The sequence below is a fragment of the Bos mutus genome, chromosome 6 (genome assembly GCF_027580195.1).
Source record: "Bos mutus isolate GX-2022 chromosome 6, NWIPB_WYAK_1.1, whole genome shotgun sequence".
In the NCBI taxonomy this organism is placed as follows: Eukaryota; Metazoa; Chordata; class Mammalia; order Artiodactyla; family Bovidae; genus Bos; species Bos mutus.
Window position 1 is genome coordinate 70,109,149 of NC_091622.1, and position 144,179 is coordinate 70,253,327.

At 41.1% G+C, this 144,179-nt stretch overlaps 1 protein-coding gene across 2 annotated transcripts; it reads left to right on the plus strand.

Moving 5' to 3' along the window:
• The first annotated feature begins 21,223 nt into the window (after window positions 1–21,223).
• KIT (KIT proto-oncogene, receptor tyrosine kinase) lies at window positions 21,224–108,381 on the plus strand. Of its 2 annotated transcripts, none has more exons than XM_014481500.2 (21): window positions 21,224–21,371; window positions 59,539–59,808; window positions 62,905–63,186; window positions 64,259–64,395; window positions 68,578–68,749; window positions 73,300–73,489; window positions 75,627–75,742; window positions 92,031–92,145; window positions 93,830–94,023; window positions 95,224–95,330; window positions 95,421–95,547; window positions 95,821–95,925; window positions 96,010–96,120; window positions 97,460–97,610; window positions 99,546–99,637; window positions 100,096–100,223; window positions 101,240–101,362; window positions 104,266–104,377; window positions 104,491–104,590; window positions 104,937–105,042; window positions 106,135–108,381. In XM_014481500.2, exons 1-21 carry the CDS (start codon window positions 21,305–21,307, stop codon window positions 106,261–106,263), a joined length of 2,934 nt encoding a protein of 977 aa, XP_014336986.2. In that variant the 5' UTR covers window positions 21,224–21,304; the 3' UTR covers window positions 106,264–108,381. The 2 variants fall into 2 exon arrangements, with proteins under 2 accessions (XP_014336986.2, XP_014336987.2); XM_014481501.2 differs by having other exon boundaries at window positions 93,830–94,011.
• Window positions 108,382–144,179: the final 35,798 nt, after the last annotated feature.

Below are 144,179 nucleotides of genomic sequence, written 5' to 3' on the forward strand. Positions count from 1 at the left end.
ATACATTTTTATAAGTGCTACTAATTGTCCCCTAAAATAAACTAGAATGCTATGAAAATGGATGTCACAGTCTAAAATTACTCATCTATTTCAAAATCTAATTCATAGCTTCTACTTAAATGTTTACAGATTATAGTTAAAAAAATAAGAACTATTAAAATTATAAAATGTGTAAGTATAATTTATGAGGAATGTATCATTCATGATTTAATTAAGTAGCTCATTGCAGCTGTTCAGGTTCATTTCTGAACAAAAATATCCTGCATCCAGCAGTACTATTAAAGACCAAAAGTTTTACCATGACAGGGTTTGCTTTTCCTTCACCTTTTTTTTTCTGAAAGTGTGAAGAAAATAAAAAACACAAGAATCTAGAAAGCTGGAAGACAACACTTTTTAAAATGTGGAAAAAATTAATAGAAGCATAGCAGTGCTCCATGTTCAAGCCCGGAGCCTTGGAATGGAATTAATGTGGAGTTCCTGGTATGGCCCACATTGGCTCCCCAGCCTAGAGCAGCCAAACTTAAGAATCATTGAGAATAGTTGACGGGGCTTACTGAAAATATACATATGTCCAGAGCCTCAGACTGCTTAGTTCTAGGTTCAAACCTGGAAATCTGTAATTGGTAAGGTTCTCAGGTGTATCTGTGGCTTCCCTGGTGGCTCAGAGGTTAAAGCGTATGCCTGCAATGTAGGAGACCTGGGTTCAATCCCTGGGTCGGGAAGATCCCCTAGAGAAGGAAAAGGCAACCCACTCCAGTATTCTTGGCTGGAGAATCCCATGGACAGAGGAGCCTGGGGGGCTACAGTCCACGGGGTCACAAAGAGTCGGACACGACTGTGCAACTTCACTTTCTTTCAGGTGTATCTGATGATCCATATAAGGGAAGTGCTAGTCTAGTTCCAGGGGCTTTGAGAGATAGTAGAGGGACCTGAAATGTATCCATCATCCTGTTACCCAGTAACTTCAAGTGAGCCTGGAATCTATGTTCTGAACCAGGTAAGAGACCTCTAGGCTAATTCAGTCCTTATATTCCAGAGTCTCAGATTCCAATGCCGAATCCAAGGTGAATGATGATAAGGGGACTGGAGATCAGAGGGCTTGGAATCTAGTCTTATTTTTGCCTCCAACCAATTGTGTAAAATCAATCTCACCTGCTTTATAACCATCTATAAAATAAAGGAGGTGGACTAAGTGGTCCCTAAGACCAGGATTGCAAATTGGTAGCCTCAGGCCACATCCAGCCTGCAGATTGATTTCTCTACATGATGTTTGAAAATAAAAGTTGGTTAGTTTCCCAATAGGGAGATCCCTTGGCCCCAAATCTAGATTTTCAGCTTCTCTTAGAAAATTGGAAATTCTGAGCAAAAATGGGCCCCTGATTCCTACCCAGGAACTGTTGCCTGGTAGGGTAGGGTTTGTTCCTTTTAAAAGAGCTACAACCTCTTATATCCCAAAGGTAACCACACTTCCTACCCACCAGTCTGCTCTTACATTGTTTCTGCTGGGCGCCTGGAGGTTATGGAGCTGTTGACTCTTGCCTCTAGGTCATTCTCAAGACTAACAACCTTTGTCGGTAGATTGCATCCTAGGAGCGGGTCCTTTAACCAGGCTTAAGTCTAACTGGTACCTCAGTAGCTACTTGGTCCTCCTTAAATTTTGAGTCAGGAAAGCAATCTCTGCTGTTCCATTTTTAGGGCCTAGGGAGTTTTTAAGAGAGAAACAAGAGAGTAGGAGCCTGAAGGAATGTGGCGGCTGCTTCTTCTTAAAGGATTTGAAAAGCTGAAATTTCTCTGTTTACAAATTCCTAAGTACAATACACCCAAGTGGGCCTTATTTAGGCCAAATGTTTGTATCATGGGTTATGTGCTGTTCCACCAAGAGTAAAGACATTGCTAAATTGCCAGGTTTTTGCAAATTATAATGAAAATTGTATGGCACTGAGTCCAAAATCCTTGTACCAATATAATAATTACTGTATGACTGGAGTTACTGAAAGGAAGTGGCTTTCCTGGGAAAACAAAAGTGGGAAAAGTTCTGTTTTGCTTTTTAAGCATCTTTAGCCTACAGGTGGGATAGTTGGGGGTGAGGGACTTGGGGAAATGCTGTTGAACTGATATAAACTTGATGGTAAAGGAATCAGATCTCACAGTTATTGGCAGAATTGACCTATTCAAGACATGTGTTTTTCATACCACTTACTCCTAAACACCTTCAAAATACACAAAATGCCAAGAGTGGCCAGTGTAGACAATAATCTCAGCTTCCTCAGGCAAATTAGTGCCCAAAACACACCCTCTATGATCAATTCATTCAAGTCAAACATTTCTTGGTTCCCAATTATGGGCATAAGTCTATGTTATAAAAATTGGATAAAATTTGAGCCCAGAAACTAGTATATACTACAAATATCTATGTAAGTGACCAAAAATACCTACTGGATGTTTTAAAGGATTCTATTGTTGAGAAAAGAATGGGAGAAGGGTGTTATTTAGGTTGGGCCTAGAAGGATGGGTTGAATTGGACGGTAAAATGACAATGATCATTTAGGTAATGGACCTAACAATAGCACACATGTTTGAGGAGCCTTGAATGGTCTGCTATGACTGGAATGAAAGCTTCTTGGGTGATGAGGGAAATAAAAAGAAGTGAGAATTGGCAAGAAATAAGGCTAGAAAGCTAAATTACAGCCAAATCTAGAAGGGTTTGAATGCCATGTTAAGGCATTGGAGCATTATTTTTAGGGAAGAGTGATATTCATCGCAGGTTTTGAGACAGGCCTTGAAAGTAACATACTTTTATTTTAAAAAGATAACTCCCCTTGCAGAGTGCAGCATGGATTAGAGAGGTGGGGGAGGGGTAGCGGCAAGAGACAAAGTTGTTTTGAGGTTGAAGGCAATGGCACCCCACTCCAGTACTCTTGCCTGGAAAATCCCATGGATGGAGGAGTCTGGTAGGCTGCAGTCCATGGGGTCGCTAAGAGTCGGACATGATTGAGCGACTTCCCTTTCACTTTTCACTTTCATGCATTGGAAAAGGAAATGGCAACCCACTCCAGTGTTCTTGCCTGGAGAATCCCAGGGACGGGGGAGCCTGGTGGGCTGCCGTCTATGGGGTCACACAGATTCGGGCACGACTGAAGTGACTTAGCAGCAGCAACTTAAATATTTGTTATTATTTTCTTCCTGAAACTAAAAGATAAAATATGTATTAATTTAGGTTTTGTCCAATGATGTGGTTTAATGTTAACTTAATATTAGATTTGAGTAAGAGATCACCCAGGAAATTGAATTATTTTGTTAAAATAAAGGATGTATGCATGCTAAGTCACTTCAGCCGTGTGCTACTCTTTGATACTCTATGAACTGTAGCCCACCACTCTCCTTGTCCATGGGATTCTCCAGGCAAGAATACTGGAGTGGGTTGCTATGCCCTTCTCCAAAATAAAGGATATATGTTATTTTATCCTAATACTCCTTTTTATTAAAGTATAGTTGATTTACAATATTATGTTAGTTTCAGGTATACAGCATATTCAGTATTTTCACAGATTATATCCTATTAAAGTTATTACAAGATAATGGTTATAATTCCCTGTGCTATATAATATATCCTTGTTGCTTATCTATTTTATACATAGTAATTTGTATCCCTTAATCCCACACCTCTAATTTGGCCTTAACCCCTTCTCTCTCCTCTTTGGTAACCACTAGTTTGGTCTCTATGTCTGTGAGTCTGTTTCTGTTTTTTGTATATACTCACTTGTATTATTTCTTGAATTCCACATATAAGTGACATCATACAATATTTGTTTTTCTCTAACTTGCTTCACTATACATAATATTCTCTAGGCCCATCTACACAGCTGCAAATGGCAGAATATTATTTTTTATGGCTAATTTCCATGATATATATATAGAACACATCTTTAGCCATTCATCTGTTGATGGACTTAGGTTGCTTCCATGTCTTGGCTACTATAAATAGTGCTGTTATGAACATTTCGATGCATATATCTTTTGAAATTAGTGTTCTTATTTTTTCTAGATATATACCCAGGAGTGGGATAGCTGGATAAAACAGTAGTTTTAATTTTAGTCTTTTGAGGAATCCCCATACAGTTTTTCATAGTGGCTACATCAATTTATATATCCTAATATAAAGATCCCTTGGACTTCAAGGAGATCCAACCAGTCCATTCTAAAGGAGATCACCCCTGGGTGTTCTTTGGAAGGAATGATGCTAAAGCTGAAACTCCAATACTTTGGCCACCTCATGCGAAGAGTTGACTCATTGGAAAAGACTCTAATGCTGGGAGGGATTGGGGGCAGGAGGAGAAGTGGATGACAGAGGATGAGATGGCTGGATGGCATCACCGACTTGATGGACATGAGTTTGGGTGAACTCCGGGAGTTGGTGATGGACAGGGAGGCCTGGCATGCTGCAATTCATGGGGTCGCAAAGAGTCGGACATGACTGAGTGACTGAACTGAATATAAAGATCCAACCAGTCCATCCTAGAGGAAATCAGTCCTGAATATTCACTGGAAAGACTGATACTGAAGCTGAAACTACAATACCTTGGCCACCTGATGAGAAGAACTGACTTATTAGAAAAGACCCTGATGCTGGGAAAGATTGAAGGCAGGAGGAGAAAGGGACAACAGAGGATGAGATGGTTGGATGGCATCACCGACTCAACGGACATGAGTTTGAGTAAACTCCGAGAGTTGACAATGGACAGGGAGGCCTGGCGTGCTGCAGTACATGGGATTGCAAAGAGTTGGACACGACTGAGTGACTGAACTGAACTGAACTGAACTGAATACAAAGAAAGCTGAGCACTAAAGAATTGATGCTTTTAAACTGTGGTATTGGAAAAGACTCTTGAGAGTCCCTTGGACTGCAAGGAGATCCAACCAGTCCATCCTAAAAGAAATCACTCCTGAATATTCATTGGAAGGACTGATGTTGAAAAGCTGAAACTCCAATACTTTGGCCACCTGATGTGAAGAACTGACTCATTAGAAAAGACCCTGATGCTGGGAAAGATTGAAGGCAGGAGGAGAAGGGGATGACAGAGGATGAGATGGTTGGATGGCATCACCAACTCAACGGACATGAGTTTGAGTAAACTGCAGGAGTTGGTGACGGAGTCCTGGCATGCTGTAGTCCTGGCATGCTGTAGTCCACGGGGTTGCAAAGAGACTGACGTGACTGAGCGACTGAACTGAACTGAATATACTCTCTCATTAAAAACTAGTATAATTAAAAAAACAACAATGGTTCAGTTATTTAAAAACTTCCCCCTCCTCCTTATGAATTTCCTAGGGTCTTTTCCTCTTCCTCTTTTTCACCAATTCTAACTAAGCCCTATTGCAGTACATTGGAGCAGTATTACAAAGTCTGGGCATTATTATGGAGATAGTAATATTTCAGATATATTTTGGGGGCCTGGGTGATCCTAGAGATACCTGTTCTGTCCTGCTATCAATAGCTGAGAATGTCATTAGACATATGGGATGAAAACTATCAAGTCAAATGTGGTAATAAGTCAATAAACAAAAAATCTGATCATGACAAGAGGTAGGAATGTAAAAGAAACATTACCCACTGAGAGGAAGGAAAAACATAACATACACACTAATATTTCTAGTATGTTTTACGTTGGTCCATTAAATATGGAACCTGTTTTGGCCTCATGGAAGGATGGATGATTTTCAGTAGATTCCGCCAATGATAGGCCTTTGAGGATTTTGAAGGGGAAAGGTAGCCCTTATGTATAAAATACAATTACAACCATGTGAAATATCTTCTTGCTGGGTCTGGTACTACGGCACTGCACTGAGATACTTAAAATTTCAATTCTTGTAAAATATGGAAAATGACAGCTGATAAGGACTATAAAGCTGCTTCATGAATTTCACATAACTTAGAATACAGTCTGCCCATTGAGATGCAAGGCTGAAGAAAAATTCCATAGAATGAGGAAAGGCTGCACTTACTATTTCCTTCTTTGGCCAGTACTTTTTATTATTTCTGGAGAACTATACACAAACTGCTTTATAAGTTATTTTCATTCAATATAACTACTGTTAATTACAAATCAGTATTATCTTCATAAAAATAATACAGTCTTGGACTGTTTTAATTGGAAATAGAACAAAGAGCACTAAGTACACTTACAGAGTTCACATTTTTGAGCAAGGAGATGTCACTTGCCTCCAAGTTCCTAGGGGATGCCAGTGAGGGACCCTAGGGCCCTATGGCAGCAGTCCTCTGCCATGCAATCATAAAATACACAGCAAACTTAAGAGGATCTGCTCCCTTTCCACCCATACTCCATGGCCAAGTTTAGGGCCTCCAGAGCCAGACAGGCTTGGGTTGCTTACTAGCTGTGTGATCTAGAGCAAGCTACCTAACCATCCCATGCCTCAGTTACCAAATCTGTAAAATAGAGACAATAATCTCCTAGTGGGGGTTTGAGTGTTAAATGAGACAATTCATCCAAAGCAAAGTTTATGTCCCCTAGTGGGCAAAAGCATCCTTTCCCCTTGACCAGTGATTTTAATAGGGTACTCAGCACACAATGAGTGCTCAAAATCCATTAGTTATTATCATTTTGTATGGTCATTGTATTGTCATTAAGTGCTTCCTTGGTGGCTCAGATGGTAAAGAATCTGCCTACAACATGGGATACACAGGTTCGATCCCTGGGTCGGGAAGATCCCCCGGAGAAGGGAATGGCAACCCACTCCAGTATTCTTGCCTGGTGAATCCCATGGACAGAGGAGCCTGGTGGGGCTACATCCATAGGGTTTCAAAGACTCAGATGTAACCGAAGTGATTTAGCACACACATGTTGTCATTAAGGAGCAGTAACTTAAAAAACCTCTTTGTTTCTTTGCTCGGCCTTGATGAGAACATGCAGACAAAGGGTCAAATGTGTGGAGAGGGGAAGGATGAGCCACAAACTCACCAGCTCCTGGAACTTTTGTTAAATGTAGTGATATTTTTTTTCTGCCACTAAGGAGAAGAAGGTGACCCACCCCTTGGCTTCTTCTTGATATTTTCAGATTTTATCAGGCTCAGCAGATGCCCAAGTAAAGAGAATGTTGTCACATTACCAAGCCTGCTGTACAGGAGAAGGGAAAACTATAACACGATTAAATCATTTGCATGTTATTCTACAAGTTGCGCTCTGGTGAACCACGTCATCCGTGAATGTAATTTTCATGTATTTCTTCACCTCTCACCTTCTACCATCGCTATTACTTAACCCACTGACCCAGATAGCTGCTTATTAACATTTAATACATGTCGAAATGTTAGTGGGCTTTGAACACAACGTGAACAAGTTTCTGACTTGCTTTTAGCTCTTCGCCCTTGAACCATTACATGAGTAATTCTTTACAGCTCTGCTCTGCCATTGCTATAAACATGGCACAGATATTTTTTTTAAAAGATAAAAATGAACAATTTATGAAAAGAGTTGTCACCCCCAAGACATGTAAGCTTTCATTCATTTACTGAATGTTGATGAGCCCCTATTATGGTGGATATTCTGTGCTAAGGGCTCAATGAGTGAATGTGGTGGTGGTTTTCCAGTCGCTGTTCTGGTGGAAGCAGGGGATGGGGGAGCTTGGGAGACACAGACAGGTAAATGGGTGATTATAATACAGAGTGAGAAGTCCTAAGACCCAAAAGGTGTGTCAGCAGTCACACCAATTTAAACACATGGTGGGGCCCCTAACTTAGCCTTCAGGGGTTAGAAATGTTCATTGCCTCCATTCAAAAACAAATATAAAGAAAATTATCCCCATTATCCTCATAAATAAAGAAATCAGTAAAGTAAGTAAGTGGATAGGTCAAATGGATGATAAAAATACAAAACTCTAAGGATTTCCTTGATGGTCCAGTGGTTAGGATTTTGCGACTCCATGCTTTCACTGCCAGCCAAGGGTTCAAATCCCTAATTGGGGAACTAAGATTCCACAAGCCATGTGGTGCAGCCAAAAAAATAACTACAAATCTCTGTCTGACTGATTTCACTTAGTATGATAATCTCTAGGTCCATCCAGAAACTAACACAACGTTGTAAATCAACTATACTTCAATTAGAAAAAAAATTCAGTCGAGGGGGAAACTGAAAGTTAGTGACATCTGAAGTGTGTATGCTGGGATATGCAAAATGCAAAGTATTTGAGGATAGGAATGTTTAATTTGACATAAGTATTTATTAATTCCTAAGTTTCTTTCAGAAAATACTTGACACAGCTAAATTTGGCAAATAGCAACTTTTAAAAAATTTTTTAAATGATGCATGAACCGACTTGAATAAATGTTCAATGAGTACAAAAAGAAAAAGGGGAAGAAAGTGAACCTGCCTACTTCGTTCCCCCTTCCCCAAATCTACCCTCCTTGCCTGAGATGAACAGTTAACAGTTTGATGTGTATCCTTTTAGAAAAGTAGTTCTATATTAGGTGGAGCCATCTAAAACTGCTCTTTTAGTTGATCAAAATGGTCAAATGATCAATACCTTTGCAGGGCGCCACCTAATATTTAGTCATCTGACACGTCCTACTCTGTGACTTGCGTTTTTCTTTAGCAGCATATCTTTAAACGCTATGTGAACAAACAGAGATCAACTGTATTTCTTTGTCATCTAACATCTCTACAAGGATCATTACAAAAATAATCTTGACATGACAGATTAAGGCCGATGATGGTGGAGCTGCTGGGAAAATTACTCATAATTTGCTACCGTTTGAAAAATAAACGGCTCGCCTGAGTTCAGCCTGACCAGAAGACCGGTTCTTTCTAAGGGGCCCAGTGTTCCTGGGTAAGAAGCTTTTCAGTTTGCAAACAAAAGAATGGCCCATCCCCTCCCCTGTGTTAGGCTGGCTCTTGTTGCTTCTTGTAATTTACCTTTCAGCCACCCAGCGTTCTCCCTCTGCACTGCCCGGGCTCCAGGCTGTCTGGGAGAGAGGCTGGCTGGCTCCAAGACCCAGAGCCCATAGTCTGCAACTCAGACTAAGTTTTTGTGTTAACAACAAATGTTAACTTGGTTTCTGATGATTGCCGGAGTCTTAGGCTAGTACCCTATCCTCCTAGATTGTCGTCTAGTATAATTTTTCATAATTGCTATCTTTCATAATAATGCCCTCAGAAGGCAATTTGAGTGGAAGTAGCCTTGGATTTATGATCAGAAAACTTGCCTTTAAGTGTCTGCTCCATTGTTTATTAAAATGGATAGACTTCGGCCAAATCGCTTCTCCTCATTGAACCACAATTCGTTTTAATAGCTATAGAATTAAGATAGTTAAAAAAAAAAAAAAAAGATCTCTCATTTATTGGGTGTTTACTGTATACCAGGTACTGCTTTCAGCACTTTGCATATATTAACTCACAGCCCTATCAGGTGGTTGGGGTGATATTTTAACCCTATTTTACAGATGAGAAAACTGAGGTGCAGAGGTTAAATATCAATAACTTGCCAAGAATCACATAGCCAGGGAGCAAAAGGAATGAAAGCCAGAGACACAGTACTTAAAGAAGTTTAAAGAGTATGAGAGGCTTTAGCATCTCTTCTTAGGGCTTTCCAGGTGGCTCAGTGCTAAAGAATTCGCCTGCCAATGCAAGAGGGTCATGTTCAATCCCTGGTTTGAGAAGATCCCCTGGAGAAGGAAATGGCAATCTACTCTAGTATTCTTGCCTGGGAAATCCCATGGACAGAGGAGCCTGGCGGGCTACAACTCTTGGGGTTACAAAGAGGTAGAAATAACTGAGGGGCTGAGCACACACACACACGCTCACACACATAGCATCTCCTCTTGGCCACAAGGGCAAAGAGTTGGTGTTTGTTTGTTTTTTTCTTTTAACTACTGTCCCCATATCAGAGTCATCAACATTTTGGAGCTGGACATATTTCTGGAGAATCTCAGAAGTATGTCAAGGGCAAACCTCTCATGTTGAGCGAGAAAGATGCTGGGCCCACAGCATTTAGGGTAGCTGAGTCAAGTTTAAGCTTGCTGATGAGCTTGTCGGGGCATAGATCTTGGTGCTCACTATTCTCAGTCATTCCCATGGTTTTTCCCACTTGCTTTAATACCACAAACAACTTAAAAAACCAAACACTGTTTATTGTGGAGAAAGTTAAATATCTACAATAGTATAATGGGCCCCAGGGGTCCCACTACCGAGTTTCAACAATCATTAGCTGCTTGGCCAATCTGGCTTCCTCCGTATTCCCACTCACTCTCCACCTACCAGCCCTCATTGGATAATTTTGAAGGGAATCTCAGGCATTATGCTAAGTCACTTCAGTTGTGTCCAACTCCCTGTGACCCCACAGACTGCAGCCTGTCAGGCTCCTCTGTCCAAGGGATTCTCCAGGCAAGAACACAGGAGTGGGTTGCTATTTCCTCCTCCATCAGGCATCACACATTTCATCATAAAAAGTTCAGTATGTATCTAAACTATAAGGACTCATTTAAAAAAATATTTATTGAAGTATAGGTGATTTACAATATTGTGTTAGTTTCAGATGTGTGGCATAGTGGTTTGGGTGCGTTTTTTTCAGCAGATTATATTCCACTAGGGGTTATTATAAGTTGTTGGGTATAATTCCCTGTGCTATACAGTAAATATTTTTTGGTTATCTATTTTATGTAGTAGTTTGTATCTGTTAATCCTATATCCCTAATTTATCCCTCCTTCCACCTCCTTTTCCCCTTTGGTAACCATAAGTTTGTTTTCTGTGAGTCCTCTTCCATTTTGTATATAGATTCATTTTTTTTTTTAATTTCACATATAAGTGATATCATATAGGGCTTCCTTGATAGCTCAGTTGGTAAAGAATCCACCTGCAATTCAGGAGACCCCTGTTCAACTCCTGGGTTGGGAAGATCACTGGAGAAAGGATAGGCTACCCACTCCAGTATTCTTGGATTTCCCTTGTGGCTCAGCTGGTAAAGAATCCACAGTGCAGAGACCTGGGTTTGATCCCTGGGTTGAGAAGATCCCCTGGAGAACGGAACAGCTACCCACTGCATGGACTGTATGGTCCATGGGGTCACAAAGAGTCGGACAACACTGAGCGACTTTCATTTTTACTTTATAGTATTTGTCTTTCTCTGAGTTATTTCACCAAGCATAATATTCTCTAGATCCATCCATGTTGCTGCAATATTTCTTTTTTTTTTTTAAAGGCTAAGGACTCTTTAATATTAGCACAATGCTATTATCTTAAAAATAACAATAATCTCATCAAACAGCCTATCAGGGTTCCAATTGCCCTCCCCATTTACTACTCACTTAGGCCCCTGGTGGCTCAGATGGTAAAGAATCTGCCTGCAGCGTGGGAGACCCAGGTTCAATCCCTGGGTCGGGAAGATCCCCTGGAGGAGGAAATGGCAACCCACTCCAGTGTTTTCTCCTGGGAAATTCCATGGACAGAGGAACCTGGCAGGCTACAGTCCATGGGGTCGCAAAGAGTCGGTCATGACTGAGCAGCTAACACTTTCAACTTCTTTTAAAATAGTTAATTTGCAGCAAGCAAATTTTGAACTTTCAACAAGTACAAAAGACTGTGGAGGATACAGAGATGGTAGGGAAAAAAAATCCTTACCGTTTGGTTCTGAGCAGTTGAGTATGAAGTTGAAAACCCACTATCTAAGTGAAATAAACCATATGCAGAGGGAAGCAGCACAGATAGATGTTTGCTCATTGGTTCCCTGGGTTCAAGTCCATCTCCACCACTTACTAACAAGGTGGCCATAACTAAGTCACCTGATCTATCAGTGCCTTCCTCTCCTTATCTGTAAAATGGGGCTAAAGATAGATTGACCTCTAAGGGTTGCTTGGAAAAGCAATGGGTTAATACAGGCAAACAGATCAGCACATAAGCATCATAATTACTCAACAAACATTATCTATTATTATTAAATCTGGAAGTAGTTATGACCCATTAATAAGTCTTAAAGGCATTCTATAGTAGAAAGGTAGGGAGTTCTGGTTATTATGCCAGGAATAATTATAATACACAATAATAATTACTATGGATGATGAGGATGAGGATGAGGATGAGGATTTTGGCCAGGATTTATTTTTTTTAATGTGCAAGTCAATTAAAGTTAATTGTCAACCACAATTTGCTAGTGAGTTTGCACTTGCATCCTCTCTCTCTCTCATTCTCTCTCTGGGTTCACACCCTCCTCCAAGCTGAGGACAGAAGGACTCAATCCCTGCAGACACATCTCCAAGACGTTTCTGTCTTAAAGGGCCCAAGGGATAGAAGAGATCTGATTCCGAATTGAAATGAGGTAGCCATGGCGGAGAGGTTGCTGTAATCTTTATGCTTAGAGTAACCATTCCTCCTGGATTGTTTGGTTTATGCCTGTTGTCCCTTTTCATTCTTCAAAGTGTCTCAGGCCCCTTCCTCATGCTCACCCCTACCCTTGCCTGCTCTGTATATACCCCATCTCCACAGTCACTTTAATCACTGGGGGCCAGCAGACAAGCCACAACCAGAGCCACTTCTGTCACTGGGAACGGTTTCTGCTACAGCACTGGAGTAACAAGGACCATGTTAGTATTGCTATCCCTTCAATCATGGAAGTAGTTTTTATCAATCAAGAATGAAGGGAGTTTGAGAGTAACATATACACAAGACTATATATAAAATAGGTAAACAACAGGACCTTCTGTATAGTGCAGGGAGCTATACTCAATATCTTATATAACCTACAATGGAAAAGAATCCTAAAAAGAATATATACATATATAATATATATGTGTAACTGAATCATTTTGCTGTACACTTTATAACACAACATTTTAAATTAACTATCCTTCAATTAAAGAAAAAGCAAAGAATGAGGGAAAGGTCCCTAATCTGAGATCATTTAGTTGCAAATTTCAAGACTGCTAAAAAGATTAAATAATTCTATTCTTTCCCTCCCTCATCAATCAGGATACCTGATTTATATGTATTCTTTTTTTGTGTGTTTTAAATACTTTTTTCCTCCTGGTATTTACTTGATCATTTAATACTTTCTATCTTAAAGCAAGTTTTTCTTCCTCCCTTTCTCCTGCAACGTGACTTCTTTATCAGAGCCTAAGAAAAATGTCAAAGGTGAAAAGGTCATGGCATTTAGTGCGTGATTAAGACAAACTTGGATTACACAAATTTATGACAACAATAATAATTTCAGAAAAAGAAGCTAGATTTCTTGGAGCCCAAATAAAATTTGGTAAAATAAAAATTAAAGAAAAAGGCACCCTGCTAGACGCACATTTATTAGTAACTCCATCTTGATGACATTCAGTCCCTACTGTGTGTATCACGGCTGTGTCTTGTGCAAGGCCTTCACTGAGACCCACAGTTGAATTACAGCACAGTTTCCTCAAAGAATGTATTATTTAGTGGAAAGGCTATGACAAGGTTACAAATAATTCTAATAAAAGGCAAGGAAAGATATATGACTTCAGAGATGCCTGAGCCATGTGCTGTGGAGATTTATGGAACACAAATGTGACTCTTAAGTTTAGAAATACTTCTGATTCTGGGAAGTAGCAAGGATTTAGATAAGAGGCCCTATCGAGTTGATTTTAATTAATTTATTTTTTTTACAGAGACCCAGGAAGAGTACTTGCTGTTAAGTATAATAATCTTTTAGTTTCATCTTTTAAGTATAAAAGTATATATATATATATATATATATGTGTGTGTGTGTGTGTGTGTGTTCATTTCCAAAATATATAAGTACTAAGTACTAAAATACATGAATATGTATATATGTATATATACATATAAATGACTTCAGGATTTAAAAATTGACCCCCAATCCCCTAGAGGAAGAAATGGCAGCCCACTCCAGCATTCTTGCTTGGGAAATCCCACAGACAGAGGAGACTGGCGGGCTATACTCCATGGGCCCACGAAGAGCGGGACTTGATTGAGTGACTGAACACAGAGAGGCTCTCTCTACCTACTCTGCCTGCCTGGCTTGTGGGATTTCAGTTCCAGCCCAGGGATCGAACCAACTGGCAGTGAAAGCACTGAGTCCTAATCAACTGGACCACTAGGGAATTCCCTAGATTCTATTTTCATCTCCCCTTTCCCACCAGCTGGATCTTTCAAATCTCCCTCTTCTGGTGTTCTCACCTCACCCTACAAACTGCTCAAGGCTTCCCAATCTCCCTGTGGTCCTTTGCCTCATCCCTTCCTTTTTTTATACCACTCAATTTCTTGAAAATATATCTAGCAATAAATCCTTGGCTCCATCTCTTCACCCCTAATGTACCATTCAACCCACTGCAGCCTAAATTCTGGTGTCATAAACTCTGTGTGTGTGTGAGTGTGTGTGTCTAGGTGTGTGTCTGAGTGAGAGAGTATGGATTTAGTCACCAATAACCTTGAGGTTGAGTAGGGAGGTGACTTATCATAGGAATTATGTACCAGGGTATGGAATCAGCCTGCCAAGGGTTTGAATCCTGGTGTAAATTTAGTGTAAGTTACTTAACTTTCTTGAGCCTCAGTTTCCTCATCTATAAACTGAGGGTACCAAGAGTACCTACCTGGTAGAGGTACTGTGAGGTTGAAATGAGTTAGTTTCTATCAACATAAAGAATTTGGAACTTGCTAGGTGTTGCCTGGAATGTGAATTCAAGTGGGCCTTAGGAAGCATCACTACAAACAAAGCTAGTGAAGGTGATGGAATTCCAGTGGAGCTCTTTCAAATCCTGAAAGATGATGCTGTGAAAGTGCTGCACTCAATATGTCAGCAAATTTGGAAAACTCAGCAGTGGCCACAGGACTGGAAAAGGTCAGTCTTCATTTCAATCCCAAAGAAAGGCAATGCCAAAGAGTGCTCAAACTACTACACAATTGCACTCATCTCACATGCTAGTAAAGTAATGCTCAAAATTCTCCAAGCCAGGCTTTAGCAATACGTGAACCGTGAACTTCCAGGTGTTCAAGCTGGTTTTAGAAAAGTCAGAGGAACCAGAGATCAAATTGCCAACATCTGCTGGATCATGGAAAAAGCAAGAGTTCCAGAAAAACATCTATTTCTGCTTTATTGACTATGCCAAAGCCTTTGACTGTGGGGATCACAATAAACTGTGGCAAATTCTTCAAGAGATGGGAATACCAGACCACCTGACCTGCCTCTTGAGAAACCTATATGCAGGCAGGAAGCACCAGTTAGAACTGGACATGGAACAACAGACTGGTTCCAAATAGGAAAAGGAGTACGTCAAGGCTGTATATTGTCACCCTGCTTATTTAACTTTATATGCAGAGTACATCATGAGAAACTGGGCTGGAAGAAGCACAAGCTGGAATCAAGATTGCCGGGAGAATTATCAATAACTTCAGATATGCAGATGATACCACCCTTATGGCAGAAAGTGAAGAGGAACTAAAAAGCCTCTTGATGAAAGTGAAAGAGGAGCGTGAAAAAGTTGGCTTAAAGCTCAACATTCAGAAAACGAAGATCATGGCATCTGGTCCCATCACTTTATGGGAAATAGATGGGGAAACAGTGGAAACAGTGTCAGACTTTATTTTTTTTGGGGGGGGGGCTCCAAAATCACTGCAGATGGTGACTGCAGCCATGAAATTGAAAGAAACTTACTCCTTGGAAGGAAAGTCATGACCAACCTAGATAGCATATTGAAAAGCAGAGACATTACTTTGCCAACAAAGGTCTGTCTAGTCAAGGCTATGGTTTTTCCAGTGGTCATGTATGGCTGTGAGAATTGGACTGTGAAGAAAGCTGAGTGCCGAAGAATTGATGCTTTTGAACTGTGGTGTTGGAGAAGACTCTTGAGAGTCCCTTGGACTGCAAGGAGATCCAACCAGTCCATTCTGAAGGAGATCAGCCCTGGGTGTTCTTTGGAAGGAATGATGCTAAAGCTGAAACTCCAGTACTTTGGCCACCTCATGTGAAGAGTTGACTCATTGGAAAAGACTCTGATGCTGGGAGGGATTGGGGGCAGGAGGAGAAGGGGACGACAGAGATGAGATGGCTGGATGGCATCACTGACTCGATGGACGTGAGTCTGAGTGAACTCCGGGAGTTGGTGATGGACAGGGAGGCCTGGCGTGCTGCGATTCATGGGGTCGCAAAGAGTCAGACACGACTGAGTGACTGAACTGAACTGAATTGAGGTGTCACGATTTCCTATTATGATTACAAGGCAACTGCTGCATTTCTATCTTATTTGACCTTCTTAAGAGATAGGCAACACCTGAACACACCCATGCCCCTGAAATCTTCTTGAGCCATAGCTCTCTCTCTTTGCCTTTCTGACCCTTGCTTATCAGGATCCTTTGTCAGAACTTTTTCTGCTTATCCCTTAAATGTGAGCGTTTCCCTAGGTATGACATCAGCCCCCTGTTTTCTTCCCGAGGGACACTCCATCGGGGTGATCTACTCCATCGGGGTGATCTTATCCAAACCCTCGGCCTCCACCACTTCGCTATGGCCAGGACCCGTGCTGAGCTCCAGGACTGCACGTCTAGCTTACACAGTATCCATGGGCACCTCACACCCACCAGGCCCGACTCCACATCCTTCACGTTCCATTATAAGCCTGCTTCTGTGTCTTGCTGAAGGGAAGCACATTGGAACTGACATCAGAAATCCGTCCCTCTTTCCACTCCCCTTTCACAGCACAGTTGGGGATCAAGGTCTAAGGTCTGCTCGGTATTTCTTTTTCACCCTTTCTCACCATTCTCACCTCCATTAACTTAACCCAGTTCACCACTCTTCTTGTGGATCACCACATTAGGCTCCTGACTATTTTCTCAAGTTTTGGCTCCTTTTCATTTACCCTTCACTGAGTCTTCCCACTATCTTTCTAAAATGTAAATCTTAATCACATCTGGCCCCAGAGTAGTCCTGTAGTGACTCTTCTTAGCTTCATTCTTCATCAGAGGATGAAGTTCATGGTTCTTGGCAGGAATGATTCTTGTTTATCTCTGTGGTCTCCCATTCCTGTAAGGCCCTGATTCCCTAGCTGTGCTGCACTACACACCCTTCCCTAGCTGTGCTGTGATGAACTACAGCGTGGTTCATCTGCCTCATGCTGGTTCCAGCCTCTAGCCCTTTGCACGCCTGCTTTCTCCCTCTCCCTCTTGGCCCTCCTCTCTTCTGCATGCCTCAGAATCTGCCAACTCTTTGCGGGAGCTTCATGAGGCCACTGTACAATATGATCAAGGATCTCCTCTGCATTCAAAATCACCCTGGGCAGACTTCTTTTAGAGCACGTATAATAATTTCATCTTTGACCCCCTGATGTGTCCCTCTTCTTTCTCTGCAAATCCCATGAGGACAGCATCTGTGTCTTGTCCAACTCCACATTCCTAGCACCAAATAGAGCACACTTGGCACATAGTAGGTGTTCAACAAATACTGCATGAAAGCTTGTACTAAGAGCACACATCATCTTCTTTTGTCCTCACTAACTCTGAGTATTGTCATGAAAACAGAATCTACCAATAAAGATCATATACTCATTTCTCCCACTTGATCGACTTTCAAATCATTCCTGGAAAAATAGGGACTATCAGGGAGCAAATTTGAAAATGATTGTCCCCTCAATGTAGTAATTCCATCTTTAGGAATCTATCCTAAATAAGTGATTAGAGGCAGGGACGTTTTATTCACCAAGATCATCACCAAGTAATTTATGATAGGAAAAAAACTGGAAAAAATAAAGGAATGATGAAACATCCAGAATTATGGTACATATATAGGGTTGACTGAACATTATATTACTATTATATGGTATGTTTCCAAAGAGTTGATAATGATTTGGGACAATGCTTGTGTTATGATTAGTGAAAAAGCTAGATAGAAACCTACCAAATATTGTAAAATCTTAAATCATACAATGAAAAAAAGAAGTTAGAATAAACAGAGAAGATTCAAAAGAAACATAACAAAATGAACTCTTCGGTAATTATACCTTGGGTGATTGTTGTTTTGTTTCATTCATTATCATTTTTTGGTATTTTCTAAATTTTCTACAGTAAGCATCTTTACTTCTACAATCAGAAATATAAAAAATTTCAAATTACAGATTTGGGCTGTGTGAGGCTATAGTGAACCTTTCTGGTTCTCTTTGTGCAGCAACATTCCTCCTCAGTTTTCCTTTGAGAACACAGCCCTCCACATTCTGAAGCCTTGTGATGTGGATGAAGTGGGCCCCCAGCCCTGGCTCCAGGGATAGGCATGTGACACAGGCCGGGGCATGTGACCCAGGCCTGGCTGATCCTTATGTTCCATCTGTCTGGTTTCAGTGACTGGTTCTAGATGAGCATGTGACTTAAGCCAAGTCAGCACTTTTGTAGGAGATGTTCCTGAGGGCAGAAAAACTCTGCTTGCATCTGCAATGAGCTGTAAGTCTAGAGCTGCATATGAAGTCAGGAAAGCAATACAGGGAAGCATTGCTAAAGGATGGAGATGAAAAAGAATACATGTGTGTATGCACATGCGTGTACACACAGACATACACATCTTCAAGTCCTGATGACTGAGCTCTTAGACCTAGGAAAGTCTGGAACATCATCATCCCTGGACTTTCCAGTTATCTGAGCTAATAGGTTTTATGTTTTTGTTTGCATAAGTCAGTTTGAGTTGAGTTTCTACAACTTGCAATCAAGAGCCCTCACTAATACAATCATGAAAACAATAAAAATATATAAAGTATAACTCATGAAAGGGTGCAAGGGCTATCACAAAATAGTGCAGAACTGGTCTCACACATGAGATGTAAACTATTTCCATTATTGTAAATGTTTCTACTGGACATGATCTAAAACCTAGTGCATTCCATGGCATTTCACTCATAGCACCTTCTACATGCCTCCTTTAGGACAGAGCTAGCAGAGGATATTTTGAAAAATAGCTAATAACCTTAAAGGCACTAGGACTGATGGTTCTCTGCCATGCCTGGCCTTAAACCTTTAATTGCTATATCTGAGGAGATTTGGGGTGTTCTTAAGGGGAGTTGGGATGAGAAGGTGTTTAGGGAAGTAGTGTTTTGTTTTTCTCAGGAGTACAGAAAGATTTCAATATTCTCCCAACCAATATGGCCACCCTGGGTATATACAGGCTGAACATGGACCCTGTTAACAGATATTTTAGTTTCTTATTGGGGTATCTATTTTCCCTCCTGGAATGAGAATCCTCTAGGCAGAGACGCCATCTTATTGGTTTTGTAGCATATGCTTACCTAGATGCTCATAGGTGTTTTTGAAGAGAGAACATGAATGATAGTCCAGCATTGTATAATTCTCTATTTTTTTTTTTCTGGATAGAAGTTTCCTGCCTAGAATTAAATTGCAATATGGTCTCTTTTCTCTTCAATCTTCTGAAGACTTGTTATCCTCTCCAATATCAGTTGATTGAAGAAGAAAATTGTAAATTTTCTCTCTTAGGCATAATGTTGATATTTTAACACATAGTGATTTTTCTCCCCACTATGAAATGATTTTAGAAATAAATCAAGATCCCAGAAACTTATCATTGCTCTGAGTGGTACCTTATATCTCTGTCATTTTCAGAAAAAGATGTGGTCTGGTGGTCCTGAGTACAGTACCCTTTGAATTTCAGTCATCCCATAGCTGTGTGACTTGAACCTTTTGCTAGGACATTGGACTGTGGGTTCCCACACTTGACTCTAAGGATTGTGGCGGGGTGCCCACACCTGTCTAAGAACAATAGTCCTCCCAGTGCCTAGTTCCTCCTTGCTCTCCATAGACACTTAAGTGCTTACTGAATAAATAAATATATTTAAAGAGAGGTGATCATATATCATATTGATTGAGTAGTGATAATTTTTAAGTGATTAGCTAACTTTGAAAGTTACATTTCTTAAACCAGTTTAGGCCCTACCAACATGGAACAAGGGAGCTTTCAGTATGAAATAAGGGGAGGAGAAGAACTGGTTAATGATAAATTTTGGCTGCTACTTTAGAGAAGAGTCTAAATGCATCTAAATTATTCCACAGCTCTTTCTTATGGGCACTTTCCATTTATTTTCCATTCTGAAGAGAATGGAGAGGTGTCTTACTGATTTATTAGAATGCAGAGGGAAGACTCATCATACCTGGAGTCAATCTTATAATGGCTGGGTCTCCCCTCTTTTAACTGTGTGATTTTGGGCCACTTTTAGAACTGAAATAATAAATCTACCTACCTCACAAAGCTGTTATTGTGAGCATGAAATAACATTCAGCATAAGGAGGAACTATAAAACCCTACACAGATACTGTTGTTTCCTTGGGTAAAGCACTTCCTAGGCCGTGAAAAACTTGGCTTAAGAGGATCATTTTACTATTGTTCTGCTCTTGGTACAGGCTAGGGCAGCTAAGAGGAACACAAGAATCCCCACCCTTGTAACTACCTTCTGATAGAGAGGCACAGAAAGAGTACAAGGGGAAAAAAAAATAGACGCTCAGAGGGCTTAAAAGTACAAGAACTTTGGCGCAAAAGGGTTTGAAAACTCGAGCTCGCAGAGTAAACTTCACAAGGCCCCTCCCTACCCCCAAAGCCCCAGTCTCCAGAAGGGTCTCGGCAGAGGCCAAGCCGACCAATAGAAACCAACTGTGCCCTTACAGATTGAGGAGCAGGTGCAGAAACTGAGCATTAAAAATTACCTACGCCTGGGCTCAGCCTTCTACCGCAGCTCCTGGAGCCACGTTTGGTCCTCCTAGAACAACAGGAATACAGAAGAATGTCGGGGCCCAATTCCGCTCCCCCCAAATTCCTGTTCCCCGCACCCCTCCACCACCAGCGGCGTCCAGCCTCTTCCCTCGGGAGCTTGCTTGAGGGGCGGTGGCGGACCTTTATTGTCTGGGGAGCATCTGCCAGGTGGCGGGCCGATCCCCTGATGTGCGCGTGGTGCCCAGCTTCACAAAGCGCGCGGCGGGCAACACCACTCTCGTCCGGGAACATCACCGGGGAGGAGAGGTGGAGAGATGTATGGGCTCTGGGGTCGTGAGCGCGGGGCGAGGGCCGACGTGCCCAACCACTCCCCGCGGGCTCAGTCCCCCGGGATCAGCACCTCGAAAGAACAGGGGTCAGACACCGCCGCCAGGGAGCTAGACCCAGACCAAGGCGAGGAGGGGCGCGCAGAAGGGGCGTGGCCGCCGCGCAGGGGGAGGGCGCTGGGAGGAGCGGCCGCGGCTTGGCGCTCGCGGCTCTGGGGGCTCGGCTTTGCCGCGCTCCCGGCACTCGGGCGAGAGCCGGAACGTGGAACAGAGCTCCGGTCCCAGCGCAGCCACCGCGATGAGAGGCGCTCGCGGCGCCTGGGATTTCCTCTTCGTTCTGCTGCTCCTGCTCCTCGTCCAGACAGGTGGGAGGACGCTGCGGGTACTCGGACCGCGCCTCCCCCCTCCCCCCCCGGCGCAGCCTGTGCCCGTTAGGGTCCGAATACGTTGGGGTGGCTGGGGAGAGCCGGCTGCCGGTGCGTTTCAGCCTCGGGAAGATTCGGGGCGGCCCCGGGACTCTACTGCGCCCTGCCCTGCTCACCTGCGCCGGGAGCCCTCCTCAGCCGGTGGTGGGGGCGCTGAGCTGCGAGTCTTTCAGGAAGGCGGGCGGCGAGGGGCTTAGGCTGAGGGCAGCGGGTTGTGTGTGAGTTTAGGGCTGCGTTTGTGAGGAGGGCGAGCTGAGCGGGGTCAGAGGCGGGCGACGAGGGAGTTCTCACGCAGCGCGTTATCTCCGCCGGCTGAGGCGCGGCGGTTGCATCCTTTTGTTAAAAGTTGTGCGTGAGAACCGGCCCGCAGGTTCTCAGCCGCGTCGAGGGCGAAGTTGTAGGAGAGCCTTTTCTTTGCTCTGCAGCGGCTGCTTTCCAAACCGCGGCGCTCTTTGTGCCCCAGAGCTGGGGACGCACCCGCTGCCTCCTCTGCTCCAGGCGCCACTCTGGACCGGAGTCGAAGGCTGCGGCGTCCTCGGGTTCCCCAGTTATGCTTTTAGCAGGGGGGAGCGTGCGGCTCTGTGCCCGCGAACCTGGAGGTGCGGCTCCGGAGACAACTTGGGCAGGGGTGTGGAAAGCAGCCGCTAGGTTGCAGACTTTGCTTTTGTACATCCCGTGCCCGAGGCTCGCCCCTTTCTGCCGCGTGCCGTTTCTTTCCTGCAACGCGCCTCGGAGCGGCTGGTGGCTGCGTTTGCTGCCTGCTCCCGCGGGAGACAGGGATGGCGCGCATAGACATTGCGGTCCCCGACCCCAGCCGCCGCCCACGCCCGGCCAGAGTGCCCGGCCAGGTTGACTGGGCTCTTCCAGCACCTTCGTTGTGTGCGACCTCTAATCGCAGGTCCCTGTTTTCTTTGGGAATATTGAGAATCGCAACACAGCCTCTCGCGTGATTTACTTAACGGCTGCCCGAGGTGGGGGTGGGAGATGGAGTGGAACTTTCAGCAAATCTTACTTAAATCTTAAAGCTGTTGTGAAAATCGGTTATATCTGCGCGGGAACTTGGGTCTTCAGGTGGAGTAGGAGGATTTGTAGACTCCTGGAAACCCTCAATCACATTCCTGCCCCCTCTCTCTTTTTCTGGGTGTCTCTGGTGCGCAAGCGAGTGCAAGTCGCCCAGCTAACCCCCTGAAGCTCTGCTATTTCCCACGTCGTTTTTTTTTTTTTTTTTTTTTCTAAACCCTTAAGGCTAACTTGATGATGTTAGGATAGAAAGTGAGTCTGAACTGGAATTCAAGGGCTCCAGAGGAAGCATCGCTATGAACTATTGTGGAACTGCCTCGTCAGTTTTCTGACTGCTGGTCAGTTTTCCCATAAAATCTTAAGGCATTGTGAGGGCTTTCCTGTGGGGGAAGAGAGGTAGGAAGGATCATGACGAGTGGCCGGGTTCCGGTGGCTGATTTGACCGCCTAAGCTTCAAATGAGATGTTTGGTCCCTTACATCTTGGTGCCTTGACATTTTAATTAATTTCATTTAAGACATGTGCACTGGACCTGATGGGGGCACGAGAACCACCACACAGACTGTTTTCCATTTTTTGGAAAATTAAATGAATAGCTTCCTTCTTCCTCAGAATTCGCCTGCTCCATCCTAGAGAATTTTTTTGGCAGAGGGGATTTTAAGGTCTGGCTCGCGGGGGGCAGTGTGGGATAGTGACAAAGGCTCGTGCTGCCTTTCTGGTTCTTTTCTCAGCTTTTATTGGCTGCGTGCCATTGTGCCAGTCCCTTAAATTCAGGGGAGCACAGCGTCCTCCACGGGGTAGTGAGGGGTCTGCACCATGAAGGATCCTTTGGGTCCCAAAGTCTCCTCTTTCAGTGTCCTGAGCATAGACTGTCTACTTCTGAACTCTTACCCTGAATCCTTCCTGCCTTCTTGAAATTCCACTGCCTCTTCTGGTCACAGAGACTCCTTGGTAGTACCCCACTCGTCTGCCTCTGGTTAAAGCAGCAAGGTGTGTGTTCTCTCACATGCTTGCCTGTAGTTTCTCTTTGAGGGCTAGGAGATGCCCACTCTGCAGGATCCTCCATTCCCCCCCCCTCCCCCGCCACTGCAGTGTTTACAACTCCTGTACCCAGCAGGATGAACCTGCAAGGAATAGTGAATCATACCCTGCCCTCGTTCCTGCAGGTGTGAGGCTAGAGTCATCCTCAGCAGCTGGACACAGAACATTCTGGATTATTATCCTGCTGGAAATAACATGACGCTTTTATACAGGAAACCCAGATACTTCATTTATGCCCTTTCTGGTCTCTCCCACCCATCCACACATTTTTTTTCCTCAAGACTTTATAAATCACTCATGCTGTGTTATTGCAACATGTTTTTCTAGTGTGCCTTAAATTTCGCCATTAGTGCCAGATCCTGTGTTGGGTTCCATTGCCTGAAATTTCCAGTCCTCTCGATAAGTCTTGGAGGTAGTCCTGTTACCATCCCTACCAAATCTGGAGAAACTGGCTGAGAATAAGCCAGTTCCCACAATAATCAGTGGTGAAGCCTGAGATTGGCCCCATCTGCCCAGGTGTATATCCATTCACATGATTTCTCAGTCAGTTATAAAGTGAGATTTATTTGAAACTATTATATATCATATGCTAGGCATTGTTGGAGGTTCTGGGAATATAGGCTCGTCAAGATTATTACCTTCCCAATGTTGGTGAAAAAAGACCTTGAATTGCCTGTCACAGGGTGTCTGAATTAGAGTTCTTAATTTGAGGGAAGTTTCATCGAAGAGGGAGTCACTCAGTGATAGCTCCCCAGGGCTATGTATGATACCTGTGTACGATAGCTCCCCTTTTGACGCTGGGTATGAGGGCACCCACTCCAGTATTCTTGCCTGGAGAGTCTCATGAACAGAGTAGCCTGGTGGGCTACAGTCCATGGGGTCGAGAAGAGTTGGACATGGCTGAAGGGACTTAGCACAGCATGAGGGCTTTAGGTGTGAACTGTCCTGTTCCAGTTAGAATCCCTCCAAAATGAAGATGCGCTGTCTCTAAAATGATGATGCAAGTTAGTTGAAGTTTTTTTCCATCCCCACTATAAAAAAAATAAAAAGTGGTCTTTGCATTGTATACTTGTGGTGAACTTGTGAGAGAAATCCCCCAGTGATGGATAACACCATTGGCCGTTTACCCTAGATGAGCACCATGAGCTATAATGCAGTTCACCACTCAGAACCTTTCTCTCCCCCGAACAAATGGTGTGCCAAGTTATTCTGTGGGCTTCCCTTGGAGCACGTTTAGGTACAGATGTTGTTGTGGTGATGGATTTTGCTGCTGTTGTTGACGGCTGCTAAAAGTTGCCCTTAGGATTTTGACTCATTTCCTCAAGTCTCCCCAGCTGATTAAAGGATACCAGGAAATGAGCCGTAGTGTCCTGAGCGTAATTCTTGAAGCTGGACTGCAGTGCGGGAACCCCTCAAGGCAGTGGTCAAGGCTGCAGCGGTGTTTTCCAGAATGAATTTAGTTTAACAGCCGATAGGCTGGGGAAGTGCTAAATGTTGCTGTGTTTGTGTTCGGTGTCTTTTTAAAAGCAGGCACTGAAAGACATTTGAAGAAACCTTAGGCATGCAAAATTTCACACATGGTCTCTGTAACTTGAATAGATATTTTCATGGCTGCAAATCCAGAGTGAAGAGGTAAAAGTTTGAATAATAGAGGGAATTCAGTGTAAATCATTGTTGAAAGTAGAGAGGACTTGTGAATAAGCCTGGCTTAGCAACTCTGGTTTCTGACATTTTGGACCTGAGACAGCCCATCTTTTGACTTCAGACACTTAATTGTAAACTGATAGCCCTTACTTGGATGTGTTTTATTTGGCTCACATAATGCTTTTTTTAGAAAACACTGGGGAAGTATTTAAAATATGGAGAATTTGTATCAAAATCTAGATTTCTCAATTCTCTTGAAGAATTGAAAATTGCTTTTTACATGGGACCTCAGCTCTTCCTGTTGCTCTAGACAGTCCCTCTCTACTGCCAGTCAGGCTTTTGGGTATTTAGCGTTGGGCTCTGGTGAGCACAGGTGGGATATTGCAGGTACCTGGTGGAAGGAGCACAGGCCTAAGGAATGAAGACAGCCTTGTCTTAGTCTGCTGACTCCATGACTGACAGCTTTGTGACCTTTGAACGAATTGCTTCCTCTTGCTGAGTTTCCTTCTTTCATCCTAGTTTTAGCTGTGTGACGTTGGGAAAATTATTTAACCTCTCTGTGTCAGTACGAATGTGGCTACATATAAAGTTTATAGCATGGTGCTGCCTGGCACACTCATGGTACAAACTCAATACATATCAAGTTTAATACATAAGTATTATCCATAAATTAGAAATTATTGATATCCCTAAAATGGGATTAATGCCTTCTCTAATATGATTACTTTAAAGATTAGAAACAAATTCTTGTGAAAATACTTGGTGCAGGATCTGGGATTGGATAGCCACCTAACAAATGAAGAAACTTCATAAGTGTGTAGAATTTGACTATTTCTCTTTATAATCCTTGCATGTAGATACCAACAGATTTTGACAACTTTTAAAATGAAATGAACTTTAATTTTTGTCTTGAATTTTATATAGCTTTTGACATAACAGTTGGGAATCACTAGTCTTAGAGATTGAACAGATCTTGGACTATTTTTTCCTCAGGAGGAAAAAAAACCCAGATTTCTCCAGTGAAAATATTTATCCCTCCTAATTTTTTCCATTCATCTTATGCTTTAGCCTTAGTGCTTACCTTTTAGTTATGAAATGATTTTGCTAGGTATCTTTGGCTGCATACCTTTCTGACAGCTATGTTTTTAAGGCTTTTGCGAACTTTAAAGTTTATGTGAAATTGCTATTCGGCGTATGTGGAGTTAAGAGCTTGGGCTCTCAAATTGACAAGCTGGGTTTTTATTCAGTTCTACCTCTTGCCAGCTCTGTGGCCTGGGATGAGACCCTTCACCTCGCTCAAGCTTCATTTCCTCACCTGGAAAATGGGAATGATGGCATAGGGCTACTAAAAGGAGAAAATTAGATTATGCACAAAACACATTTGCATAGCGTCCCTTACAGGGAAAGTATGGGAACTCCACCATCAGGCTGATTTTAATGTTTCTTTTTCAGCTTTGTCTCTTAGCTTTCCTAAGAGCTAAGAAATGGTTTAAAACCAGGTTATATAGAGGGGTTTGTCTTAGTATTAATCAAGACAAGTTATTAATCAAGTCGGGTCCAACTCTTTGCGACCCCGTGGTCTGTAGCCCACCAGGCTCCTCTGTCCATGGAATTCTCCAGAAATACTGGAATGGGGCAGGAATACTGGAGTAGGTTGCCATTCCTTTCTCCAAGGAATCTTCCAGACGCAGGGATCGAACCCGAGTCTCCTGCATTGCAGGCAAATTCTTTACCATCTGAGCCACCAGGGAAGCCCAGATCAAGATGAAGTTTATCCATTTATTGTTATTTTTTTACTTTTATATATATTTTTTGACCTCATGGAGAGGTATGTGGGATCTTAGTTCCCTGACCATAGATGGAACCTGTACCCGCTGCAGTGAAAGCATGGAGTCTTCACCACTGGACCACCAGGGAAGTCCTGAAGCTTATCCATTTAATGTCTGTCTGTTTTTTTTTTTTTAAAGATTCAGTTAGCGTTGTGCATAGTTCTCTCCCTGGTTCTGTTTAACCTTATTCATAGCTGCTTTCTATAAAAGGGGGTTCAGCTTTCTGGATAAAAGTTTAGGGGGGGAAAGTTCTGTAGATGGCCATTTTCTCAATGTGAATAGGTAAATGTAGCTCACAGAGGGTCCCTGAACCCTATGCCTTGCAAAGTGGCATTGAAAGCCTTGAGAGGGAGAGGCTGCTCCGTGACTGTAAGAGGTTCTTCTCTAGCTGCTGAAGGACCAAGCTGGGCTTGTCCGTTGCCCCCACTACTGGACGCACAGCAGTGCTCAGTCAATACTAGTTTAAACTCTCGCCTGTTCTCCAGCACTTGTATAGAGCTTTGCTCAGTCAACGTTTCAGATTCAGTTTAGCAAAGGATGATCAATCCCTATGCTTTGGTCCTTGCAGGTACTGTACCTGTGGACTCCTGAGCTGTGGAGGAATAAAGTGAGAGCAGAACCATCAATTCAAAGTAGAATTCGGTGTCATAAGTGCAGAGTACCCAGGCAATATTTCAAAGGAGAGGAGTTTACATCTTGGTGGGCATGTGATAGAGATCAGGGATCAGTAAAAGTGTCCATATGGGAGATAATATTTGACATTAAGTTCTACACTTTAAAGGAGGGCAGAGTGTCTGTAGTTGAGGCTTGTATTGGGAAAAAAAACTCCTGAAAGAGGGAGCAAGAGATTAAGATTTTATTTGAAGATTTAATTCGTGTTAGGACTAGGAAGGAATTGGAGGGAAGAGGCTGGAAAGGTGGACTTTGGTTAGCCTCAAGGATCATTGGTGGGGGAGGGTCGTTTTAGTTTTGGGTTTGGTCCAGATTCTGCAAAATGCTTTTGTAGTCAAGGCTATGGTAGACTTGACCCAGTAGTGGCCCTCCAGCTTTGCTCACTAGTCCAGGGCTGTTTGCTCCACCATATTGTCCTGATGCACACTCCCCAGCCAGCTCCGAAAACTTGGGCACCCCCTTGCTGTGGGCAGCTGAAACTAAGGAGTGTGTGTGTGTGTGTGTGTAAGTTTTAGTAAAATACACGTAAAGTTTACCATCGTAAACATTTTTTGGTGTACAGCTCAGTGGTATTATCTTCACATTGTTATTTAAGATAGAACACTTCCATCTTACAAAAACCTAGCACTCTCAACCCATGAAACAGTCCGTCAGCCCCTGGCAACCATCATTCTACTTTCTGTCTGTATGATTGTGACGCTCTGTGGACCTCACATAAGAGAAATCATTCAGTACTTGTCTTTGTGACTGGCTTATTTCATTTAGCATACTGTCTTCAAGGTTCAGGGCTTCCCTCATAGCTCAGTCAGTAAAGAATTTGTCTAGTTCGATTCCTGGGTTGGGAAGATCCCCTGCAGAAGGAAATGGCAACCCACTCCAGTATTCTTGCCTGGAGAATTCCATGGACAGAGGGGCCTGGTGGGCTACAGTCCATGGGGTTGCAGAGTCAGACACGACTTGGTGACTGCACCACCATGTGGTATGCATGTCGGAATTTCCTTCCTTTTTAAGGAGGGCAGTGCATGTACATGGACGTGTCTACCACAGTTTGTTTATCTGTTCGTCCATCAATGAACACTTGGCTTCCCCCTTTTGGCTATTGTGAAGAATGCTGTTATGAACATGGGTGTACAAATATCTAAGGGAGAGTTTCGGAGCCTCTGTTAGAGTGGAGTCAAGCCTTTGACTGAGCAGTTATATGTTCGTGGGGAGCTGGGCAGGGGTCCATCAGTCACACTCGTTAGATGATTAGATGGTCTTTGGATGAAGAACTGAGCACTTGGGTTTTGGGGTGCATGCTCTGGAGAGAAAGAGAAACACTTTAGAAATAAGAGGAAGATAAAGGTGGCAGACTTGGTTCATTCACTTGGCCAATTTACAGGCATCTTGGATTTGCCAGTCACTGGTGAGATAGTGAGGAGGGGGAACAGGAGTTACTGTGGGTGTGGTAACAGAACTGGGGGTGCTATGGAATTAACAGAAATAAAGCTAAAAGGATGAGCCCTTTTGAAAGAGGGCATGGGATGCTATGTTTGTTCTTTGGTTACTTACAGACTACATTTTCTTGAAACCCAATTTCACACAAACTACGATAGATATAAATGAAATTCTTCTTATGGTCAGGTCCAAGTGAAAAACAAAACTTAAGCTCCAAAGGTCAACAGAACATGGCTCTGTAATGTTACAGTAGGATTTGGGGATTAGAAAGAATTGTGTGTTCTGTACCAGTCATGTAATGAAAAGCACATTTTCCTGAAAAGAAATTGATGACAGGAAGATAATTCTGCATTTATTCTCTGCATTAGACCATTTAAAAAGTATGTTTATTGGTTTTCTCAGAGAATAAAATGGATGTTTTAGGTATAGAAGAGGATATAGAGTTGATTAAAGCTTTGGGAAATAGGCCCTTTGAAAGCAACTTAAAGAAATTGGATTTATTAAGCCTGAAGAAGATAAGGTGAAGGGAGGTTTAGTGAATGACAGTCTTCAAATATTTGCAGAATATAAGTGAAGAATGGGACTAAATAAGACTAGTTTAAATTGCCCCAGAAGGGAAGTCAGGTTTTTTTTTGTTTTTGAGTGTGTGTGTGGAAAATCCTTTGGTTGGAAAGGTTGGAAAGACTTTATTGTGTTACCAGAACTAGTTATAGGATCTTGGCTGCAGGTATGACAAAAGCCAAGTAAGTAATTTTCGTCTTTAAATAGTTAGGTCCTGTGCCCCTCAGTTGGCATGATGACCTTTTAGGGGCCTACCTGAAATCTTTGGTAAATAAAATAACTAGCCCCTTTTCTCTCTTCACTGCCGTGGCTGTGGAGTGTTTCTCATCAATTCTGAGTAGACTAACAGGATCTTCACAATTTTGGGTTATATTCAAGGTAGCCAATAAAGAACTTGCACCTAAAATTGGGTTATTGATTGATGTATTGGAGGTAGGGATGGTGAAAATAACCACAGAATGAATTGTACAGTGCCATAGCTTAAGCTGAGGGCCAGAATAAAAACGAGGAAGTTCGAGGTCTAGAGTAATCTATAATCAGCCGTAATTAGCCCTGACCTAAGAATGGCTGTGCTCTGTGATTGCCCCACCGACTGGTGATCCTGAGACACAGTCAGCCATGCTGCACGCAGGCTGAGGTCTGTAAGGATGAAGGAGCCCTTTCCCCTTGATTACTCAGGGATGGACTGTTTGCTCTGGGGCTGGCCCAGCATTCTCACTTCCCTTCGCATCTGCCCCTTGCCTTTGGCCATTTGGTGTTCATGGTTCAGTGGCAGTTGCTAAATCAGCCGACCATCCAGCAGGGGAAGGTGGTAGAAATGGAACTGCAATTCAGCAGTCTCTGGTTGATTACATCATTACACCTGTCATGTCGTCATGCATGAAGATTTCTGAGATGTGATTTCCTGCCTTGAAGGAGCCGGGAATCTATGGAAACAGAAGTGCTAGGTAGATGCTAATGTAGTAAAATTTATAATAAGACTTAAATAACAGTTCGGGTCCAGAAGCTAAGTAAGACACATATTGTATTGTATTGGGCTGAAGGAGTAAGTTTCACTTTTCAGGTAGAATGGCTGATTGCAAGGAAGATTTGGAAGCCAAGTTAAACCTTGAAGAGTGGGATGATTGGTCAGGGTGTGAACAATAGAAGCAGAGAGTGACAGTTAGCTGAAAGACTCCAGTAGAAAACAGTCTCTGTGGAGACTAACAGAATACGAGATAGGATAAGTTTTAGGGCACCTGGATTTTTCTTCAGTAATTGCAGTATTTCCTATAATGCCATATGTGATGAGGTTTTTGAAAGTGTCATCTGGTCAAGTAGGTGCTTACTCAGAGAAGTAATTTTAGGAAGAGTGTGGATCTCACTTTTGCATGGTATTACATATATTGTGGGCTTCCTAGGCGGTGCTAGTAGTAAAGAACCTGCCTGCCAGTGCAGGAGACTGAAGAGACTTGGGTTCAATCCCTGGGTTGGGAAGATCCCCTGGAGGAGGAAATGGCAATTCGCTCCAGTATTCTTGCCTGGACAATCCCCTGGACAGAGGAGCCTGGAGTCACAAAGAGTCAGAGACGACTGAACAACGAACACACACATATACACTATGCGCAGGGCACGCGCGTGCGCGTGTGTACGTACACACATATACACACACGGTATGCATGGTGCCCATCCAGAGTAGGTCCACGGATATGTACTTGGCGTTACCTCCCCTACCTTCCTACCTACCCACCCCCGCCCCCAGCCAAGGTCACAGATTTTGTATGCTCGACATCTGATAGTAGCAAGAGATAATCTTTGAGTCTTAGCTTATTAACAAATTTTAAATATTTATTATAATGGTAACTCAAGTGTGTAACATAAATTTATGCATAAATGCATAAATTCATTTATTTAACAAACAAACAAAAAAACCCAGCAGCAAGTAAAACCCTCAAGCCTTGAAAAGAATTCTGATCTGCTCTGGATTCCCTAGCCCTGCATTAGAAGGTAATTAAAAGGTAATGAGAGGTGCTGGTTACTGCCCTTTCCAAAGCAGTGATCCTCGGGGAAGAGGTAGCTGTTTGTGAGAGGTGGAAATCTATTATTTGAGATAAAGATGTGAATGATGGTATTTTCCAGGGAATGCCTTGTACTTGACCTAATGGATTAAAAAATAATAGGGTAAATGAAAAGAGGAGAAGTCCTTACTTTTTCCTTTGTATCTCTTAAAAAAACATTTGGTTTTACCCCAGGTGACTCAGATAATTTCAAAGGACGTTTTAAAATTCTTGAAAACAATCAGGGCTGCCAGTAAGTTAGATATAATGGCCTATGCAGATTTAGCAGAGGAATTGCTTTGCAGGGTTTAAACAAAGGAGGCGTTACCAGGTTTGCTAATTGTTTGGTGTCTTTTATTGGAAGGGAAGTATTTATAGAAACGGATCTAATGTAGATTTGACTTTTGGGGAAAATATTAGTGGTTTTGTGTGGCCTTTGGCTGTTTTTCTACTTGGCTAGGATATGTTTTAAAGAAAACAAGACTAAATGGTTTAAAAAATTGAGAATTATTCTACTTGGAAAGACTATGGCTCCTTTTAAAGTGTGTTTTATAGTTTGTAAAATGTTAAAAATGTGTTTCCATCATGTTCTTCACAATGTAGATTTCTTTTTTAACGACTGATGGAAGATTTTCATCTCAAGAAACAGCCTGGTAAAACCGCACAGGCTTTAGGCTTTTCGTCATTAGTTAAATTAAACTAGGATCCTTTCTCTAAAAATACGTCATTAGAATCGCCACTTGAAAACAGTTAATTGGGGTGTTTAAGTGTTTTTCTTGTTATTTTAGTATAGTTAGTGTATTTACTACAGGGAAATTGTAGGCAAGTTTCTAGCTCACTTTCATGAAAAAGAACTCTTCTTTCCAGTCTTTTAAAATAAACTAGCATATGTAGAAGGGTTTATGAATTTTTTAAGGAGATATGAATGTGTAGCCTAATTTCCATTCCAGCATTTTCAAGGGATATTATTTTAAATGATCCCTTTAGTTTCAGAATGAGTGCCTTCTAAGGAGAGGCTGGCCAGGATGCTGAAAGTGCTACGGTAGTGAGCAGCCTGCCATTGGCAGGTGAGCACACTCCAGGCAGGTGAGCACACTCCAGGCAGGTGAACACAATCCAGGCAGGTGCAGGTGGCTTCTCTCTCCACGTGGGAATCTTGGAACAGCACCTCTGGGCACAAAGCTATAGTGCTTAAGGTTTACAGCTTCATTCTCTTCGTCCCTTCAGTATCTTTTCAATGGACCCTACATGTACCAGGAATTTGTAGATTTGTTTACAAATAATTATTGATGTGGTGGAAGGGCATAGCCATGAATAAGCAAAGATCCTTGTCCTTTTGGGGCTTATGTTCTAACGAATTCTTTTCCTTTCATGAGCCCAAGTTTACAAAGAGCCCAGAAGAAAGAAAAAGTCTAGGGGCTCTCCACAAGAAAGCAGCTTTATTTAGATTTATTTCAGTTTTGCATTAGGGTCAATTAAAGAAGGAAGTAAAGAAAGGCAAGATTTCTCAGAGGGTTGGTCACAGGGAAGGAGGGGCCAGAGGAGGCAAAATGGAGAGAGATGGGAGTGGGGAGGGAAACGGGTTGCCTCAACTCAGGAAGAGCTTTGTGAGATGTTTGTCTCCTGAGCCCTGTCTGCCTCTGTGGTGCCCTCAAAGGGCTGAGCACCTACGAGTCGCCCAGCTTGTCATGGCTCTAGTCTTTGTAGCTTCAGCCTCTCTAGCAGGTATGAGACTGTACTGATGAACGGGGTAGCAGAGTGGGTGACAGAAGTGTCCACAATGCCAGGGAATGTCTTCACTTCTCAGGAGTTTGCGGAGACTTGAATGTGCCAAAAGTCCGTCATCCGTCTGTAGGTTTGGAACCATTTTTTCCTCCGAATGGACCAGAATGGTTTTTCACAGCTGAGAGAGATGCTTCAGGGATGCAGGCTGAATGCTCACCAGTCTGTCTCCAAGGACGGAGGCTCTGTACCTCCTTTTCACATTCTTTCATCTTTTTCTTGTCGAAATTGACCATCTTCAGTTTTTAATGATACCTATATTTAGCGCTTGGAGTCTGACAAAGCACGCAGGTCGTGGTGAAGCTAAAACACAGTTCAGCCACTGTCTTGTCATGCTGGGCATGCTGTTTCCACTCTGCTGTTAACTGCAGTAGCGTGGATGAGAGGACAGGATGACTTCTTTGCATTTTAGCCTTAGGATGAACTTTCAGAGGTCCATGAAGTGATAAGCCCTCCAGTTTCAAATCAAGGACTCCCCCCAGTGAGAATGGATATTCTGGGTACACAGGACAGGAAAGCTCCTCCTCTCTCCGCTCTTGGGGGCTCGGAGTAGGACTCGTGCTGCCTTTGGTGGCGGTAGTCCTCAAGACTGGGGACAGCGAGTGGTACCCTCAGGAGCTGTGTGTGGAAGAGAGGGCATCCCCACTGACTACAGCTGTGGTTACTTAATGACGGCATTCAGGCGGGTACTCAGGTACTTGGGACAGTGTCAGTTAACAATTCTGATGAAACTAACAGCCTTAGGTATACAAGTGCGGGTGCTTAAGTAATTATGGAATCAGTTGCTTTAAAGCACTTAGTCTAGACGGACGGAGAAGGCGATGGCACCCCACTCCAGTACTCTCGCCTGGAGAATCCCATGCACAGAGGAGCCTGGTGGGCTGCAGTCCATGAGGTCGCTAAGAGTCGGATACAACTGAGCGACTTCACTTTCACTTTTTGCTTTCATGCATTGGAGAAGGAAATGGCAACCCACTCCAGTGTTCTTGCCTGGAGAATCCCAGGGACGGGAGAGCCTGGTGGGCTGCCGTCTATGGGGTCGCACAGAGTTGGACACGACTGACGCGACTTAGCAGCAGCAGCAGTCTAGACGGAAGACTAGTGTTTCTAAGCTGAGAGTAGAAATAAAATAAAAATCCAGTGTCATTGTCTTTCATTAGTACCTGTTGTTTTGGGTGAGAACATCAGGGCCTAAATGTAATAGACTTATTAAGTTTGCTCTCGGTTGATTAGGGAAGGGTTGAAGAAAACAAGAGAGGGGCCTGTGACTTCTCAGCTGTTTCCTGGGTTATTTGAAAACTTATTAGCAGCCATTTTATTTCAAGATGAAGGAATTGGATCTCACAATAACTTTAAAGACTATATAAATATATACCTTTAAAATACACAGAAATGTGAGTGTGTGTGTGTATGTGTGTATATATATATATATATATATATATATAGTGGGGCTTCACAGGTGGTGCTAGTGGTAAAGAACCCACCTGCCAATATAGGAAATGTTAAGCGATGTGGGTTCTATCCCTGGCTGGGGAAGATCCCTGGAGGGCATGGCAACCCACTGTAGAACTTTTGCCTGCGGAATTCTTTGGACAGAGGAGCCTGGTTAGCTACAGTCCGTAGGGTCACAAAGAGTCAGACATGACTGAATTGACATAGCATGTACACAGGCATATATATAATAATTATGGGGCCATCTCACACATGGAGACAAGTGTAACGAACCCTCATATACCCATCATCCAGCTTCAGCAGTTGGATCAGCACCAGTCTTTCTTCTTTACTTCGTCCTCCCATTTTGTTTTTCTTTTTTGGCTGCACTGTGTGTCTTGTGGGATCTTTAGTTCCCTGACTAGGAATCGAACCCTGGTCCATGGCACTGAAAGCCTGTGTCGTAACCACTGGACTGCCAGGGAATCCATCCCACCTTTTCCTCCCATTATTTTGAAGCATATCTCAAGCATTGTAGAAATTCATTTGTGAATGTTTCCAGTATGTAGTTCTAAAATAGAAGGATTCCCTTCTCTGAACATAACGATGCCAGTGTCCCAGCCTTCAAAAATCAGTAAAGTTCCACAATGTCATTGAGTATCCAGGATTTACATTTCCCTTATTGAAAATAAATATGAAAACATATGTGAACATAAGAATTTTTGCTAGACTCTGCACAAGAGCCACATTGTCAGTTGGTTGATACGGCCTTTAAGTCATTTCTAGTTTGTCGGCTGTATTCCCCAGTGTGTGTTGAAGAAACTGAGGGTTTGTCCCGTGCAGTTTTCCACAGTCCAGATGCTGCTGCCTGCATTCCTGTGGTGCTGTGTGACATGTTCTGTTCCCTGAACTTCCTGTAAGACTTGTCACATAGAGGTATGATTATACTCGGGTTTGATTTCTTTTTTAACAAGATAACGTCAATAGATGGTGTGTTCCTCTATAATTTTATTTTCTTTCCCTGTTTTGGATATACTGTTGAGTACTTGCAAAGTTTTTGGCTTTTGTTCTAATGGTTGCCTTTACACTGATACCTTTATATAATACTCTTGGTTCACTCTTTCTGGGCCCAATTTCCTACTGGTTGCCTTCTGTGAGCAACATTTAAATTAGTTACTAGTCTGTCCTTTCCCTCTTCTCTCCTAGCTTGGGATTTGAAGAGATACGCTTGTACTCCCAGTTACTATCTATGAGGCAGTCAGCAAGCATATTCTGCTTTGCAGATACTCCTCCGTCCCCTAACTTTTCTGAAACGACACGAAAATTACTTTATCACAATATATAGCAGTCACATATTCTGCTATTTCCTTTTTAAATCATCATTTAATCTTAGTTCTGCAAGTAAATGTATATTTAATGCTTGCCACCACGGCTTATGTCTTGTCTTTCCTGACATTTTGGTTTTCTGTAGCTCATTCTCTAAAGTACCTCAGAAAGCACTCATGGGAAGTAGTTCCTGAATTATGTTCACAGGAGCTTGTCTGTAGCCTTTGCTTTTTATACTTAAAAGTCAGGTTGTTTGATATAAATCCTTGGCTCATCTTTCCTTTGCTCAAGGATCTTTAATATTTTACTATATTGTCTTTTGCCATAAAGTGTTGTCAAAGTCTGCTGGCAATCTGATTTTCTTTCCTTCATATTTAGCTTGTATGTTTGTCTAGATACCCAAAGGACTGTTTTTTACCTTTATTCTTTGAAGTCTAGTAGTTCTGTACTGTTAGATGCTCTGGGTTGATTTCTTTTTCCCCCCAAGGACAATAATGTGCTACTTCCCTGGTAGCTCAGATGGTATAGAATCCACTGACAATGCAGGGAACCTGGGCTCAACTATAAATTTAAATTTACTTACAGTGCAGCTTTTGCTCTTGGTTCTATTTTTCTTCTTGGCGTTTAGAGCTCCCATTGTGTGCATGTTAGATCTTCTTTGCCCATCTTTTATTTTGACCTTTTTCTCTCAAATCCTTTTAATATCTTCATAATTTGATAGAATTAAAACATTTTCCTCCTTTACTTCTTTTGAGGTATTATTCATTTTATTTGCTCTTGTGTTCTTTTTATTTACCCTTTATTTCTGAAATGATTTTTTTCTTTCATTTTTCTTAGTTTTTTATCTCCATTTTTCAAATCTTTTCTCCAGTCAGCTCATTTTCTTTCTTTTTTATTTAATTGAAGTATGGTTGATTTACAATGTTGTGTCAATTTCTGGTATACAACAAAGTGATTCCGTTTTTTATATATATATATATATATTCAATCAGTCAGCTCGTTTATGACTTTAAAATTCGGATTTAGTCTATTTAAAACTTTTTTATTTCTTTTAGCTCATTTTTGAAGTATAATAGTTTTCATATGTGTCTTTCTGGCTTGATTGCATTGTCTATACTAAAGATGTGATTCTGTTCCTTACGCTTTTTTAAAATAAAACATTTGGATTCAATTGTGGTTCTTTCTGTTGCTCACTATTAGTTTTAGTTTTCTGGTACTCCTCGTAGAACCATTATAGCTCTTCTAGCTTCACAGTTGTAAAGAACCCACTTACATTGTTTTCACGAAGTGGTTTAAAAAAAATGGACTTTTTATAAACAATGCTGCAATGAACATTGGGGTACACGTGTCTCTTTCAATTCTGGTTTGATGTATGGCAAACCAATACAATATTGTAAAGTAAAAAAAAATTAATAATAATAAAAAACGGACTTCACTTTTCTACTTCTAAGATCTTAACTTTTTGGTCTGTGTCCCCAGCTCTTACCTGACTGAATCTTTCCTTTGCCCCAATTTACTCACCTTGGATTCATCCTTAGTTTCTCCTCAGTGTGGAGCTTTGACTTTGTTAGTTCATAAGGATTAGACCTCCCCCACCTCCAGAGCATTCCAGCACGGTAGAAGTACATGGGACACAATCCCTCTACACTAGGGAAGTTGGAACCTGCAGAGTACTCTGCCAGCTTCTGTGGGTGTTCCAGAATGGGGACTTGGAGCTTTCCAGTGAGTACCTAGTGGCCGTTCTTCAAGCTCCTGGTAGTCTGTGCCCACTTCCTTCACACACACGGTTCACGGGGATACCGTATCACCTGGGTTTGTTGTAGATGCTATCCATGGGTTTTTGGTTCTGCTCTATTTGTCTGTTTTTATGGTTAGGATGAATTGGGGAGATTCGATGAATTACACTCCCACCACCGTCTTGCCAGAATATCTATGGGCTTTTTAACATAAAATTGGTAACCTTTGGGTCTGCTAGCAAAATAGCAAAGTCTTAAAACATTAAATCACTAATAATAGCTGCCTTATTTAAAAGTAATTTTCTTTCAAAATATAAGAATGTGTGATAGAAAAGTTAGTGCTTCTAACTATCTGAAAACTGGCCACTTTATGGGCTACCTAAGCCATATTCTAAACTTAGTGTTACAAATGTAATGGTTGAAATTATCTGAGGACCAGTAAGTCATCTCTGGGCTGTTGTTTCTGAGGAAAAGGTGTAAAAAGCCACCCCACTTTTGCCATTATTTGTTTGGGTTGATATTCCTTGAGTTCTAAAGGAGACAATTCTATTTTATAGTTTTAAAAGGATTAAACCACATTTGCACTTTTAATACCATCTAATAAAGATAAAATCATTACTTAATTAGTTGCATTTTTCTCTTTCAGCTTTTTTCCCCCCAGTGCAGAATTTGCATATCTCTAATTATAGTCATTTGAAAAAAATGCTGCCAGGATTTGACATAATATTAATTTAGATTTCCAAAAATACGAAATTTCCTTCCTCCAACTTGAGTTTCCTCCAATTGGCCATTGATTTAAATTACATGCTAAAAGGTGACAATTTAGAATTGGCCCCCTTTTCCTCCTGTATTAAGGGACAACCATTATTCTAAAGAAGTAAAACTTACTCAATGGGCATAGTAGAAACTTTTTTTAAAAAAATTCTGGAAAATAGAACAAGATCATTTTCAGACATTTCCTTCTGGTTTTCTATGAAGAGATTGAGAAGAAGAAATTTCAAAATGGAGCTGGTCTTTAAGAATCCTTTGCAAAGGGTAGCAGGCTTAATGTATTGCTCTAAGTGAATGTCACCCAAGAAAAATTAAGGGAAAAGTCAATACTCATTAAGCAGATTGACCAGCCAAGTGTTTTTGATAAATGTTGCAACAAATTTGAATAAACTAATTTTGTCCATTAGTGTGCTTTTAGACCAATGTGATTGTTTTGGTCTAATTATTTTTTATTTTGTGTATTCAAATGTAGAATGGCTGCAGAATTAATGATTGCAGCAATTATCTGATTAGCAATTTAGAAAATTGGTGAGTGGTATCTGACTACTCACAGTGCCTGGCATTTCACAGGACTTTGTGCAGGAGCACACTCAGTCTAAGGAGAGGCTTGGGCTGTTGTCTGTCTTTGACCCACTGCAGGTGGGAGCCCTGAGATCGTCACTGGTTAGCCTGGGCTGTGGAGGTGGGCTCTTGCATGTCATGCACCAGATTGAGGTCTGGTGTGCTGCAGAAGTTGTATTTGCCACCCTGTGTCACTCTTCCGGAGTCCTGTAGCTGTGACTGGTGAATTCTGCAATATTTCCCACTTCTAAAGCTTGGGTATTCGAGAAATCTGTGCCCGAGTGGCTGCCAAAGCTTGTCAGGGGGACCCAGCACGAGGCCGATTTCTAGGTGTAAAAGCCAGGCAGATTTGCTCACTCAAGAAAATCTGTTTTTGCAGGTTCGCTTTGAATTCCAAGATACAGATCCAGATTAATGCTGGTTAAAAAGAATTTTTTTTGTTGTTGTTGCACTAATGCCATAGGTTTCTCCTAGTAACTGACTGCTTTGTTGGGGAGGGGATGGTTGGTTCTCCAAGTGTGGTCCTAGACGTGTAGTAGCAGCAGCATCACCTGGGGCTTTTCAGGGGTGTAGAGACTCCCTTCCCACCCCAGACCCACCAAATTTGGAAACTCTAGGGATGGGGCCCAGTGGTCCCTTTTACCAAGCTCTTCAGCTGTATCTGGTATATGCTAAAGTTTTAAAACCACCAGTCCTGAGTATAAAAATGACTGAGCTTTGATACAGTGTTGGGCTGAGATAGTTAAAAAAATTAAAGCTAATGTAGCCTCTTGAATGTTAGAACAGTGTGCAATTCTCTGTTCTCTTTCTGTTGCACTGAAAAGATGGATAGGTGTTTCAGTTGCTCCAGATAGGAAAGCAGACAATTGCAGTTCTCGGGGACAATGCCCCTGGTAGAGGCTGCAAAAAAGTCGTTCATGGAAGTGGGGGTGGGGGAACGGTGATGGAAAGGCCCCTCTGGATTGTATTTTAAAGGAATAAGTGTGATTGTGTTCCTCTCTGACTCAAACCTTTGAGAGACTTCTCAGTGTTTTTGGAATAAAGTCTGTCCATGTAGATCCCATCCGAGACTTCCAGTGGCTCCACTTGATCTCTACTTTGCACACAGTACCTGCCTCATCTTCTGTTCTCAGTGCTTGCTTCACTGCTTGAAGCTGTCCTTGCTCCTTGGAGCTCCCTGCCCCTCTGCCCCTGCCAGGGGCACCAGTTTCTCCCTGCTTCCTGGTGCCCTTCAGACCCCAGCTGGCATGTTTCTTTTCTGATCCCCCAGGGTAGGTCAGGTCAGGGCACCTTGTATGATGCATGTCTCCCCACTCTGCACACTGTAATTGTGTGATTGGACAATACTGGTTGACCAGTGCAGCCAAATATAAATTCCGTGAGGGAGAGAGAGACCCTGCCTTTTTCACTGCTGCCCAAGGGGCCAGCCTATAGCAAACATTCAAGAAAAGTTTTTGGATGAATGAATGAAAGGTAGGGAGAAGTAGTCCCCTTTTATTCCTAGGACATGTGGGGTGGTTAATGTATGCAATTTTGATGGTGTGTCACCTAGTGCGTTTTATTTATAAGAGCAGTTGCCACCATCATCTAATCCTACTGCTGGAAGGGGGAGTCCTTTGCACAGGGGAGCAGAATCTCATGATTTCTAGTTTGGAATCTGGCTTATGGGACGCCCAAGAGAGGTTCTTGAGTATTATGCATTCAGGGATGTGGGAAAGGGGGGAAATCCTCTGATCATGGAGATATTCATAATACACAGGCCAGTAGCCCAAGTGGTAAAGGTGGCACCTGGGGGGGTTTCAGGGAAATAAATGACTGTTGTCCTCTGTCCCCTCAGGGCTTCCAGGAAGACCTGCTCACTCTGCTCATAGAAGTTGATATTGGGGCACCATCTTTCTCCCCGGCCACTTTCAGATCTGTTTGATAGAATTGACACGCACTCCTTTGCCTCATTCTGGTCAATTAGTCTTGGCCTAGATAAGCTAGGATTTTTCATTCCTATTGTAGAAGGTGACAATATGCGAGTTACCTCCCAGAGGTGATAGCTTCAAAGTGGGAGCATTTTGCCTCAAATCAGAAACTAAGTAAGCCTTGCTGACAATTAGTGGAAGGGTTGGCAATAGCATCAATGGGTATAATTTATTTAAAATACACATATTAAGAGTGAGGACTCATTTGTTTTTGGGGGATGCTTCACAGGGGAAACAGTGTCAGACTTTATTTTTGGGGGCTCCAAAATCACTGCAGATGGTGACTGCAGCCATGAAATTAAAAGACGCTTACTCCTTGGAAGGAAAGTTATGACCAACCTAGACAGCATATTCAAAAGCAGAGACATTACTTTGTCAACAAAGGTCCATCTAGTCAAGGCTATGGTTTTTCCTGTGGTCATGTATGGATGTGAGAGTTGGACTGTGAAGAAGGCTGAGCGCCGAAGAATTGATGCTTTTGAACTGTGGTGTTGGAGAAGACTCTTGAGAGTCCCTTTGACTGCAAAGAGATCCCAACCAGTCCATTCTGCAGGAGATCAGCCCTGGGATTTCTTTGGAAGGAATGATGGTAAAGCTGAAACTCCAGTACTTTGGCCACCTCATGCGAAGAGTTGACTCATTGGAAAAGACCCTGATGCAGGGAGGGATTGGGAGCAGGAGGAGAAGGGGATGACAGAGGATGAGATGGCTGGATGGCATCACTGGCTCGATGGATGTGAGTCTGGGTGAACTCAGGGAGTTGGTGATGGACAGGGAGGCCTGGCGTGCTGTGATTCATGGGGTCACAAATAGTTGGACACGACTGAGCGACTGAACTGAACTGCACAGGGTATCTTAGTTCCCCGACCAGGGATTGAACTGTTGCGCCCTGCAGTGGAAGCAGAGAGTCTCAACCACTGGACAGCCGGGGAAGTAACTTAAATCCTCTTTAAAGATGGTGGTTTCAAGATCTAGAGTGGCTTGTTGAGACTCTTACTTTTAATATAGGAAGCTGATAATCTGCTCTCTGTATTTGTCAATTAATGGATTGTTGTGTTTATTTTACATTTGGGGCTCAGCATACTCTCATACCCAGTGTAAACTCCTGATAGGTAAAGTGAAATGGAATAAACACAGTAAGTTTTGGAACAAACATCATAAACACTGTTTCTCATTTGCAACCATTTATTGACCATAAGGTAGGTATAGGATTTAGAGATAATGTCTAAATCCTGATGTAGCTCACTACTGATTTATAGATGTTGGAACTCTGAAACTTGGAGAGGTTAGGTAACTTCCCAAGTTTCACATCACTCAACTTGGAATCTCTAAAACCCATACCTTTTCCATTTTATTCCTGTGGCCTCCCCTGCTCATCCAAGCTTAGAAAAGCAGAGTCATCCCCAGTCTCTGAGTTTGCTTCTAGACTTTAAAATACTGTTGAATAAAGTTACAGAAGTTGCAAGATGAATGCAAAGAACTTCAGGATACTCTTAAACTAGATTCACAGATTAACATTTTGCCTCATTTGCTTTGTCCATGTATATACATATTAGTTTTTTTGACTCTTTTGAGAGTTAAGTTGCTAATATGCCTCCCTGAAAACCCATCTGAGCCTCAGCCTTGGACTTATGAGAATATGGAGGCCACCCAGGTTGAGTTCCTTTTCTGGCCCCAATCCATGTGGTTCTACCCCTCCACCTCCCCCCCCCCACACACCCCCCCGCTCCCAGGCTGGGGCCTGGGCCCAAGCAGGGAGCCTCAGCTCACTCTTGCCCTCAGCCTTAGTCCCAGTCCTTTAATTTAGATCCTAAAACCCATGCAACTGCCTTTCTGAAAATGGGCTCTCTCCAGCATCTAACCAGTAGACCCTCTTCTATGGCACCTGCTGCTGCTAAGTCACTTCAGTCGTGTCCGACTTTGCGACCCCATAGACGGCAGCCCACCAGGCTCCCCCGTCCCTGGGATTCTCCAGGCAAGGACACTGGAGTGGGTTGCCATTTCCTTCTCCAATGCATGAAAGTAAAAAGTGAAAGTGAAGTCGCTCAGTCGTGTCCAACCCTCAACGACCCTATGGACTGCAGCCTTCCAGGCTCCTCCGTCCATGGGATTTTCCAGGCAAGAGTACTGGAGTGGGGTGCCATGGCACCTGCTGCTGCTGCTGCTAAGTCACTTCAGTCGTGTCCGACTCTGTTCGACCCCATAGACAGCAGCCCACCAGGCTTCCCCGTCCCTGGGATCCTCCAGGCAAGAACACTGGAGTGGGTTGCCATTTCCTTCTCCAGTGCATGAAAGTGAAAAGTGAAAGTGAAGTTGCTCAGTCGTGTCCGACTCTAGCGACCCCATGGACTGCAGCCTACCAGGCTTCTCCGTCCATGGGATTTTCTAGGCAAAAGTACTGGAGTGGAGTGCCATTGCCTTCTCTGCCATGGCATCTAGTACAGGCAAATAAAAAGGGGTTCCTCATATGTTTCTACTTTGTGAAAAAGGGGGAGAATGGGGTTTCGTTCTACCTTGTTCAGGGCTGCAGATAAACTATTTGACCCCTTCCTTTTGACTTCTGTTTTCAAGAGAGTTGGGGCTTCCCTTGTGGCTCAGCTAGTAAAGAATCTGCCAGAAGTGCGGGAGACCTGGGTTCGATCCCTGGGTTGGGAAGATCCCCTGGAGAAGGGAACAGCTGTCCACTCCAGTATTCTGGCCTGGAGAACTCCGTGGACTCTATAGTCCATGGGGTCGCAAAGAACTGGACACAACCAATGCTGGTTACCTTTTCTCTGGCAAGTGCTTCAGATAAAATTCCTTTTTTTTTAAATCAATATTTTTGTTTTTATTTCCTCTGTTTTAAACCAGCTATAAAACGACATTTTGAAAGTGGAAACAAAAGGAAAAAGTTCTGTCCTCCTAGTGTTTGGGATAGAGGGGAAGGTGCAATTTCCCTTGTCTGACAGGTCTATTAAAAACAGAATTCAGAGTATAATCACTAATTAAATACATTGATTTACCCATTATGGTGACAGTTAGCTTAAACATCTATTTAAGCCACATATTCCAAGCATTTTTCCAAGCTAGAAAAGCAGAGAGAGCTCTTTCAAAAATATAGATCACATTTGAAGACAGAGTTTAAAAAGCGCCTCAGGAAAACAACCCAAACGTCAGGATAAATGGAGAAACTAAAATGTAATGTAATACGCACAGTGAAATACTATTCAGCCTTAAAAAAGAAATTCTGACACACACTAACAACGTAGGTGAGCCTTGGAGACTTTATGCTGAGTTAAGTGAGACACAGAAGGACAAGTATTGTATGGGGCTGCCACTTATGTGTGATCCCTAGGGCAGTCAGATTTTTGAGACAGCAAGTAAAACGGTGGTCACCAGGGGCTGCGGTGTGGGAGTGATGGTATAATGGAGAGTTATTCCTGAATGGGTGCAGACTTTGACTTTGGAATGATGGAGAAGCTCTGGAAATGGGTAGTGGTGGTGGTCACATGACATTGTAAATATATTTACTGCCATTCCATTGTTTAATTAAAAATGGTTAAAGTGATAGATTTTATGTTCCATATATTTTGCCAGCAGAAAATGTTCTAAATACCCCTATTGGCATATATTTACATTATATATTACAGTCCTTTGTTTATCGGTAACAGTTTGATGTCATTGTAGAATTAAAACTAGAACTTCTAAGTGTCACATTTTTATTTTGTATAAGCATTCATTTGCTTTTAACTCCGGCTCATTTCCCCATTTGAGCCTGGGAATTGGCATTTTGAGGAATTGTCAGCTTCCTTGCTGGCAGACAGGCGTGGTGATTAGATTAGAACTCTACGCCCACACTCACTCTCAACCACACGTGTCCAGGACAGCGCTGACACGAAGTCAGTTTCTGTCTGACAGGTCCATCTACAGGTCCCTTCAAGGGTCTGGCTATTCTGCCCTCTGTGAAGCGTGCAGCCAGGGGGCTCTGTTGAGAAGTGAGATGTGTGCATGTCAGTTTTCCTTGGCCCTTGGTAGGTCTGGGGTGAAGCCAGCCTTTGACTAGCATGGCCGACCTTCCATGCCCTTCTTGCCCTGTTCCTTTTTACTTTGCCATTAAAAGAAGTGACATCTGTCGAAGGTTTTCTCAGGTTGGAGGTGATGAGCAAAGTTATTGATTGTGTCTGATAAGATATTTAGTATTTGTTCTTTAAGTCAAGGAAGTTAACATTGAAAGAAATCAAGAGCTCCCCCACCTCCACCCCCAACCCCAGACTTCACAGATGGTAAGGGTCTTATTCTGATGCTTATTGATTTGAGTCCTTCTGTTTCTTATCTGGTGTTTCTTTCTGGAAGTGCTTTCCAGAACTCAAAACACGGAAATCTACATATTTACAACAGGAGCTGCACTAGGCTATTGGGGCAAATCCACTGGAAATGAGGAAGTTCCTCTTTTCTGCTGCATGGGTGGATCCTGATACATCATGCTTGTCAAGTCCAGACCTTATCTGACTCCCCAAAGACACACTTCATAATGGCCTTGCAGATCTTTGTCTAAGATCAAAAGGGGAAGTTCTGCTTCCTCAAACATCAGGTTGTATTTTTCTTAGGATAAGTGAGTAGGAAATATATTAAGTAGCCTTGTGAAAGCCTTTGCTGTGGAAGATGTGTGTATATCTAGAAGAGATTTTGCAGGATAATAAGATGAGAAGGACCCTCCTTTCGTTGTCCAATGAATGACACATGCTTACTGTTCACTTTGTAAGATGTAAGAGCTAGGGACTGAATTCCATGTTTAGGCCCTTATTCTAATTCTGTGTTCAAACAAAGCAGGCAATTAATTATATTACTTATATAATAAGAGAATCACTGCTGTTCATTATTGCCACAAATAGTTGAGTACTTTTTATGTCTAGCTACTGAATTTTTTTTTACTTTTTTTTTATCATGACTCTTTTAAGGCCTAAGTATTTGATTAGGTACAGATCCTAGAGCTTTGGATGGCTTTCGATGCCCTCTTTTTAGTTTTTCAGAAGAGGAAACAGGCCTGTGGACTTGCTCAAGATTTAGAATCTAGAGTTTCTCTGTGTCCCCACATTACATTTTTTCTTCACATCCTTCACTAACTGCTTCAGAGGAAAAATATGCAATTACACATTTCATCTAAAACGTGCAGATATTAAATATCTTAGCAGACACCAGCCAATTAATAACTTTGCTTGTCGCCTCCAACCGGAGAAAAGCTTTGACAGGTGTTGTATCTTTAAAAGGCATTTATTGGAAGCTCGAATCCTTGATGCTGAGTCCTCTTAGTATATTTCCTTACAGGTGTGCAGAACATCTAACATCTCCTTGATCTTGGCTGTGCTTTTCAAACATCAAAAACAGCCCAAGGATGTCTTCTCTTGCCACCAGATGGCACAATTGTGAGTGGAGAACTGATGGAACGAAGGAGTTGGGGGTTCAAGCACAGGGAGGCTCCCAGTTGGGGACTGTTGGTGGATCTGAGTGGGGACATGCTTTATAGCAGAGCACCAGGCCTGCATGATTTGGCCCAGGATCATAATAACAGCCAGAAAAGCAGAAAATGCCAGTACTGCAGGAAAGGTGTGAGCAGCACAGGTGATTTATTAGTTCTGGGTTAGTCCATGTGGTTAAGGCAGAAAATAGAGGGGCTGACTCTGGCCCCAGGAGGAAACCACTCTTGGGAGCAGAGGCAGGAAGAGCCCAAACCACAGGTGAATCCACCCAGGCTGAAAGCCTGCAGAAGGGTGAGCCAGTGAAGGGAGTGGTGGGGATAGTGTCGCTCAGTCCTGCCTCCTGGAGAAGGGCACCCCCTTTTGCAGCAGGACATCCCTTCCTAGCATGAATGAATCACTCTTGCTCAGATGTCCATCAGAATGTGGGACCCACGGTGGTCTCATGGCTCCTTTGTGCATCGATATTTTTCTGAAAAGAACAGGTCCAAAGAAAGAGGGGCTTAAAAGTAATAGTGTTTTTACTCTGCCTCATGCACCTCGTGGCCACATTCATCAGCCCTTGAGGTCAGGCAGTGGCTCCCTTGGTGCTTCCATCAGGTCTGCCTACGGACCTTCTCTGCTATCTCTCCTCTTTATCTCTTCTTCCCGTTCCCTCTTCCTTTGCTGTTCACCCTGGCTGCCTGCTCCTGCGGATATTCATCCTCCCACCTTTTCACATGGGCCTCCTCTACTCACTGACTTCAGGAGTCCTCCCCCCTCATCTCCCCGACTCATCCCTCCCCGCCTGCCCCTCCTTCCCTTGCCATGCAGTCAGGGCTCCTCTTCTCCCATATCCTATGACTGCAGTACCATCAGAGATTCTGCTGGAATTGGCGTGATGTAGGGCTGGGAGGTTGGGGTGCTGGTGTGCAGTCAGGGGTGCGAATGAGTGGTGTAAGTTCTATGACTCATCCCTCCTCCCTACTGTCAGTGATAAATTCTGTGCTGAAGACTTTGAGACTGGTTCTCTGACCGTTTCTGCTCCCCTCACCTGCTGCCATGAGAATCTAGCATCCTTCTAGGAGTCTCTCCTCACCATCTAGCTTGGAGTTTCCTGCTTCTTTCTTACCAATCAAGTCAGCCACCTTGGGCTTTGTCACTTTTTTCTTGGCTCCTCTGTTCTTTGTAGTCTCCACTACCTTCGTGGATGATTTCATGGACACCCCTCATACCACCCTCTGACCACCCACTGGGTGCTGACGAGTATGTCTGTGGCCCTGATCTCCCCCACAACCCCCTCTCGGTTTGCGGGACCTTTTAGCGACCACCTGCTGGTCCACATATCTCTAAATCAGTTTTATCCCCCTCTAGTCTTTTGGCACCCTCTCTTCTCATAGGTGTAAGCCCCAAACTGGGGTGTCTTCTCTCCTTCCTCTTACTTCCTCACTGCTCAGATCCAGCCCATCGCAAGGCCCCATGTTCACCCAGTAAGCCCATCTCTCCTGTCCATCCCCACACCTGGCTTATGCTCTCATTAGCTCCTGTCTGGATCCAGTCTCCTGGCTGTTCTTGTCTCTAGTCCTGTTCTGTCAGTACTGTCCTCCCCTGCTCCCAGAGGGGTCCCCCCAAAACATGCACCAGTAGCTCCCCATCAGGGCAGGCTCACTTCCTTAACATGACAGAGATCCTACTGGGTCTCTGGCCTTACACACCCTGATGCTGCAGGGATTCTGAGTAACACGTGAGTTCTAAGCATGCACCTTACTGGTTCTGTGACATTAGCTCTTGTGGTCCCTGACCTGGTAGACCTTCTTCTCTGTCTGCATGCAGCCTGGCCAGGTCACACACATTCTTTAATCCGAGCTCTAGGAATCCTTTCTGACCCCTCTTCTTACCGTCCCCCCCATCGCCCTTTTTGCCTATGTTTGCTTCATTGTACTGTCATTATCTGTGTGAGTCCAGCTTCCCCACTGGGCTGCCATCCCCTGCTCTGTATTCCTGGTCCTTGGCCCCACCCAGGCGAAATAGTAGACGCTCAATTACCGTTGCATCTGTGAACACACGTTTCAGGCGCTGGCTTTGTTTCTGAGCCCTTTCTCTGTGCGATTAATGACTAACACTCCAGCTTTTCTTTCTCTGTCCTTTGGTTTCTTTCTTTCAATTAATTCATAATCTTTAGACCAACATTGAAAGACACTTGAGTTACTTAAAAAAAAAAAAAAGCTGTGCTGCAGGAAACCTTTGTTATTTTGTGATTTTTAAACTGACTTTCAAACAGCTGATCATTTTACAATCGTCTATTGCTATTACTTGAAACTGTAAACTGTCTCAAACATGGGAACAGATTTTGTGTAATCCCTAAATATCCTGGACCTAAAGTAGTACCAAGACCTAGCATGCAGAGAGAAAATTTCTTTTATTTTCAAAAGCTAAGTACAAATTTCCATTGTACCAAGGAAATGTTTTTTCAGTCCCCAAACATGGGAATATTACAGTGAGAGACTTAAAAGGATGGTAAGAAAGTTGTGTCAGTTACTTTTTATTCATCTCAAGTCCAAAACCAAGTAGATTTAGGCAGTGAGTTCTACTCGGTTGAGTCCTTTAAATCTCTATGTTACAAAATTAAAGATAACTGAACTTTTCTCCTATCCCCCCAAATCCATCAGAAACAGAACAACTGTAAATTGGAATTCACATGATCCATTTAGGACTGTTCTCAGATTGACCTGTGGAGGTGCTCTTCAAGGTTGGAGATCCTCAGGATTTGGGTGATGTGTTTGGAAGTGTGTAGTTGGGATGTAGTTCAGTTTCTTTGAAAGCTCATGTTTCCCCCACCCCTGAAAAGATGCATTTGATTTTTTTTCTGTTTTACGGTATGTATTGTAATATAAAACAAACGTTGGCAGTTACTTGTCACTGAGTGAAATTGACCTTCAAGAAGACTGTTACGCAGTCTTCTAGATGAGAAAAGCATTGCTCTGTAAGGTGACGTCCTAAATTATCTTACCCAGTCCTGCACCTCTGCACTTCCTGCATGTAGTCATTCCTTCACTGTGCACTTACTGAGCACTTTCTGTATTCCTGGTACCCCGTGAGGCTTTGAGGTGAGAGATGGGTGCAAACCTTGCTTTGGATTCTGAGAGCTCACTGTTTAGTGGGTGGGGTGGGGTCCTCATAGGATGAACTTTTCCTCAAACACACATACAAACAGACACATACAAAGACGCAAAGTCTTCCTGGCTCAGCTCTCACAGTGCCTCCCCGTGGAGCTTTTCATGTTCCTTTTAGGCAGAATGACAGCTGCCTCCTTTGAGTCTTGGGACCTGTTTGTCATCTTTCAGTATTTTTGCTTCATTTGCATTGGATTTGTCTCCTTTACAAAACTGATTTCCATCTAGTTCACTACCATGGTAATAATCATGCAATAGATCCATGTTGATAACAGTGACTTCTTAATGGTTCTGGTGGCATGGCTTCACCATTGTGGGATGGGGACCATGCTGGGGTCCTCCATGGCAGGGCTTCCTTCAGTTTGCGTGGGGATCCAGAGTGGATTCACACTCTCCCTGCCACTGGGCAAGAGCATTTTTTTTATGACTTGTATGGTTTTCACTGAGCTCATACCTCCCTCCCCCAGCTCTATTCTATTTCCAGTATGATCCACTTGTTTTTAAAGCCTCATGGGTGTTGTGGGCAATTACTACAATCCTTCCATCTTGATTTTTATCCAGTTTACTCCTGTGGGAATATAAAAGTATGTCAGAAACAGTAGGATATACAAATCATTAGCTCTTTTATTACGAATTGTGGTTGAATAGTATGTGAACCAAAGAGTAGCTGAACTGCAGTAGAGCTTTGCACTTTGCCTTTGTCACAGCTTTACTTCCCCCAAACTAGAAAATAGCCTCTCTACGTGGATCTTCTTCAATGCCATTATTTTACCTGGGTCCTTATACTTGTGTCCAAAGAGGAGAAGGTTTTGTAATGACTTCCTTACTTTGAACTTAAGCTGTCAATCTAGTTTTTGCAGCTTTAGATATTTGTGAAGGATATTTTAGTTATTTGTGAAGGAGGACAAGTGAGACTTGTTTGAATAAACAGTTGACATGGTCCAACCACTACTGTAGATGCTTGGGGAGCCTCCTGTGCTCAAGCAAGTCACCCCTACTTACGCAGGTCATTAAGAGCCTTCTGTAGAAGCCCAGTGTGGACTCTTGATGAGTCTTTTAATCCAAAGATTACAGAAAATAACAGGTCTACCTTGAATGGGCTTATTTTGCTTAAGAAAAGAAAGATTGATAGCTTTGTTCTTTTTGATGGAGAAGCAGAACCTTTCCTGAGTTTGGGTTGACTGATGGGCATTCTCAGACCGTTCTGAGCTGCTGTCCTCCACACCCACAAAACAAAGTCTGCAATTTTTAATTTTAGCTTGGAATGCAGAATCCCCCCATGTTTGCAAATTGGAGGCCCTCTCTCACTCTTCTCGTGTTTCACCCACATTTAACTTGAAGTACTTGTGGGGTTTTTTTTTCAGTTGAGCCACCCTTGTAGAGTGTTGCTTAGTTATCAGAGAATCGACAGCTTTCCCCCCAACACATACTCATATTTCATCAACTTTCATAACATGTGCTTAGATATAAGAGACGTGGGTTCAATCCCTGGGTTGGGAAAATTCCCTGGAGGAGGGCATGGCTACCCACTCTAGTATTAGACAGAGGGACCTGGCGGGTTACAGTCCATAGGGTCACACAGAGTCAGATACTACTGAACGACTTAGCACACACACAATTTATATATAATATACTGTCAAGTCCAAATTCTATAAACAGGTTTGAAAATAAAACCAAAGGACTCAGATAGTATGAGGAGGGAAGGAAAAATGGATGGAAGAAGAATCTGGTAGCCTTGAACATTCAAGTCTCTTGGGCAGTAGTCAGTGTGATTTAAAACTCTGGGTTATTCAGCCCAGAGAGTTAAAGAGCTTCTGCTATGAATGCCTACTTTATAAGGTAGTAGAAAGCTAGGAAGAAAAGGTGGTGTTCATGCCCTTAAGCACAACTGTGTGGAATGAATAAAAATATTAACTGTGATTAATTTTTAGTGATGTGGATTTAAGATAAATTTGGGGGGCTCACAGAGGCTGCTACTGAAAGTTCGAGTGGTCAGATAAGAAAGAGCCAAGAAGCCTGAGAAAGTTTGAGGCTTCACCTGGGCCTTGATTTTAAATTAGATCAATTTTAATTATTATTGATTTTAAATCTAAGAATTACTGATTTTAAGTTTTTAAAAAATTGTGGCAAAATATACATAATATAAAAAGTACCATTTAGGAGTGTCTCAGTTCAGTTCAGTCACTCAGTCATGTCTGACCCTTTGGGATCCCATTGACTAGAGCACTCTAGGCTTCCCTGTCCATCACCAACTCCCGGAGCTTACTCAAACTCATGTCCATCGAGTCAGTGATGCCATCCAGCCATTTCATCCTCTGTTGTCCCCTTTCCTGCTCCCAATCCTTCCCAGCATCAGAGTCTTTTCCAATGAGTCAACTCTGCATGAGAGTGTCTAATTCAGTGCTGTTAAAGTGTGTTTATAATGATGTGCCACCGTCACCATGTCCTAAAGAAAATCATCCTAAACAGAAACTCTGTAGCCATTAAAAGAATAACTCTCCAATCCTTCTTCTCTTTAGCCCTTGGCAACCTCTCTTCTATTTTCTGTCTCTATGAATTTGCCTATTATTAGTACCTCATATATGAGGAATCATATTTAACCTTTTGTTTCTGGCTCATTTCACTTAGCATAATGTTTTCAAAGTTCATGTTGCAGCATGTCAGAATTTCATTCCTCTTTATGGCTGAATAATACTCCTGTTTTGTGTATACACCACATTGTGTTTGCCCGTTCATCTGTTGATGGACAATTGGGTTATTTCCACCTTTTGGCTATTGTAAACACTGCAGCTGTGGATGTTGGTGTGCAGGTATCTGCATTCCTGCTTTCAATTCTTTTGGATGTGGTTGAATTTTATACTGGTCAAAGGTTATAGAGGGTATGTTGGTATTTGTTTTGAACTGCTGTTAAAATCTTGCATTGTTGACTGTTCAAGTGCCCTTTTCCTCTCTTACTTATGCTTTTTGAGAGCAGGGACTGTCTCCTAGGTCCAGCACTTAGCAGGATACCTGGAATGAATATTTTCTGAATAGATGCTGGAGTTCCTAGCCCCCAGCCATCATTCACTAGACTAGTTGGTCCTCAGAATGGTGGGTTTTGCCATCTGTCATATTTGGGGGACTTATTAATTAACATATTCAGGAAACAGAAAATAAGTCAGTGTTTTTATTAGTCAAACATCATTAGGGAAGTACATTTCAAATGCAAAGGTCCTGACATAGAGAAAACCTCATTCAGCAAATGTTTGTTGAGAACTTGCTATATACAGATACATTTCAAAATGTATGATTCCAGAGCAGTTTCAAAGCTCAGTTGGACTAATTTACTGATACTGACTTTTAAATATAAAGGGGTGTGTGTGTGTGTATATATATATATGTCTGCATGTTTGTATGTGTATATGTGTGGGTATATATATATATATATGCATGTACATATATATGTATTTAACATGAACCTCTAATCTTTGTGTGTGTGTGAGAGAGAGAACATTATAACAGCACTCAAGATAGTTTGGAGAAAAGAGAATAATATCCACAGCCACGCTCTAGTATATGCTCAAGTTTGAGGGTTGAACTTAAACTTTATTTTGAAAAGAAAACCCTGAATGCCTCTGGTGGTGACTATTTTAAAAATTTATTTTTTTAAACTCTAAAAGTAAAGTGCAAGCTGCTGCTGCTGCTAAGTCGCTTCAGTCGTGTCCGGCTCTGTGCGACCCCATAGACGGCAGCCCACCAGGCTCCCCCGTCCCTGGGATTCTCCAGGCAAGAACACTGGAGTGGGTTGCCATTTCCTTCTCCAATGCATGAAAGTGAAAAGTGAAAGTGAAGTCGCTCAGCTGTGTCTGTTCGCAACCCCATGGACTGCAGCCCACCAGGCTCCTCCGTCCATGGGATTTTCCAGGCAAGAGTACTGGAGTGGGTTGCCATTGCCTTCTCTGAAAGTGTAAGCTAGTGATCTCAAATTTGGAAGCTTTTCTTTCGGTGGTATCTATAGTAATTTTAATGGATGAATCAAGCCATTACTTTTTCTTAGTAGAGCAGCAGAATAGACATTGTCCTCCTTTGGAGAATAGGTCAATAGACTGTTGACATCTGTTACTGGGGCTAGGTGTTTTGGAACCTGTCTTTCCACCAATCTTTTATATGGTCAGTGATTGAAGGGAATTTTTATGTAACTGTGCTCCGGTGGGGAGGGAGTACAATTTATGATCCTGTTCTGAGGGCCCTAATACCCCAGAGTAGGCAGAGGTAAGATCTAGATATAGACCACTCTTGTACATCAGAAGCCAAATGGGTGATGGAGCTGAGGATTTTGGAACAGGTGGTTGTGACCTGGAATAGTTAGAGAGCAAACAATATCCATGAAGATTGGGCTTTCTTCCTGATAAGGAGGCAAATTGATGGAGTAGTTATGTCCTGGGTGCATGGGCAGAGAGGTGGGCGTAGCATGGAATGAAGAGCGTTCACGGGATCCTTAGGCTAAAAGGATTGGAGAGGCAGGTTGGGTCCAGAGGAAACAGCTAGAAATTAACACCATGAGAGTGCTTTGTAAGCTGTGCATGATGTCAGTGTTAGCTGCTGCTTGCCTCTGTTAGGGTTTTTGAGGCTGGGGTTGGGGCTGTTGAAAAAGTGTTTTAGGCTGATGGATATCAGGGTTATGAGGCAGGATGATTTGAGGGTGGAGTGAGTGGAGGCTGGAGGCATGGGTATCTTTCAGGAACGGCTGTTCATTCTGGACATAGTAAATGACTTCTGGGATCAGGGCAGCAGGAGTGGAGAGGCATACAGGGATGTGTGACAGGCTCTGGGGAATGACTGGTATGATTTATTGCCAAGGAGGGAGAAGTCAGGCAGAAATCTGGGAAATGATGTGTCCAGTTACTTCCATAGGAAATGTCAGGACTGATTGGAGGGAAGATGAGACTGTTTTTAGAGTAATCGTGTCTTGTATGTATTATGTGTTTTCTGCATGCCTGAGGACAATTCTGAGTGCTTTCCATAACAGCCTTATGAATTAGGTGCTGTTACTGTCCCCACTTTGCAGATGAGGAAACCAAGGTAGAGATGCTTGGTAACTTTCTTAAGGATCACACACTTGCATCCTGGCAGATGCAAATCTGGACAGTCTTATCTCTAGATGTGACTGTACTGAGGGAAGTAAGTCGGATGGATAAACAACAAGCTCCTACTGTATAGCACAAGGAACTATATTCAGTATTCTGTGATAAACCATAATGGAAAAGTGTAAGAAAAAGAATATATATCAGATCAGATCAGTCGCTCAGTCGTGTCCGACTCTTTGCAACCCCATGAATCGCAGCACGCCAGGCCTCCCTGTCCATCACCAACTCCCGGCGTTCACCCAAACTCAAGTCCATCGAGTCAGTGATGCCATCCAGCCATCTCATCTCTGTTGTCCCCTTCTCCTCCTGCCCCCAATCCCTCCCAGCATCAGAGTCTTTTCCAATGAGTCAACTCTTCTCATGAGGTGGCCAAAGTACTGGAGTTTCAGCTTTACCATCATTCATTCCAAAGAAATCCCAGGGCTGATCTCCTTCAGAATGGACTGGTTGAATCTCCTTGCAGTCCAAGGGACTCTCAAGAGTCTTCTCCAACTCCATAGTTCAAAAGCATCAATTCATCGGCACTCAGCTTTCTTCACAGTCCAACTCTCACATCCATACATGACCACAGAAAAAACCATAGCCTTGACTAGACGAACCTTTGTTGGCAAAGTAATGTCTCTGCTTTTGAATATGCTATCTAGGTTGGTCATAACTTTCCTTCCAAGGAGTAAGCGTCTTTTAATTTCATGGCTGCAGTCACCATCTGCAGTGATTTTGGAGCCCAGAAAAATAAAGTCTGACACTGTTTCCACTGTTTCCCCATCTATTTCCCATGAAGTGATGGAACCGGATGCCATGATCTTCGTTTTCTGAATGTTGAGCTTTAAGCCAACCTTTTCACTCTCCACTTTCACTTTCATCAAGAGGATTTTGAGTTCCTCTTCACTTTCTGCCATAAGGGTGGTGTCATCTGCATATCTGAGGTTATTAATATTTCTCTCGGCAATCTTGATTCCAGCTTGTGTTTCTTCCAGTCCAGCGTTTCTCATGATGTACTCTGCATATAAGTTAAATAAGCAGGGTGACAATATACAGCCTTGACGAACTCCTTTTCCTATTTGGAAGCAATCTGTTGTTCCATGTCCAGTTCTAACTGTTGCTTCCTGACCTGCATACAAATTTCTCAAGAGGCAGGTCAGGTGGTCTGGTATTCCCATCTCTTTCAGAATTTTCCACAGTTTATTGTGATCCACACAGTCAAAGGCTTTGGCATAGTCAATCAAGCAGAAATAGATGTTTTTCTGGAATTTTTTTGCTTTTTCCATGATCCAGCGGATGTTGGCAATTTGATCTCTGGTTCCTCTGCCTTTTCTAAAAGCAGGTTGAACATCAGGAAGTTCACGGTTCACATATTGCTGAAGCCTGGCTTGGAGAATTTTGAGCATTACTTTACTAGCGTGTGAGATGAGTGCAATTGTGCGGTAGTTTGAGCATTCTTTGGCATTGTCTTTCTTTGGGATTGGAATGAAAACTGACCTTTTCCAATATATGTGTAACCAAATCACTTTGTTTATAGTAGAAATTAACACATAATTGTAAATCAACTATACTTCAATTAAAAAAAAAATTAGAAACCTCAAAAAAAAAAAAAAAAAAAAGAGTCAAGTTCTTACCTAGGATGCCTTACTGCTTTCACCATAACTACCTGAAGAAAGAAATACTGCAGCACACTCCAGTATTCTTGCCTGGGAAATCCCATGGACAGAGGAACCTGGTGGTCATTTCCTTCTCTAGGACGTCTTCCCAACCCAAGGACTGAACTCACACCTCCTGCGTTGGCAGCTGTGTTCTTTACCACTGAGCCACCATGGAAGCCCAGATTGAAATACATTTGAAATATAAATTCTTAAGAATTTTTGGATTAAATTGAAAGTACTTCGTTTTGAAAGGAGATAAATACTTGAAAAACCAGCATCTTCACTTACCACTGTGCCCATTTTCATTATTTAACAGTCTGTATGACTAAAAATCACCCCAACCACTTCATTTCCATAGTCTGGTTCCATCATTTAGAGCTTCAGTCTGGGGGCACACAGTCTGGCCCATAGCACTTCTCTTTCTGTTGGTGCTCGGTAACATGTGATGACTAATTCACCTTATTGTTGAATTTTCTGTGACTCAAGGCTGCCCAGCATCTTCTGATCTGGGGTGTACTTTGCGTGACATCATGGGGCTATAATTGATGGCATGGTTGGAAGGCACCCAGATGAAATATTTGTCTGGATAACTAAACTTGAGACTGGTGATTTATACACACCTTCAGGGGGCAACTTCAGCCCTTCTGTAGAGTACTTCTGGGCCGTCCCTCTCCATGGATTCTGTTCCTGCTATCTTCAGATGTCAGCATGCCTCCTATTTTTTATATAAACTTGTAACCTTTTAACTACTACTAAAGTTTTAACTATAGATCTATTTCTGTGCTTTCTCCTGCCATAATTCTCCAGGAAGAGGTCTACACTTGTAGGCTTAACCTTGAAGCCAGCAGAAATTCCCACTCAACTGAAATTGGATTTCCTGTGGTGTCTTCCTAACCAGATCTGGGGACCTATGTTCATTCCCTTTGATCCTGCTGAGCATCTGCCCTGGGACCCACCCACCTTCTCTTGGAAACCTTTTGATGTGTTGCCTCCCTTGTCTTTTTTAGCCTCTCCCCTTCCTTTCTGATGGTCCCATTAAAAAAAAAATCTGTCTTGACTCTTTGCTACCCACTCTTAGCTGGAAGAACTCTGTGACCAGTACTCATTGTGTCCCTCTTTTTTCTACAAAACCGTTTCCTCAGATTATTTGATCCTGTCTTATAACTTCACAAGTACTGCTCTTTCCCCACCATCTGAATTTCACATAATCAGGTGAGAAGTCCACCTGCTGGCCAGGTGTAGCACCTGGGAGCAGGTGTCCTGCTTCTCCCGCCTGTCCCTTTCTCACCATCTGAATTCGTGGTAAGTCCACCTGCTGGCCAGATGCAGCACCTGGGAGCAGGTGTCCTGCTTCTCCCATCTCTGCCCCTTTCTCACCTTATCTCCATCTCTGCCCTGAACGTGTGCAGAGACTCCTGCTGTGGCTTTCTCTGGCTGCCCCTGCCTCCCACCCGCCGCTTCCTCCACTGGCCTGGACGGCTTTTGCTGCTCCTTGAGAACCCACGTCAGTTTTTGTCTCTGACCTTGTATGTGTGGAGGGGGGCACAAATCCAAGCACACGAACCATTCCCCCCATGATCCTGCAGAAGTGACTGAAAACCCCCCAGGGAGCTCTGTTATCCTGGCGCCCTCGCTCCCCTCACCTGGATCGTACGTGAGTCAGCCTTTTGTGTTCTTCATGGCACCATCACCACCAGTGTGCTCTTTCTCTGGCAGCCTCACATCGTCCTCTTTTGTCTTAAATCCTTAACTGTGAGTTCTGTGGCTTCTGCTGACCTGAGGGCCAGAACTTTTCACTGATATTGAGTCTAGTTGACCTCAGGTATCTCCCTGTGCACGAGTGTCTCTGGTGTCTGTCTGTGGTATCTGTGTGTCTGCTCTTTCTCCTCTTCTGATATCGTGGAAATCCAGCCCACTTCTTTCTATGTCGCCTGAAGCTAAGTCTTGTACCTATGTTGCATTATTCTGACATTGAACACTGTGTACTTTAAGCTCTGGACTGTAAGGACTGTGTGTCCCGTCTACATGGATTTTCTCCCAGCATCTAACACAGTGCTTTTGCAGCTCATAAGTAATGAACAGATACTTACCTTCATGCAACGGATGCATGTATATACTTGTATGCACAGATGAATGAATGGATTGGCTGCTGTGCTTTTCTAAGGTTCCAGTTTCATATTCAGAGTCTCTAGTTTTGTATCTTTAGTCTGACACTCTCCCATCTGAGCTATTTAGGCACTTCTTTTAGTTTTTGTATCTTTAGTTTGCTATGTAGCAAATATCCGTAGGCATTAGGTTGATCAGGCTGCAACCCAACGTCTGCTATGAAATCTCATGATCTGATCATTAAAATAAGATTTTCATTTTCTGCCTTATCATTTGAAACACAAAGATCTTTTTTTTTTTTTTTAAATGACCATCACCGAATAAAGACAATTGCATAGAAATAACTGAATTCACAAAGCTGTAAGAAAAGCCAGGCTATCATGATCATGGATATTTTGCCTAAAGAGCGATGGGCCGATGGTTTTTTTGTTGTGTTGTTTAATCGTGGGAGGTTTTGTTTTTGTTGTTTCTAGACTGGGTGTCAGCATGTCAGTGTCATTGCAGTGGCCCATGTTCAGAGTGGAAACTTGACCCCGTTGTGTGTTTAACCCAGAGAATGCCATGGCATCCAGCAAGTCTTGGCTTGCATACTGAGGGTGACCCTCAGGATTAATTGAGAGTTGCTGAAAATAACTTAATTTTCTAGATGAACTTTAGAAACTTTAAACAGAACTCTCTCACCATAAATAGCTGGGCAGCTTTGTCCTATTTTTATTGTCGAGTACACAGAAGATGGAAATCAATATTGGAAAAAATGCTTTATTTCGCCCAAGAAAAAGATCATGTTCAACACGATTTTCGTTTTTCTTGGCAGGCTCTTCTCAGCCATCTGTGAGTCCAGGGGAACTGTCTCTACCATCTATCCACCCAGCAAAATCAGAGTTAATTGTCAGCGTTGGCGACGAGATTAGGCTGTTATGCACTGATCCAGGATTTGTCAAGTGGACTTTTGAGATCCTGGGTCAACTGAGTGAGAAAACAAACCCGGAATGGATCACCGAGAAAGCAGAGGCCACAAATACAGGCAATTACACGTGCACTAATAAAGGCGGCTTGAGCAGTTCCATTTATGTGTTTGTTAGAGGTAAATGCTCAGCTTTCTTTGATGCTATGCTTAGAGAACTTTATATCCTGTCCTTAATTAAGGATGACATATAGATAGCTGAGTCATGGATAAAATATTACTGGCTGGGTCTAGAAAGCATAAAACACAGTTTTCTTAGTTAGTTTTCCCACATCTTCTGATGCATAGTGGCTTCGGGTATGACTCCAGCTGAAGGTCTTGTAAGGCTGTGATGCTCTTCCTAATGAGGTTACAATATGGTTTAGCCCATTTGTCCTGGTGGTGTCAGTAAACCCTGAGAATAAATTAGGCCCTTTGGGAAGACAGCATTTTAATGCCTTGAGATCCCAGATATTCCCACTTAGTAAAAACACTTCAGGGAACTAAAGGCCTCTAAAGGCCCCAAACAGACCAAAGCTTCAAATGAATTGATCCACATTTAGACAGTAAATTCCAGAAACAATTCAGTTGGTTAAGCACCCTTTGTCCTTCCTGGGTTCTTAATAGTAGTCAGTTTATTCATTTAAAAAATTGTGACCTCTGAGAAATAAAAGGAAAATGTGATGGTTGGATTTCTGTACCTCATTTCCTGTGATGAATGCAGTGATTCATCTGTGTGTGTGCTTTTAATAAGCTTGTTAGAAGAAGGTTTCCTGGTGGGGCCAGGGGAAGGGATAGGGGAGGGGTCTTTTTGTTGGTGTAAAAACTAGAATACTTAAAGCTTAAGAGACATACCAAAGTTATAGGAGGAGAAATAGTTTCAGTTCTCGTCCTGGATTTGTACCTGGACTGAGGTTGTCATTGCAACCTCATCTATGGTATGGTGGAAGAAGATCCAAAAGATTTGTCCTAGATTGTGGATCTGAGCAACCTCTGGAGTTACAGTTCCTCACAGCAACACTTGGATAAGATCACCTGCTCTGTCCTCCTTATATAATTGTTTTCAGGGAGACAGAATTAATGCACATTCTAGCTCTATGGAAGGTTAGTAAAATTGACTCTCCTGTTTGCTGTGAGAAGGTTGCCATGAAATTGAAACTGCCTCTCCTTACTTTATCTTTTCCTGGGTGGATAGCTGAAAAGAAATACACGTTCACAAGCCACAGCTAGCCTCTGGGTATGTTTCCATAATTGTTGAGCCACCCGTGTTCTGTTCTTTGACATTCAAGAAGGTACTCTGTAATTTCCAGGTGGTAATGAAGTGTCATTCTGCTTATTAATAGGATGGGTAGATGTCTGAATAAATAGGGAAACTGCTGTATTAGCCAAATCAGTCTCACAGAGCGCTCAGGTTTTCTTGATAGGGGAAGTCATCCTCAATAACTTGGAACTGTATTTAATTATTACCGGTTTAAGATGTTTAGATGCCTGTATAGTTTGTCTTATGGCAGTGAAGGAAATCAGGGCATTGTTGTGGGAGCTATAGCTCAAGTGATTGAGAAAGAATAAGTGGGAAAATAACCAATGATAGCCTCGAACTATATTTCAGCCATTATGAGGTAATTTATTTGCGGAATAAATTAGTTAGGCTCGGAGGTGCATAATTCATTTAAGAAAACTCTTTGAAAATTGGTCAAAATTATATGATAAGTGGATTTCAATTATTTCATTGATTTTTGTGGCGCACTCAATTTGCATGTGGAAAGGACATTTTAAAAAACATTTTAGGGACTTCCCTGGTGGTCCAGTGGTTAATATTCCACACTTCTACTGTAGGGGGCACGGGTTCGATCCCAGGTTGGAGAACTAAGATCCCGCATGCTGCACAGTGTGGCCAAAAGATGAAAAAACTTTTTAAGTGTAATCCGTTGGCTCAACCATGTGTCTGTATGATCGTAACACAGTATAGAGGTGGCAGCATATTGTGTGTACAGAACGAGGTGTGTATAGAGGTCCCAGTTGGCCTAAGGCTTTCCCAGTCCATGCCAGGCATCCCAGCATAATTGCTAATTGTACCTCTTTCACGTCCAGGTGTCCTGGTTTGGACAATCATGTATTTGCCACAGCATTTCTGAACCTCATAAGCTTCCCTTGTGCATATCAATTTATTTGATTTCCAGAAATTCTATTTATACATATCTTTCAAGGAATATGAATAGAGCACGGACCACGTGTTATTCCTACTGTGTGGCCCCCTGATAGTTTTCTAGACTCTTTTCAGAAGCTGGAGGATCCTGGAGACTGTGAACTCTGGAAAGAAGGTCACTTGGGTTAGTGGAGAACACTTTTCCCCACACTACTAGATGTCATCAGCCTGCCTATTCGTGGCCTATGTTCTTTGCAGTGTTATACATTTTAGAAAAAAAGCAAATATTATAATAAATATTACAAATATTTATATTCATAAATATTATAAAACATTTATATGTTTAAATATTCATAATTTAAAAATAAAATTTAAAATAAAAATTAAAATTTATAATATTTATATTTATAAATATTATAGTAAAATATTCCCAGAGTTTTAAGAGCTCAGATTGTGGTATCAGTCAGACCCGAGTTTGAGTTCTTTCTAGCCATTCTGGGCCACATCACTTAAGGAGAGTTGCTATTTTGAGACTTGGTTTATCTATAAAATGGTGATAATGATAGTGCCCATCACATGATAGGTGTTTTTCTTTTTTTTTAGATCATTGCAATTTATTTATTTATTTATTTTCTATTCTTTTTTACTTTACAATATTGTATTGGTTTTGCCATACATCAGCATGCATCCATGATGGGTGTTTTGAGGATTAAATGAGAAAGGTGAATGTGTAATGGGCCAATCTTAGTGCCTGACATATGGTTTAAGTGCCACCTTTTCCTTATTAGTATAGTTCAGATAAATTCTACTTTCATTTGCAAAGAATAAAGTCGGCAGCCATTTGGGCTACTGGGGATTTTTGCTGTGAGAGAGCATTTTATTTTTCTTTAATTTTTTGGCCAAGCCACACAGCATGCAGAACCTTAATTCCCTAACCTGGGATCAAACCTGTGCCCCCTGCAGTGGAAGCATTTGACCACAGGGTTACAAGGGAAGTCCCCGAAAGGCAACGTCTTAGATCTTTATAAAATGTTTTCATTGTCATTTTATATATGTGCCGTTTGAAATACTGATTGTCGGTTATGCCATAGACCCCGAGAAGCTTTTCCTGATTGACCTTCCCTTGTACGGGAAAGAAGAAAACGACACGCTGGTTCGCTGTCCCCTGACAGACCCCGAGGTGACCAATTACTCTCTTACGGGGTGTGAGGGGAAACCTCTCCCCAAGGATTTGACGTTTGTGGCCGACCCCAAGGCAGGTATCACAATCAGAAATGTGAAGCGTGAGTACCATCGGCTCTGTCTGCACTGCTCAGCGAATCAGAGGGGCAAGTCCACGCTGTCGAAGAAATTCACTCTGAAAGTGCGGGCAGGTACCGGCCCTTGTTTGCTTTCTGCTGGGTGTTGGAGCATCCATTGATTTAAGACTTCTCTTCTCGCTGGTCCATCTTAGTATGTTGGTCACTCAGGCAGCTGCTCTGATCGGTTCTCCCAGCCTCAAAATAATGCCAGCTGCTTGTAAATTCTTTATTTCACAGTCCTCATACTACATGACTGGCCCAAGACCCGCCTCCAGCTGGGTGGGTCTACCAGGGATGAGCAATTAGATGGTCCTGGGGACAGTCATTAAACCTACTGACATCAGGACATCCCAAAGTGTCATAAATGCACAGTGTTCTTTTCAAGGAAAACTTATTGGGAAGCCTTACACTGTTTGAAAAGATTAGCATACAGATTATTCACTCCTTGATTTACTATTGATCTGTGAATTGACTTCCTCCTTAAATATTTAATTTTAATGCCTTCTTAGACTGTTCACAATCTGAGAAGGAAAGTACCAGCTAACAATGGACCTTGTTATGAATTCGATATGAGGTAGAATATTTTGGTAGCTGGTGGATACCTAGAATTTTGTATTTCAGAGAATATCTAACTCAATACCAGTGGGCATTTAGCTATTGAGTAGTTATCGTTAAGGCTTTTGAAAAGGATTCTCTTTGGAGTTAAGGAAAGTTTGATTGTTTAAAACCTGTTATTAAGAAATAATCAAGATATTAATTTTACAGTACATGGGAAAGTTGCCTGTTTGGTTAAAAGGATGTAATTAGTTGTTGGTCACATCCTTATGAAACCATCACGTGAAGTAAAGATAAAGGCAGCTTCACTATGCTAGGGTTTCTACCTAGCTTTGTTTAGGATTACTATCATCTCAAAGTAGACATTCTCTCTTTTTCACTCTATATTAATTAATTTACTTGGGGGACGCATAGTTTAATTCCTGATGTCTTCAGGTACACAAGTAATACAGATTGGTTAGTGCCATACTTTATATTTTGCTTAAAAGACCACAGAGTGAGCTGGGCATGGCTTAGGAAAAATGGTAAGTTAAGAAGTTAAGTTACAGTGCAACCAGTTGTTTGAGGGCCACTTTTCATTTTATTCTAGCCATCAAAGCTGTGCCAGTTGTGTCTGTGTCCAAAACCAGCTATCTTCTCAGGGAAGGAGAGGAATTTGCAGTGACATGCTTGATTAAAGACGTGTCTAGTTCCGTGGACTCTATGTGGATAAAGGAAAACAGCCAGGTGAGTGGATTGTCTGCTCCGTTTTCCTCAATGTATCATGCTGTGTGGGAGGTTTGAAGGCTTTTCTTTAAAGTGTTATTTTTTAAGAAATGTATTTTATTGACGTCTAGTTGATTTACCATGTTGTGTTAATTTCTGCTATACGGCAAAGTGATTCAGTAGTACATATATATGCATTCTTTTTCAAATTCTGAGAGAGTCTATTAATCATCCTGAGGATGGCTCAGCTGGTGTGTCTGTCAGAGGTGGAACTGTCTGGAGTGCGTTGAGATGCGTATTTCCCCATTGCATAGCACCGTATGCAGACGTGTACATTCATTATGAGTAACAAACAAATGTCATTTTGTAAATTTATTTTGAGAAAATCGAAAACTTCAGACTTGTTATTACTCTATACTGTTTCTCTGAATGACTTTAGCGGGGAAAATATTTTTAAAAATTAACAGTTCAGTGAATAGCTACCTTAATTTTTATAAAGCTATTATGGAAACTATTCAGGCCAGATTATTTAAAATACTGTGAAAAGTTGCCATTTTCCCCTTCCATATTAAGAAACGTGATCTTAGATATTAACCAGGAAGCCCTTCCCTTCCCCATGAAAAGGCCTGTTCATTTGAGAAATGGATTTCTTTGTATATGGGTCTGATTTCCTCCTTTGAGACTGCTTACCTGAGATCAGATTGCTAATGGTTTTCTATTTGTTTCAGTTGCTATTAATAAAATGGTTATCTTCAATATGAAGCATTTGGACATGTTTAGGTTATCATTCATTTGACAAATGCATATTGAATGTCTACTGTATGTCAGATACTGTGTTAGGCATATCTTAATATTTGACTAGTTATATTTGAAGGGTTTTTTTTCCCTTTGAATTCACTCACATTAATAGCAAGGACTTTGAAATGTCCAGTTTCCCTAGAGTTTTGCTTTTAAGATTCCCATTGACTGAGTTTTCAATAATTTCTGTTTGTATAATCTTGGCCATCTTGTTAATTTGCTATCATAGTAGTTTTTCTTCAGTACACACATATATATTACATTGGAAGGAAGAAAATACTGTCTTTTCCTCCTCCTCTTCCTCTTCTTCCTCCTCATGCTCTGAATTGGCAATTTTATGCCTGTTTAGAGAATCCTATGCTAAATAAGTAACCATGGCGATTACCATAATGCAAAGCATTATGATGGTGTTCCTGCAGACCTGTGATGGATGATACCTTGCTAAGTGAAGTCTGCCATGGACTAGGAGAATGGAACCAATGTCTCCGAGAAAGAAGTCCTAATTTTCATATCATATAACCTAATAAAAACAATAGCTTACATACGGATTTTTGACTAACCCTACAGAACACAATCCCATATTAATTGCCTTTCTATGATCCTTGATTTCAGATGAGAGAACAGTTTAGACTGTGTATAGCTGAGCCTCTGTATAACTTGAAAATGAGCCTTTCTGAGATGAGAAATAAATTGCCCCAGGCAGTTTTGTTCTGAGCCATTTTTTCCCAGGAGCCCTGCTTGCCATTCCCAATTAATCCACTGGCGCTGGTAGATAAGGCTGCAGTGTTGGGAGCTCTTTGGGGAAATCCCAGTGCGTACCTCCAAGGGTTAAGGAAAACCAAATCACGTGCAAACACTGTGTAACGTGTGACTTGCAGATGGGGCTCATGGCTGAATGCCAGAGTTCATCCATGAATCTTTTACTGATTTTCCTTTGGCTTAATTTGGAATACTTAGTGCTATTATAGCACTATCAAATTATTTTAAAAATCTGTAGAATTTGATTTGAATCATTTAGAATAAGTTTAACTCACAATGAAATTTAGGGTGAATTGAGTGTTGGAGAGTTTTTTCAATTGTTTGTTTTAAAATGTAAGAGGATCTTGGAGTTTATTCAACACTGTAAATCTTGGTTAGCTTTTCTAAGGCTTATAAACTCTCATATTTTTACTGCTTTTAATCATGATCTCTGATAGTATCCTAAATTATGGCCTCCGGGTTTGGATGTTGATATTGTATCAATTATCGACAAACTATTCCTTCCAACACCAGTGTATTCATTGTCCTGTTTAGCTCCCTAACAATGGACTCCTGGGCTCTTGCAGGAACTAGAGGGAAGATTCGGTAAATGTGGAATATAGTATGTGATCTGTCCATTGTCTCTCTGCCTTTACAGAGGAGAAGTCTGTAACATGATGGACTAGGAGAGGCCAGAGAAAAATGTCATTTCCCCTTCGTCTCTTAACAATTGCTGTTAGGCAGCAAAAATGTTAGATTTCTGCCAATTATTAGAAGAATCTCTTAGAAGGGAGTATCTTCAAGTCGACACAGTGCTCCAGACTAGACAGGCCTTTAAAGACTTTTATTCATTTTTGGAAATAAAATCTGAGACCATAGTGGCATCCTTGACTTGGCCAAGATCTCACAGTTAGTTAACCAAACAGGTTTCTCTTCTTTTTATTTCAAAACATTTAGCTTTGGCAGTCAGCTTTTATGTGTGCTTATTTTAGTGTAAAAAATTTTTCTAAAAATATAATAACATGAGAAAAAAGAGAAATAGCTATAATTCTGCCACTGTACATTAGCAGCACTGTGCAATAAAAATAGAATGTGAGCCTCCTATGTAATTTAAAATTTTCTAGTAGGCACATGACACTAAAACAAAGTAAAATCAGTTTTAATGTATTTAGTCCAATGTATCCAAAATATTTCATCATGTAATTAAAATTATTAATGGGTTATTTTATACTACTTTCTTTCATATTAAGTCTTTAAAGTCTGGGACGTATTTTATATTTACAACACCCTTCAGTTTGCATTTCAAGCGCTTGCAGTCTCGTGTGGTTAGTCCTTATAAATGCTATATTGCCCACATTTTTTTCCATGTTTCTTTTCTCTCTGTCCCCATGCATATGTATGAACACATGGTTACTGTCTTAAGGTATACTCATTTTACATTTTTTACATAAAATAAGCATTTTTAATTTTCGTGTATTCATAGTCTTTTTGATACCTGGTACACATTAGGTCATCTCCAGTTTTTCACTTCAGCAAATATCTTGAAGCTTTTGTTTCCTGTTGAGTTGCTTCTTTGAGATAAATTTGCTGGAGTTGATCAGGGCTCAGAACATGCTTCCTAGTTGCTTTCCAGAAGGATTGTTCTGCTTTAGAGTACTGTCAAAATGGTCTAATGCTAATAGGTCCACCATAGCCTGTACAGGGAGTCACCCTTGATCTTGTTCCATGTCAATATCCGCTGTTGTTTTGGGTTTTTTTAGTTGTTTCCCCTCTCCCTCCTACCCCTCCCCATTGTAATAGGAATGTGTTCATGTAAAAAAAAAAAAAAAAAATTGGAAGATGCAGAAAACTCTATGCTATTCCATTTCATTTTTTCAGAGATGGTTGTAGTTTATATTATGGCTTTTTCCCCATGAGGTTTCCATACAAGAACTCTCTCCATGTCTTATGTGCAGACAGATATTAACAGTAGGATGGTGATATCACAAGGGTAAATGCACAACCTTTTTTCTTCAGCTCATGTGTAAATAATTTGGGGTTTGGTCTTACATGTCTTGTGTACTTCTGAATGCTCTTTAATAGTTGCCAACATTCTGCTGGATAAGAACAATAGGATGAATTTTCAAGTTAATCTTAGACATTGTAAATTTATTTTTATTAATGAAAATAATATAAATGTTAATAAAATAGAACATGATTGTTAGTAGTGATGTGTTTTCTTTCAATCACTGGGCTATAGAATAGAAAATACATAAATATGTATATAAAACAGGAAATATTGATAGGATGCAGGTATGCTGACTTGTAAAATATCAGTATCCTGTAGTATTTCTTATATACTAGCTTTTAAAATTTGGCACTGTTTAAAAAAAAATGTTTAGCACTGCAGAGAATTTGAAATTATGTATGCTGTGATTATTAAGAAATGAATTTTCATGTTTTTTCCCAATCATTAATAATGACTATCTTTCAATATAATCCTGTAATATGAAGTGTTCCAATGACAGACTTGTCATGATGTTTTATTATTCTTACTTAAGTAGTGTATAATGAATGCTAATATGGAGAAGTTAATTGCTGCTATTTTTAATTTATCTAGGAAAGATCCTGAATATAAATTGTATGGTAATCTTTGATTTCTTTCTTCCCCTCCCCTTCTGAGAGCAGCAGACTAAAGCACAGACGAAGAAGAATAGCTGGCATCAGGGTGACTTCAGTTATCTCCGTCAGGAAAGGTTGACTATCAGCTCAGCAAGAGTGAATGATTCCGGTGTGTTCATGTGTTACGCCAATAACACTTTTGGATCAGCAAATGTCACGACAACCTTAGAAGTAGTAGGTAAATATCTCTGGGAATGGGTAAATTACTTGGCATAGTGAATGAAGAAATTACCTGATAGTTTCCTTTTTACATTAATGAAATGTTAACAGATTCTTTAGGGATTTTAGTATCACTGAATGAATGAATACGTGGAAAAAAAATGATCTTCCAACCAGAGCACAAAAGCAAATTCTACCCATTTAATAGAGGCAAGTGGAAAAGCTGTAACTGTGAAGGTGTTTGAACATGTCATTCTCTGCTTAACCCCCCTACCCCAACAAATGTAGATTGAGCTTTCCCCAGAATTTTACTCCTTGCTGAATGACCTGAGTTTGGAAATGGATGGAGACTTTTCTTTGGAGAAAGACGTATGCTTAGACCTTAATGTATTTCTCTGGATCTTTTGGTGAGGTCCTTTGGCCTTTTGGTTTATTGTTTTACAGTTCTTGGGCTGTAGTCACTTGGCAGCAGAAAGGGCTGAACTGACTTTTCCTTCTCAGTATGCCCCTCACCTTACCCTGTCCTCTGACCCTACAGGCTATAACATAAACCTTCAGGAAGGCAGCTCACTGGGCATGGCTTCTTGTTTCTACAGAGCATAAACAAACATGTTAACCTGTACCCTAACCTATATCATAACTGGTATACACAACTGGTTTAGTTTTCCCTGATCTAGCAATCTTACTAAATACTTATTTCCCAAGCATCTACTTAATGAGAGTAAACTGTGGTAAAGTACATGATGTTTTTGAGTTACTGGAAAGTATAGTAATTTTAAAATTATTTCTTTTACACTCTTTGGGCTCTCAGTATTGTTTGCATTTAATCTACTTTCTTGGGTTTTTTTTTTTTTTTTTTGGATGCCACCGTATTCTCATTGCTTGATTTTGATTAAGTACTTGTAGGGTGGTGAAATTCTTCCTCATAATTTTATCAATAATAAAATTATATATTTGTTTTCATTTCTCTCTTTCCCCCCATATTTCTTCAATAATTTATGTAGCAGTGTTAGAGGTTTGCAATTTATCCCACAATTATCTCATATGAGTTAGTTGTTTCTGCTCATGTTGTAATGGAAAGTGTCTCACCAAAATGAACGTGAAAAAGACGCTTTATTTGCAATTACAGAGCTAGCCCAGAGAAAGGGTACTATTCTGTCCCTAAACATGATTGTGAACCATTTATTAATTTGAATAAAAGGCTATGCTTTTAAAATATTAAACTCCATAAGTGCTAATTTGCTAAGTTGATTAGGGAGCATGCTGATATATCAGCTTCAGCTCCAGAAAGCAATTAGTAAGGATGTTTTGAGCATATTGTTGTATGTAATCAGATTTTTAAAATCCATTCATCAATTTCCAAGAATATAACTGTATAACTGGAAAGACTTGGGTCCATGTAATCTGAATCTGTACTGTTTCGGGAGAGGGTTGGGATGGGACGAGAGCAGGAAGAGAAAGAGAAAAGTGATCTTTAGGGGCTGGGAGTAGAATTTGGACACAGAGTGGAGTGGTGCGCAGCACAAGACTTTAGGATGACCCCTACCTAGTTTTGAGTTGGGGCTCTACCACTTAAATTTCAAATGTACCCCACTTTAACTCTGCCTCTGTTTTCTCTTACGAGACACACAACCTCTAACTCCCAAGGCTGTAGAAGGGAGAAAGCAACAGATTTTATAGATGTGCCTGATATAGTGTTTGTACTTGATTAACTGTTAATGTCTCATCAGTTTCTTAAACCATCCTTTATAACAAGCCAGATACGATTTTTTGATTGTAATAATTCTTACACTTCATGAATTTGAAACTCTGTTCTATTATAGGACATAAAACTATATTGACCAGACTAGACTATAGAAAACTCCGGAGGAACTAGTGTTTTATTCATGATGATTGTGACAGAAATCAGTGCAAATAATATTGCCTGTAATATTTCTATATTTTGCATTGTGTTTTATCTTTGAATTTATGACCTTGAGTACCTGAAAATTTAATGTAGCTTTCAGATAAAACTTATTTACTCAAAACTAACTTAAGTTAGCTTAAAGAATGACAGAGGGGCATCATTTATGATTCAGGTATTAGAACAAGCTGTTGGTTTCCAACTTGATTTCATTTGGATGTTTTTTAAAATTTCACCTGAAAAATGTTTTTCCATTGATACAAAGGACAGTTGGGTTCCATTTTTTTTTTATTCTGAATCTGTAGGAAACTATATAGTAAATATTCTAATGGCAACCTCATGTGGGGTACCAATTGCATGTTAGATACTCTCTGGAGGATATCTACTCAGTAAGTGGTGGTGGTTTAGTCTGTAAGTTGTGTCCAACTTCTGCAACCTCATGGACTGTAGCCCACCAAGTTCCTTTATCCATGGGGTTTTCCAGGCAAGAATACTGGAATGGGTTACCATTTCCTTCTCTAGGAAATCTTCCCCACCCAGGGATTAAACCTGTGTCTCCTGCATTGCAGGTGGATTCTTTACCGACAGAGACACTAGGGAAGCCTGGGGTGTAAATATATTTAAATAGTACCAGAGATAGTGGATGACAGTCTTAAATGTTATAATTCCATCTTCAATTTTGAAAAAGAAATAAAACAATAAGATTAAAACTCCTTCATAATTCCACTAACTTGCTATAACCATTTTTAGGGTTTGGTATATGGTTTATGGACTTCCCTTGTGGCTCAGACAGTAAAGTGTCTGTTTACAATGCGGGAGACCCGGGTTCGATCTCTGGGTTGGGAAGATCCCCTGGAGAAGAAATGGCAATCCACTCTAGTACTATTGCCTGGAAAATCATCTCCTTGCAGTCCAAGGGACTCTGAAGAGTCTTCTCCAACTGCAACAGGATTTTAATTATACATGTAATCTTAGGTTTTCTTTCTCACTTAAAGTATGTGGAGACTCTAGGGTATGCTACAGTAAGAAGCCAGCCTTGGCCTCTCACTGTGTACATTACGTTTAGTCTCTGCCTTTGGGTAGCCAGCTATATGGCTTTCCAGGACTTGGTTTCTTTTCTCATCTATAAATCAGGGGTTACAAGGTTCACTTTCAGTATTGCTGTAAGATTAAATATTTGTCATAATTATTAAATAGAATATGCTAAAGAACTTAATGCAGTTCTTGGCACATAGTAAACATTTCATAAAAGGTTATAAATATAATATTGGCAATTATTTTATTATGGTCTTTTTCAAGCTCTTCATTGTATTATTATATAACCATTTCTAAGGGCTGCTTTATTTACTTAACCAGTTCTCCCTTTTCTCATTTTTAAGATTATTATGACTAGGGTAAATAGCATTTCTATTTTGCATGTAGCTATCTACCTCACTAAGAAGAGTTCTCTGGATTAAACTGAAAAATAGATAATTTTTTATCTATAAATGCTTTCTAAAGGAGTTCTGCCAAATTAAAATGTGTAATTCAGCATGCTATTTTAATTACACTTGCAAAGTTATTAAGTTTATTTCAAATTAGCTTTGCTAGTTTTCCATAGAATGGATATACATTATTTTTAACAGCTCTATTGAAGTTTTGCTGTCTTTAATATGTGAAAAGGGATCCCCTATTTAAATTACTAGTTTATTTTTCCTTATATATTTTCATGTCTTCTATTACCTTAATTAATTTTTCTATATGTAGACATTTGAAAACATTTATGTATTCAGATTTTTCTTTTATAAGTTTTATTTTTTTGATTGCTTCTAAAAAGCCTAGAAAACTGCCCCCACCCCCACCGCCAGCTTGGTCAAAGTTTAATAGAAGTCAGTTTTGTTGTTTAGTTAAAAATATGGCTTAATTGTTAAAATGCAATATTTTTATTGAATATTGGGGCTATCTTCCCCTCCTTGATTTATGACATCTTCTTATCACATATACAATTATATTGGGTCTAGGAATAGGCTACTTAGTCCAAATAATTTTTAGCATAATATGCATCAGGACTAGTAGGTCTAAAAGACTTATCCCATGGTGATAGATCTTTAACAGAGTTGCTTAAGAGATAAAAATAAAAGAATAAACATTTCCAATGTGTGTCCTTTCTCATTTATGACTGTGATTCTCCAAGAGCAAAACAAAATGTAAAATGGCTAGTTAAAATTCCTACTTGGCATGCTAAGTGTGTGCTAGGTCACTTCAGTCTTGTCCAACTCTTTGTGATCCCATGGACTGTATGTACCCTGCCAGGCTCCTCTCTCCATTGGATTCTCCAGGCAAGAATATTGGAGTGGGTTTCCATTTCTTTCTCCAGGGGATCTTCCCAACTCAGGGATCGAACCCAGGTCTCCCGCATTGCTGGCAGATTCTTTACCATCTGAGCCACCAGGGAAGCCCAAGAATACTGGGGTGGGTAGCCTATCCCTTCCCTAGGGGATCTCTCCAACCCAGGAATCGAACCAGGGTCTCCTGCATTGCAGGCGGATTCTTTACCAGCTTACTTGGCACTACCAGTTAATACTGGAAATCAGTCAGTTACCTTTATAATCCAAAAATGAAGCTGTGTTATTTGTTAAGATTTTTGCAGGTAACAGTTTCTTTCCGTTTCATTCTGCTGTGGTTAGATAAAGGATTCATTAATATCTTCCCTATGATGAACACAACAGTATTTGTAAATGATGGAGAGAATGTGGATCTGGTTGTTGAATATGAGGCATATCCCAAACCTGTACACCGACAATGGATATATATGAACAGAACCTCCACTGATAAGTGGGACGATTATCCTAAGTCTGAAAATGAAAGTAATATCAGGTAAGAAAAGGGCCTTTTACTGGCAATTATGCAGTTCTACCTTTCCTCTGCACTTGTTGTTTGGTCACTAACTCATGTCCCACTTTTTTTTTTTGACCCCATGGGCTTGAGCCCCACCAGGTTCCTCTGGCCATGGGATTTCCCCGGCAAGAATAATGGAGTGGGTTGCCATTCCCTTCTCCAGAGGGTCTTCCTGACCCAGGGATTGAAATCCCATCTCCTGCAGTCTAGGTGGATTCTTAACTGCTACCTCATCCTATTTATGTAACCATCAATGTATGAGAAGACAGCTGATACAGAAGGAAGTTTGGGGCTGCTCCCTGAGTCTTCATCATTTCATTTTGCTGTGTGTTTAGAACACACAGAAAAGTCCATGCCTCAGTTGTCTCATTTGTAAATTAGAGGAGAGTCCTGTCCTGGAGTTCTGAAGATAGTTCAGAGCAGTGACTAGCATATACTAGGGCCACAGTAAATAATTCTTTTCAGAGAAAGAGGCATGTTAGTGCCTTTAGTTACATTTTTAAAGCTAGAAGGAAACTAAGAATCGTTAAGCATCTTTGGGCCAAGCAATGAACCCAAGTTTCTTTTACATCAGACTTCTCATTCGATTCTCAGATAAGTTGTATGTGCTTGTTTCTGGCCATACGCTGTTCTCATTCCCTTATGTACATTAACTCAATAAATTTAGTCCTCACAAATGCTATGGGGAGGCATGCTTACTTCCCTCCTTTCTATAGAAGAGGAATTTGAGACTTCATTGAGTTAAGTAATCTCATCAAGAGCCAATGGCTTATAAGAGGTTGGTGCCTAGTTACAATTGGTGGTTTTTTTCCCCCTAGTTGGGAGCTCTTGGCTGTTGTAAAAATATGGGTGAGAGTGGATACTGTCCTGGACCAAAGTCTAAGGGTTGGAGGGAGGAGGATGGATTGGGTGCTGTCCAGGCTTCCTCCTTAAAGGACTCGGTGACTGAAGGGGCAGGGAAGAGGGAGGAGTCTGGCTGGGGCAGCCAGATTGGATGATAAGAGGTGATACCATTCCAGGGGGAGGGAGAGTGACCTGAGTTTGGGGTTTGTTGAATTTGAACTTGCCTGTGGGATCTTGAGTGGAGATACTCAGGTAGGATGTTTTGTAGGTCAGGTTCCCTGGATGCAGCTCCTGAGAGTGGGATTCACAGGCAAGGGCTTCATTAAGAAGAGAGAGACCTGGCAGAAAGTTGGGGAAGTAGGGTAGGGAGGGCGAAAGGAGGTAAACAGGATGCCGGTGAGCTGGTGACGGGGGTGAGCACCCCCGTCCTAGGGGTGCTTTGGACTGGGGGCCATGAACAATGGCCTGGAGAGGAAAGAGGCGTAGGACAGGGAGGTCTGGACTAGAGGTCAGGATTTGAAAGTTGTAAGCAACAGTAAGTAGTTCAGAGGAGCATGAATGCCCAGGGAATGTATGCAGTGTGACAGGAGACTGAACAAGCCACCCCAGTGCAGAGTTGATTGTGGCCCTTGGGGGTCTAGGGCCACCCAGAGTGCTCTGTCCACACTGGAGCCCATGTCAGTAACTCCCTGATGGTGGTGCTGAACACAGCCACCTGTGATAACCTTGGTGTAAAACAGAAGCCCCGGTGGCACATGCTCCTGGGGACACTTGGAAGAAGCGGCAGGGGTAGGAGGAGAACCAGGAGATGCTGGTGTTGTCAGAATGAAGGTGAGGGCCATGGTATTGACCTTGCTGCATGGCCCTGAAGTGTCTGCTTTGAGACACCTTGATGGAGATGCCTGCCAGCCTGGGGTTTTGCCAGGCAGGTGCTGTTAAAGTAGGGCAAGTGAGTTCAGGACACTGGTGAGAAGGGAGGCTGAACAGAGGACCAGGGCGGGGAAGGATGCTGGCCATAAGGACAGCGCAGGATGAGGGTGAGGTTGCCTTATGGCGAGAAAGCCTTTCCCCACTCTGTTCTCATGTACCAGGCATTTGTCTCAATGAAATATATGTGTGTATTTGCATTTGTTAACGTGGATTTTGTTAACACTGAATTACATGGGACGTAGTTTTCCAAAACAGGCATGGATTTCCAGATGGAAACTGAAAAAGCCACACGTTTCGAGGTAGATGATCCACAGGTGACTGATGGGTTGTTCTTTTTTTGTAGATACGTAAATGAACTTCATCTAACCAGATTAAAAGGGACTGAAGGAGGCACTTACACATTTCACGTGTCCAATTCTGATGTCAATTCTTCCGTGACATTTAATGTTTACGTGAACAGTGAGTAGAACAAATGGTTCCTTATCTTTTTATTTTTTATTCTTTTAAGTTGTGGCTGGTGTTTGCAACAGCTGCCGCCCCGAGTTCATTGTGTACTGGGTCAATAATGTTTCATGATAATTTTGACCTTAACAAAGACCTCGTGGTTTGGTGGTTGGAAGGATGTGTACAAAAACCGATTCCTTGTCCTACAATTCGCTGACCACATGACCTTGTAGCTGGCGCTCAGATGCTGGGTGCTGCCCTTTGAAGTCAACAGAAGAGACATAGAAGTTAAAAATAACAACAGTTTGAGGGACAATGTATTATTATTGATTGCTGAGATGGGGAGCTGGAGGTTGAATAGGAGCTGGATTATGGTATTAGGTGGGAAAGAGGTGCTATCAAGCCCCGACAAACGATTTCTTTGTTACAGCACCTTTTCTTTCAGGGTTAGGGTATTATTTTGTGTGAAATGAACGCAGTATTGATCAGCTCAGAGTGTCCCTGCTGTGTGCCATGCGGGGACTGGGGAAGAAGGGAGCAGGTGGTTTAAGGTGGGAGGATGGCCGTGGACACCTGAACATTTGAGCCCTGTGTGGTCCAGTCCCACAACATCTCTGTACAAAGGTTGAGCTGCAGGGGCTGTCCTCACTAGCTGGGGCTTTTCTCAAGTGTACGACCTGCTCCTGGCTCTACTGTGGGGTCACCTACATTTCCCAGAAAGAGGATCAGGTGCCTGCCATACCACACCAGCAGGGGACCAAAGGCTGGAGGCCTCCAAAGACGTGGGATCCCAAGGGACTGTCCACAAAATGACCAGCAGAATTAGCTATCCAGGGTGTATGGGGGGTGGAGTGAGATGACAATCTGGAACGTTCCCTGGAAAACAGCTCAGTAATGGCTGAGCCCTTCATAAGTGTTGGGCTGCAGGAAGGGAGCCAGTTCCCCATCTTCCAGGAGCTTCCAACTTGCTGTGTGGAGTGATTCTCCATCGTTACCTCCCTGATGGTGCTGCTCACTAGCATGGTGGGGTGGGAAGCATGATCCCCTTACAAATGGAAACAGCTAGCGAGTGATACTCAAGACAGGTTTTTGGTTGGTAATCCGGAGTCTTTTGTCTGTTCCAGCATTTCCAAAATTGTATTTCCTGAACAAGGTGTTAACAGGTATTTAGATAAAGAGCATCATATCCGTATACAGATTTTTCTGAGCTACAGACTTTCTCAGCATCCTTAATACACTAATGTATATTTTGCCTGCTCAGAAGGAGGCGTGAGATTGAGCATATATCTCCATTTGTATGACCACAAAACTGCTTTTCCAAGGGAAACATGTTAATTAACATCTCAGTTCTTCAGAAGAGTTTTGATTACATGGTATTCTCATTGGCCTGCAATTCAGGTATGTCTAGATTAATTCAGATGTTAATCAGAGATTAGTGTATTACACATGGGCAAAATTGCCTGCTTCTGAGAAATCTTCATGTTCAAGTAATTGAAGAGATGATTGCAGGTGAATCAATATCCTTGCAAACATCATATGCATTACTGTCTATACAAAACCTTATTTTAGGCATTCCAGTGCAGTGCTTCTCAAACTATGGTCAAGGACCTTGTGTATTTGTAGTTTCCAATTTGTTCTGAATCAATACTTCTTAACAAAATACAGAAAGAACTGGTCACTAGAATAGCGAGATGGAAAAGAACAAAGATATATAAAATCCCAGAATGGATCTTTTTTTTTTTTTTATTACTAGACTCAACAGATATAATTAAGTGAAAGTGCTCCTTCTCAGTGCTTAGTCTTGGCTTCTGTGCTTACATGCTATGCACCAGAACTAGTAGACTGTGGCCATGGTCTACTCCACAGGCCTCACTTTGAGAAGCTTCGTTGTTGGGAATTTTCTAACATTGTGTCATTTGTATCCATCTCTTTCCCTGGCTTCAAGGTCAAGGGCTCATGAAGATCTCTCTCCCCCTTTTTCCTGCTTCCATTTGCCAGTGTGTGGCCTACCAGTCAGTCATGAGTCATTGACCTTAGAAAGACATCTCTGAAGTCACCCTTACTTTTCTCTGGGTGACAAAATTGCTACGTTTTTACTTACCAGCCTAATTTGCCATCCGACAGGATCCATATTAATCACCTCTACTGGTGAACTCATGCCTATTTGAGACTAGAGAGGAAATGGCCTAAACCTTCCCAAATGATTGTTTCTTAGATTCCCTATAATCCTGGGGCCTGGGTCACAAATATTTCTCAGCATGTGCTGAGGTCCTGCTTCAAGCACTGGGCACAAGGATGACGTTGTGCAGTGTCTTCTCTCGTTGGCTGAGCTCTTCAGGGGTCTATTCATTGAAGTCGCTTTATTACAGACACTAAGCTGACTAAAGGCATTTACTTCACTTACCTAACACATTGGAGTTCTTGATCTCTAGATGCTTTGACAGAGGTAGCATTTTTGTGTGAATACTTTATCTGTTTCTTAGGAACTGTGTCCCAGTTGCTCTTCACAGATATAATTAGCTAATTTCTTTGCTGACTTTTTATTTTTTGGATTGAAAAAAAAAAAAACTAGTTGATGCTATCATGGGGCAAGATTTTTTATGTTAAATTTAAAATCAAAAGCTAAAAATAATTTTAAAATTTAAACTTGGACCAGTTGTGTCCATTTTGACATATTATTTTAGCAAGGCAAATGCATATGTAGATCTGCTGCATGGTTTATTCTGTAAATAAGCTGAGCCCCAGGGGTGAAAGGAACTGTGCTCTGCAGAAACTAGAATGAATAAAAATCAGAATAATAAATGCATGCTGTTAGTGTAGAAATTCAGGCTACTTTTAGTGACAGGGATACATACTTGCTTAATAGATTCAGCCATGAGAAATGCTCAAGGAAATCCTTGATTTTGAGTAGTTAAATATTTGGTAGTTGAAGACTTCATTTGCTTTGAAAATTTGAGAATGTTGTACATGTGTGTGTTTGTGTTTTAATCACTTATGTGGGAGGCTTTAAGAGAAAGCTATATACATTTAAACTTTAAAATGTTTAGTACTGTTTTTAGCTTCTCTAACAAGGCATGATTTGCATGGGTCTGTTGACTCAGTGATCTTAAAGGTGGTTTGTAATGGACAAAAAACAAAACAAACAAAAAAATCAGTGATTCCTTGCCTTGAACTTGCATTGCTATAATTATTCTTGAATTGCTTATTGAAGATGTATATAGAAGTCAGATTCTTCATTCTAAAAGGAAGTTTCATATCTTTGAAAACGGCCATTTGTTTCCATTTCAGATCAAAATTGGTGAAAACTAGGGTTTTAGGAACTATAGAACTAACCAAAGGTGTTTTCTTAATACGTGTTACCCGTTCCAAGATTCCTGCAGGTGTGAGAAAAAGTGGTAACACCAAGATTCTGTAGGTTAGGTAGCCTGTGATGGTTGATTAGAAATCTGTGGTCTCTTTGGTGACTCATAGACTTGGAGAATGAATTTAATGGTTGCTGGAGAGAAGGGATAGTTAGGGAGTTTGGGATGGACATGTATACTCTGCTATACTTAAAATATATAACCAACAAGGACCTACTGTATAGCACATGCTGCTGCTGCAGCTGCTAAGTCGCTTCAGTCGTGTCCGACTCTCTGCGACCCCATAGGCAGCAGCCCACCAGGCTCCCCTGTCCCTGGGATTCTCCAGGCAAGAACACTGGAGTGAGTTGCCATTTCCTTCTCCAATGCATGAAAGTGGAAAGTGAAAGTGAAGTCACTCAGTCGTGTCTGACCCTCAGCGACCCCATGGACTGCAGGCTTCCAGGCTCCTCCGTCCATGGGATTTTCCAGGCAAGAGTACTGGAGTGGGGTGCCATTGCCTTCTCCGATAGCACATGCAACTCTGCTCAATATTATGTAGCAGCCTGGATGGGAGGAGAGTTTGGAGGAGAATGGATACATATATTGGAGAAGGGAATGGCAGTCCACTCCAATATTCTTGCCTGGAGAATCCCATGGACAGAGGAACCTGGTGGGCTACAGTTCATAGGGTCGCACAGAGTCAGACACGACTGAAGCGACTTAGCACGACATGGATACATATATGGCTGAGTCCCTTCACTGTTCACCTGAAACTATCACAATATTGTTAATCGAGTATACCCCAATAGAAAATAAAAAGGTTAAATTTTTTTTTTAAATGCAAAAAAATAAAATTAGAGAAATCTTACAAATTAGCCAAAAAAAAAAAAAAAAAAGGCAGGGCGGGGGGAGAAAAACTTATCTCCTTGGTAATAATAAATGTCATACAATAAAGGCTTTCATCAGATCTAGGACAAATAAAAGGCCAAACATGTATTTTAACCCTAATTAATCCTGATTCTCGACTTTTCTGTCTCTCTTACACACACACACACACCACATTTTCTTTATTCATTCATCCACTGAAGGAGATTTGCATTGTTTTCATACTCTGTTGTAAAAATCACTACAGTGAATGTGAGAGTACAGATATCCTTGTAGATAAGAAAAAGTTCTGTGTTGTTTTCCATAATGGATATAGCAATTTATGTTCCCACCTTCCTGTTATATTAAGGAACCAGGAGTTTTATTTTCTCCTCATTTTTGCCTATACTTGTTTTGTGTTTTTTTGATGATAACCAGGTTGACAGATTTGAGGTGATAGCTCATTGTAGTTTTGATTTGCCAGTAACCTAGATTGACACTAGTAGCATTACATCAATAAAATGTTATCTGGTAGCATTTCCAGATCCACATTATGAATTTAAAATTTGTAGCAAATGGTATTTGGAGTTTTCTCTTCAATCTCAAAGATCTGTCCTTTAATGACAGACCTGTTTCAGCTTCCCTGGTGGCTCAGACAGTAAAGAATCTGCTTGCAATGTAAGAGACCCGTGTTTGATCCCAGGGTCAGGAAGATCCCCTGGAGAAGGGAATGGCAACCCACTCCAGTATTCTTGCCTGGAGAATCCCACGGACAGAGGAGCCTGGCGGGTTACAGTCTGTGGGGTTGCAAAAAGTCGGACACAGCCGAGTGACTAACACTTTCACCAGTTGAGTGAAAGAATGGTGGTACTCAGGTGGTGGTGCGTAATGGCCAGCAGGACAAGAAAAGTCTGGAGAATGAAAGGGCTTGCTTTTCATCTTTAGGCTTACATGGAACACAAATGATGTTAAGCTCCATTGGATCTCCACATGACTGCTGAACTCTACACGAAATTCTCAGAATCACCAGTTTCCCTTCATTTATGGCAAAGTGTTAACAGAGGGGTTGAAACAATTTAAGGAAATGCTAACTAATGTATTATTTCTAAACCACTGCATCACATAATTAACATCCTGTCTGGTATAAGCGATTATTTATAGATCATACAGTATACCCAAATCAGTCAAAGTAATAAATCATTCAGAATGAGGCCTTTTGATGGGAATGTTCCCCTTGACCACATCTGCAGAATCTGGGCTGCTTTTTATATATTTGTGGTCGCTAAGTTATGTCTGACTCTTTTGCAACCCCATGGACTGTAGCCCAACAGGCTCCTCTGTCCATGGGATTTCTCAGGCAAGAATGCTGGAGTGGGTTGCCATTCCATTCTCCAGGGGATCTTCCCAACCCAGGGACTGAACCCACGTCTCTTGTGTTTCCTGCATTAGCAGGCAGATTATTTTACCACTGAGCCACCTGGGAAGCCACCTTCTCCAAAGGATCTTCCCAACCCAGGGATCGAACCCACGTGTCTTGCAGATTCTTAACCACTGAGCCACCAGGGAAGCCCATTTGTGGTCATAGTTAAATCCAGTTATGGATGGCTAGACCATCCTTCCAAGGAGAAGCTCCCCAGTGTGGAATACCCTGCAACACCTTGGGCAGCCCACCATTTGCCACAGGTGAGTGTAGGGCTGTCAGGACAGCCTTGTAGCTAGATGGCTTTGGATAGCCTGCTTGCCAGCCATCTGAGTCACCCACCTGGCTGCAAGTCTCAGTGATTATATTTAGGGTAAAAGTAATACTATCGGGTTTGGGGCATCTTTCCAGATCTTCATGAGTCAAGAGAGCCGAGTCATTAGGACTTTGCGTTTTTGGAAGATGGACATGTTTTCTAACGTCTTGACCACTTTTAAAAGTGATAGGACCTTCCAAACATTTGAGTGTCCAAATCTTACTTGTGTTAGAGGCTAAAATTTTGAGACTTAATGCTAACACACTTACCAAGTTTTGCTTGAGAGGCTTTGCTTTTTAGTATTTTTCTTTTCTTTTTTCTGGTTAGGTGGATTCTATTCGACCTACTTCTGTATTAAATTATTGGAGTTCTTCAACATTAAATAAAGCTAGTGCTACAAAGATAAGTGCTAAATAAATCAGAACTCCTTTCTGATTTATTTACTTGCTTTTCTGAGTTTGCTGTAAGACTACCACAGTATACCCAGAATGAGGCCTGGTTTGTGCAAACACTTATACACATTTGTTTTTAGATTGAAACAATGTTTTCATATTACAAAATTGTTATATGACAGGTGTGATAACTGGAAATTATAAGTAGGCAGAAATAAGACTGAAATAAGTTTAAATTCTTCCTTTTAAAGTTGATTTACATTTTATGGATTACCAGTGTTAATATATCTCTTAATATATATCTTTACAGACCACTTAAAAAAACGTTTTCTGGGGGGGATGACAAAATGAAGTTCTTTTGCATCACCTTGTGTTTTGGTGCTGAACGGTGAACGCATTGTGAGCCGTTTTCCACGCCGTGATATTTCTTCTACAGTGCTGTGCTTAGTTGCTCAGTCGTATCTGACTCTGTGACCCCGGGGCTGTAGCCCACCAGGTTCCTCTGTCCATGAGGATTTTCCAGGCCAGAATACTGGAGTGGGTTGCCATGCCCTCCTCCAGGGGATCTTCCCAACCCAGGGATTGAACCCAGGTCTCCAGCATTGCAGGCAGATTCTTTACCATCTGAGCCACCCAGGAAGCCCAAATATCACTTTGCTATCTCCTTGCATGGATATTTCATGATTTCCTTAACCATTTCATGATTTCCTTAACCATCAGATACCAGTATCTGATACCATTTTGAGACATTGTGGTGTATGAGGTGGAACTCTGAAATGATGTGATTGAATTTTAAAAGAAATCTATTAAATGATTATTTAAAGTTTATAATTATCTTATTTAATCTCAAATGAGCAACCTTACTCTAGTGGCAGGAAGTCAATGAGGTTATCATCTGTCATTGTCTTTCATGCTCCTGTATCTTGAACATATGTCTAGGAAGATAAGCTGTGCTGGCTTGCAGGACAGTTCCAAATTAAGAAATAATGTTAGTATGGGTAGCTAATCTATGTAAAAATAGTTTCTTGTCTTTCTACATTAATTTTTTTATAGGTAATTTGAGATACTTGACAATATCTGAAGTCTGTTTTTATTTTCTTTTCCTGAACTTGAAATGAGTTTTTGTTCTTAAATTGCTTGGGAATTATGAGTGTTGTTTTTGATGTGACACTTTAATATCTTCTCCTTATGTAGAGGATCTCTGTGGTTGCAAGAATTGCTATAGACATTTAAACTGGAAGAATAAAGGAATATCATGGCAACCTACTTTTTAAAGTGGAGTTTGAGTCTCTTATATTTTGAAAAAATTTAGGTGTGTTGGCATGATTTTTCTTTCATGTCTCCTAAGAAACTTGGTGGTCTGGCTGGGTGTGTAGCTAATTTGGGGGATCTATTATGATTATACAGTGGAAGTGAGAAATAGATTTAAGAGCCTAGATCTGATAGATAGAGTGCCTGATGAACTATGGAATGAGGTTCGTGACATTGTACAGGAGACAGGGATCAAGACCATCCCCATGGAAAAGAAATGCAAAAAAGCAAAATGGCTGTCTGGGGAGGCCTTACACATAGCTGTGAAAAGAAGAGAAGCAAAAAGCAAAGGAGAAAAGGAAAGATATAAACACCTGAATGCAGAGTTCCAAAGAATAGCAAGAAGAGATAAGAAAGCCTTCTTCAGCGATCAATGCAAAGAAATAGAGGAAAACAACAGAATGGGAAAGACTAGAGATCTCTTCAAGAAAATCAGAGATACCAAAGGAACATTTCATGCAAAGATGAGCTCGATAAAGGACAGAAATGGTATGGACCTAACAGAAGCAGAAGATATTAAGAAGAGGTGGCAAGAATACACAGAAGAACTGTACAAAAACGATCTTCACGACCAAGATAATCACGATGGTGTGATCACTGGCCTAGAGCCAGACATCCTGGAATGTGAAGTCAAGTGGGCCTTAGAAAGCATCACTACGAACAAAGCTAGTGGAGGTGATGGAATTCCAGTGGAGCTATTCCAAATCCTGAACGATGATGCTGTGAAAGTGCTGCACTCAATATGCCAGCAAATTTGGAAACTCAGCAATGGCCACAGGACTGGAAAAGGTCAGTTTTCATTCCAATCCCAAAGAAAGACAATGCCAAAGAATGCTCAAACTACCGCACAATTGCACTCATCTCACACGCTAGTAAAGTAATGCTCAGAATTCTCCAAGCCAGGCTTCAGCAATATGTGAACCGTGAACTTCCTGATGTTCAACCTGCTTTTAGAAAAGGCAGAGGAACCAGAGATCAAATTGCCAACATCTGCTGGATCATGGAAAAGGCAAGAGAGTTCCAGAAAAGCATCTATTTCTGCTTTATTGACTATGCCAAAGCCTTTGACTGTGTGGATCACAATAAACTGTGGAAAATTCTGAAAGAGATGGGAATACCAGACCACCTGATCTGCCTCTTGAGAAATTTGTATGCCGGTCAGGAAGCACCAGTTAGAACTGAACATGGAACAACAGACTGCTTCCAAATAGGAAAAGGAGTATGTCAAGGCTGTATATTGTCACCCTGTTTATTTAACTTATATGCAGAGTACATCATGAGAAACGCTGGACTGGAAGAAGCACAAGCTGGAATCAAGATTGCCAGGAGAAATATCAATAACCTCAGATATGCAGATGACACCACCCTTATGGCAGAAAGTGAAGAGGAACTCAAAAGCCTCTTGATGAAAGTGAAAGAGGAGAGTGAAAAAGTTGGCGTAAAGCTCAACATTCAGAAAACGAAGATCATGGCATCCGGTTCCATCACTTCATGGGAAATAGATGGGGAAACAGTGGAAACAGTGTCAGACTTTATTTTTCTGGGCTCCAAAATCACTGCAGATGGTGACTGCAGCCATGAAATTAAAAGACGCTTACTCCTTGGAAGGAACGTTATGACCAACCTAGATAGCATATTCAAAAGCAGAGACATTACTTTGCCAACAAAGGTTCATCTAGTCAAGGCTATGGTTTTTCCTGTGGTCATGTATGGATGTGAGAGTTGGACTGTGAAGAAGGCTGAGTGCCGACGAATTGATGCTTTTGAACTGTGGTGTTGGAGAAGACTCTTGAGAGTCCCTTGGACTGCAAGGAGATCCAACCAGTCCATTCTGAAGGAGATCAGCCCTGGGATTTCTTTGGAAGGAATGATGCTAAAGCTGAAACTCCAGTACTTTGGCCACCTCATGTGAAGAGTTGACTCACTGGAAAAGACTCTGATGCTGGGAGGGATTGGGGGCAAGAGGAGAAGGGGACGACAGGATGAGATGGCTAGATGGCATCACTGACTGGATGGACGTGAGTCTCAGTGAACTCTGGAGTTGGTGATGGACAGGGAGGCCTGGCGTGCTGCGATTCATGGGGTTGCAAAGAGTCGGACAGGACTGAGCAACTGATCTGATCTGATCTGATTCAATCACTGAACTGATTGGAGAACAGGATAACCTATCTAGATCGTTAGGCCCTTTGTTGGTATGATCTGGCCATTATTTCATGTTTATGGTGAGAAAGCAGGAGAAGAGGTTTGTAACTGCCTACTTCAGTATTCCTGGGCCTTCCCTGATGGCTCACACAGTAAAGAATCTACCTGCAATGCAGGAGACCAGGTTCATTCCCTAGGTCTGGAATATCTCCTGGAGAAGGGAATGGCCACCCACTCCAGTATGCTTGCCTAGAGAATTCCATGAATCTGGTGGGCTACAGTCCATGGGGTCAGAGTCTGACCCGACTGAGACACTTCACTTTTTCATTTTCAAACTTCAGCTAGAATTGACCCAGGCCCTGGGACATACTTTTCTAAAAATAGCCTGAGTAGTCGCTTTCATGTGAGTGGAACTGCTGCTCTGTGGAAATTTCCTTTCCAATTGAGCCCCATGTGTTTTAACATCAAATTAGTCCCCTTCGGTTACAGATGTATACACGGTCACCTATAATGTATAGTGGAAATTTAAATTAATCCAAGAATAGGTATGTAATTTTTCAACGGGCATTGTGTTAACCCTTCTCTTCCACTTCTAAATTAATGTGGCAAAATGAATCCACTACTTATACAGAGTAGAAAAATAGCACCTTATCACATGTCTGCACTCCTAGGCAGCAAGCTGGACTGCGTTGTAACATGTGTACACATCCCCGCACCCCAACCCCTGGGTCACTGGTGATGGTGCTCTTGTAAATTGAGCACAGTGATTCTGGCTGAGAAAGGCTTTCTCCAAGTAGTTTCATCATTTTTTGTAAAGCTAACTTCTAGGATAGGGAGATCTTTTTGATGGCTGTTTAGAATAAGGATTGACAAACTGTAGCCTTCTGGCCAGATTTTACAAGTATCCTGTTTGTGAATGGCTCATAATCTAAGAATTTTTTTTTATTTCTTTGGGATGGGTGGGAAGTAGGAATGATTTTAAAAAACAAGATTTGTGAGATGTGAAAAAGTCAAATTTCAGTGTGTGTGAATAAAATTTTAGTGGAACACAGCCTTGCACATTTGCATACATGTCTGTGGCTACATTTGTGGCAGAATTGAGTGTATGTAAGGGAGACTCATAACCCCTAAAATGTAGAATATTTAGTTTCACCTTTCACATCAAAAGTTTGCATAATTTTTATTTAGGACATCACTTTATTAGGAGAATGATTTTTTTTTAATGATGGACATTCTGCAAAACATAACTCGATGCAGAAGACTGTAGTTGGAAGTTTTGTTTAGTTGGTTAAATGAATTTCTGTTAAAGTACTCACACACCAGTTTGTAGATGTCTTTAAGAAAGTATAAAACAAAATGTAATTTCTTTCATTTTTTTAATTGAAATATGGTTGATATAGAGTGTTTTGTTAGTTTCTGGTGTACAGCAAAGTGTTTCGGTTCTGTGTGTGAGTGTGTGTATATATTCTTTTTCATATTCTTTTCCATTATGATTTATTGCAGGATACTGAATATAATTCCCTATGCTATACAGTAGGATCTTGTAGTTTATTTTGTATATATTAGTATCCAAAATGTACCTTCAAAATATCTGTTCTGGAGATTTTTTTTTAAGTATAATACTCCTTTTATAGGTAAAAGTTAACTGGAGTTTTTAAATACTTTTTTAGTTGATTTAAATTCCTATATTATAATGATATTATGGCAGGAATGTGGATTTGACACAGATCCAAATTAGGATAGTGACAAATTGCTACAAAGCATCGCTGTCTTGCTGTTAAATATCATCAGACCTGCAATTGTAAAAACAAATTCGTCCTTGTGGTTCCTTTTCATTTAGTCTTTTGTTATATGGGCACTTGGGCTTCCCAGGTGGTTCAGTGGTAAAGAATCCACCTGCCAATGCAGGAGATACAGGTTCAATCCCTGGGTCAGAAAGATCCCCTGGAGAGGGAAATGGCAACCCACTCCAATATTCTTGCCTGGAAAATCCCATGGACAGAGGAGCCTGGCAGGCTACAGTCCCTGGTGTTGCAGAGTTGGACACACACATGTTCACACATGGACACACACACACACACACACACGGACACACACACACACGGACACTAAAGTCTGAGTTCTTTGCTGATTAGAGAGTGTAGGCAGATGTGTGTTTGTAGCAAGAGTTGGTGGAGTCAGTCAGGGTAAGCCAAAAACTATGCTCATCTCTTTCGCACCAGTTACTTGTATACCTCCTCCCACCCCCAGCCCCCCAGCTCCTATTATCTGTGCTGTATTTTTTAAAATTCAACTTGTTCTTGCCTTCCTTACGGACCTGATGGTGGTGAAAAGGAATTTTTTTTAAGATCATATATCTGTGGGATAAATCAGCAAATGGTTGGGGTTTTTAATTGCATGAGCACTAAATTCTCAGAAGAGTTACAAGCACTCTGAAATCTGCCTACAAGCTGATCAGTGTTGTCGGAGATGCCAGATGACTCAGGTCCACAGTGCTTTGAAAGGAGACAAGGCTATTTTTTTATCTCTACAGGAAATACATAACTTATACACCTCTTAGGCTTATCTAAACCTCCAACTTGGGAGGATTTAGGGAATGTGTCATTTGGTATACTGCTGATTGCAGAATATCTAAGAAAACACAGCTCAGATTTAACCTGGTGAATTGCAGGGAGTTATGTATCTTTAAAAGCAAAATGTATATTTAATGACTTAGACGGTGCGTTGAGGCACTTACAAAATGCAGATGAGCCCAGATTTTCATTTTTAGGAATCAGAATTATACCTAGCTCATTCTTTATGCATTAAACATGTTCTTGTGCAACTTGCCACGTATAGCCCAAGCTGTACTCGTGTAATTTAGCCCTTTCAGAATGAAGTCTCTTGTCACCAGCATTAGGGACAGGGCTGGAATTAGGATGAGGCAAGAGAGATGCCTAGGGTGCAGAATTTAAGGAGGTGCTCACTCTTGGTGTCTACCTGAATCTGCAGGGCCTGGAGGATGAGAGCCTTCTTAAATTCCTCACCTTCGGTGTTTTTCTTGCCACATCCTTGTCTTGGCCCTGATGGGGTCCCTTGAAGATTCTCTAAAATAACCCCATTCTGGGTCAGATTCTCAAATTACTTAATCTTGGGGGAGGTGAGGTGGGCCAGGAATGTGCTTTTTAACCTCATCTCTCTGTGCTTCAAATGCACCTTGAGGTTTGAGCGGCCCTCTGAGCCTGGTTGGCCAGCTTACGAGCCAACAGGACAAAAGCTGCTTGGCTTGCCTCAGGTTATAGTTGGGATAGTAGCTTAAAAATGTGCCTGATTAACCAGCACACAGGAACAAGTAGGCCAGCCGGACCACACTGTTTGCCAGCCCTGGCCATTGTATAACTGCTACCAGGTGTCACGCTGGAAGGCTTGGATCTTAGGGCACTTGTAACCAAAGGTAAATGTAGTTGATTATGTAATTTTCAGCTGTTCCAATTTTTAAATTAAAAATGTTTTATAAGTTTATTATTAGCTGTGCTCATTATAAAAAAAATTAGAAAATAAGTCAGAAGAATGAAACAGATAAACATAATGCACCCTTTCAGCCCCCTCTTTTTTTTCCTTCTGAGTAATAGTTAATTCCACTAAAAATCCAGCATGTAGCATTAGGAACAATGAATGACAAGAAGAAGGTTGTTATGAGGAAATCTGTCTTATATCCAGTTGTCTTTGCTATCTGTGTGTGGACCTTCTCTCCTCGTTAATCTCAGTATGGAAGAAAAAAATCCACATGGCCAGGTTTATGTGTGGATTTCTTATCTTGTGGCCCACTATTGCAAAATGGTGTAACAGGAAAGTCACCATAGGCTGTTATTCCAGGTTCCTGCTTGTGACACCAATTGAATTCCTTTGGAATTTGAAGGACTTGTTTCTTTGGGAGGACTTAATAATTAACAGCTCTTACTGTGTGTCTGCCATAGGTCAGACTCTGCTAGGAGTCAGAAGTACAATCGGTAAGACATGGTCTTTGCCCTTGAGAACAGTCGGATGGAGGCAGACCAGGATATTATAGAAGTGCGTCAGGTGCTCTGAAGTGCTTCGGGAGTAGGGAAGCGAGACCAACCAACTTGGCTTTGCAGAGTTGAGGATGGCTAGGAAAAGGAGATGACACTTGAATTGAGTCCAGAGAGACCTGCCGTATGGCGCCTGCCGTCTTCAGCAAATAGCATTCTCCTAAAGTTCCACTATTTTCTGTGTTATGTCCTACTTTTCAGCCTGGTCACACAGTTGCCCATGATAATTAAATGAAACTTGCCAGATGGATGCTTTCGCAAGACGATGGCTTGTCTTCTTGCTCTATTTGTGAAAGCTGGCGTTGGATCCAAACTCTCAAGGATGCCCCTACCTTGAGATTGCTTTTGGAGTGTTGCTCTTTTGTGTGTATTAGCCAAATGGCCTGCCCGTCAGCAGGGCCAGGTTGAATGACAGGTGGGTGTGCCATGCATGCAGACACTTTGATCCCTGCCAAGCCATTTTGCCTGCAAGGAGATGAGGTGCTGAGAGGTTGTTCTACAAAGATGTCATTTATCAGTGTTACCTTCCTTCGAAGAAATTAGTTTCTGACCTGTTGGCCTTTTCCTCTGACCAAATATATTTATTTTTTCTATCAGTTGCAATGTAATCAATGTCAAATTCCCAGTTCTTCGGGTTAAAACACATACATGTTATCATGCTGTCTTAAGCAGTTTCTCTTCAATATCTAATATCTTTAGATATTGAAGAGAATCTTTAGAATGACCAATACAGTTAACTTAATTGGTACCAAACTTGATTAACCTAGGAAGGTGGGTACTCTAAGGAGAAAAAATAATAAATGAGTAATAAATTAGTAATTAATACTTCTTATAAAATATTTAAAAAATTTATTTACTGGCTGTTCTGGGTCTTAGTCAAGGCATGTAGGATCTTCAGTTGCAGCATGTGGGATCTAGTTCCCTGACCAAAGATCAAACCCAGGCCCCCTGCACTGGGACATGGAGTCTTAGTCACTGAAGCACCAGGGAAGTCCCATTAATTAATGCTTTTACTGTTTGATTTCTGTGAATCATTCTGGATTCTTTGTCAAGAATCATTTCATTTCATTGTCACAACATCACTATGAAGAATTCCTGTTGTTACTATTGTTATTCCCATTGGCTACCCGGAGACTTGGTGGAGAGCAGAGATCCACCAAGAGCCAGAGCTTGGGTACAGTTCTGTCTACCACACGCATGGCCACCCGTAGCTCTGTGCACAGGCTTGGGGTCGGCACCTGCGATGCTGTACCAGGGATGCGGGATGAGCTCATCACCGTCCCTGCCATCAGATGCTTCCAGTGTGGTTTACTCATTCTCAGAGGGTTCGAATCCTTCAAGTGTATTACCAGTAGAACAGCTGAATGTAAGTTCTTTTTCTGTTCACTAATCTCAAGAATTTGCAGGGTACCTTTGATTGAATATCAGTTGATTATTATAGTTACACAGAAATGTCAAATGAGAGCATTCCTGCTGATACAGTTTACTTTTTCAGTGATTGTACTCAGGTTTAGACGTATGTATGAGTAAAACTCTTGGGCTGGTTTCCTCTTCTAATTTTCTATTCCTATTTTGCATTTGAAATAAAAGTTGGGAGTTAAAAGCCCATATTGTGTTTTACTCTGATGTTTTGGCTTCTCTTTAAAGGGGTGATTCAGCTCCTTGTCTGCACCATCCCTTCCACCCCATCAAAAAAAGGAGGGGGGACATTTCCGAGGGGGGGGGATCTTCTCTTTTCCCGTAACCCCTCCTAATTTCTTCTAGTTCCTGCAATAACTTGACATTCCAATGAGATCCTGATGGCAGGAATACTTTAATAAACAGTGTTGTTGTTAAGTCACATCTGACTCTTGGCACCCTCATGGACTGCAGCACATCAGGCTTCCCTGTCCCTCACTGTCTCCTGGGGTTTGTCCAAGTTCATGTCCATTGAATCGGTGATGCCATTCATCCATCCATCTCATCCTCTGCCACCCTTTTCTCCTCCTGCCCTCAATCTTTCCCAGCATCAGGGTATATTCGAATGAGTCAGCTTTTCGCATCAGGTGGCCCAGAGTATTGGAGCTTCAGCATCTTCACCTGTTAGACAGTTGGGAACCCTGGAATCCTGATTAGAACCCATCTTTCAGGTTCCCCATCCCTGGGGACAGAAACCTTGCCAGGTGGTCCTGCAACCTCAGTGATCCCTGAGGCAGGGAGAGCTCAGAGACCCCCACATCCACAGGATGAACAGTCCACACGGGGGCTGGGTAGCTCTAACCGGGAAAGCCTTTTTCTTGGTCAAACCTTCACATCCGCCTACCTGTACCTTCCATTCTCTGGTTCACATTCTCCCCTTTGAGCAACATGTTCCCTCAGGGTCCCCTTAAGCTTTGAGAAAGTTTTTAAAAATTCAGAAATTGTGGAGGGAGCCTTGGTGAGGTTTTCCAGCAGTCTGACATACAGCCACTTCTCTCTTCCTCCAGCAAAACCAGAAATCCTGACGCATGACAGGCTGGTGAATGGCATGCTACAGTGCGTGGCCGCAGGGTTCCCGGAGCCAACCATCGATTGGTACTTTTGTCCAGGAACTGAGCAGAGGTGAGATGATTATTTTGGCTACCACTTAATACTCATCAGGAAAAGACTGCAATTCAGTTGAATTTCAAATATTTTTCAAAGTATTTTTTTTAAACTTTGTTTTGATTAATTTTTTTCTATCTATGTGGCTTTTTAGAGAGCATAATTGCTCTATTTTTCTTGGTAGACATTAATTTTGTTTGCTGAAACATGATTACTGAACGACGTCTTTATTTTGGTGGTTATCTTTTGGATTTATCATGCAATTTCCAGCCTGCAGGTAGATAAAGCAATTTCCCAGGACAGAGTAATTAGATTTCCAATATATACACAGGAGGTAATATGTGTGGGAAATGTGACTGTAGTTATCATGAAAAAAATTACCTCAGAAGTTAATTGCCAAGTTACCAAAAAAGTAATGATCGCACAATTACCATACATATGGTGCTGGGGAGCTACATGTTTTAAAAAGGTTTTCTCCTTGATGAGGTGCTCAGCCCCTGAGTGGAGCGCATCTGGAATTGTACTTCCTCTCTTTCACAATCCACACTTAAGCCTTAAATTGTCCTTTCGCATTACCTGAAGATGAAAATGGGGTCAGCTTCACTGTTTTTATCCATCAAATGCTATTTTACGCTCAGGCTTTAAAGCCCAGTGTAACATCACAATTGAGTAGTCACAATAATAATAGAAATTTTATTTTTCACAGAATAGCTCTTTAAAAAAAAAAAAATAAACAGCAAGTTGGAGAGGTTACATAAGACTGTTGTTTTCAGCTGGGTTTTAGTTGAGTGTTTACTTTGGGGGAGAAGGAGAGAGGTTCAAGACCCCTGGAAAGTTTGCCCACAGGGGACACAGCCCCAGGAGTTGTAGACATTCGCTGAGAAAATGTTTATGGAATACCAACTGTATGCTGGACATGGGTCTAGTGAACAAAACACACCTGAGTCCCATTAGTGAGTTTATATTCTAGTGAGTAGAGATGGATAGAAGACTGACAACTACCATATGCAGGTGTTACGAGCTAAGGGAGAAAGCCAGGTATGGGAACAAAATTGCTAGGCATGTGCGGGGGATAATTTAAAATACAGTCATCTGAGTCTGGTTCCTGATGATCTTTGCCACCTGGAGTTCATTCAACCCAGCAGGCACTATCTCCATCTCCCTCCATGGCACTTCGAGCCAAAGCACCCTCACTTCCGGGGTGTGGGGGTGGCCCTGTCTTCATCCTTATAGACCTTATTGCTTTCCTCCTCCGCCGTCTTCCTTTTCAACCCTGCATACATCTGTTCACAATTACTCTATTTATAAATGGCTGCTGTGCAGGAATGGGAGCCAGCCGTCTTACTGAATTCATCTCTAATCCTTTCAGTAACCCTCCAAGATGGGTATTACTACCCCAATTTTACAGCTGTAGGAACTGAGTCTTGGAGACTTTTAAGTACTACTCACAAGTCAACAGAGTAGGTGTTTGAGTCCGGATTTCAAACCCACATCTCACCTCAAAACCTCTTCTCTTCCTCCTCTTCCAAGTGCTTTTCTTGCTCTCAGTGCCACAGACATGTTCATTTGTCATCACACTTCCACTTGTAAAAGGGAGTATCTGATTATGAATCTCTGACTTGGTTTTAAAAGTATGCCGTATCCGATGCCTTCAGTTGATTTTCTCTGAGAGTAAGTCTGGGCCGCTGTTTCTCCCACCTAGGTGTTCTGTTCCCGTTGGGCCAGTGGATGTACAGATCCAAAACTCATCTGTCTCACCATTTGGAAAACTAGTGGTTTATAGCACCATTGATGACAGCACATTCAAACACAATGGGACGGTGGAGTGCAGGGCTTATAACGATGTGGGCAAGAGTTCTGCCTCTTTTAACTTTGCATTTAAAGGTAACAGCAAAGGTATATTTCTTTTTAATCCAATTTAAGGGGATGTTTAGACTCTGCCTGCCATGTCAATCATGACTTTTAAGTCCATTCCATCACTGGCATGTCATTTCCGGTAATATCTACATTACGCATGTGATTGTCATCAAATGTACTAAGTTTCATTCTGTGCTAGTTTGTTAATAAAGTGTGTGCAGTAACCATGCACTTTATGTGTTATATGTATTATGTGTGTGCACATATGTATATATGTGTGTATGCATGTGCATGTGTGTATATATATAAAATTGTGTATTTCCAACTGTTTCCATTAGAAAAGGGTAGAGAAATAAAATAGGGGAAGTAGATTTACCTTATACCCAAACAGAATCGGAATTAAGGACAATTAAAAAATATAAATTCAATTAAAAATTATTTAAATTGTTACTTAAAATCAGCTATTTTAACACATCACCAGATACCATGTTAGAAAGTTAACATTAACTTTTGTGAAATCATGTTAATGAGCTATTTTCTTTTAACATCTTTAAAATCTGATTCATGAATGACTAGCTCTCCCAACATAAGTTAAATGATCCTGTAGACAAATTGATGAATTGGTATGAAGTTGGAAGACAAAAGAACTCGGTGCATACATTCGTAGGGTTCGGTTTGTGTTTTCTTCAGTTGGCAAAGACGAGTGCCAAAAAGTGGTATTTGTTCAGTATTTGAGTGATGAGGGGAAGAGTCTTATATTGTTCTTCATCATGGATGTTTTTTTTCCAGGCAGGGCAATGAAAAGAACACTTTAAAAAATGTTTTTCTCAGTTGTGAAAGACACTCAATGCTCCATGTAGAAAATTTGGGAAATACAGGAAAGCATAAAGAATAAAGTAATAAAACATCCATAAAGGAAACATCTTAAAGTTCAAGGCAGGAATCTGAAGTGCAAAGTTCACTCAGATGTCACTTTTTACTGAAAAACTGCCTAACGTTATTCTTGTGCTGTGGAAATCTCAGCTTCTTTCCCACAGTTTTCTGGTTGAAAGTGCTTATGTTAAAAGATCCTTAGAGTAAAATAATAGCCAAGGCAGGGAGCTCAGATGCACCTGGTTTGACTCCTACTGTGATGGGCGGTAGGTAGTGCGGGAGGTGGGTGAGTTGGAGGTGAGAGGTGTTGTGTGATGATCTGATGCAGCTAATAGGTTGTGATTCCACATCCCTCTTTGATTTTAGAACAAATCCATGCTCACACCCTGTTCACGCCGTTGCTGATTGGTTTTGTGATCGCAGCTGGTTTAATGTGTATCTTCGTGATGATTCTTACATACAAATACTTGCAGGTAACCATTTATTTGTCCTCTCCCTCAAATGCTATAATGGTGAACCATTAACCATTAAAAGATGACTCCTTTCCCTTTCTCCCTCCACAGAAACCCATGTATGAAGTACAGTGGAAAGTTGTCGAGGAGATAAATGGAAACAATTATGTTTACATAGACCCAACACAACTTCCTTATGATCACAAATGGGAGTTTCCCAGGAACAGGCTGAGTTTTGGTCAGTATACTACAGGGGTTTTCCATGACACCTTTTTGTTTTCACATCGCATTGCCTTTAGGGAATCCCAATAACTTTCTTTATTTTATTTCACTTGAAACAATAAGGTTTTTTTCTGTGATTTCACTGCCTTTGGTAGATTTGGCATCAAGTACACTTTAGGGAAGTGTATCTTGACACATTTGTCCCTAATTCCTTTATTGGTTTTGAAATGACACAAATGTTTCTTCAGTTCCACCACCACCACTTATTCCCTTGTCTTCCTTCCTACAGGGAAAACCCTGGGTGCTGGCGCCTTCGGGAAAGTTGTTGAGGCCACCGCTTATGGCTTAATTAAATCAGATGCAGCCATGACTGTTGCTGTCAAGATGCTCAAACGTAAGTTCCTGCAGGCTGTTATGGGTGCTCACCGTCAGTGTCCCAGATTTGCTTTTTGCTAAAATAAGATGTTTTTAATTTTAGCAAGCGCCCATTTAACAGAACGAGAAGCCCTAATGTCTGAACTCAAAGTCTTGAGTTACCTCGGTAATCATATGAATATTGTGAATCTTCTGGGAGCGTGCACCATTGGAGGTAAGGCTGTGGCCAACCTGCCTCTTGTAATTGGTCAAATTATCAAAAGGCGGGAGATTTTGATATGATTTTTGACAATGCTTGATTATAAGCTCCTTGCAGGATTTTGACCCAAATGGTTAACCTCTTGCTGGATTTCCCCCGACCCCCTGAATGTTAAGAATGTATATTTTCATGTATATAAGAATATATGGGGCTTCTCTGGTGGCTCAGATGATAAAGAATCTGCCTGCAATGCAGGAGACCCAGGTTCATGTGTCTTGTTCTTAAGAATTACATTTTGTGTTTATCATCATGGGGTAGAACACCCAGGACATACCTAGTTACTGTCGTGTATGTCACACCAGCATTGACCTCTTGAATATCTTGAGAATGTCTCATCTCCTCCAGAAAGCTTTTCTTTTATCTTGCAAGCTTTTATATAGGCTGGATGACTCTTTAGCCACTAAAGAGTTAATGTTCATCTGCATGCTATCATTAAATATAGGCCTCCAAGCCTACCAGCCCTCAAATCTACACCAAATGAGCAAAGACTTCACTTTGATAAAATAAGAAATTTCCAGTTTTGAAGCATTCATTAGTCCTCCCATCAAGGCTTTCTACGATGTTTCCAGAAAACATTTTGGTCTAAAGGAACAAAGATGTGTTAAAATGAGCCATTCCTCAAGATCTGGAGAGATCCACGGTCAAGTTGACAGCTTTCTGTAATTTCTTAAAACAGCCCCCATAAATGTTGCTTCACCGACATCATGAATTGTTTATGAGAGATTTTTGCCTGAGTTAATTAGTTGTCTGTTAAATAACTTCAGAGCTATAGTTTTTTAGGCTTTTACAACAGGGAAAGAAAACAAATTCAACTGATAGAGCCCCAAACACACGTGATGGCCCTGCTTTTCAGGGTTTCTCCCACCTTCCAGTCTCAGCTGGTGGTTCCGATGGTTGCTTTTCCTATTATGCTGCCATTTGTGCTTATGCTCATCATCATTTCCATAATGACATTACAAAAGGCGTGAAGCCCCCTCTGTAAACAGAAGTGAATCAGAGGACTCACGTAGGAAGCTTGATAACTAATGATGAAAGCTGTAACTCCTGTCTAAAACCAGCAGTCACACCTGACCCCTAATCAGGCAGAAATTCAGGTTACAAAGGTTGTTTAGTTTTACGCCACAGAATCCCGCGTTCTGCTAAGCCATGTTCATAGATAGGATTGTACTCATACTTGGTAGGCTTAACATTGACCCTGAATGTGAATGGCTGTGATTGCCACTGAGTATTTTTATGGAAGACTGGGTGGTCTGTATATCTTACCTCCCTCTAACTTTCTCTTAAATGCTCATAGGGCCCACCCTGGTCATTACAGAATATTGTTGCTATGGTGATCTTCTGAATTTTTTGAGAAGAAAACGTGATTCATTTATTTGCTCAAAGCAGGAAGATCACGCCGAAGTGGCGCTTTATAAGAACCTTCTTCATTCAAAGGAGTCTTCCTGGTAAGACTGATTTACATAAATAGCTGTTGATAGGCAGTTCATGGGGTCATAAGGGTTTGCAATCAAGGCTGATTCTTTAAAAAAGTGAACTGAGGTACTTTGAGGTGCAAAATCAGAATTATTAAATCATTTAAATGTGATTAACGGTTTAGAAAGTTCAAACTGTTTTTACAGATTCAGATAGTCTTGAACTTAAGTTTTTGTTGATTTTTAAAAATGTATCTTTAGTGTTTTTCTGAACTTTAGTTCTCTTTAGTTGAATGAATTCTGTACCTGTTTCTCTTAGAATGGTTCTTTCCTGTGTGTCGTTCTCTTTATACTGTTGAGCCAGGGTCCTGTATGATTTCTGTACCTGTTTCTCTTACCGTGGTTCTTTCCTGTGTGTCGTTCTCGTTATACTGTACAATAGTGTCCTATATGCATCTTTAGAGTGAGAGACTGTTTATAGGGAACATGGGAAAGGCTGCCAAGTTGTCACAGTGAATTCCTTTAACAGAATGTCAGAGAGCTCCAAACAGCTCTCTGTACCGAGGTTTCTCACCATCTACCTCCGAATTATTTCTGTATTCCTTGCCCTCTTTTTCCTTAACTTAGGTTATCAAGAGGCACAACTACTGTAGCACATTTTTTAAAATTCTGCACCTTATTTTCATCTCTTTTATCCTTGATACCATTCTGAATTTGAATATGTCAAGAGTTTCAAGTTCCTTTAAGAAGAATTGGTGTAGTTTACAATCAGAATAGAATTCTCTGCCATCTTTTGCCTTTTCTTTCTTTTAAGATCCACCATTTAAGATTTTCTAGATTTATGCAGCCCGACAGAATCATAGTCATCATGCCTAATCCCTTATACATTTTATCTCTGCAGTTGTGTGATGGGTTTCCTCTTTCCTTTTTATTTACCATATCCCCTGTATTTTGAGAAGGCAAGACTTTGTCTCCTGAACTTAACCCCAGGCCCTGAAGGAGACCTCAGTAAATATGGTTGATGGGTGATTACCTCTTAAAGCGTTTTTCTGTACCTCTGGCTGAAGTTTTAAACCCTAGATGAAGCTTTTTTTTTTTTTTTCGATCCTGTAAACTTTGAGTGGTGTCAAGGGGCAGTAAAATACAATGTAAACCAAACCACCTTTGGTCATTTCTCTAGCACATATGCTCTTTATGTGAATGAATGAACCACTTCGCCTTATTTCTAAACCTTGGCCTCACATATATTTTTTGATTTTCTGAAATAATGGCCTAAATAGTTCAATCCTATGTAGTGTTTTTTGTGCTTTGGGATCCCATATGGGATTGGAACCACCAGCACGCTCTGAAGGAGATTGTTGTCATGGTGTTTCTATGCTAATCAGAAGCAGGAAGTACTAGAAATCTTGAAGACTCTCCAGCCAAATGTTACAGATTCAAGAGGTCCAGATGGTTCAGAAAATCATCCAAATTATTGGTGTTTATCTGAACCAAACTTGGTTTTTTTAAACTATCTTCCATCAGTCGCTATATGTTAACGATCCCTGTCTTCCCCCACTAATAACACATCTCAGGAGCTCTGGTTCTTTGTCTCTTTCTTGTCTCTTTCATCTTATCTCTCTTGAGGCTAATTTAGAGAGTTTGAAGTGATGTGGGATAATGGTTTTGGTTCTCTGTTTCTCATTAAATCCCTGGTGTAGAGAGATAGGACATTTCTAACCAGAGTCCCCTCTACAGTTGAATACAAAAAAAGGCCATCTAATTCCTAGGGATTGGACCCAAATGTTGAATATTAAAAACTCATATCTTACTGAATAAGATTTTCTTCATTTAAACTTGGCAATACTTTCTTTAAATAAATCAGCCTCTTATGTAAAAAAGGGAGTGGAGAGATAGCCTGCCTCTCACATGCTCCCCCATCTCCCATTTTATTTACTCGTGATTTGATGGACGTTTCATTTCTCCCAGCAATGATAGTACTAATGAGTACATGGACATGAAACCTGGAGTTTCTTATGTTGTACCAACCAAGGCAGACAAGAGGAGATCTGCAAGAATAGGTAGGTACCTATCAAACAATAAGAACAACCTCACTGACTCAGAGTTTCTCATATCACCATGGAATCTAACATCATTCCTGGTAGTAACCGGTTCTTCTTTACAATAGGCTCAGGGTAAGCAGGTATTTGGAGTCAGAGCCTGTGTTACTGTATCTGAGCATCTTGTTGCATATATGATAACATATGAATATCAAAATACATCAGATACATATAAAAAAATATGAGACTTTTGTGTTCATCCACCATTCTTCTTCCTTAAAGATTTTGTAACTTAGCCCAGGATTGGGAATATTAACTTTGTGATTCAGCACCTTCCTGTCCTTAACACTGGGGAGAGGATTTGCCTGCAAGTTCACATCAGTTCCCTGATTACCAGCCCTTGGTGGTGTTGTCACTGTCTTTTACTCTCCTTGTCTTTAAGATTTTAATTGCTAAGAAAATCCTTCTTCTCCTAACAGGTTCATACATAGAAAGAGACGTGACTCCTGCTATCATGGAAGATGATGAGCTGGCCCTGGACCTGGAGGACTTGCTGAGCTTTTCTTACCAGGTGGCAAAAGGCATGGCATTCCTTGCCTCAAAGAATGTAAGTGGGGGTGATTCTCAGAAGGGTCCTGTCCCTGCCCCCACCACCCCCAAGGAGTATTTAGAGCCATAGTTAGAATGCAGAGTGTCGCTTGAAGTGTGGTAACCAAAAGCAGAGGAAATATAGTTTCTTCATGTTCCAACTGCTGTCTCTTTGAAATTCCTGTTCTCATAAGTTTTAAAGTGCAAGCCTGTCTAAATGAGCTTTCTATGAATATATTTTTTATATGCAATGAATTCATTTAGAATTTGGCTTTTAGGATGTAGGAGCTGCTCTTAGAAAATAAAGAGGTAGTTATTTTATCAGCCAAAGGAAAGGGTATCTCTTGTAGTTGCAGTGCTTGATGAAGCATATACTTGAGCCTTTTTGAAGTTAGACTTCAAATATTGCATGTATGGTTTACCAAGTGCTGGGGAAGTAAGGAATCGAGAGAGAGTAATAAACATTTGATCAAAAGGTTGAGGATAGGAAGAGAATGAAGGAACCAAAACAAGAAAGATGGTCTCTAGAAGGGTGAGAGGAATTTCTTAGGAAACCAGGCTAACAGAATAGGATGAGGTTACAGATCCTACCCTTAAGTGTCATTGGTGACATTTCCGAACAATTACCAAACTAAAAGAGGATACAGGATGGCTGAAATAAAGAGCCTCTTCCCTTTGTCCTTTGAGGGGGTCAAATTCAAGTTGTAGACATTTTAGAAACTCTTTTTAAAAGGACATATTCAAAGAGAAGCATGTAAAAGGAAAGCAGTCCTAAGGGGGGGGAAAGCATTTATTCAAGTTGGTTTTGAAAGCAATTATAGTAATTAAAATCCTAACAATGTAAAACACAAATTGAACACCATTCAGAGCGCCATCTAGATATTTATTTTTGGGGCACCGAATGGTTTAAATGTAAAGCAAAGCTACTGGCTCTGTATAACGAAAGCAGCATTCTAGCATTCAATATAGCTTCCACTGTTTAAAAAGTTTAAAATAAATTTAAATGGTTTTCTTTGTCTCCTACTCTTCTAATAGTGTATTCATAGAGACTTGGCAGCCAGAAATATCCTCCTTACTCATGGTCGAATCACAAAGATTTGTGATTTTGGTCTAGCCAGAGACATCAAGAATGATTCTAATTATGTGGTCAAAGGAAACGTGAGTACTCACTCTCTCTTGACAGTCCAACAAAAGATTTTCGTTTCAATTTTTAAAAAATATTGTCTTTTTATGATTTTCATAATGCAAATCCTACCTTTGCGATATCATGCATTTTAGCAGTCAAATTAAATATACTTTAGCAAAATTCCAATAGTAGAATTCCTAATTCTAATTGTGTAATTATGGGGCATGTGAAAGAAACAGAAATAGCCTTAATTTTCATTATAGCTGGAGAATAGCAATGAACTCGATTTTGTTCAAGTGAAACAAATGTGGACCTGAAGGTCACAGCAGGAGAATTTTATTTTGAGATTGAGAGGCTATATGAAAAAGATTAAAATCTAAGATAATGTTCAGAATTAGGTATATAGAATATTGGATCTTATAATCAAGAGAGCTTCTTAAAGACGTTCATAAGGAATAATTGGCTTATGGAACATAGTGATTTTATTTCAAAGTGCTCTATTTCATTGCCAATTTTCATTGTTATCATCAGGGCAACCCCTTGGCATTAGAATGCAGTGTCTTCACATTTTAAAAGTTGGGGAAACTAAAAGCACAGTGTATTTTGTGATATTTGTCTGAGATGACACGGATCAGTAGAGGCTGAAACCAGAGCCTATGATTCCCAGAGCAATATCCCATTAGTATGGGAAGCCAGTAGTCCTGAACATATATATTTCTCCATCTATTTTCCCAGGCTCATAGCTCCAGTCCAGAGCTATTCCTAGAGGTAGCTATTTGTGTGCCTACACATAATGTAATATTTCCTTCTCCATCACTAAGGCATCTCTGTGGGTGGGCTGTACTAGACTTGGTTTCTGTAGCAATGTTGCTGGGTTTACTTTCTGATGACAGCATGCGTTTCTATAATAATAACTCACTAAGGCTAGGAGTGTTAATAACACCAAGTCCCCACCATCCTGGTGCACTACTGGAAGGAAGAATGAAAGGTGGTTCTCTATCCAGGCCTTTGAATATTGACAAAAGGCTAATGGGTTCCGGGCCCAGTCTTGCTGAGTTCGAACCTGGTTCTGTCATTTGGTGGATGTGTCGTATTTGGTAAAGATGACCCCAGCACCTCTGATTTCAAGACACCTTTTATTAATAGATCTCAAGTTAAGAGCCCCTATAAGAACTTGAGCACAAAATCTGGGAGGGGATACTGGAAAGCATTTTTATTTTTTTCCTACTGACTAAAATAACTTTAAAACCAGAAAAAAATTGTCTTCCCAGTTTTGGGTCCTAAATGGATTATGGGAAGGGTTGATTTAGCTTTCTGTGGTAAATTAAGATCCAAGAATCCAGAAATGTCTCTAAGAGGAATAGTCACAGAAAGTTTGGCTGGATGTTAGCGGAAGGAGTTCAGGATGTGAAGTTCAACTGTTGAATTTAAACTCTGAATCTGCCACTCACCACCCTGAAATAGTCATAGTCAGCATAAGCCACTACTGTCTTATCAAGTGGTTGGTTGTACAGGATAATTTTTCAGATCCTAGTGAATCAGCCATACTGAACTAAGCACTGATACCCACATTATCTCATTTAACCCACAAGACAACTCATGGAATTTGAGGTACAATTTTTGCTTTATGGAAGAATATCCTGAGGCTTCTATTACAGATGTATGTGATGTTCCCAGTGTGTTAGTGAGGGATAATTGTGGCTCTATTTGACAGAACACCCAAGAGGAAAGTAAAATAAGGATAGGAGTTGCTGGCCAGGCCTGGTATGGAGGTTCTATACCAGGGAGCAAATTCCTCAACCTTTCCATTTTACACCATTCCTGGTGTGGCCCTTAGCTTCATGGTCCAAGATGCCTCAAGAAAGCCAGCCAACAGATCCAGCAGGCAAGACAATGGAGGAAGAGACGAGAAGGAAAAGGACACAGGACACATGCTAACTTCATATTAAGGAAGTTTTCCAAAAGCTGTCATATAATACTTAGTGGCCAAAACCGAGCCACGTGGCTGCACACAGCTATGAAGGAGCTGGGCAATGTAGTCCTTACCCTGGGAGGCCACGTTTCTATTAAGAGATAAGGGTAACTAACCTTCTTTGGTAACTAACCTCTGTGTTACACAAGGCCAGTGGTGGAGCCCAGGTTAGAACCCAAGTATCTGTCTCTGACAACTATGCTCGTAACCACCAGGCTGTACAGACTCAGTGACCCCCATCTTGAAAATGAAGATAGTATTGGGGCTTCCCTGGTGGCTCAGACGGTAAAGAATCTGCCTGCAGTACAGAAGACCAAGGTTCGATCCCTGGGTAGGGAACATCCCCTGGAGAAGGAAATGGCAACCCACTCCAGAAGATAGTATACAGTTGACCATTGCACAAGGCAGGGGTGAATCTCAGTATAAATGAAAGCCAGAACTCCATATCCATGGTTCCTCCACGTCCTTGGATTCGACCAAGCATGGATCGTGTAGCATTTATTATTGAAAAATATTCGTGTATAAGTGGACCCATGCAGTTCAGACCCTCATTGTTCAGGGGTCAGCTGTACTGGTGATCCACTTATTTCAGAGGTAGTCAGAAAAAAAGTAAAAATTCATAATTCACAAGAGTTCCCTGCTGGTCCCATGGTTAGGATTCTGGGCTTTCACTGACAAGGCCTGGGTTCAGTCCCTGGTCAGGGCACTGAGGTCCTGCCCACTGCTTGGCACGCATACCCTATTCCACCCCACAAAAGAAAAACCACCCCAAACTAAAAAAACCACACATAACATAATTCTCAGAGGCAATCAGGGTCCTCTGAGGTCATATGGGTAGAAGGTCTTTGTGAGATGCCCATCAAGTTCTCACCCCACCTCTCTATAGGAATATTTTCTATTCAGGTTTTGATTTTTTTTTGCTTTGTGATTAACATTGTTGGATCTTTTGTGCTTCCATTGCAGGCTCGACTCCCTGTGAAGTGGATGGCACCAGAGAGTATTTTCAACTGTGTATACACATTTGAAAGTGATGTCTGGTCCTATGGGATTTTTCTGTGGGAGCTGTTCTCTTTAGGTAAAGTGAGCCTTGCCAAAGGCACCTTAATCACACTCAGCATCTTCTTTAAGGTGCTACCAGTGCTGTCCTTGCTGATTGTCATGCTGATTTGCAAACTGTTTGTGCCTCAGGAAGCAGCCCCTACCCTGGAATGCCAGTCGATTCTAAGTTCTACAAGATGATCAAGGAAGGTTTCCGAATGCTCAGCCCCGAGCATGCACCTGCGGAAATGTAAGGGCCCAGATGTCCTTCCTTCAGATAACATTTCCTCTTTTGTTTTCCTTTTTTAAAAACAGAAACTCGTATATTGAGGGTTTTCACTAAGCATAGCTTAAAATGTCATTTGGTTCCTTGTTATGACATCTTGGGCAAATGTTATTTCGGTCGCTGAGTTTCATAAAACTCGCTACCACATAGAGTTTAGGCAGAGTCTCAGTACACACAGTTTTATTTATACCCATGTCATTGAATATGTCCAGTTGTGTAACCCTGGAATTATGTTCAAAATTGTTGAATGGCATATACCTGCAGATCAGTTAAAGGCATTGAGGAGTGATAACTGGCCTTGGTCTTGCAGGTATGACATCATGAAGACCTGCTGGGATGCTGATCCCTTGAAAAGGCCAACATTTAAGCAGATTGTGCAGCTGATTGAGAAGCAGATCTCAGAGAGCACCAATCATGTGAGTATACTCCAGTCAGGCACAGGACCTCCATTCTCTTGGTTCCAAAGCATGTCCTCCTTCTCAGGTTCTGGGGGTGAGGACTAAGCTACCCACCCTTTCTCTCCTTTGCTTAGGCTATAAATTGAGTACGAAAGTGAAGCAATGGAAGCAAGTTCTTTTTGCCTAGCCCCCTACTCTGAGCCAAGGGATACGAGATGAAGAGGCGAAAGAGGAGAGGGCTTGACACTCAGAAGTGTGGGCTTAGAAGTTTCCATAAGGATTTGCCACTTTTTCTTCTCCACCCCAAGTGTTGGTCATGGGGCTTTGCATCTGCTCTGTCTCACGTGTCAGGCCATTCAGCCTTTGGAGGGTTGGGGTAAGGCACGTAGAAAAGACAGCTTGTTCCCTGCAGTAAAATAAACCTTCTGCTCAAGTAAATAACCAGAACATGGCAGATAGCTTTCATGGCCACAAACCGTAGAGAATGAAGAGTTGCTTGAAGTTGAGGGATCCCTCCTAGTGATTTGAGAAGTGGGGAGTTCAAAACTCAAATTCATGATTTCTTTTGCTTTTAAGGAGGAATGAGTGATCCTTACTTCGACTCAGATTTTTTTTTTAAGCTGCTTTTTTCTTCTGGATTGTGCTTGGAGCTATCTTTTCTTAAGATTATACCATTGATACTTTCAGATTGAAGCTCGCTCTTCTGGGTGTCAAAGCACATTTCAAATTAGACAGCATTTCACACCCAAGTGCCTGGTTCTCAATGGAAGAACCACCAGTTTCTTAGTGAATGATATCAGCCATTAGATGGGAATTGGCTACAGAAGTTTATGCACCTTTTAAAAAAAGTTAGGTCATTCTCATTCCTGGATGCATTCCAGCAGAAAAGCACACTTTGGACTATCATTTCTTACGTAATCAGACCATGGAAAAATGAGGGATAAAACAAAGCTTATCCTTGGTCAGTGTGATTTGGTTCTTGGCTGTAAGGTCTTGTCAACCTCCTGGCTGTAAGAATCTTCCTAAGTTATTTGCAGTTCCTAAGCTGCACATGTGCCCCTTTGTTCCTTGTGGGGACTGGCGTATTGACTGTGGATTTTTTTTCCTCAGATTTATTCCAACTTAGCAAACTGCAGCCCCCACCGGGAGAACCCCGCCGTGGACCATTCTGTGCGCATCAACTCTGTGGGCAGCAGCGCCTCCTCCACGCAGCCTCTGCTTGTCCACGAAGATGTCTGAAGCAGTCTACATCCGGGGGTCTCCTGACAACTCCGAACCCCCTCTCTTTTGGTTTTCACAATGGTTCCTTTGTTTTCCTTCCACTCGAATCCTACTCCAGGGTAGTGGACACCCTGATGTAATCCTGTCTTTATGAGCACCCTTTAGTGGCTGATGATTTTTGTCATCAGCTACCATCAAGCTGCCTATGTTCCTAATAGCACACTAGCCCCTGCTAACAAGGAAACTTCAGACTTGGAGAAAGGGAGGGTGGGATGGACTAGACACACTGAGTCCTTCCCAAGGTTTCTCCAATTTCTATCTGAAAAATGTAGTTGATAGTTTTGAGTACATAGCAGTAGTCACCTTCATTCCTCATAATCATCCATGATGGTATGATGATGTAGCAAGACTAGAAGCTGAAACCTTATCCCTTGATGCGGAAAATAGAATGTTATTCAAAGGCCAGAAACCTATGAATATCTGGGCTCACGAAATCTAGTATTTCATGCTGGGAGTAAGACATAGGCCATGGAAAAATGTTCTCCAGGCCTGAATAAAGACTGCTGGGCATGAGCCTTCATGCTTCTGACCTGGTTTCTAAATCAAATTCACTAATAGTAGCTGAATTGGAGAGATGGCCTCCCAGCCCACATTTTGTATATACTCATCTATAAATTGTATGCATTCACATATTTGAGGGGGGAAAACCCACGAGGTGTAGTTTCTGAATACAATTCTGGCTTGAGTCTGCTGTGTATAGGAATAACTGATGAGCCAGAACAAGTTTGAAGGAAACAGTGCTTTAAAAAAAAAAAAATTATTGCCAAGCACAGTCTTAACAAAAATCTCCTTTTGTAGCCGATGAACTTGCTCTAGAGATTGTCCAGAACAAGCCGACCAGCTTCAGAATGTCATCGTGTTCAGTGGATTTGATGCCGTTTGAAAAAGTGATTTATTGCATGACTCTGGCAGGAGTGACAACCAGTGCTATCTTAGTTTGGATTCTTCTGTAGCCAAAAATAAACTTTAGATGCAGCCTCCATCACAGGCATGTCCTGGACACCTGGCCAGTATCTATATAAGTGTGTATGTGTGCGTGTGTATGTATGCTTGTAGACAAAATATTTTGGGAGTAGTCTTGCCTTGAGCCCAGGAGGGTCCTTCAGCACCCAAGAAGTAGCCTGGCTTTCAGCAGCAGCCCAGCTTTTGTTTCACTTCACCTTGCTGTATAGGGAAGCTTACCAAAAGCCTACATAGAGGAGTGCTTAAGTCCATATTTATTTGCAATCCACCTGCACTTAAGGCACTCTGTTACTTATACTCAACATACTGTACCTGTTCCTTAGACCTTATTAATGCTACTCTCCTACTGAAACATATTTCAGTTCTATCTACACTTTAGGCTGTAGCCTGGATATTATTCTTAGTGTTACCTGTTTGTTTGTTTGTTTGTTTTTTGCCTCTACCCAATTATAAGAGGTCCATGGGTACATGGCAGGGTTTATGTTGTCTCGCAAGATTCAGGTATGCTGCCCTCACGGTTTTCCCCTCCTAGGTGTCTTTGCTTTCATTTAGAGAACTGTGGCCATTTATCTGAAAGTAACCATTTGCACTGGAGTTCTATGCTCTCGCACCTTTCCAAAGGTAACAGGTTGGGGCGTTTTGTTGCTAATGTAAGACGTTTTTGCTGTTTGCCACACTTTGTCTGAAAATTTTCTTTACGTTTCTATTGACTTTGGTTATAGTAAGAAAAGTGGTTGTTAATTGTAGATGTCTAGGTACTTCAGGGGCACTTCACTGAGAGTTTTGTCTTGGATATTCTTGAAAGTTTATATTTTTATTTTTTTTTTTTACATCTGATGTTTCTTTGCAGTAGCTTTATGTTTGAAATTATTTTGTGGCTTTTTTTTTTGTAAATATTGAAATGTAGCAATAATGTCTTTTGAATATTCCCAATCCCATGAGTCCTTGAAAATATTTTTTATATATACAGTAACTTTATGTGTAAATATGTAAGCGGTGCAAGTTTAAAGGTTGTTGATGTTCTATGTGTTTTTTTCCTGATATGTTGTCCAACTGTTCACAGTTCTAAAGAATTCTAATAAAAGTGTAAATATAAAGTCAAATGGAATTTTTATTTTATTATTTCAGAGTCAGTGAAATTAAACTTGAAAGTGTTAAAAAGTGTTAAAGTGCATTCACCCTGACATTAGAATGGTTTGTACCTAGTATGTGTAAGGTGAGGTTTCCCAGATGGCTCATAAGTAAAGAACCCACCTGCCAATGCAGGAGATGCAGGAGACTTGGGTTCGATCCCTGGAGAAGGAAATGGCAACCCCCTCCAATATTCTTGAAAAATCCTGTGGACAGAGGAGCCTGGTGGTCGCAGAAAGTCAGACATAACCTTGCGACTGAGCACATGCACACATGCGTGTGTGTAAAGTGTGTAAAGTACATGCAAGCCTATCAGATCACTAGGATTTGTATACTTAAAGATTTGATAAACATTTATTAAGAATTTGTATATGCTGTGTTTTCTCATTTTATTTTTACAACCCAGGATCTCCATTTAAATTGAAAAGTAATATAGAAAACATTGCTAGGATGATTATTAAGTTGATTCATGTGAAATGACCCATCTTGGTTAGCAATTTTATGTGGTTCAATCTGATACAACTAGCTTGTTTCCTCCTGAAAGAGATTGCCTAAAAATTAATATGAACAGTGAAGTTCAGTAATTCACAAGGTTGACATGAGGAATCTTGAGAAAATGGTTTGTATTCTTGTTGGCTTAGATTTTGAACATCCATCCTGAGATGTTCGTGCTCCACCTTTTAGTCTTTATTCTCACTTGTTTCTGGGACAAAATTCTATCATTTGCTTGGAGGGAGGTGCCTTGTATTATTTAATTCAGTATGTTTTGTGACTGGCGCATCCTTTGTATTCAGGAGGGCTGTCCAGACCAGTGAACCCTGCATAGAGCCTAAGAGTTATTCCAGCTTAAAATAAAGACTTACCCTGAACCACAAAATTCTATTAAAAATGAGGTAAGCACACCAGTACCATCAGTTTTTATTTTCTTTACTGTCATGGCATCTACTCCTGCAGAAGTAACTCCTGAAAGGAGAGGGAAGAGGGGTTAAAGGTGACCTGTAATGAAGAGGAATCCTTTTAAAGTCTTAAGGGGGAATGGTGTGACCAGAAACATATCAATAATCAATGAAAAATAGACCCACATTTCAGTTAAGCATTTTCCATTATTACAGACAAGAATGAATGCTAATTGACCACAAAACAGGAAAATCCTTTATACATATTTTCAGTGTCATTTAGACTTTTCCTGTATGTGCACTCTCGAGTTAGAAGCAGTCTGGAGCCCCTGTTCTGTTAGTCTAGGTGTTTCCTTCACTGACCCAGCTTTAATCAAGTAGATGCTTGGTGTCAACGTTCTGGGTTCAAAGGTGCCAGCCTCGTCCCGACCTCTTACTGCTCTGTGACACTGAACAGATGAGCTCTTGAATCTCATCTCCCGTAACAGTGGTGACTGCCTCATTATACTCAACTGAAGTCTGTTCATATGCCTATTACATAAATGGCATTCAAAAATGGTAACTTTGGTCATGACTGATTAGGCTCCTTAAGAAGGAAGAAGATGCTCTTGTACCAACTACCAACGTAACCCAGCAGGTACCCCACATAGAACTCTGGTCAGAAATGTGCTTCTAGCTACTGTCTTCCTCTAAAGTGCAAACAAAACTATACTAGTTTGCCGTGAAACTTGACTTTGCTAGAGAGATGTCTCTGTTTTATTAAAATTTTATTAAAATCACCAGGAATTCAAGGCTCTTATTTTGCTCCAGCCTTCCCTCCATTCTTCTCTCATGTTACCATAGACTCATAAACGTGCCCCACACTTGTGTTTCCATTCATTCCGACTTCATGTTGTCTCTTCTCTCCCAGCAAGCCCCCAGCTTTCAGGACCGGGCAAATAATCTCATTGGAAGTTGCCTCTGAATCCCCATGACACTTGGTACCCATCCTTTTTTATTTGCTCTTACAATCTATTCTGCCTGGTACTATAATTATTTTGATTCTTGTGTTAGCTCCTCCCCACCTGTACTATATTCAGTGTTAGAATTAGCATACCTATATGGGCTAAGGTCTCTGATTTCACAGGTTATCATTCACTTGTTAAAATATTTAAGTAGACACTCCAGAGGTTAAATTGCTTGAGAAGTTGCTAGGTGTGAAGACCAGCCCAAGTTCACTCAGTGGTCTGTGGAGTCTCTGCACCTCCACGGTGACAAGTACCTGGTCTTAGCATGCTGGCATCTCCCCATCTGTGTCCGTGTAGTCATCCCTGTTCTATCACAGCACTCTGTCCCATGGAGATGCCTTAGTCTCAGCTTCTCTAGGAAGCCTGTACTTGTCAGTGGGAGTTAGCCTAAGGAGAGATTCACCCGTCACCCTTAAATGAACACCACATTTCAAGATTTCTTGAGAAACAGGTGTTCTCAGATGCTCCTGAGGCTTCTAGCACAATATTTCATGAGTGATTAATTAATCTTTTTTGAATGAATAATTAAACATTCCATCAGCACAGAGTAAGGGAGAGCCGTCTGGGAGGAAATGGGTCTTGGAAAGACGGGAAATATACAACATTTACCCAGACCAGCACCTTGGAAAGGCAGCTTCATTTCATTCTAGGGCTGAGGCTTTGGGGAGAAGAGAGAAGGGGAACTAAGAAACTTCTTTCTGGCAGCCTCACCGAGTAACACCCAGCTGCCTTGTGGGAAAGAGGAGAAGAGAAGTAGAGAAAAGGAGGGCTTGGGTAGCTGGGGCAGGGTTGGGGAGGAAGGGAAAGAGACAGAAGTTCTCTTTCTTGTGCAGTGTGGAGGCTACAAAGACCCTCCTGGGCTGGAGGTACAGAAATAAGGCAGGAGAGCTACACCCTAGACTTGAACTTGGGAGGGCCCAGCAGGGCCAGCCTCTCCATGAAGAAACCCTGCACACGCACTCCTAGGAGGGGCCTTGGGACCAGCCTGGCTAGTACCAGCTGGGCAGCCTTCCAGTGGATACCTGTAAAGGAAAGTGTATTAGTCTGTTACACCTGCCATAATGATGTTTCACAAACTGGGAGGCTGAAACAACAGACATTCATTGTCTTCTGGAGGCTAGGAGTCCTAGATCAGGGTGTTGGCAGAGTTCGGCTGATTCCTTCTGAAGGTTGTCCGTCTGTTTCTTGCCTGTCACCTGGCTCCCTGTGGTTCACTAGCCATCGTTGGCGTTCCTTGGCTTGGGGATCTCTGTTTTCTTCATGTGGTGTTCTCCCTGTGTGTGTGTGTCCCCAATTTTCTCTTTCTTTGAGAATGGCAGTCATGTTGGGTTAGCCAACTCTATTCTGGTATGACCTCATCTTAACTAATTATGTCCGCAATGGTCTTATTTCCAGTAAGGTCAGTTTTGACATCCTGGAAGTTACTGTTATGACTTCAATATGAATTGGTGGGATACCAATTCAGTCCATAGCAGAAGTGTCTCAAAAACCCTCTGTACTGTAGCAGGTGGCCTGATCCTCACTAGTGTACTGAAATTGGCTCTCTGAAAAACTAAGAAAATGATCTGCAAAATGCCAATTTCAGAGCACACTTTTCAATTATTTTATTATTTAGAACAGTGCCTGGTCTGTAGAAGACACGCAGTACTTCTTGAATGAAGGAAACTTTATGCTCCTCCTTAGAACTTGCCCCCCTTAACCCCGCTTCGTCTTCCTGCTTTGTTTTCCTCCATCGCCCCTTCAACGATGAGAATTGCGCAAGGTCTGGTCCTTCATGTCTTCTCTCATCTGATATGCTCCCATCAACCCCTGATCTATTTCATATCATCTCTGGGATGTGGCTGTCATGGTAAGATGATTCCAACTCTGTCTCTGATATTTCTCTCCCAGTATGGACTAAGGTTGTGAGATAAAATAGAAGACACCCAGTTAAATGTCCCATGCAGTATTGGGGACATAGATACTAAAGAAATATTTGTAGTTTATCTGAAATCCAAATGTAATGGTGTCCCTATATTTTGTTTGCTAAATCTGATAACCCTTGTCTAGATTTGAGGAGTCAAGCTCCAGCATGTGGAAGAAATGAAGAGTTTTGATGACTGTAAAAAACCAGAGGAGAAACTTTATTTTAGTGAAGATCTGTAGATGTCAGGTCTTCTTGTGTTTGCTGTCTAAAGGCGATGTCTTCACCTTCATTCTTGAAAAATTTTTTCACTGGATTTAAAACTCAAGAATGGCAGTTAAAATTTTCAACATCCTTATTTCCATGCCCTCTTCTGATTTCTATCGTTGTTGAAAAGTCAGATCAATATATTGTCCTTTTGAAGAGAGTTATCTTTTTTCTTTATTGCTTCTAACACTGTCTTTGATTTCACTATGAAATGTCTAAGCTCTGATTGATACAAATGAACTTACAAAACAGAAACAGCCAGAGATCAAATTTCTTTCTATTTCTTATTGAGATTTTTTTGGACCCTGAATCTATGGATTGATGTTTTTCATGGATACGGGGTATTTCTTAGCTCTTTTAAAATTGCCTCTGCCCATCCTATTTCTCTTATCCATCTAGAATTCCAATTCATTGCATCTTAGAGCATCTCACTCTACCCTCCATGTCACTTAATCTTTCATATTTCCCTTCTTTTTGCCTTTTTATACTATTACAAGGTAATTTTTATTCTTCCTGTTATCTAAATCCCCCTTCAGCTCCTGCCCAAGGAGAACTTTTTTTTTTTAAGCACCATTATTGAAGTATAATTAGCATACCATAAAATCTGCTCATTGTAAGTGTACAATTCAGTGATTTTTTCAAATTTATAGCGTTGTGCAACCATCCCCATGATATAGTTTTAGAACATTTTCTCCAAAATTTATCTCATGCTTGTTTGCACTTAATGAGTATTCAACTAATTTTAATGAATTAATTTTTGATTACTCTTGTCTTGTAAGATGACACCACATTTTTGACTCCCATAGAATGCACTCAGTTATTTAGATCACTGGGATCTTTAAATGTTTTGATCAAATAACAGTGATAATTGATAGGTTGCCTTGTTTGGATATTAAGAGTGATGATGCAGACGATGGTAATAATGATAATGAAAGCTACCATTTGTTGAATGCCTACTATGTACCTGGGTCTATATTGGATGCTGTATGGCTGGTTAACATAACTGACACCATCTTGGACCCACACAGTTCCTCCTGTCCTTCCACTGTTCCTACCCAGGACTGTGCTCTGTGGTAAATCCCTTCTTTGTTGCTAACAGGTTTGTAGTTAATAGATATTATTCCTTATAACCATTACAACCAGGTGGCCTCTATGCTCTGAGTCTCCAAACAATGACAAAGGCCTTTGTATTCCCAGTACCCACGAGGCTAGTTACCCTTTCATAAATCTTGACTTAGGAATTCACTCTCTGATGCCAAGCAAGTACCCCCATACCCTAGGTTATGTATAAAATTGTCCCAGTGGCCCCTCAGCAGTGTGGGGTGCACTGCAAATGCTTCCAGATCTTTGTCTGGTCAATCCATCCTATGCTGCTAAGTTGCTAAGTTGCTTCAGTCATGTCTGACTCTGTGCGACCCCATAGACGGCAGCCCACCAGGCTCCCCGTCCCCGGGATTCTCCAGGCAAGAACACTGGAGTGGATTGCCATTTCCTTCTCCAATGCCTGAAAGTGAAAAGTGAAAGTGAAGTCGCTCAGTTGTGTCTGACTCTTCACGACCTCATGGACTGCAGCCTAGCTGGCTCCTCTGTCCATGGGATTTTCCAGGCAAGAGTACTGGAGTGGGGTGCCAGTGCCTTCTCCAAAAAACTAGCTAGTATATGGCAAATATCCTTTTCACACATTATCTTTAGGCATATATTCACTTTGTAGTGGTGGATGGTTTAGTCACTAAGTTGTATATAACTCTTGTGATCCCACGGACTATAGCCTGCCAGGCTCCTCTGTCCGTGGTGTTTTCCAGACAAGATTACTGGAGTGGGTTGCCATTTCCTTCTTCAATCCATCCTGTAAGTTACTCTTTAATAAATTGGTTCAATGATTAAATGGAGCTGCCTGACTCATTTTTTGGTCTCAGGATAACTTCTTAGTTCATAGGTATTTTTTATTCTCCCTGTCCTTCAACAGATGTTTTACATAGATTACCTTATTTAAGCCTCAAAATAACACTAGGAGGTAGGTATGATTTATCTCTAGTTAAAGATCAGAAAACTGCCTCTGAGAGGCTCGCTGTCTTGCTTTAAACCCCACAGCTAGGAGCGGTCGAGTTGAGAGGAAGCTCTAGTTCGTTTGATCTCTGAATTTTAAACAGCAACGTCACTATAAACTAGTTGGTTATATAGACAGGCAAGCTCCGTGTATCCTCTGCGCTTTGGATGAGGTTTTAGCCATTTCATTTCACCTTCAATTTTACAAAGAAAGAGAAAGTGAATCACCCATTTTGCTCCCTATTGTTAATACCATCTCCTCTGAATGTTGGTGAGAATGGTGGTTGAAGTCAAACTTAATGTGAGGCTCCAGAATCAACCACTGATTTCCCAGGTTCACGGTCTGCTGTCTCACCTATGTACCACGTGACCCTACTCATATCCTTCAAGGACATTTTCCCCTTTGTATTTAAAAGAACAGTCTTGTTCATTCCAGCCTTGTGAGAAAAACATAATAGTGTTTGCAGCAGGGGCTGGAGTCTGAAATGCAGAGAAGCACTGGAGAAAGAGGGCAAATCAGGAATTGCAGATCAGTGAGAGTGGGGGTGAAAATACCACCTTTCCTTTGCTCCAACAGTTGTTATTGTTGCTTATAAATTAACAAGCTGTCGCCCATATGTCTCCTCCACTGTCGATTCCACTTTTGTTGGTTAAATGCAGCTTTCATGATGTGGATTTGACAGGGTTGTGGGGGTAGGTGGTGTTAACCTCTCAAGGGCTGGATCCTCAGGGTAAAGGCTTCTAATTGAAATGCATGTTCTCAAGTGGCTCTTCTAGGTGTCTCTGTCCACCGTTGGCTTTGAAGTGTGTGCGTGCTTTTTCAAACACATCAGCAAGACCCTGGTGTATTGTATGAGGCTGACCTTTTTCTCTGTGGTCTGTGGCTTAGCAGCTGCTTTTGTTCTATAGCTAATGAAGAATGAGGACAGGCAAGCACTTTTGTAGTGGTTATTTGTCTCAGGATGTGAATAGACATTCTAGGGCAGCTGAAAACATTTGTGTTGACGTGACAAGTCACCAGACCTGAGTGCCAAACCTCCCTTATATGGCATCATTTGCTCTAATCAGGGTGTGCTTTACTCTTGAGGGGGTGGGTGGTCTAAAAAACTGGAATGGGTTAACTGACTTTCTCTACCGCTTACATCCAGTTGATATGATATTAGTCTGTGAAAATGATATTCATTCGGTGACCTAATCTATCAATAACTTCTTCAAGTGGCTTTCTCGAGAAGGATACTAGAACCTCAGACAGGTTCAGTGAAACAGAATGCTGCTGTCGATCAGTGATGTCTCCCTGGACATGGGTATGGGGAATGCTATTTATTTGTTAACCCACATAACACCTTTATATAGCTCTTATTATGTTCTAAGTGCTTTACATACATTAACTAATATGATCCTCTCAATGACCATGTTTAATATATTATAGATGAGGAAACTGAGGCATAGAGAGGTCAAGTAACTTGACATAGTAAGTTGCCAAGGCAGAATTTGAATCCAGGGAGTCTGGCTTTGGAGTGTGGTTCTAAAGCACTGTGTCAAACTGCCTCTGTTGTCCTTTTTCAGTCAAGACAGACTACGTGGGTTAGCCTCATTCAGTAAAAGCCTCACATGTTTTTCCTTGGCCTCAGATACAAGAAGGTATCTATTCGTGAGTCACAGCAGAGGTGGAAGTCCCCAGGATGAGAAGGAGGAATTCCCCAGGTGCTCAACATGTGTGGGTAAAAACCACAAGTCCAGGCTAACTCAGGTCTCTGAAATGCATAATGTATAAAGCTGGCAGGGAAAGTTGAAGCTAATGATACTGTGAAGGGTATTCCAAGCCCATCACTTGCCCTACATGTTCTTCTGTTTACAGCTCAAGTGAACTTTTTTTCCTTTTAGACAACCATTTATTAAGTACTGAGCACTTTACTTGCATTATTTCATCTTTTTTTTTTTTTCCTTTGGCTGTGCCGGGTCTTAATTGTGGCACTTGGAATCTAGTTCCCTGATCAGGGATCAAACCTGGGCCCCCTGCATTGGGAGCATAGAGTCTTAGCCATTAGACCACCAGGGAAGTCCTGCATTGTTTCATCATATCCTCACAACAGTCCTAGGAGGTAGGACTTTTTGTCTCCATTACACAAATGAGGAAACTAAGATGCAGGGAATTTAAGCAAATTTTGTTTGGCTCCAAAGTCTCTTTCAATGGAATCAGAAATTTTCAACTTCTTTTGCTGGGTTGCTGCTGAATCCCCAGTTAAAAGGAAATTCTAGGAAGCAAAACATTCCATGGCAATGGGGAACCAGAGGTGTGCCTGGCAGACTTATTCCCCTTCTCTACAGTCACTCCAGACTAATCCATCACAGACCACATTTGGGAAACCACAGAAGTTCCCTACAGTTCAGTAGCTTAAAATTCTGTCACATTTCCACGTGGTTGACTAGCTGATGGCTCCTCTTACTAGAAGGTTTCCTGTCTGGGGGCATTTGGGTAGCATTTTTCAGCCATTAAACAGACACTCTTGACTGAACAGAAGATACTGGAGGAATTACACCCTCCTTGTCTGCAAGTTTTCCAGTTCTCTCCAGCACCAAGCAACCAATTTGTTGCTTTCAAATTAACTGTTAATCCCTCTTAGGTCAACAATGTGAATTCTGATATGATTCCTTCCATAGCTTTCTATTTTATACAAATATATATCTTTACCTCTATCATCTATCTAGCTCTCTCTGCATATATATTTATATATGTATTTCTTGTTCTTTAAAGAAATGGGATTATTATATATTCTGCAACTTATGTTTTTAACTTATACTGTATCATGATTATCACTCTAGATCACCACATGTAAATGAAGCTTAAAATTTTGCATTGCGTGGACATACCAAAAACCTGACGTTTTCAGATAAGAAATATCACTTTAGCTACCAACAGTTTATAGACCTTATGTTTTGGGGCCTACCTCTAACAAATGTAGAAGCTGACATGCATTTGTTTGTTTGGGTTAAAAACAGAGTTGGGGAAGTACGTGATAATAGATTTTAGTCAATTTATTAGATAAAGATGATCCATATGAGAAGGCCTAGAGCAATGCCAGGTAAGGTGTGTGTGTTCATTAAAGGTTAATTAAATCTGAAAATATAATATCCTTTAGTAAGTAAAAAGAGGCCAAGAAAGTAGAAGGTGCATTAGTGTGCCTGGATTGATTTTTATTCAGTGAATTTTAAAAGGAAGATTATTAGCTTTTCTTAGATGTCTAAAGGAAATTGAAAGAAAAGGAGGTATTTTCCAATCATACACATGCATCTACAGTTCAGCTGCCCATGATTAAAATAAAGCCAGACCACACCAGGGTTACATTAGATATTCACTGCTCAGATAGCAATGAGTTATCACTTCCTCCTTGAACTGTTCTCCAATGATTGCAGTTCCCCTACTCATAAGAATGTCAATCCTTACCCCTGTTTGGGCTGATTAGTTAAGCATTAGCCTGCTTATAACCAACAATCAAAATATAATAGCTGCACACCAATAGCTGTCAAGCCGTATAACCTCCAACTCCCTGACATTCTGAATCCATCAGAAGACTAGTTGTTGGAAAAAATGCTTATGCACAGTCATCTAAAGGATAATAAGTTCATCTCTTCTCTCCTACAAAAGGTAAGTTCTCTCCATGAACATAAGAAAGTTGTTTGCATGGACAGGCTATATTGAACCATAACCCCGGAAATGTTTTTGCCAAATTATACTTTGGAGTATTCCATCAGCTTCTACCTTAGATTAAGAAAATTGTAAAAAGAACATTATAGTGATGAATGTTTGGAGTCAAGAAGACCTGAATTTTAATTTCAGCTCTGCTATTTGTTAGCTTTAAGACTTCAGGTGAGTCATGTAATTTCTCTGAGCCTCGGCTGCCTCATTTATTAAATAGAAATAAGAACCGCTTCTAGCTCTTTGGTTGTTTGTAGAATTAAATGAGATAATCCAGGCTAAGTGTTAGCAGGCAGATACTCAATTCCTGGTCTTCTTGGCTGAGGGTCTAGATACCTGGGGGCCAGGCTTTCCATTTCCTACACCCTTTGAGTCTCCAACAGTCTCCCCAGTTATATCCCCAGCCTCCCTGGCAGGTCCCCACTTGTCTCCTCATTCATTCTGGGAAAAGCTAGCCTAATGACTTCTATGAACCGAGGCTTTAAAAAATGAAGGCTCCAAAAGGGAGGGAATGTTGTCTTCTGGCAGCTCCTGCCTGTCACACAAATTAATCTTCCAACAAATTATACTGCCACATCTGAAAAAGAGTTTGTCGATCTGCCAACAAGTCGACAAGTGCACTGAGTATAACTCAGGGATTCGTTATCTGTCTAAAAAGTCTCTTGACGTCCCAATGAGCAGCAGCATTTCAGCCATGGGCTCCAGAAGAGTGCCCTGCAAACCACATGCTGGACATCACAGGGTACCATCCTCATCATTGTTTTTAGTGCACTTGTATTTATTACAAAAGAAGCAGAAGGACATAATGGAGGAAACTTCTTCAGATCTGTTGAACCCCACCCAAAGGCTGTTCAGCACTGAGGTAACTTCAGATGGTGTCATTTAAGTTCTGTGGGGTTGGACTCAACCATTTTTGAAATGAGATGGTCATGATATATCAGTGGTTTTTGAAATACTCAGTAAACATGGGGATGGGAGTGGGTGGGACTTTGAGTCCCCACCCTTGAGTTACCCAGAGCTACCTGATGTTTATCTGATCTATATATCTGGTTAGAGGAAAGGTCTGCTACCCAAAGCAAGAAAAAAGTTGTAAAAACCACTGGATCGGTTGATCTCTAGGGTCTGCAATTCAGATTCTCAGAATCAGCTGAGAACAGGTGATGACCTTTCTCTTGGGTGGCATTCCACCCAGGCCCTTTAGATGTAAGCAAATAATAAGTGCAGTCCCAGCCCTGACTCAGAACCCAGACCCACAACATCAGAACTGAACCCTTCTGAGATGTGCACAGCTCCTTAGGAATTGTAGCAAAATGCCTCCTACCCTGGTTTTCAAGATCACTCTTGCTTGCTCCCCCCTCCCTCACCCCAATCTTGCCTTGGGCTGCACCCCTTTGCTGTAGATGAATCAGGGCTCAGACAGGCACATATATACTTTATCTTTTAGCTGCCTTAACTGCTGCTTTACCATTTTCCCTACCTGAAGCCTGCAATTCTAGAATTCGGGGGCACTATTTCCAAAGTCACACCAAATAATATTGATCAATCAATCACTGAATCACAATTATGCAACAACTATTTTTTCAGTACCTGCTCTGTAGAAAGCAGAGGGCTGGGTGAAAAACAAGGCATGGATGGTGACTTCAAGAAATATATGGGTTCCTGGGGGTGGCAGATCGCATATGTACAACTTATTACTGTGGGATCAGGGTACACACAGTGTCTTGGGAGCAAAGAGATGGGAACAGTTAGCTTTGCCTGGAGGATTGGAAGAGACTTTATAGTGCTTGGAATATAGTAGCTCCTCAATAAATATGTAGTGAATGAGTGGATATTTGAGAAGGTGGACTCTGGAGGTAGACTGCTTAGAATTGAACCCCAGCTCCTTGCCTTCATTAGCTGTGTGAACTTTGGCAAGTTAGGTAACCCCTCTGTGTTTGTTTTCCCATCTGAAAAAATGGGGCTGACAGTACTGACCTTACCTCATAGGGTTGCTTTGAGGATTGAAAGTCAACAAAGGTTTTTAGCCAATGCCAACTATTATATATAGGATAGATAAACAGCAAGGTCTTGCTGTATAGCAGAGGCAACTATATTCAGTATCCTGTGATAAATCATAATGGAAAGTAATATGAAAAAAATGTACATATGTGTATAACCATGTCACTTTGCTGTGCAGAAGAAAATGGCACAACATTGTCAATCAGTTATACTTCAATAAAGTTTTTTCAAAAATGAGTCAACACATGTAAATCACTGGCGCAAGGTCAGTGGGTCAGTGCAGTACATGGGACTGTTGCTTACCATGGGTACTGAACAGGAGTGGTGGCTCAGATGGTAAAGAATTTGCCTGCAATGTGGGAGACCCAGGTTTGATCTCTGGGTTGGGAAGATCTCCTGGAGAAATGAATGTCAACCCACTCCAGTATTCTTGCCTGGAGAATTCCATGAACAGAGGAGCCTGGCGGGCTACAGTCCATGGGGTTGCAAAGAGTCAAACACAACTGAGCAACTTTCACTTCACTGGAAGGAGTAGAGAAAGGAGGGGAAGATGGGATCCAGATTAAAGGCACAGGAGTTCTTTTCAGTAACTCCCAGATGGACCTTGCTCTTATCAGCATTCAAGAAAACAAAGACAAAATAAAAACCTGGTCTGGGATCCACAGTCCCCGGAATTTGCCTTCCCTTCCCCAGCCTCATGCCCTTCCCCAGCCTCATGCTCTTCCCCACCCCTCCTTTTCATTTCCTTTCCTCCTTTGCTCTCCTTTTCCCTTCTCCATCCTCTTCTACTTCCCTCTGTTTCCTTGTCCTTTCTGCTCCTTCCTCTCATTCCCTCCAGCTCCCTTCAGCCCTCTGAGGTCTGTTCTTTTCATCCACCCTTTCTCTCCACTCCTCCTTTCCCTGTAACCTTGGTCTTCCTCCCTCTGCCCATGTCAGCCAAGCTGGCCCTATAGACATTGCTCCAAAGCCTGTAAAACCAGACCCTCCTCTGCTTTTTGTCCCCCTTCCTCTTCGCACCCCTTCCTACGCAAAAGGCATAGGAAGAGATGAAGACAGACCAGAGCAAAGAAATAAATCTTTTGTTGTTGTTGTTATTGTTGCTTCTCAGTGAAAAGCACCCCCGGGTGCCCTTTCTTGACAACACAGCCAGGGCTCTCTTGATGACATTTGTAGCTCGGGGTGATTGCGGCTTTTGGCCTGCTAACTTTTTACTGTCAAACACTCTAGCGGTTTTCAGGGTTTAAATGGCAGCAATCCACATGGACAGAACCACCCCTGCTGACACCCTGAGGGGGCAAAGCTTGGATCCTCAGAAGGACAAAATTCATGAGTTTACTGCACTTAGAAATCAAATGCTCAAGCATGAAGAGCGATCCCTTCCCTCTGAGAAATCTGGCTGCCATGGCTCTCCCTCAAGGGGCCTCCCTTTTCTCTCTTCTGCAAATGATTCCTGCAGGTTGGTTATGTGCCTGACACCACTCCGTGTTCTGCAGAGGGAGCACTGACAGGACAGAAGAGGTCCCTGCTCCACTGGGATAACTTCTAATGGGCGAGGTAGACCATAAACAAGTAAAAGCATGACTAATAAACTTGCAGGTAGTTACCACTGCAAAAAAGAAAACTAATCAGTAAACGCACTTTGATGAAGAAGGATTTGTGTTAAGTCACACAGTCAGGAAAGTTCTCCCTGAAAGGGATCCATTGAGCTGAATCTTTAATAACAGGAAGGAGCCTCTACGTATACCCAGGGAAGACCCAAGAATCAAGATGGGAAGAGTTTGGGGAAAAAGACTCCAAGGGGTGGAGTGTAGGGACTGAGTGGGGAGGTGGTATGTGATGAAACTGGAGAAGGAGGCAGTGACCAGCTTTCATTAGCCACATTTATAAACCCTTCTGTAAGTAACAGTAAGTAATAGAGAATGATTGGATAATGATATCAGAAAAAGAATTTACTGTAAGGAACTTGGATAGCCCACAGGATTGTCAGGGACAGGTGTAGAAAAGTGGCAAGAACAAGGGACTGCAGCTGGACACTAACATGGTGCTCCTGCCATCATCCCTGTCACTGGATACTCCACTGGATGGCAGCCAATGCCACTGATGCTGCCATCTGCACTGGGTCCCTGTAGTCACCAAGTGAAAAGTGAAAGTGAAGTCGCTCAGCCGTGTCTGACTCTTTGTGACCCCATGGACTGTAGCCCACCAGGCTCCTCCATCCATGGGATTCTCCAGGCAAGAATACTGGAGTGGGTTGCCACCCCCTTCTCCAGAGGATCTTCCCAACTCAGGGATCGAACTCAGGTCTCCCGCATTGCAGGCAGACTCTTTATGGTGGTTATGTGGGCATATTAGGGTTCTCCAGAGAAACAGAACCAGTAAGATGTGAGTTGTCTGTCTGTCTATCTACCAATCATCTGTTCTATCATAAAGAATTGAGTCACAAGATTATAGAGCTGAGAAGTGCCAAGATCTGTAGTTGGCAAGCTAGAGAACTAAGAGGGCAGATGGAATAAATTTTAGTCTAAGCCTGAAGGCAGAAGAAGAACAGTCTTCTGCAAGACAGTGTCTAAGCTCGAAGACAGGCAGTGAAAGGGAATTCTTCCTTTCTCAGCCAATTGGTCAAGTAAAGCTTTTGGTGATGGAGTGAGGTCTAGGGCGGCTTCCCAGGTGGTACAGTGGTAAAGAATCTACCTACAAATGCAGGAGACTCAAGAGACCTGGGTTCGATCCCTGGATCGGGAAGATCCCCTGGAGAGGAATGGCAACTCACTCCAGTATTCTTGCCTGGAAAATTCCATGGACAGAGGACCCTGGCTGGCTACAGTCCATGAGGTCACAAAGAGTTGGACATGACTAAGTGACTGAGCATGCACACTGGGAAGGGCAATCTGCTTTACTCCTACAGATTCAGATGCTAATATCATCCAGAAACACCTTCACAGACACGCCCAGAATAATGGTTCACAAATACCTGGGCATCCTATGGCCCAGTCAGTTTGACAAATAAAGATAACCATCATGGTGGACAAGGAGAGCTGATTGGTTAAGTGGCCACTTACTCACTTCACAAAAGAGTCTGAAAGTGAGTATCTGATGCATTCTTGAGTGGGATGTAGAATCTATCACCCATCAAAACCCAAAAGTCAGGGAATGTCTCTAACGTGCAAAGTAGGATAGGATTCTGGATAACCAAAGAAATAACTGATGCCTACCTCTGTCATGCAAGAGTTAGCTTTTTAAGTGCAACGGAAAGTCATTGAGGGACTTTCAGTAGGAAGTGACTTGATCTGCTTTACATTATTAAAAGGTCATCCTGGCTGCCAGGTGGATGGTTTAGGGGGCAAGAGGGGAAAGCAGGAGGCTGCTGCAGGAGCAGTGCTGACTTGAGTGCTTACAGTGAAGGTGGTACATGAGGGCTAGATTCAGGATGTAGTTTGGACACAAAGTGAACTGCTGATGAATTAGCATTATGGGATTAGGGAATGAAAGTAATCAATAGCAACTGTAGTTTTTCATTGAGGAAATCTGGTGTACAGTGATAAAGTTACTAAGAGAGGACTTGGGGGGTAAAGAGGGAGGAGAAACATCAAGACTTCATTTTGGACATGCTCATTTTGACATGGAAGAGATGCCTAGAGATGCCCATCATCGTGCAGGTGACAATATAAAGCAGACATCTGTATATTCCAGGTATGACTCAGGAGAGTAGTTAAGGCTGGAGATACAAATTGGCAGGATGAGCTTTGGAACCAGACAGCTTTGCCTGGACTTTTGAGTCTGCTAATTACTAGTTGTATGATTCTGAGAAAATTACATAAGATCTTTGAGCTCCAGTGTCCTCAGTTATCAGTTCAGTTCAATCACTCAGTTGTGTCCAACTCTTTGCAACCCCATGGACTGCAGCATGCCAGGCTTCCCTGTCCATCACCAACTCCTGGAGTTTACTCAAACTCATGTCCATCGAGTTGGTGATGCCATCCAACCATCTCATCCTCTGTCATCCCCTTCTCCTCTTGCCTTCAATCTTTCCCAGCAACAGGGTCTTTTCCAATGAGTCAGTTCTTTGCATCAGGTGGCCAAAATGTTGGAGCTTCAGCATCAGTCCTTCCAATGAACATTCAGGACCGATTTCCTTTAGGATGAACTGGTTGGATCTCCTTGCAGTCCAAGGGACTCTCAAGAGTCTTCTCCAATACCACAGTTCAAAAGCATCAATTCTTCAGCACTCAGCTTTCTTTATGGTCCAACTCTCACATCCATACATGACTACCAGAAAAACCATAGCTTTGACTATACGGCAAAGTAATGTCTCTTGCTTTTTAATACGCTATCTAGGTTGGTCATAGCTTTTCTTCCAAAGAGCAAGCATCTTTTAATTTCACGGCTGCAGTCACCATCTGTGATTTTGGAGCCCAAGAAAATAAAGTCTGTCACTGTTTCCATTGTTTCCCCATCTATTTACCATGAAGTGATGGGACCGGATGCCATGATCTTCATATTTTGAACACTGAGTTTTAAGCCAGCTTTTTCACTCTATTCTTTCACTTTCATCAAGAAGCTCTTTAGTTTCTCTTCACTTTCTGCCATAAGGGTGGTGTCATCTGCATATCTGAAATTACATTTCTCCTGGCAATCTTTTTAAAAATATTTATTTTTTAAATGAAGGATAATTGCTTTATAGACTTTTGTTGTTTTCTGTAAAACCTCAGCATGAATCTGCCATAGGTATACATATATCCCCTCCCTTTTGAACCTCCCTCCCATCTCCCTCCCCATCCTATCCCTCTAGGTTGATACAGAGCCCCTGTTTGAGTTTCCTGAGCCATACAGCAAATTCCCATTGGCTGTCTATTTTACATATGGTAATGTAAGTTTCCATTTTACTCTTTCCATACCTTTCAGCCTTTCCTCCCCTCTCCCCATGTCCATAAGTCTATTCTCTATGTCTGTTTGTCCATTGCTGCCCTGTAAATAAATACTTCAGTACCATTTTTCTAGATTCTGTATATATGCATTAGAATATGATATTTATCTTTTCCTTTCTGACTTACTTCACTGTATATAATGGGTTCTAGGTTCATCCAACTATTTAGAATGGACTCAAATGCGTTCATTTCTATGGCTGAGTAATATTCCATTGTGTATATGTACCACACCATCTTTATCCATTCATCTGTCAGTGGACATCTACATTGCTTCCATGTTCTAGCTATTGTAAATAGTGGTACAATGAACAATGGGATACATGTGTCTTTTTCAATTTCGGTTTCCTCAGTGTATCTGCCCAGGAGTGGGATTGCTGGGTCATATGGTGGTTTTATTCCTAGTTTTTTAAGGAATCTCCATACCGTCTTCCATAGTGGCTGTATCAATTTACATTCCCATTAACAGTGCAAGAGCATTCCCTTTTCTCCACAGGCTCACCAGCATTTATTGTTTGTAGACTTTTTGATGATGGCCATTCTGACTGGTGTGAGGTGATATCTCACTGAGGTTTTGATTTGCATTTTTCTAATAATGAGCAATGCTGAGCATTTTTCCATGTGTTTGTTAGCCATCTGTATGTCTTCTTTGGAGAAATGTCTATTTGGGTCTTCCCCCCACCCCCTTTTGGATTAGGTTGTTTGTTTTTCTAGCATTGAGTTGTGTGAGCTGCTTATATATTTTGGAAATTAATCCTTTGTCAGTAGTTTCATTTGCTATTATTTTCTCCAATTCTGAGGGTTGTCTTTTCACCTTGCTTACAATTTCCTTTGCCATGCAAAAGCTTTTAAGTTTAATCAGATCCCACTTGTTTACTTTTGTTTTTATTTCTATTACTCTAGAAGGTGGGTCATAGAGGATCTTGCTTTGATTTATGTCATCAAGTATTCTGCCTATAGTTTTCCTCTAAGAGTTTTATAGTTTGTGGTCTTACATTTAGGTCTTTAATCCATTTTGAGTTCATCTTTGTATATGGTGTTAGGCATTGTTCTAATTTCATTCTTTCACATGTAGCTGTCCAGTTTTCCAAGCACCATTTATTGAAGAGGCTGTCTTTGCCCCATTGTATATTCTTGCCTCCTTTGTCAAAAGTAAGGTACCCATGGGTTTATTTCTGGGTTTTCTATCTTGTTACATTGGTCTATGTTTCTGATTTTGTGCCATTGCCATGCTGTCTTGGTGACTGTAGCTTTGCAGTATAATCTGAAGTCAGGAAGGTTGATTCCTCCAGCTCCATTCTTTCTCAAGACTGCTTTGGCTATTCAGGATCTTTTGTGTTTCCATATGAATTGTGAAATTTTTTGTCTTGGTTCTATGAAAAATGTCACTGGTAATTTGATAGGGATCACATTGAATTTGTAGATTGTGTTTGGTAGTATAGTCATTTTTACAATATTGATTCTTTCTACCCAGGAGCATGAAATATCACTCCATCTGTTTTTTTCATCTTTGATTTCTTTCATTAGTGTCTTATTTTCTGTGTACAGTTCTTTTGTCTCCTTAGGTAAGTTTATCCCTAGGTATTTTATTCTTTTTATTGCAGTGGTGAATGGGATTGATACCTTAATTTCTCTTTCTGATTTTTCATTGTTAGTATATAGAAGTACAAGTGATTTCTGTGTATTGATTTTGTATCCTGCAACTTTGCTAAATTCACTGATTAGCTCTAGTAATTTTTTGATACTATCTTTAGGGTTTTCTGTGTTCAGTATAATGTCATCTGCCAACAGTGAGAGTTTTACTTCTTTCTGATTTGGATTCCTTTTATTTCTTTTTCTTTTCTGATTGGTGTAGCTAGGGCTTCCAGAACTACGTTGAATAATAACAGTGAAAGTGGACACCCTTGGCTTGTTCCTGAACTTAGGGGGAATACTTTCAGTTTTTCACTGTTGAGAAAAATGTTTGCTCTATGCTTATCATATATGGCCTTTACTATGTTGAGGTAGGTTCCTTCTATGACTATTTCCTGAATCAGTTCAGTCGCTCCGTCATGTCGGAATCTTTGAGACTCCATAAATCGCAGCACGCCAGGCCTCCCTGTCCATCACCAACTCCTGGAGTTTACTCAAACTCATGTCCATCGAGTTGGTGATGCCATCCAGCCATCTCATCCTCTGTCATCCCCTTCTCCTCCTGCCCCCAATCCCTCCCAGCATCAGAGTCTTTTCTTTTTTTTTATTTATTTTTTTTAAATTTTATTTTATTTTTAAACTTTACAATATTGTATTAGTTTTGCCAAATATCGAAATGAATCCGCCACAGGTATACCTGTGTTCCCCATCCTGAACCCTCCTCCCTCCTCCCTCCCCATACCCTCCCTCTGGGTCGTCCCAGTGCACCAGCCAGTCTTTTCTAATGAGTCAACTCTTCACATGAGGTGGTCAAAGTACTGGAGTTTCAGCTTTAGCATCAGTCCTTCAAATGAACACCCAGGACTGATCTCCTTCAGAATGGACTGGTTGGATCTCCTTGCAGTCCAAGGGACTCTCAAGAGTCTTCTCCAACACCACAGTTCAAAAGCATCAATTCTTCGGTGCTCAGCTTTCTTCACAGTACAACTCTCACCTCCATACATGACCACTGGAATAGCCTTGACTAGATGGACCTTTGTTGGCAAAGTAATGTCTCTGCTTTTGAATATGCTATCTAGGTTGGTCATGACTTTCCTTCCAAGGAGTAAGCGTCTTTTGATTTCATGGCTGCAGTCACCATCTGCAGTGATTTTGGAGCCCAGAAAAATAAAGTCTGACACTGTTTCCACTGTTTCCCCATCTATTTGCCATGAAGTGATGGGACTAGATGCCATGATCTTAGTTTTCTGAATGTTGAGCTTTAAGCCAACTTTTTCACTCTTCTCTTTCACTTTCATCAAGAGGTTCTTTAGCTCCTCTTCACTTTCTGCCATAAGGGTGGTGTCATCTGCATATCTGAGGTTATTGATATTTCTCCTGGAAATCTTGATTCCAGCTTGTGCCTCTTCTAGCCCAGCGTTTCTCATGATGTACTCTGCATATAAGTTAAATAAGCAGGGTGACAATATACAGCCTTGATGTACTCCTTTTCCTATTTGGAACCAGTCTGTTGTTCCATGTCCAGTTCTAACTGTTGCTTCCTGACCTGCATATAGGTTTCTCAAGAGGCAGGTCAGATGGTCTGGTATTCCCATCTCTTTCAGAATTTTCCACAGTTTATTGTGATCCACACAGTCAAAGGCTTAGTTTTAATCATAAATGGGTGCTTTTGTGGGTGAATAAATGGGTGCTTAAATGGGTGAATTTTGTCAAAGGCTTTTCCTGCATCTATTGAGATTATCATATGTTTCTTATCTTTCAATTTGTTAATATGGTGTATCACATTGATTGATTTGCATATATTGAAGAATCTTTGCATCCCTGGAATAAACCCAACTTGATCATGATGTATGAGCTTTTTGATGTGTTGCTGAATTCTATTTGCTAAAATTTTGTTGAGGATTTTGCACCTATGTTCATCAGTGGTATTGGCCTGTATTCTTCTTTTTTGTGTGTTATCTTTGGTTTGGGTATCAGGGTGATGGTGGCCTCATAGAATGAGTTTGGAAGTATTCTCTCCTCTGCAGTTTTTTGAAAGAGCTTTAGAAGGATAGGCATTAGCTCTTCTCTAAATGTTTGATAGAATTCTCCTGTGAAGCCATCTGGTCCTGGGCTTTTGTTTTTTGGGAAATTTTTTATCAGAACTTCAGTTTCAGTGCTTGTAACTGGGTTGTTCATAATTTCTATTTCTTCCTGGTTCAGTCTTAGAAAATTGAGCTTTTCTAAGAATCTATCCATTTCTTCCAGGTTATCCATTTTGTTGCTATATAGTTGTTCATAATAGTCTCTTATAATCCATTGTCTATTCTAACCTTTCCTTTTACATTTCAAATTTTGTTGACTTGATTATTCTCTTTTTTTCTTGATGAATCTGGCTTAAAGGTTTGACAGTTTTTTTATCTTCTCATAGAACCAGCTTTTAGTTTGCAAATTTGGAGAACTCAGCAGTGGCCACAGGACTGGAAAAGGTCAGTTTTCATTCCAATCCCAAAGAAAGGCAATGCCAAAGAATGCTCAAACTACCTCACAATTGCACTCATCTCACACGCTAGTAAAGTAATGCTCAAAATTCTCCAAGCCAGGCTTCAGCAATATGTGAACCGTGAACTTCCTGATGTTCACGCTGGTTTTCGAAAAGTCAGAGGAACCAGAGATCAAATTGCCAACATCCGCTGGATCATAGAAAAAGCAAGAGAGTTCCAGAAAAGCATCTATTTCTGCTTTCTTGACTATGCCAAAGCCTTTGACTGTGTGGATCACAATAAACTGTGGAAAATTCTGAAAGAGATGGGAATACCAGACCACCTGATCTGCCTCTTGAGAAATTTGTATGCCAGTCAGGAAGCACCAGTTAGAACTGGACATGGAACAACAGACTGGTTCCAAATAGGAAAAGGAGTATGTCAAGGCTGTATATTGTCACCCTGTTTATTTAACTTATATGCAGAGTACATCATGAGAAACGCTGGACTGGAAGAAACACAAGCTGGAATCAAGATTGCTGGGAGAAATATCAATAACCTCAGATATGCAGATGACACCACCCTTATGGCAGAAAGTGAAGAGGAGCTAAAGAACCTCTTGATGAAAGTGAAAGAGAAGAGTGAAAAAGTTGGCTTAAAGCTCAACATTCAGAAAATGAAGATCATGGCATCTGGTCCCATCACTTCATGGCAAATAGATGGGGAAACAGTGGAAACAGTGTCAGACTTTATTTTTCTGGGCTCCAAAATCACTGCAGATGGTGACTGCAGCCATGAAATCAAAAGACGCTTACTCCTTGGAAGGAAAGTCATGACCAACCTAGATAGCATATTCAAAAGCAGAGACATTACTTTGCCAACAAAGGTCCACCTAGTCAAGGCTATGGTTTTTCCAGTCGTCATGTATGGAGGAGAGAGTTGTACTGTGAAGAAGGCTGAGCACCGAAGAATTGATGCTTTTGAACTGTGGTGTTGGAGAAGACTCTTGAGAGTCCCTTGGACTGCAAGGAGATCCAACCAATCCATTCTGAAGGAGATCAGCCCTGGGTGTTCATTGGAAGGACTGATGCTAAAGCTGAAACTCCAGTACTTTGGCCACCTCATGCGGAGAGTTGACTCATTGGAAAAGACTCTGATGCTGGGAGGGATTGGGGGCAAGAGGAGAAGGGGATGACAGAGGATGAGATGGCTGGATGGCATCACTGACTCGATGGACGTGAGTCTGGGTGAACTCCGGGAGTTGGTGATGGACAGGGAGGCCTGGCGTGCTGCGATTCATGGGGTCGCAAAGAGTCGGACACAACTGAGCGACTGATCTGATCTGATCTGATTGTTTCTTTCATTTCCTGTGTGTTTATTTCTGCTCAGATCTTTATGATTTCTTTCCTTCTACTAATTTTGTTGTTTTTTTGTTCTTCTTTTCCCAGTTGTTTTAGGTATAAATTTAGATTGTTTATTCAACGTTTTTTTTTTTTTTTTCTTGAGGTAGGATTGTATTGCTATAAACTTCCCTCTTAGAATTGCTTTTGCTGCATCCCATAGGTTTTGAGTTATCATGTTTTCATTGTCATTTGTTTATAGAAATTTTCTGATTTCCCTTTTGATTTCTTCAGTAACCTGTTGGTTATTTAGAAATGCATTGTTTAATCTCCATGTGTTTGTATTTTTTCACAGTTTTTTTCTTGTAATTGGTATCTAGTCTGATAGCATTGTGGTCAGAAAAGATGCTTGATACGATTTCAATTTTCTTAAGTTTACTGAGGTTTGATTTGTGACCCAGGATGTGGTCTATCCTGGAGAATGTTCCATGTGCATTGAGAAGAAGGTGTAGTCTTCTGCATAAGGTGCATTGAGAAGAAGGTGTATTCTTCTGCATTTGGATGGAATGTCCTGAAGATATCAATGAGATCCATCTCATCTAATGTATCATTTAAGACTTGTGTTTCCTTACTAATTTTCTGTTTTGATGATCTGTCTATTGGTGTGAGTGGGGTGTTAAAGTCTCCTACTATTATTGCGTTGCTCTCAATTTCTCATTTAATGTCTATTAGTGTTTGTCTTGGGCTTCCCTGGTGGCTCAGAGGTTAAAGCGTCTGCCTGGAATGCAGGAGACCCGGGTTTGATCCCTGGGTCGGGAAGATCCCCTGGAGAAGGAAATGGCAACCCACTCCAGTACTCTTGCTTGGAGAATCCCATGGAGGGAGGAGCCTGGTAGGCTACAGTCCATGGGGTCACAAAGTGTTTGTCTTATGTATTGAGGTGCTCCTATGTTGGGTGCATAGATACTTAAAATTGTTATGTCTTCCTCTTGGTTTGATCCCTTGATCATTATGTGTCCTTCCTTATCTCTTGTAATCTTCTTTATTTTAAGGTCTATTTTGTCTGATATGAGGATTGCTACTCCAGCTTTCTTTTGCTTCCCATTTACATGGAATGTATTTTTCCATCTTCTCACTTTCAGTCTATATGTGTCTTGAGCTCTGAAGTGGGTTTCTTGTAGATAGCATATATATATGTCTTGTTTTTGAATCTCTTCAGCCAGTCTATGTCTTTTGGTTGGAGCATTTAATATATTTACATTTAAAGTAATTATTGATATATATGTTCCTATTGCCACTTTCTTAATTATTTGGGGTTGATTTTGTAGATTTTTTTTTCTTCTCTTGTATTTCTTAACTCTATAAATCCCTTCAACATTTGTTGTAAAACTGGTTTGGTGGTACTGAATTATCTTAACTTTTGCTCGTCAGAAAAGCCTTTTATTTCTCCATCAATTTTGAATGAGATCCTTTGAATTTGAATGAGTAATCTTGGTTGTAAATTTTTCCCTTTCAGTACTTTAAACATATCTTGTCATTCCCTTCTGGCCTGCAGAGTTTCTGCTGAAATATCAGCTGTTAAGTGCTTGGGGTTTCCCTTGTATGTTACTTGTTGCTTTTTCCTTGCTGCTTTTAATATTCTTTATTTGTGTTTAGTCTTTGTTAGTTTGAGTAGTACGTATCTTGGCATGTTTCTCCTTGGGTTTATCCTGTATGGGACTCTTTGTCCCTCTTGGACTTGATTGACCATTTCCTTTTCCATGTTGGGGAAATTTTCAACTATAATCTCTTCAAAAATTTTCTCATACCCTTTATTTTTCTCTTCTTCTTCTGGGACCCCTATAATTCAAATGTTGGTGTGTTTGATATTGTCCCAGAGGTCTCTGGGACTATCCTCAGTTCTTTTCATTCTTTTCACTTTATTCTGCTCTTCAGAAGTTATTTCCACCATTTTATCTTCCAGCTCACTGATTTGTTCTTCTGCTTCAGATATTCGGCTGATTCCTTCCAGAGTATTTTAAATTTCAGTAATTGTATTGTTTGTCTCTGTATGTTTATTCTTTAATTCTTCTAGGCCTTTGTTAATTTATTCTTGCATTTTATCCATTTTGTTTTAAAGGTTTTTGATCATCTTCACTATCATTATTCTGAATTCTTTTTCAGGTAGTTTGCCTGTTTCCTCTTCATTTATTTGGACTTGTGTGTTTCTAATTTGTTCCTTCATTTGTGTAGTATTTCTCTGCCTTTTCATTATTTTTTAACTTATTGTGTTTAAGGTCTCCTCTTCCCAGGCTTCAAGGTTGAATTCTTTCTTCCTTTTGGTTTCTGCCCTCCTAAGGTTGGTCCAGTGGTTTGTGTAAGCTTCATATAGGGTGAGATTTGTGCTGAGTTTTTTTGTTTGTTTGTTTGTTTTTCCTCTGATGGGCAAGGCTGAGTGAGGTGGTAATCCTGTCTGCTGATGATTTGGTTTGTATTTTTGTTTTGTTTGTTGTTTAGAAGAGGCATCCTGCATAGAGCGCTACTGGTGGTTGGATGATACAGGGTCTTGTATTCAAGTGGTTTTCTTTGTGTGAATTCTTGCTATTTGATACTCCCTAGGGTTAGTTCTCTGGTAGTCTAGGGTCTTAGAGTCAGTGCCCCCACTCCAGAGGCTCAGGTCTTGATTTCTGGTAAGGTATGACGATTCCACAAGTGGTTTGTTATTGCATTAAGTGAGATTAAAACAAATACCCAAAAATGAGAAACCAAAGATGAACCCCAGACAAATGGCAGTAACAAAATCAGGCAAATAATAATTCAAATAATGGAATACACACATATACATATACATCCATAAGCAAAGTCAAAACCGTCCAACTAAAATAAAGTACAGTAGACTGACCTGGCAAACAAAGGAAATCAAAAATTATATTTACCAGTTAAGAACAAAACTAACTAAAGCACAAACTAGAAAACAAAACTAAAGCAAGGTGCCAAGTGGGGAATAAAGCAATGAAAACAAAACTAACAAATATGTTGAGAGGAGAGGAAAGAAAGAAAGAATAGATGTGCAAAGTTAAATAGAGATAGATAAAGAAGATTTATATACGTTAAAGATTAACTGCAAGGGGAGAAGAAGAGTAGGAAAAGCAAGCAAAGGAATAAAGGTAGAAAAAATAATAACAGGTTTAAAAGATTAAAATGAAAAAAAGAGCAAATAAAAAAAAAAAAGGAAAACTCCACAGAACTGCAAAAGCCCACATAGAGGCAGAGGTTTATAACAACAATAAAAAGTGTGACTGAATATACACATATACACCCATAAGCAAAATCAAAACAGTCCAACAAACATAAAGTACAATAGATTGACCCGACAAACAAAGGAAGCCAAAATTTTTATCTACAGTTAAGAACAAAACTAACTAAAGCACAGACTGGAAAATAAAACTAACACAGGGTGCCCGTTGGGGAATAAAGCAATGAAAATAAAACTAACAAGCATGTTGAGGGGAAAGGAAAGAAAGAAGAGATATGCAAAGTTAAATAGAGGTAGATAAAAAAGATTTATATACATTAAAGATTAACTGAAAGGAGAAAAGAATAGTAGGAAAAGCAAAGGAATAAATGTCAAAAAAATAATAATAGGTTTAAAAAATTAAAAATTAAAATTAAGAAAAGAAAAAGGAGAACTCCACAGAACTGCTAAAGTCCAATTCAGAGGCAGAGGTTTCTAACAACAATAAAAAATGTGACTGAGGGGAAAAAAAAAGTACAAAAGAATCTGTGAACCAAGTCAAAACATAAGAATAATAAATGTTTTTCTGCTGTCACTGCTGTCAGAGTCCTTTCCCTTGCCGGGAGTCACAGTCCACCTCGCCTCCCTAGGATGCCCTCCAACTCTGTGCTGATTTCTGGACCTGTTGTGGGGGCAGCTATATTCTAATCTGGTCCTACTCCTGTGTGTTCTTGGCTCCAATGTCCACAGCTATCAGAACTAGTGCCTTTTCTTTTGTGGGAGCTCTCAATGTCCTTTTATATAGTCCATAGATACAGTCTGCCTAATTGATCGTGTGGATTTAATCCGCAGTTTGTACAACTGGTGGGAAGGTTTTGGGTCTTCTTCCTTAGCCACAATGGGCCGTCCACTGGGGTTTGTTCCTGAGGCTGCCCTGGAGGGCTTGGGTTTGCCCCTGTGAAGGCCAGGTGTGGAGGTGGTGCAGCTGCTTAGGTAGCAGGGGTTCTGGCAGCACCAGGTATTGGGCAATACACTCCAGGATTCTTGCCTGAAGAACCCCCCTCCCTGACAGAGAAGCCTGGCAGGCCACAGTCTTCAGGGTTACAAAGAGCTGGACATGATCGAAGTGACCCTGCACGAATAGACACAAGACTTTTTTTGCCTGTGGCAGCTGTGCTCTAGTGAGAGTTGTGCGTGAAGGTGGCACAGATGCTTGGCTTGCAGGGACCCTGGCTGTGCCAAGTGTGCCAAGGACACAGACTGCCTCTACCGCAGGAGTTAAGGCCCTTTCAGTCTTTTTTCAAGCCTCTTGTAGCTGGCAATCAGAAGGCCTCTTTGGCCGGTTTTTCTCCATAGCTCCGCCTGTTCGGGCACTTAGAGGGCTCCTTTGCCTGGGGTCCTTCTCTGTTGTTTGGCATGCCAGGCACATGGAGGGCCCCCCTGGCTGGGGTCCTACTCTGTAGTTCGGGAGCACCCTGGGTGGGGCCCTACTCTGTAGTTCAGTGTGTCAGGTGTTTGATGGGCCAGCCTCTCTATTGTTCAGCTGTCGGTGCTGGTGTGTGGGGAGAGAGAGGCTATGGTGATGTCTCCACCCACTACATTCGACTCAACAGTATCACCTTGCTTCCATGGCTGCCTGGCTTTCCTCCACCAGCACTTCCCACCACAGTCTTCTCCCTCATGTCCCCTTGATCCTTCTCTCCACAGTCAACAGCAGCCCTCGCCCTGGGATTTCTCCACAATCCCTAAACTCCAGCTCCCAGCTGCTGAGCCTTCCAGGGGACCTGTGCGTGTCCAGGTATGGCTGTGGCAAGGACTGTCATTCTCATTCCATTTAGGCCGCCACAGATCAGCTGTTTTACTCTCAGCCTTAAATGTTTCTCCTCTGACTCAGACAATTGCCCTGATGTGGGGATCAGACCCCTGCTTCAGTTCCCCCACCCACCGAGGGCAGGTCCAGCCCTGCTAACACTCCTGTTTTTCTCCCTAGTTCCTTCATCCTACCAAGGTTTACATGTTTTATATGTTCCTTTCCACTGGTCAGGTACCCCTGTCCACTGTCAGTTGGCGTTCTGCATGCACTTCTGTGTCTGAAGGTATATTTCTGATGTATCTGTGGAGAGAGATATACTCCACATCCACCTACTCCTCCACCATCTTGTTCTCCCTGTTATATTCTTAAGTTCCCTTTTTGAGTTCAGGAAGCATATATGTTCTTTATTTTTCAGCACTAGCCTTGGTGCCTAATACCAGGGTCAGCACATGCATAGGACTTTCTCGGTGATCGAATTGATAAATGGTGTTGAAAATTTCTCAAGTGTCCCAGACATTACATCTTTTCCAGACTTAAAGGATATTAAAAGGGACTTGCAAGTTGTTGCTAATTCTCCTGGCAGGAGTCTAATAGGGTCACTGTGGATATATATATATATGTTTTTTTTTAAAGAAATCTGGTTGTACCATTAGAAGTGGTACATGTCTCAGTAACACAGAATGGAATAGAATGGGCTGTGCAGGTTGCTCAACTGTTGATTTATTTATAACACTTGTAACTTCAGTATCCATGTCAACTAGTGTCAGTGCAATGAAGTTGTCCAATAAGTCAATGTATTTTGAAAATTTTTATTTCAAAACAAATTTAGAGAAAATATGCAAGAATAAGAATAGTATGTAAAACACAATTAACAATCCTTGACCTGGATTCACCTGTTGTTAATACTGGCCCCATTTGCCTTCTATGGCCTCTTTCTCTCTCTCCATATACACATATACACACATTATACATATATAAAATTTTTATTGAACTAGTTAAGTAATTTGTGTTCATTATGATTCTTTATACCTAAACACTTTCATACAGCTTTCATGAGAATACTACCGTCTGTTTTTCAATTATTAGTTCCTTTGACCTCATGCCTTTCACAGTTGTACCCCTTTTGTATAGAATTAGGAATTGCATTTAGACAGGGAAGCCTGGAAGGCTGCAGTCTATGGGGTTGCAGAGTTGGACACGACTGAGCAACTGAACTAAACTGAACTGATTGTGACTCGTTGGTCTCCTTTGATCTGGAACGTTTCCACAAAGCCCTTCTTTGTCTTGCCTGACACTGATGTTGATGAATACTATTATCTCCCCTCCTGTTTTTTAGTAGGTTATTCCTCATTTGGGATTTGAGTGATAAATCCAAAGGTTGGATTTATGATTGCATTCCAGACTGGACTGCTACTGAGTGGTGATGTGCTCGTCTCAGGACCCACATCTGAAGGCACAGGAAGGCCATCTGTCCCAGGCTGGCAAAGTGAAAGTCACTCAGTCATGTCCAACTCTTTGCAACCTCATGAACTACAGCCCACCAGGCTCTTCTGGCCACAGAATTCTCCAGACAGGAATACTGGAGTGGGTAGCCATTCTGTTCTCCAAGGGATCTTCCCGAACCCAGAGATAGAACCCAGGTCTCTTGCATTGCAGGCGAATTCTTAACCATCTTAGCTCAATTTTAAGTTTCATCCACATTATTGATGTAGTGCATTCATTCTTACTGCTGTAAAATATTCCATATAAAAATGCAACCACAAAATATCCATTTTATAATTGATTGACATTTGAGTTGGTAGTTTGGGACTATTAACAATAAGCACAGCCTTGAACAGGAGATTTACATCATTACAGTATTGATCTTCTGGTTCATGAAAATTGGCATATGCTTCCATTTTTTAGAATGTCTTTAATTTCTCAACAGTATACCTCTGTTGGGCATACTCCCAGAAGTGAAATTTCTATATCAGAGTCTATGAGTATGTTCAACTTAAGTAGATTTTGCCAAATGTTTTTGCAAAGTGGTTATATTAATTTAACTCACACCAGGAGTATGTGAGAGCTCCCATTGTTCCACATATCACCTAAAACTTATGATTTACTGACTATAATTTAAAGATTTGACCAATCTGGTGCATTAATAATATAGCCTCATTATGGATTCAATACGCATCTTTCCTACTGAGGACATTTCCTTAGTCCTATTGGCTATTTGGTTTTCCACTTTTGTAATATTTCTGTTTGTCTTTTGGCATTGTTCTATTGTTTTTTCTGAGATTTTCTTATTGACAGGTAGGAGGACTATGGTTATTTTGGACTAAGTTATTTGTCAGTTTTCTATATTGTAAATATCTTTTATTCTGTTGCTTGCCTCGTCATTCCCTTAATGGTATCTTTTGATGAATCAGAGATTCAATACAATCTATACAGTAATTGTTTTCTTTATGATTATTACTCTTTGTGTTCTGTTTAAGGCTTTTTTTCTCTTTCAAGGCCATGAAAAATTTTCATATTTTATCTTCTAAAATGTTTACCTTTCATGTTGAAACTAGAATTCACCTGGAAATGATACTTATGTGAGGTAGGAGTCAAGTATTAATAGCATTTTCTTCTGAATGGATATTTCATTGACTAGGGTCCATTTACAGAAAGGAACTTGCCTTTCTCCTCTGCTCTGCCAATTTTATTGTCAATAAAGTATTCATATATGTGTAGATCTGCTTCTGTGCTCTCAATTATGTTCCTTTGGTTTATTTGTATATCCTTGTGCAAATATTACATAGTCTTTACTACCAGAGCTTATAGTAAGTCTGGGTGCCTGATAATCCATGTTTTCTAAATTTGATCTTCTTTACAATTTTTCAAGGGGCTGTTCATGATCTTTAGTATTTTCATATAAAATTTAGAATTGGCATGTCAATTTTAATGAGATGACCTATGGGAATTTAGATTGACATTGCATTAAATTTACAGATCAACTTGTGGAGATTTACATCATTACAGTATTGATCTTCTGGTTCATGAAAATTGGCATATGCTTCAATTTTTTAGAATGTCTTTAATTTCTCTCAGGAACTTTTTATAATTTTCAGGATGTATATCTTGAGCAGTTTTTATTATATTTATACCTAGGTATTTGTTCTGATCCTTTTGTAAATGATCTTTAAAAAAATTCATTTGCTAACTGTGACTGGTATATAAAAATACAAATAATTGTTTATGTTGACCTTTTATTTTTTAATCTTACTAAATTTTTAACTTATTATTTATAAATTTATATGGAGATTTCTTGGTAAGAATACAAATCACATCATCTATAAATACTGACAGTTCTATTTCTTGACTTTCAATCCTTTTACCTTTTATTTTGTTTTATTACATTATTGCATGTATTATATGATATTGGCTAGAACCTTCAATATAATGTTGAATCAAAGTAATAAAGTGGGCAGTTTTTCTCTCCCTTGATTTCAAGGTATATTTTCTGTAGGATTTTTATAGATACACTTCACTAAATTATGGAAGTGTACTTTTGTTTGTAGTTTGCAAGGGTTTTTATTATGTATGACTGTTAAATTTTGTGAAATGCCTTTTCTGCTTCTATTCAGATAATTTATATTATTTCTTCCTTTGTTCTATTAATGTGGTAAATTGCATCTATTGATTTTCAAATATTAAATCAATTTTGCATTCTTGGAATGTACCCAGCTTGGTCCTGATGTATTTTCTTTCTTACATTCAATTTGCTAATCACCTTCTTTGGATTCTGTGTCTATATTTATGAAACACTCTGGCCTGCCCTGTAATGTGCTTATTAGGACTTACTATCCAAGCTTTGTTGGTCTAACGAGACAAGTTGGGAAGAGGAAGAGTTTAAATTTGATGTTGTTTCTTCCTTAAATATCTTTAATATTTGTAAGCATTTACTGAAGACACCATCTAGAAGGTTTTTACTACAGAATCAGTGATTTTAACAGATACAGGATTGTTTACATTTTCTCTTTATTTCAGGATCAGCTTTGGTAGGTTTTGTTTTTCTAGTTACTTGTCTAATTTATCTGAATTTTTGAACTCATTGGCAAAAAGTTGATCATAATATCCTTTTATTATATTTTCAGTGTCTGTGAAATGTAAGGGACATCACATTTTCATTCTTGGTATTGTTTGTTTGAACATCATCTCTTATTTCTTAATCAGTCATCAAGAAGTTTATAAAATTTTTTAGTCTTTTCAAAGATTCAACTTTTAATCTCTTGTATTTTATATTATTTCTCTTTCATTAATTTCTGCTCTTATCTTTATCATTTTCTTTCTTCTACTTTCTTGAGGGGCATGGCAACCCACTCAGTATTGTTGCCTGGAGAATCCCCATGGATAGAAGAGCCTGGCAGCCTACAGTCCATGGGATCATAAAGAGTGGGACATGACTGAGCGACTAAGCACAATACAGCACATATTTATAAATTAGGTCAGTTTTATTAGTGGCATTGTTAATCTTTTTATATCTTTATTTATATTTGTCTACTCGTTTTGTCAATAACTAGGAAGATGTGTTAAAATCTTTCCCTGTGTTTGTGAATCTGTTTCCTCTTTTAGTTGTATCAGATTTTGCATTATATATTTTGAAGGTTTGTCTTTGCTTCTGCAAGCAGTTAGATTAGGGTTGGATCACCTTAATCCAATGAGCTGATTTGAAGCTAGGTCTTTGTGAGCGTTAGTCTATTCCCATTTATCCTTTGCAGTTAATATTGTAATATTTTTGAATCATTCATACATTCATTTGGCAAAAGCTCTTGCTTGTCTACTGTGTGTTAGACACTACAATAGGTGCTGAGTCTTCTGTATTCTTCTAGAGTTAAGAACAGAATATTTTTGAGAAGGAATCTCCAACACCTAGGTGGTTATTTCTTATTTGGTCTCTTCATTTCTCAGGGATTTTCATCCTGCTTTCTACTTCCAAATGAGTTTCTATGAAGTATCTCTTTCTTCTCACCACTTACACACAAAAAAATTTTCCTTTGTTTCCCAGTGCTCAAAAAATAAAAGTCTTTTTGTTGTTTTTTTTTTCCAGCTGGGAGGATCTATGAGGGACTACCTTATATCTTCCTGAGAGTCATAACAAAAAGTCTTACCCTGTGTTTGATCTGAATTTACCCTGAGGCCGTTTTTAACTGGCAGTAACTTGGATTTGATCTTTGCTTGATAACATTTTTTAATTTCTCAGAACCTTTTTCAGATTGAAAAAAACTGTTTTGGGATCTCTGTATTTCCTCTAAATTCCGCATGAAAACTGCACGATACCTTCTTCAGTTAAACTCTCTCTTCTTATGTTATCATAGGCAGCTAGATAAAACAAGCTGACACTTTTTAACATTCTGCCTGGAAATTTCCTTGACCAACTACTAATTAATTACATACCCTTCCTGTCTTCCCTGTGACAGTGGGTAACAGTTTCACCAACATTTCTACAACTAATTAACACAGTTCACCTTTTCTTTAGGCTGTAATAAAAAATGCTCTTAGTGTCCACACAACCTTTACTAAAAGTATTCTCAAAGTGCTTCTAGTATCAACCTGCCATTTGGTTTCAAAGCCATATATTTCAGGCTTTTGTTATGGAGCATCCCATTCCCAGTAGCAATTTCTATTTCTGTTATCTATTGATGTTTAACAGATACCTTCACAAATTGAGGGTTAAAAGCAACAACAGTTTTTTATTTCTCATGATTCTGGGGCCTGACTTGGCAGTTTTTCTGCTTCACACACAGTGTCAGCTGTGCCTATAGTCCTGAGGGGCTGGTAGACTGACATCTCCAGCCTTGGTCTCTCACTTTTTGGTAACTTGGTAGGGATGGCAGGAAGACCTGGCTCAGCTGAAATGCTGGGATGGCTGGGCCACTGTCTCACTCTTCATGTAGTTTCAGGATCTCTCCCTCTGCACATGATCTTTGCAGCAGGGTAGCTGGACTAGTTACAATTGGCTCAGTCACAAATGACACTTTATTTCTCATGGCCCGCAGATGCTCTATGAAGGCTTTATTGGGTCCAGGTCATTTGGTCATCAACGAAAAAAGTAACAGGAGAGAAAAACGCAGTTAGCTTTTCTAATCTCTGGCTGGAGATTAATTTTACAGTTATTCGAGGATTACTTGGGACATTCCTGGCTGCTCTTAGTTGGGACACTTTCTAAAAGTTTTTCTCTCTCCTAAAAGTGAATGAACAAAGAAATAGAGGGAAGGAAAATGGGAATCCGCTGAAATGGATTTACTTGCAACTCTAAGCAAAGGTTTGGTAAAATAGAGTGGCTATTAACTAATTGATGTTTTGGTATTTGCTCTGGATTTAAAAATACCCGGTATTTATATGTCTTATTTTTAAGCTAGCAAAGCACTTTATCTTTAGCCTTTTAACATCTCCAAAAGCATAAAGAATATGTGTCCATTTTAATTTCTTTTACAATGTTTTGTTAGTTTCAGGTGTATAGCAACATGATTCAGTTATGTGTGTATATATATATATATATATATATATATATATATCCTTTTCAGATTCTTTTCTATTATAGATTATTACAAGATATTGAGCATAGTTCCTATGCTATATAGTAGATCTTTGTTGTATAGATTTAAATCTAAAATTTAAATCTAAAATCTAAAATTTAAATTTCATTTCAATTTTACACATCTGGTAGAAGATGGAGATAAGCTAAATAATTTCCCAACATTATCCAGATAATAAAATCATTCATCTATCTAATAATTAATTTTCTAAAAAAATAATTCATTCTTTCAACATATACTTATTGATTACCACTATTTATCAATAATCAATTTCAACTTAGATTTCTTGATTACCCAGCTCCTGGGTAAACACTAGTAAGAGACCATTCATGAAGCTTGTTATTGTAGTACATAAGCAGAAGTTAATCAAATAATCATGCATATTCAAATTAGATTATGACATGTAACACATAAAAGGAACCATAAATGCATATTTTTAGGGGTACATTATCTATCTCAGGGGGTCAGAAGTAGCTTTCCCAAGAGGTGACATTGTGGTAGATGTAGATGGAAAACTACATGCAGAAGATAGATTGTGCATAAATTTCCAAGGCAGGAGACAACTGTATACCATTGAGAACTGGAGTGAAAGTCTATGTGGCTGGAGGTTTGACAGCACAGGCCTGGGGGCTATGGATGTGGCAGATGAGACGGCAGGAGACCACATCCTGGGGTCTTGACCTTCCGAAGCCTCAGTTTTCTTAAAATGAAGATGATTTTCAATATACTAAAGCTCCAACCTTGACCTCTCCTCTGGGCTCTAAGTCATTCAGTGTAATTTGACATGTTCATTTAGAAGTCCAACAGGCACTGCAACTCATTTTCAAAACAGAACGGTTGATGGCCTCATCTCTATTCCTGAAACTTCCTCTTCATCTATCTTCCCATATTTTAGTGACTACCTTCATCATCCACCCAGTTGCTCAGATCAAAATCTCAGAAGTTAGTCTTCATCTGTCACCTTCCCTCATTTTCCATATAAACTGAGTCTTCTTGAGTCTGATGCCAAAATAGATTCCAAATCCAGCCACTTCTCACCATCTCCCTGTTCTCATTGTAATTGAAGCACATTTTTTTTTTTTTTTGTCTTATCTGGATGATTGCAGTAGCCTCCTAGCTGTCTCCCTGTTTACTCTTGCTCTTACATAATCTATTATCCACTCAGCAGCCAGAATGTTCTTTTAAAATGTATATTTCCATCTCATCACTCCACTTGAATGCTCATATAGTTTCTCACTGCATGAAAAACAAAATACAAACTCCTTCTATGACAAATTTGCAGATAAGCTAGTCCCTGCCGGTCCCTCCACTGCTATCCTAGACCACTTTGCTCTCTATGTTTCAGGCACATTGGCCTCTATTCCTCTTACGTGGCAAGCTTGTTGTCAATCTGGATGTTTCTGGATCCTTCCCATCATTTTGTCTCCAGCTAAAAAAAAAAAAAATCACTTTCTCAAAATCAGCCTTCTATTCCATTTAAATCAGGCCCTCTCCAGCCTCCTACTGGGTAATAACTGTCCCATTACCTTTTTTAGTTTCTCAGTAGCCACCATTCTCTGAAATTATCATATCCATTTACTTATCTCTTACTACTTCCAAATATAACCTCCATGGGAGCAGGACCTTGTCCATCTAATCCTCACCAATACACAATACAGTGGGAGCAACTTGTTGGCCAAATGAATGAATATATGAATGAAACCACCTCACAGGGGTGTCACTCAGCCCAAGAACCCGAGTCATTTTGCCTGGACTGCGTGGTCTGGTTTCATGGCTGGGACACACTGAAAGCTGCTAGTTCTTGGCTCATAACCAGCATTTTATTACCATAGACTCAATTTCAATTTTCAAGGCCTCAAATCCATTGCCTTTAGTGTGATTCAGGGACTGTTATCAACGTCATAGTCTATTTCAGTAAACTCATCAGAGATCAGATATTTCATCTTGATGTGTGAGTTCCATAAAAATGGTTCCATACCCATGATCAACTTTTTATGTGTATTTCAGTTTAAAAACAACA

What these genes read in the sequence shown, in the direction of transcription:
- KIT (XM_014481500.2), top strand. Translation starts at nt 21,305, where the DNA reads ATGAGAGGCGCTCGCGGCGCCTGGGATTTCCTCTTCGTTCTGCTGCTC. An exon ending in TGTCCAGGAACTGAGCAGAG is followed by an intron (nt 92,146 to 93,829) that starts GTGAGATGATTA and finishes TCTCCCACCTAG; the next exon opens with GTGTTCTGTTCCCGTTGGGC. An exon ending in CATTCCTTGCCTCAAAGAAT is followed by an intron (nt 100,224 to 101,239) that starts GTAAGTGGGGGT and finishes CTCTTCTAATAG; the next exon opens with TGTATTCATAGAGACTTGGC.